Here is a 126,814-nt window from a genome sequence, read left to right as displayed (position 1 = left end):
AATACAATACAATACAATACAATACAGTACAATACAATACAATACAATACAATACAATACAGTACAGTACAGTACAGTACAGTACAGTACAATACAATACAATACAATACAATACAATACAATACAATACAATACAATACAATACAATACAATACAATACAATACAATACAATACAATACAATAAAGTACAGTACAATACAATACAATACAATACAATACAATACAATAAAGTACAGTACAATACAATACAATACAATACAATACAATACAATACAATAAAGTACAATACAATACAATACAATACAATACAATACAATATAATACAGTACAATAAAGTACAATACAATACAATATAATACAGTACAATACAATACAATACAATACAATACAATACAGAAGTGTACACAGAGCAGTACCAACATACAGCCTCTAAAAACCAATAACTTCCTGAACATCAATGACTCCTTTTCTACATGACAAAAAAGCCATGCCTCCTTCACTGGGACTGATTGGTAAGGGGCCACACATCCTTCACTGGAACTAATGGATGCAAAAGCCATGCCTCCTTTACTAGGACTGATGGGTACAGTGCAGAGGCCACATTACCTACAATGGGACTGATTGGTAAGACTGGAACTGACAGACACAAAGGCCACACATCCTTCATTGGGAATAATGGGTACAGAGGCCACACCTCTTTCACTGGTACTGACAGACACAAAGGCCACACCTTCTTCACTGGGAGTATGGACACAGAGGCCACACCTCCTTCACTGGGAATAATGCGTACAGAGGCCACACCTCCTTAACTGGGACTTATAGGTATAGTTGCCACACCTCCTTTACTGGGACTAATGCATACAGAGGCCGCACCTCCTTCACTGGGACTGATTGGTATAGAGACCACACCTCCTTCACTGAAACTAATGGGTATAGACGTCACACCTCTTTCACTGGGACTACTGGGTATAGACGTCACACCTCTTTCACTGGGACTAATGGGTATAGACGTCACACCTTCTTCACTGGGACTACTGGGTATAGACGTCACACCTCTTTCACTGGGACTAATGGGTATAGACGTCACACCTCTTTCACTGGGACTAATGGGTATAGACGTCACACCTCCTTCACTGGGACTACTGGGTATAGACGTCACACCTCCTTCACTGGGACTAATGGGTATAGACGTCACACCTCTTTCACTGGGACTAATGGGTATAGACGTCACACCTCTTTCACTGGGACTAATGGGTATAGACGTCACACCTCCTTCACTGGGACTAATGGGTATAGACGTCACACCTCCTTCACTGGGACTAATGGGTATAGACGTCACACCTCCTTCACTGGGACTAATGGGTATAGACGTCACACCTCCTTCACTGGGACTAATGGGTATAGACGTCACACCTCCTTCACTGGGACTAATGGGTATAGACGTCACACCTCCTTCACTGGGACTAATGGGTATAGACGTCACACCTCCTTCACTGGGACTAATGGGTATAGACGTCACACCTCCTTCACTGGGACTAATGGGTATAGACGTCACACCTCCTTCACTGGGACTAATGGGTATAGACGTCACACCTCCTTCACTGGGACTAATGGGTATAGACGTCACACCTCTTTCACTTGGACTAATGGGTATAGACGTCACACCTCCTTCACTTGGACTAATGGGTATAGATGTCACACCTCCTTCACTGGGACTAATGGGTATAGATGTCACACCTCCTTCACTGGGACTAATGGGTATAGACTGAGACGTCACACCTCCTTCACTTGGACTAATGGGTATAGATGTCACACCTCCTTCACTGGGACTAATGGGTATAGATGTCACACCTCCTGACAGAAAAAAAATTGCCATGCCTCCTTTGGAACTAAAAACATGCTAAACCTCTTCCATTTGAAGTGATGGGCATGTGATATTAGGAGGTGTAGGTGTAATTCTACAAATTAAAGTCGGATATGAGACTGGCTTCAAATGCAAAATGAATTTTCTATTATAATATTGTCATGTGCATAAAGAGTGCTTTATACATTTATCTACAATGCACACAGCTCAAGAGCATTGCAAATAAGACTGTCAGGTGTTTGTATGGTTCTGATTACTTTGAAAGTCCAACTGAAAGCAATAAAACAGAATAAAATAACAGAAAGTGATAAAACCCTGCAAAAGCTTGGTGCTTGGCCCCCTGAAGAAAGACTTCCAGTGCTTCTGTGTGCATTGTGCAAGTAAAAAAAAAGCATATTTTACAGATTTCGACCACTGGAGCTTTATTAAAGTGGAACAAAAGCATCCAGCTCCGAGAGCCAGAAGAGCAGAACCAGCTGTAATGGGTCATTGTTGTTGTTTTTCATATTTTGGACTGTAGGCATCTCACAAAAACTCACCAGCAGTGGAAGCACATCTGCAAATGTTTAACCCAGATCTTCCATCCAAGTTCTGCCTTTCTGACACGCAGAAAGTGTGTGTGTATGTGCGTGTGTGTGTGTGTGTGTGTTTGTGTGTGTGTGGATTCACAGCTGTATAGTGGTTCGACACGCAGTTTCAATCAGCTGCTAGGAAGAAGGCCACAGAGAGCAACAGATACCAGATAGTAGCACACTCCAACAAGGTTTTGTGTTACAATGAGCTAAGACAAGACGATAAATCTGATTGAATGGAAGAGGAGGTGATAAAATCACAATGAAATTATAGTCCACACCCTCAGTTAGGAACACCACACTATGTGGAACACCATAATGCTCAGATTCCTTGTCTTGAATTCTTCATGACTTAGATTTCACAAGGATTTTGTATTTTTTTCTTGGAAACATGCCTAGGAGATTATGCTCTCTATGATGAACGTCTGCATTATATCACAGCTGCTGGTTTGTCAGTTGCACTTTCATGCAATAACTCTTCCATTTTATCGCAATCCTAAGATGAGCTGGTTAATGGAAAAGCCATTAAAGTCCGCATTAAGTTACTTGTCTTGTGATTTCTAGCATTGTCATGGATGAGAAAAATGTACCTACTGGCTGTGGCACTGGGTGTTTAATGCCTGCTAATAAAACATTCCCCTTTTTACTACCACCTGTACACACTGTTAACACAAGTTTAATGGTGTTTAATGGTGAGAAATTCTGTCTGTTATCATATCGTTATCTTGATACAGCAGAAATCTGATTGAAATAGAACCTGATGTGATCTTCTGCCCTCATGACCCAAGAAATTCTCAGCATGCCTCAAGGATCTTTGGTGCATTGTGCTACCATGTGATTGGGTGATTGGATAACTGCATGAATGAGCAGGTGTACATACAGTACAGGTGTTCCTAAGGATGTTCCTATGGATTAAAAATCTTTTTAATAGAGCAGCACAAAGACACTTCCTCATTTCAGCTTGCCTGCATACTTCTTGAAGAGTATACACTGATCAGGTGACAGGTGAAATAAATAACAACCACTGTAAATAGACCACTGGATCAGAGGATGTCCAAAACTGCAGCTCTTGTGGGGTGTTCCCGGTCTGCAGTGGTCATTATCTATCAAAAGTGGTCCAAGGAAGGAACAGTGCTGAACTGGCGACAGGGTCATGGGCGGCCAAGGCTCGCTGATGCACACGGGGAGCGAAGGCTGGGCTGTTCGATCCGATCCAACAGACGAGCTGAAGAAGTTAATGCTGGTTCTGATAGAAAGGTGTCAGAATACACAGTGCATGGCAGCAAAAGGGGGACCAACACAATATTAGGCAGGTGGTCATAATGTTATGCCTGATCAGTGTAATCCATTCGTTTGGTTCACAAAGCATGGTGACGAAAACTGTCACTCCAGATGGAGTATTCTTCCCTCTCTTTTCCATCCTGCTCCATAATATATATTGTCGTGTCTGTGGTCTGTGGTGCCTCCTTGACACTTTGCAAACAAACACCAGCAGCAAGGCTAAAGATAATTAAATGAGCTGTAATTTAGGCACTAACACCTACTTCGTGTCTTGTTCTATACCACACCGTTCAAAAAATTCCAGGGAAATGGAAGCTCCACACAGACTGAGTTTTCCTGCACAAACAGGAGGTTTCCATTACTCATGGTCTAAGAGTGAAACCTCAACACACACACACACACACACTCAGGCAGACACGCACACACAGGCCTACGTGGCACTCCACACGTGTATGCTGCATTTAGTGAGAAATCACAGCGAGACCAGAGGAGGAGGAGTTCAGGACAAGATCTTGAGCAGGGACTTCCTCCTTGAACACAGTTCAAGAGCATTTCTGAAATTCCGCACAGATTATTTTTTCAGTTCTTTGGTTATAAATCACACTGCTGCATAACTTTCTTCAGAAAACTGCAAAAGCGGAGTGTCATCATGCTTCAGGGGCAAAAAAAAATACAGATCGTGCATTGGTACTGAGTGAAACCTAAACACCAGATGTGGTGTGGAGGAGAACTTCAGAGAGCCCACAAAGTTCAGCAAAGCAGCAGTGTTTGGCTTGCTGTGCCAGAATGGGGTGACAGCGGACGGTATTAGATCGTCAAGCTGCTGGAGAAAGTGAGTTTAGTCTGGAAGGTCTAATAATGCACAATGAAACCAGACTAGATGCTACATGGTCTACACCATGTCCCTGTTACTTAAAATACTATCAAAGACATGTTTCTCACACTGGTGAACCGTTTCAATGTATTACCCACAATGCATTTCAACTACCTCTGAACATGTGGTGGAGTTTTCCTTTACTGAAGCCGATAGAAGCCTATCATAAACTCTAAAATTTTTACTAACTTTCTACATAAAACCACATCCAGTTGGTTCAGTCATGACACGCAGACTTGCTGATGTGGTTTAGAGCACTGTGTTCTGTAACTCAGGTGTGTGTGTGTGTGTGTGTGTGTGTGTATGGTGTCCTGCACTGGACTATTATCTCATCAGGGGGAATTTTGCCTCACACCCAGTATTTCTTGTATAGCCTCGGGATCCACCAGAACCTTGACCGGGATAAAGCAGTGACTGAAAGTGAGTGATATAAGTTGACATGACTCACAGGTTACTAGTTTTCACATTATTATCATTGGGATTAAACCTATTCACATTAACGGTCCAGTCGAGCAGACTAATAACGTTAAAGACTCAATAATTAAAAGAAGCTGTAATTTCCACCACGTATCTTACTTCTTAAATCGTGGACCTCTTCACAGACACCAACCTGACAGCATCAGGCTGTTTATGTCTTGTCTCACACCCTGGATATATTGTGTATGAAGTCATTTGAGCGCCATCTACTGGCAATAGATCATGGACTCTCACCATCTTTGAGCATTTTATGTATTAAACAGCTGAATAACAGGAGCTTTAAACTCATTTTATAATAATATACATAATGCGTGGCGTAATTTATTTACATGCACTTTTCACAATGACAATAAAGCTGAATCTAAATTAATCTAATCCAATAATGCTACTATTAACGACTAAAGCATTCTGGATTTATGTAAAAGAGATCTCAATCCATTCAAGCATCTGTGGGATGTGCTGGACAAACAAGTCTGATTCATGCCTCGCAATTTACAGGATTTAAAGGATCTGCTGCTAACATCTTGGTGCCAGATACCACAGCACACCTTCAGGGATCTAGTGGAGTCCATTTCCTTCGGCGGGTCAGGGCTGTTTGGGCAGCAAAAGGGGGACTGACACAATATTAGGCAGGTGGTCATAATGTTATGCCTGTTCATGTATGCTGACTAGGACGTCTAGGTTCTCATATTATATTAAAAGCTTAATAATAATTCTTGTAATATTGGCTAATTTTTTTTTTTTTTTTTTTTATAAATGAATTATATATCAACTACTATTCGAACAAGTATAACTAACTTCACGTGCATTGGAACTAAACTGCATTAAAAAATATAATGTACTCCAGATGTGTAGAATATTTTAAATATTAAAATTAGACAACATTGTCAAAGAAGACAGAGTTTGTACAGATGATGAAAAGCACTTTATTGGCAATTTTGGTTTGTAACAGAAAATTAAATGTTAATACAACACTGTACTTAAAAAGTTACTTAAACAATACTTAAAAAGAAGCAAAATATATAGAATGTGCATATATAATGATTGAATATTTGTAAAAACAGGCATAAAATTTTTATTATGAGTTTAAGAAATATATTAGCAGGTGACTTTTTCTCTCGTGCTACTAGCTAATAAGTGCTAGGGCACTGTGCTGACACTGCAGATGTCAAGAAGAAGAGATGAAACTTGTAGATGCCAGGTATGCTGCAGGTGGACTCGCCCGTCTGGGTTATACAGAGATTCAGATCTTTGTAGATGATCTTTTGCAGAAGCAATGGAAAGGAGAAAGAAACCTGGAGGTCCACGGATATTCAGGATGCCACAAGCTGCAAGATTTCCTGTGGGAACTAGGGGGGTCTGGTGGGTATGGGGTTCAACATGGACCACTGGGGCTTCTTATTCCCGACTGACCTGCGAGTGTACAAGAATAATTAGAAGAAAGATGGAAAAAATCAGAATGAGAAGAACGGTAAGCTTAAAGAAAATTGTCTTTGTTCTTAAAGAACTGTATATTTTACCTGGTTCTCCAGCAGTTCCTCTGGGTCCTCATCAGATTGCTTCTCTCTTGAAATCTGATCGGGGTTAACAACAAAAAAACAACAACAGATTAATATAGCCACAAGGGGCAAACACACCGCAGCGTTTAGCTTTACAGATCGACTCAATGACCTTAAATAATTGAATAATGAGTCTGAAAACTTCTTTAAATGACAGATTTCAATTAGTTTTAATAAGTAATGTGTTTGCTAGTATAACATAAAAACTACATAAGTTAAAAACATGTTGTTAGTCTTTATGGTTACTGTGTGCTGATTCATTCATATATATATATATATATATATATATATATATATATATACAACCGATCAGGCATAACTTTCTGAGCAGTGAGAGGTGAAGTGAATAAGACTGATGATCTCCTCATCATGGCACCTGTTAGTGGGTGGGATATATTAGGCAGCAAGTGAACATTCTGATAGAAAGGTGTCAGAATACACAGTGCAGGACGGGTCAGGGCTGTTTTGGCAGCAAAAAAGGGGGGTGGGGGGTGGCCAGGGCAACACAATATTAGGCAGGTGGTCATAATGTTATGCCTGGTCAGTGAATAGACACATATATATATATATATATATATATATATATATATATATATATATATATATATATATATATATATATATATATATATATATAGTGTTTTATCATTTCTTTTTGATTGATTCAGTGTTGTCAGAGTTGATAAAAAGCATGTCACTGACCTCATTTTCATCAGATGCCATTTTCCTGCCTCTGTCCTCTAGAAAATCAAACACCAAAGATAACTCAACATTACAGAGATCACACAAGCACATAGTATTTTTTTTAACCTAATGATGAAAAGCAAGGCAATTGAGTCTAGATACTATATACTGTATGATTATTCGAGTGATATTAGTATTCACATGGCTAAACATCAATGTGTATTCCCTATGAACAGCTCAGCTTCCCTAGCTCATCATTCCCAGTGCCAGAGCTACATCTTAGACAATTTCTCTTCTCTGTTTGTCTGGATGTCTCTATTACTTGAGGCTATTTGTCAGACTGTTTGTACACTTAAACTATACGCATTCCCCAGACTAAGAAGCCTTTTCAGTAGCAGGTGACTTAAGCATTATAGTGACGTATACATTCAAATTTCTTATGTTTTCATTATTTTTTGCTATAGATCTCACTTACTTGACTCCTGCCAAGGAGAGAGGTCAGTCCCCGGGATGTTTCCGCAATTGACAAAGCTTGCTAGGTTGCGACTAAGAATGAAAGGGTTTCTAGGAACTCGGCTGATGCCCGTGTTGTCACAGATGATGCGAGACAGAGACACTCGGTTCAGTGCGGATCTCTGTGCTAGTGTGAAAACACCCATGTTCTCCCACCAGAGCCTGAGTGCAGAAATGACAGAGTCCCAGATGAACTGCTTGATCTACGATAAAAGTCGTCTGATCCGCAGTTCATTACACAAGCATCATTCCAAACATGCGGATTATATTTGGGATACGTTTTATTCCTCTTAAACCACAGCATTTTCCCCAAACTAAACATTTTAATTTCTTAAATAAAACTACATTTTCAGTGCTTTTATTCACTTACAGTTAAATTCATTGTGAAATGCTCATGGCACAAGACAAGGCGGATCACTTATGTTAGAGAAAACACAGTACCTGTCTCCTTGGCGGATCCTCTGGAACTGCGTGGCAATGATACAGGAGAACAGAGGCCCGACTCTGCCTCCGGTGACGAACGGTTCGGCAATGCCTGCCGCCCAGAGGTCGATGTTATCGGGTGTCCCGTAGAGTTGGATGAGTCTACGTGCCAGATCTGTGTTATTCAGCACCCTCGCCAATTCATTGACATTCCTGGGTGTGGACAGACCACAGAATCTCCTCCATGCGTTATAGCCTAATGGACAGAAGACAATATGTTCAACATTGTGCTGTTCTGTGAACTTCAGGGGAACTAAGAATTCAGACAGTTTTTCTGGACAGTTATTTGGGCTGTTTGTTATGAAATGTAATATCAGTGCATATTATGTCCACTTCCCATTTCTACATACTGTATCATGTCTTTGGACTTTGTACTTATAGATTTTCATAAATATAAAATGATATGTTTAAAAAATATTACTCTGATCGATTCTTCTGGGCAAATTGTCTTTCCCAAGGTTACAACAGTTGCTCTGATTGATTGATTGATTGATTGATTGATTGATTGATTGATGATTTATGGGTCTCTAATTTTAATAAGTACAATCTAAAGTGAGTATATTCTCTGGAAGTGGATAATATAACATAAACAAAAGTGTCCAAATACTTATTTCCTCTCACTGTATATGGTTCTGTTCTCTTTGTCTGTCTGTCTGTCTATCCTGCCTGTCTGCCTGTAAGTCTATCCTGTCTGTCTATCCTGTCTGTCTGTCTGTTGATAATGTCTGTCTGTCAGTCTGTCATGTCTGTTTATCCTGTCTGTCTATTTGTCAGTCTGTCCTGTCTGTCTATCCTGTCTGTCTGTCAGTCTATCCTGTCTGTCTATCCTATCTGCCTGTCTGTCCATCCTGTCTGTCTGTCTATCCAGTAACTATTCTATTTGGCAGTCGGTCTATCTTGCCTATTTTTCTGTCTGTCTGTCTTGTCTGTCTATCCTGTCTGTCTGTCTGTCGATAATGTCTGTCTGTCACTCTGTCCTGTCTGTTTATCCTGTTTGTCTATTTGTTAGTCTGTCCTGTCTGTCTATCCTGTTCGTCTGTCTGTCTGTGTGTCTATCCAGTCTGTCTTTCTGTCTATCCTTTCTGTCTGTATGTCAGTCTATCCTGTCTGTCTATCTTGTCTGTATGTCTGTCTGTTTGTCCATCCTGTCTGTCTATCGTGTTTGTCTGTCTGTCAGTCTATCCTGTCTGCCTATCCATCTATCCAGAAACTATTCTATTTGTCAGTCTGTCTATCTTGTCTATTTATCTGTCAGTCTGTCTATCCTGTCTGTCTGTCTAGCTTGTCTGTCTGTCTGTCTATCCTGTCTGTCTGTCCGTCTATAATGTCTGTCTGTCAGTCTGTCCTGTCTGTTTATCCTATCTGTCTATTTGTGAGTCTGTCCTGTCTGTCTATCCTGTGTGTCTGTTTGTCTGTCTATCTTGTCTGTCTGTATGTCAGTCTATCCTGTCTGTCTATCCTGTCTGTCTGTGTATCCTGTCTGTCTATCTGTCTATCCAGTAACTATTCTATTTGTCAGTCTGTCTATCTTGTCTATTTATCTGTCTGTCATCTGTCTGTCTGTCTATCCTGTCTGTCTGTCTGTCTGTCTATCTTGTCTATTTATTGTCTTTTCAGTCTCTCTGTCTTTCTGTGTGTGTGTGTGTGTGTACCTATATATCCATTGTACATTGTGTGTGTGTGTGTTGTATGCATGTGTGCGTGTGTGTGTGTGTTTACTTGGTAGGCCGTGGTCTCGGCTCCTCTGAAGGTTGAGGGAACCCAGGTCCTGGGCGATTTGGCTGGTGAAAGCGAACAGTCTCTCCCTCACTGCATCCACCAGTATGCCATCCTGCCTGTTCAGCTTAGCTGGCCGACTAATCAGCCCCCGGATCTGAGGATCAATCCCACCTGGGGGAAAGGTTACAGGTGAGATTAAGGTTGGATAATAAAATTGCTATTTTATATGGAATGCTCAGTGCTCCTGTCACCATTCAGTGACCCCATTATGTTTGATGCAAAACCTTAATTGTATAAACTCACCTTCAAATAGAATTCTCCATGGTGTAAAGAAGGCTAGTTGCAAAGGAACACTAGGGGCCCTTTGATTTTCCTGGAAGTTTTCATCCAGACGGAAGATGACGGGCTGGATGGTTGCGTGGGCGAAGCGGTAAGCGGCTGTGGCGAAAACATTGGAGATGGTTGGGTTAATATTAGCGTTGTATCCAGGATACCTCCCGAGCTGCCTCCTCATGGCTTCTTGGCCCACGATGTGTGGTAGATAATCTCTAAACACAATGATCTGCGAGACACAGAATGAATCTTTACTCTAAGGCAGGATCACCAAAAATTTTCCCAAATTTGAATTAAGCTACATAATCTCACACCATCAGACCCATAACTAGTTCTTTCCAAGCTGCTAGATGGTGAATGTCAAGTGTAAAGAATTATAACAATCACATATGGAACTGGATGTAGACATTAATTTATAACAAAAAATGCACAAACAATTCAATGAAGGATAAATTGTAAAACATTCAAAGCTATTGGTGATATAAAATGTGATGAAATAAAATCTTGCTTAATGTGTCATTAATAAATAGTCTAATTTTGTCTGTCATTGGCCCAAAATAAATGAACCAGAGACTCTCTTCTTTATACTATATACTTCCAGAAAAATTCAAAATAATCAACTTTAAAGCATTTAACAGCAAATAATCTGCTGTGTGTTTTTTGAGTGTGTGTGTGTGTGTATGTGTGTGTGCAGTACCTGATGGTAGGCTCCTACGATTTTGCGAGCTTCCTGATAAATCTGTTCATTGCCCCATTGTGGGTTTAGGCGGCGCAGAGCACGCGCGAGCCGGTTGTGTTCTCGCAGGAAGAGTGTGTGCAGCGAAGTGAGAGCGATGTTCTCATCCACACGCTCGTCACCTGCAAACATGAACTGCTTTTAACTGTTTGCTCTTTCATTTATCCGACATTTTTTATCTGCTTATGTTTCTTAAAAGAGACACAAAACTATTCCAAGGAACGCCTATTCTAGGAACACTGGGTGCAAGGGCTGGAGAATCCACTCTGGATGGGATGCCAGTGTATCACAGGGCATCATGTACATACTCATTCCCTCCTAAGGGCAATTTAGTATAGCCAATCCGCCTACCTGCATGTTTATGAGCAGTATGAGGAACATACAGAACTTAGGATTGAACCTCCACACATATATATGTTTTTCATTGCAAACCCACCTGCGATAAAGCACGGCACTTCCTCCAGGCCAGTGGTGTTTTGAATACGATTGCGAGTGGTGCACATTTTGCTGACCACCCTGGTGAAAGGCAGCAGCTCACGGCCATTGTCCTTAAATCTGTCATTGACACGCATGAGGCCTGCATCATTGGAGAGATCTCTGAGATCTCGAGAGAGCCCATCCTCTGAGCCGTACAACTGGCCAGCATCCAGGAATGATGTCAGAGTGTTGATCTGCTCCCGCACTCTGGGCACACCTCCAAACATGTAGGCACTGTATCCAGAGCCACAGGCGGGTGCAGAGCGAAAAACTGGGAGGCAGTTGTTGGGACCGGAGGGCAGGCGCGGGTCATCTCTTGGAATCTAAGTCGAATAATGCAAAAGGAAAAGTTACTCAAGGACGACTAAGGTCATTTTTGGTTATTTATTCCAAGCTGAATTAGGGATAGTCCATCAGAACCAATTCTACTCCCCTATCACTCTAACTCATAAACATTAACTCACAAAATGCTGTAGAACCTTTGTGTGTGTGTGTATGTGTTGGTGTGTGTGTGTGTTTATGGACCTGGATGGGGAAGCATGGCTCTGAGCGCTCGCAGCTGTCATCACAGTTTATGCCGTTGCTAAAGGACCGGATACTGGGTGACATGGGGGTGAAGGACAAGTCGTGGTCATTCCACTGGCCGAAGAAGGTGATGAGGAGTGTGAACTCATTGTCGCCCACAACATTTCGGTCCTGTGTGCTGAAAATGCGGTTTGACACCAGCCTCACCTAGACAGAAAAAACAGAATATTGATATTCTGCTTCAGGAAAAGTCGAACTGTTTCACAAGACAAATGATGCAATAAGGAAATCTGATCACATGGGCAGCACAGGGTGGCAGATACCACTATAGAATAAGCTTTTACTATTCATAGGTAATATATTTTCTATGAAAATCTCATTTTAAATGTGAAGCTAGACATAAAACATAAGAAAATGGCCCAACTCTGCCAAGGACAGGAGTACATAAGCCAGTGAAGTAACCCAGATGACAGTGTAAAACTACTGGAGCTATAGAGATCCACAGTTCAGATGGGAAAAGCTGATGACCTGACAGTCATAGACCAGATAAAATGTACGTTGAAGTGATACTTTAGTGTAACTCAATATTGCTCACCACAGTGAAGCATGGTGGTGGTAGCATCCCAGTAAAAGTTATCATTAGCCTCTTGGTTGTTTCTCTGCCTAATGCCTTACGTGCTCTTGCCCCACTTATACACCCAAAATATCCTAAATCTGGACACGCTCCTGAAAATGTTACTTAATCAGCTGCTATACAAAAAGCCATAATTCTGTCCTAAACTGACAGTAATCAACATGCCTTTAAAAATTCCAAGCAGAATTCAAATGCTTTCATACCAGAGGAAGCACAACATTATTATAGAGTCTTCCAGGGTTCCATCCTTGAGGTTCAGAGATGCGATCCTCATAAACAGGAGGCAGCCAACGGGTGAACGCTGTGTTTGAAGCACCCTGAAGTGGATTCCTCCTGCAGATTTAAAACAATAGTCTGAGATTCTTATGTCACAGCATTAAGCCCTAGAGACATGTACACTGTGAGTGGCAATGTGCCATTGTCTAGAATTGAAAACTCATAACAGATGAGCGAAATAATGCTTCAAAGCAATAAAATATAGTTTTATCTATTACACTAGCTGTCCCCAGATCCCTGACTAGCATGACGGCATTGACAGCGGCAGTAAGTCATTAATTAATAATAATTAGATAAAACTATATTTTATTGCTTTGTGTGTGTGTGTGTGTGTTCCTGCTTTAACATGTGTCTCTCACTCGTTGTTGCAGACGCTGCTGGCCGTGCGATATCTGTTCAGATTCTGCGTCGTTCTGCAAGGAGGAGGAAGGGTTTGAGCGGCACAGCCGGTCAGTTTCGCAATCAGCTCAAGTTCTTCAAGAGTTAGCAGCGCTGAGAGAGAGACCAGACAAACAGGGTGAACCCCCCCACACACAAATACACAAAAACTACATATAGACAGCATTGATGTAGCTGTATATATTTGAGTGAAATATCCTGTACATCTGTGTTTATAATAATTGTTTTATATTCTCGTCTAGTGTTTGTAGCTTTCTTAACATTTCTTTTCAAAAGAGTTGATGGGATCAAGGGAGTAAAAATGTCCTTGCTCCCTGGGGGGGAAGGATGGTGTAATCACAGCAACGCTAGCCAATCACGTGCATCTATGAGCTCATGTATGTGGAAGAGGGCAGATAGCTCTTTCCTCCAAGTACGTAATGCTGCCATGTGACTCAGCATAGATACAGCAGGCAGACTTAATGTGTTTTGGTGTAAGTCTGTCTGTGTGTGTGTGTGTGTCAGACCTGTGGCATTAATAGATCTCTTGTGTGCGTGGTGCGTTCTCTCTGCAATGATCCTCAACGTCTGCTCCAGGTAATCTGCAGCTCTCACAGCTTCACGTGACTTCCGTTTCGGCTGCTTCATCAGACGCAGCGTATCAGACGGCTTGACGAAATCGGAACTGCGCACCCTCTCAAGGCTCCTGTAAACACACACACACACATATACACAATATAAATCAGTATGATAACTCTGTGCTTACTCAGATAGTAGATAGTTGAGTGCAAATGTTTGTACCCCTTGGATTCTGCATGACAAAATGTACCGTTATTGTACTGCACAGATATTATCCATGACAGAAATTCGTCTTTATTAAACTTTTGGAAGCTTGTTAAAGCCAGATGAATGTGGCTGTGTAAACGTTTGCATTCCAATGATATGTTACGATTTTACAATATGACAATACAAATAACTTCTTGATTAGGTCTACTTTAGCTTCATCTTGGTCACACACTCTGATCACAGTATGCATCAATGTTGCTCCATGTTAATATCTATATTGTGTCTCTGTTATCTGTTAGTTTATATTAGATGAGATTTCTTTTTTTTTTTTTTTGTAGCCTGTAGTTTTGTAATCTTGTATTCCAACACATTGATTTCTGCAACTGTTTGCTTATTATCTACTTTCAGTTTTGTTGTTTCGATCTAGAGTATAGTTGATTCTTGGGATAAACAACTTTGCTCTAATATAAGAAGTGTTGACTCACGTTTTACGAGAGTACAAATAAGAGTCATCTACGATTTGTTTCGCTTCCTTGAAGGCGTCCACAATGAAAGGCCTGGTCAATTCTTTCGCTTTAGATCCTGTACAAACAAAAACATCACAGCAAAGTTAAGAATACATGCAGTACAAAGGTCAAGAGTCAGACTGATGACTGGCGTATGTGTTTTTAAGTGATTCAGAATGATGTTAAAATCTATTTAATCATTTGTCAATAGTCATTAATTACTGTTTTTCTTAATAAGCTTATTATTATTATTCTTAGACAATTATATATCAACTGTAACTCCTCCTAGAGCTTTTGACCTACATGCACCAAACTCGGCATGGTTGTTCATCTTGGTCTGAAGTTTGACATACGCTCAGCACAATGAGGGGAACTTGTGTTCTGGTGACGTCACATGACGCCATGTGCACACCAACCCCGAAAATAAGCTCGCAAAATTTGCAAAATTACCGCAACATACACATGTAACATATCAAAACGCTCAGCACAATGAGGGGAACTCCGTGATGTGTATCCTGGTAAAATATCCAGCCGCCCCCAAAAATATTGGCACCCTATCTCTCCACTCGCCTCCAGACGGATCGGCACCCTATCTGTCTGCTCTCCACCAAATGTATTGGCGACTGTGTCTATCCCCTCGCTTCCAAAAAGCAAATAATATTTAATAATAATTAATAGTAATAATTATTATTATTCTTGAGTATCTCCATATTAACTCATTCTGTTCATGAATACCATACTATATTAACATAACATATTAATTCATATAATGATTATTTGTGGACCTTATAGTGAAGTGATACTAATTTTAACAGCTAACTTGAATATTGTTTTAGCCTTTTAGACTTCTGATGAAAGTAAACAATAGTCCTATTTTATTTTAGTCACTTGGCAATTGTTAGTTCACTTCAGATTTGGGCTAGTTGACTATTTTAATCATCAAACGCTGACTAAACATCTTCAGTCAATGAAAATTGTTTTTAATAACAATAATAATAATAATAATAATAATAATAATAATAATAATAATAATAATAATAATAATAATAACAATAATAATAATAATAAATCACACAATATGGGGTCACTGTAATCGATAATGCTAACGCTCCGGAGTCAAACAAAACCAGAGAATCCAGCAATGCGCGCGCCCGAGCCTGGCAACGTGAGCGCGCAAACGTGAAGTAGAAAGTAAAAGTTCCGCTTATTTATTTATTTATTTATTTATTTATTTATCTATCTATCTATCTATCTATCTATCTATCTATCTATCTATCTATCTATCTTTTTTCCCTTTTCAACCGACCATGACATTCATGACATTTTCGTCTCGTTTATATTCGTTATTATTATTTTGTTACACGACGTCGCATATTTTTAGCTGGAGGGTGAATTATTATTATTTAATTCGTTTCATCTGTCATTCGTATTATTTAAATCGTTCAGAAAATCTTTCCTCTTAGTTTTCTTCAGCGATAATAACCATCAATGTACTCAAAAACGCCTTCCTGACCTTTTTCTGTATATCCTGTCAGTTATACATATAAATATGGATATAAGTCACTGACATCCTTCCTTATTTCCATATATGGTAAACACTCCCCTATGGTCCCATTTATGGTCTTAAAGACACGCCCACTTTACATTAAGGTCCAAAAGTCTACACTGAATATGGGATTTAAAAAAAAAAAAAAATTAGTTTAATTTAGTTATTCATTTGTAATGAAAATAGTTTTATTGAATTAAACAGCATGCAAAGTCGAAGCATTTTCACACTCACACACTATTCTTCTGTTTATATCTCAGACATGTTGACAGTTGACTGAAGATTAATAAGGAGCCTAACGTCCCTTTTTACCGTGTGCTGAAAACACATTTACTTGCAAAGATTTTGACATCATTAGGCAAACCATTTTGACCACAGCGTTTGTTCAACTGCTTCCTTACACAATATGGTCTTTCCCTAAAAGCACAGGCTTTGTGTGGCTGAAGTGAGTTTCTCTGACGCTGCTAAAATGTGAGTCTAGTGAAAAGAAATGAACCTAGAACCTTGAGCCTCAGAAGCTCAGCATCATCTGTATCTTGGTATTTATGATCACCATATTGCTGAAATGTTTACTGCTCCTGTTTAAACTCACCTGACACAGCCAGGCAGCTGAACATGGAGCACAGACCCAGCAGAAATAGAGAAGTTGAGAGATTCATGTCTGAAGCACAGATGCACACACCACAGTTCAGAGCAATGTCATGAGTTTTGTCTTCTCCTGATCTGCAACAAGGAAAAAACGTAAAAAAAACCCCGGCCTAGATAGGTAGATAGATAGATAGATAGATAGATAGATAGATAGATAGATAGATAGATAGATAGATAGATAGATAGATAGATAGATAGATAGATAGATAGATAGATAGATAGATAATAAATATAAATAAATAAATAAAACAAAAAATACTAAATACAGAGATTTAAAAAATATATAACAAAAAAAAAACTAAATTCAGAGATTTTAAAAAATATATATATAAGAAAAAATACTAAACACTGATACTTAAATATTTATATGAGATAGGTAATGTGCAAAAACAAGAATTTAAATCTGCAGCTTGTAAATGTTTGTCGTTACGTATTACTTTGCGTGTGAGATGTATGATAAGCATATTTGTCATATTATTCATTCTAAGCACGTCTACACACTGAGTCATTTCAGTACAGAGCTCTGTTTACACTAATGACACATATGGAGCACTTAAAAAATGGAATACTGTTATATATTAAGATCAGGATTAAGGGTGGGGTTAGAGTGACCTTATGACTTTATTTGTATTAAATCAAACAAAATATAGTATAAAATAATGTCATCCCTAATCATAATAAAGATTTCATTAAAAATTTCTTATGAGTGCAATTCTGATTTGAAAGAAATGGATTTTTGTGTTCAAACAACTCAGGGAAAATGTGTCATATTTAATTTGCAGTAACATTCAATTATTTTTCATATTTATTTAGAATATTATGCTTAATTATAAATGCTGCATGTTCAATTTTTATGCAAATGCAAAGGTCTTTTATTTATAATCACAATTCTTTTTACCACTGAAAAATAATAATACAAAATGATAATAATTATCCAAGGACAATCTAGTTTTAATTTTAGTTTTAATCTAGTTTTTATGGTTGCATTTACAGTCAAATTAAATTAAATTAAATTAAATTAAATTAAATTAAATTAAATTAAATTAAATTAAATTAAATTAAATTAAATTAAATTAAATTAAATTAAATTAAATTAAATAATTTATGTAATGTAATTTAAATAATGTAAAGATATAATTGACCAAAAAAATTTCTAAACCATACCATGTCAATATAAAATAAATAGATTAAATTCAATTAAAATATATGACTTATTTTACTGATCCAAGTTGAAATGCAGAAGATGTACTCACCTGTGTGTTTTGCCTCTTGGCTCCTGATGAATTTTGCAGATTGTGGAGAGTGCAGAGGGCTTTTTATAAACACACCAGCTCCAACCATCTCCATCACCATTGATGGGCTGTGGCATTTCTTGACATTTCCTCCTAGGGTACTTCCTCCTTCTTCCTAACCGGCAAACATGTTTTTCGAGTGAGCTATTAACTCTGAAATCAATCAAAATTTCCCAAAAGGTCATATGCATTATTCGTCTAATTATTTGATCTGTAGTTATTGTAAAAGAACTAGTAAATCATTTCAGTAGAAATCTGCAGGAAATACATTTGTGTTTTTCCTCCACCTGATATACAGTATTTTTTCAGGTCTTCACATGCCTGGCTGTCTGAACAAAGCAATAGGTGTATTTTTTAAATCGTTATTTCTAAAGCATTAACACTGAACTGCTCTGTTTGTCTGTCTGTGGAGAAATGCATGGCGATATTACTCTACAGTGCAGAGGGATAAACTGTACAAGGAATATATACTGTAAAGTCTGTTAAAAAATGCAGGGATTTTGTACTGCAAAAAAATTAAAACAAGATAAACCAGGTCTGATCTTTTTCCTCTTTCACGTGAAAATAGCAACTAAACAAAGTGAAAACAAATAGAAATATTTTAGGAAAAACAAGAAAAAAAATAAAAATAAAAATAAACCCTTTGCTGTCTATGATTCCTTCTATCTGGTGTCGAGCCCTAGTCCCAGCTGAAGAGAAACACGGCATAATGAATATGATATATCTAAAATATAAACCAGGAAATGATTTCTTTCACACTAAAAGTGTTTTCTACCTGAAAAGATCATGCATGGAGATTCCCCGATTGCCTAGTGAGTACAAGTACTTTTTTTAAAAGCTAAACAGATGACCTCATGGTAGATTTAGCCCTGAACAGGTGTTTCCTTCTGTGCTTGTGTCCCTCTGCGATCGATTTAGACCGATAATGATGACGCATTTGTCCGTAATAATTGGCTAATGACGATGCACTACAGCTTAATAACATGCAAATGCTTAGGAATTACGTTCATATTTTTTTTTCTGAAAACCATTTTTCATCCATTAATCCTAAACTGATATGTAAACTGATAAACTCTTGGGTGTGTGCTGTTACAGGAACAGAACCGCAGTGGTGATGTGATGTGAAGCGTGTTCCAGAGAGTTCCTGCTCTCTCACAAAGGTGATTATTTTCAGGTAACAGCAGGATTATCACTTTTAACCTTTTAACTGTTTAGAGTTTGTTGATTTCTTCTCCAAAAACAAGTTATCATCTATTATCTATTCTCTCTCTCTCTCTCTGTCTGTCTCTCTCTGTGTCTGTGTGTCTCTCTCTCTCTCTCTCTCTCTCTCTCTGTCTGTCTCTCTCTGTGTCTCTGTGTGTCTCTCTCTCTCTCTCTCTCTCTCTCTCTGTCTGTCTCTCTCTCTCTCTCTCTCTGTCTGTCTCTCCCTGTGTCTCTGTGTGTCTCTCTCTCTCTCACCCTCTCTCTCTCTCTCTCTCTCTCTCTCTGTCTGTCTCTCTCTGTGTCTCTGTGTGTGTCTCTCTCTCTCTCACCCTCTCTCTCTCTCTCTCTCTCTGTCTGTCTCTCTCTGTGTCTCTGTGTGTGTCTCTCTCTCACCCTCTCTCTCTCTCTCTCTCTCTCTCTCTCTCTCTCTGTCTCTCTCTCTCTCTCTGTCTCTCTCTCTCTCTCTCACCCTCTCTCAAAACTGCACCAACATCCATGCCATAATAAAAATTTCCACTTTTTCCCCCATTCTGATGATTACTGTGTATAAACCGATTTTTTTATGCACATGATTTTATTCATTGCTCTGCAGCCACATGATTAGATATTTGTATAATTGTGCAGGTGTAAAGGTGCTCCTATGAAAGTAGGGTGAACATGTGTATAGTGAAACACGTTTCTGTGCATGTCACAACATGGGAGGAAGTTAGGGTCAAAGCAGAAGCCAAGAAATGTTGCTTAAATTGCTTAAACCTGCTTCATCTCTGACCCTCTATTAATGTATAGAAGCTTACACACTAACACTGAACTCCAGGCAGTGAAGTCAAGGCATTGGAGTAATTTCTCAAGGTACTTACTGCATGATTCTCAAGGTTTTACCTGAGCTGGCTTTTGATATTTCTGATTTACACACAAACGCACATAATTGCTTCATGTATACAGTTGAAGAACCTGAGTAGGAAAGGTTCCTTTATTTTTTTTATCTTGGGTAATATTAACAAACTCTTACAATGGTGTGTTTCAACAGAGACACAAACAGGACGGTTTGAGTTAGTCAACACAGCTCTGCCAGAGTTTATCTATATCTATTATCTAATCTATACATTTAGGCTTACAATATGGGTTTTTAAGGTTATTGTAGATGTATTTATTCCAGTGAATCCTAACTCAGGACATTTAAAGCAGAGTTTAACGCCAATAGAAATTTTAATTCGGTTTTAAGGACGTTGCTCAACGGCCTAACGATGGTTTTTCGAGCTATCCTGTTTGGCAACCCTGCTTAATTTCTATACCTTCCCCCTAAACATTTCTTTATGTGTACATTTATTAAGCGAACTCCACTTTTACGAACTCTGATGAGGTTCTAGCTTATGATTAATCTAGCCATAGGGGACACAGTCCAGGGACTTCTGAGCCCTGATAAATAGAGAAGGTTCGCGTCAGGATGGGCATCTGGCGTAAAACATTTTGCCAAATTTAATCTTGCGACGTTTAGGGGGACAAAGTTTGGGGGGAGAGGCCAGATTAAGATGGTTTGGACATGTTCAGAGGAGGGAGAGTGAGTATATTGGTAGGAGAATGTTGGACAGGCAGGAGGCAAAGAGGAAGGCCAAAGAGGAGGTACATGGATGTAATTAATGGGAATATGAAGCAAGTCTTGAGGATGCAGAAGATAGGGATAGGTGGAAAGAGATGATTCACTGTGGTCACAGCTACTTTTGCACATGTAAAGTTTGTGAACTTATTTATGTTATTAAATTTTGATCATTATGTTTCTAAAAATGAAACTCATCCACTGTTAATCTGTTGTCTCGGCTACTTGGTGAAGGAGTTGTGTTTACTCATGTTTCGAAGGCAGCAGGTAAACTTTTGTTACAATATGTAACCTACTTGACGTGTCTTACAGTGTGGGAATGACGTGCGTAATGTTGACATGTGATAAAGTGATGTTGCGCTCAGGGTGTTTTCTGGCCTCCTGGATCCACATCCACTACAGATTAAGCGGTTACTGGAAGTGTGTGAGCGTGAGAGAGAAACAGTGCTGTGTTTTGCATGAACACACGTCAAGGCACTAAACAATGCAGATCTTTTATTTGCTTTTATCTGATTGTAACTTGGGCAGAACGGTGGCTAAATGGTTAGCATTGTTGCCTCACAGCAAGAAGATCCTGGGTTAGAATCCTGGGTTCGAACAGGCAGGGGCCTTTCTGTGTGGAGTTTGCATGTTCTCCCTGTGGGTTTACTCCGGATACTCCGGTTTCCTCCCACATGTACATTAGGTTGATTGGTAATTCTAAATTGCCTGTAGGAGTAAGTGTATGTGGTTGTCGCTCTATAGATGGACTGGTGACCTGTCTAGGGTGTACCCCTGCCTTTTGCCCAATGTATGCTGGGATAGGCTCCAGCAGATCCCTGTGACCCTAATTAGGAATAAAGTGGGTATAGAAAATAGAGGCATGCTAATACCTGAATAAAGATTTCATATCATCGTTTTCTTTGGTTTATTATATAAATATATAATAAATAAATAAAAATAGAAAAATTAATTAATTAATTTATTATTTTTTTTAAATAATAAAAAATAAAATAAATTAATTAAAGAAAAAAAGGGGGGGGCAATTATAATTATCTGAAACAATCAACATAATCAATGAAAGGGCGCCACACTGCTTTCCTGTCTTTGACCTATAAACTACTCACACACACCAGACTTTCCTCATTCATTCATATGGAATTAGGGATCATGATTTTAATATATAATCATTAATATAATATTGAAATTGTATTAAAAATCTTTCTTACCCCCCCCCCCCATATTATGTTTGCATTGCCATGAAAAACATCCAAAAAAAATTTGAAAAAAGACATATAATAATAAATAATAAATGTTTTCGGAAGACTCGGATTGGCAAGTGATGACAATGCAAGCTTCCTTATATTTTTTGCTGTGTTTTTCACCTGAATTAATTTGATTAGGTTGCATTCTTTATCCTAGCAGTATTTTCTAGTGCCCTTTAAACCACTATTATTGGCTTATTGTATTTATACGCCAAAAATAATGACTGCAAAGTGCATTCTTGAGTATTTTGCACATGCATGAAACAGATTAAAAGCATTCCTTTTCTTGGAAAGTGTTTGTGAGCCATCACTGGCCAATGCTGTCATCCAAAGCAACTTAAGTGATAGAGTTTAATGGCTCTCAGGTAATCTTCTTATAAATAATATATATATATATATGCAGTGATGAGCTTATTTATTTAAATAAAAGCACTAGAAACTTAGAAACAGGAACAACCAAAGGGCCGAGAGAAATTATATTAAAAAAGAGCTTATAACAATCTGAAAGCAAGACAATGCCTAAGCAACATCACGCTTGGGCAAGTTCCCACCGAACGTTGCCAGAGAGCTTCCTTCTTCTATCAATATTCTCGTAGCTTGGGCCAATTATTTTTTTCCTCTCTTGACCTTGACCTGTAAACACTGCGTCTGATTCATCCTCCCTTAGTAAATAAAGCAATCAAAGTGTAATCATATTTGATAGTTCATCATATTTGAAATAAATTATTCATTTCTTAACATCGGAGCATTTTCCTTATTGAAGGGAAATTCCCTCAAGCTTATACATTTATGAGTAATATATTATATACTGTATGTAAAGGTTTCTCATTTAAAGGGAAAGGAATTTTCTCTTCTGATTTTCTCGCCTGATATGTTCAACCATTAAGACTGAGACGAAGTCAAAACCCTAAACACTAGTACCCAGAGTAAGAGGCATAATAGATCGACCAAGGATTAAAATCTTAAAAACTGTGACTTACCAGAGGACAAAAGAATGGAGTTTGCTCGTTTTATTGTGTCCATGTTGATGATTGAATGTCTTTGTCTTGTTCCACTCCACAGTGGTGGTTAATATGAAGCTCATATGAAAGTAGACACTCATGTACTATGGTCATGTACTATGAAATCTCAGGTGAGAACCTCCTTCCCTCAGCCAGGGCATTAAAAATGGGTCGTAGATGGATATTCCAGCACGACAATGACCCGAAACACACAGCCAAGCCAACAAAGGAGTGGCTCAAGAAGAAGCACGTTAGCCAGTTTTCAGACCTTAATCCCATAGAAAATCTGTGGAGGGAGCTGAAGGTTTGAGTTGCCAAACGTCAGCCTCGTAACCTTAATGACTTAGAGAGGATCTGCAAAGAGGAGTGGGACAAAATCCCTCCAGAGATGTGTGCAAACCTGGAGGCCAACTACAAGAAACGTCTGACCTCTGTGATTGCCAACAAGGGTTTTGCCACCAAATACTTATCAAATACTTATTTCACTCATTAACATGCAAATCAATGTAAAACTTTATTTAAAAAGCGTTTTTTTTCTGGATTTTTCACTCACTGTTCATATAAACCTGCCATTAAAATTATAGCCTGATCATTTTCTTTGTCAGGGGATCAAGTGAACACACCACATCTTTATTCCTTTATTGCCATTCATATATAAATTGTTTTGCACAGAGTTGATATCACTTGCAGCCAAAAAAGAATTAGATCCTTGCTAAACCTTTCGCAAGATTCTATTACAGTACAAACCTGCGTGCAGACATGTACCAGCCACATGAAAACTGTCTAGAAGGAAGTTTGAATAATTACAGTAGGGGACTGTATGTACTGTGTGACATCTGTGATGAGAAGGAAGATCAGTGGTACAAACAGCGAGTACAAGAAAGCCTTCATTTTGTCACGTACTGTATATACTACAGAAATAGGGAAATTCCTTTCTTTGGAATTCTTTGGGAACTAATGACTAACTAGCACATACTGACATCTATTTAAGGTTGTCGTTATAGGTTATAACCTGCTGATGACACTCTAAGTTCAGTGGCCACTTCCCTCTGAGAACATCCTGTTTGAATCCTCGCAATGGCGAGGTACTGCTGATCAATTGTTAGGCGTGGTCTTGGTCTCATGATGTCAAAATGTGAACAGCATGATGAAGAGGTCTGTTTAAATACCAATTCTAATCAAACCAGAAAATTTATTGGTCGATTCATGGATCAAACACCAGTTGTGAATTTTGCCGTTAAGCACCTTGTTAGAGAACAGCAAATTATGCAAAAAGTACTGAAACACTGAACAGTTGGACATGTGCATTCAAAAGTGTAGAGAAGGTCAAATTAAGTTCATAGTGCATCAAGTTTATAGTGCATTTTAGGTGCATCCTGAAATTTCACCCAAAAGCCGAATATCCTTAACTTTTTGTGAGTATTGTATGTGTGTATATATATATATATATATATATATATATACACTATATTGCCAAAAGTATTCGCTCACCCATCCAAATAATCAGAATCAGGTGTTCCAATCACTTCCATGGCCACAGGTGTATAAAATCAAGCACCTAGGCATGCAGACTGTTTTTACAAACATTTGTGAAAGAATGGGTCGCTCTCAGGAGCTCAGTGAATTCCAGCGTGGAACTGTGATAGGATGCCACCTGTGCAACAAATCCAGTCGTGAAATTTCCTCGCTCCTAAATATTCCACAGTCAACTGTCAGCTGTATTATAAGAACGTGGAAGTGTTTGGGAACGACAGCAACTCAGCCACGAAGTGGTAGGCCACGTAAACTGACGGAGTGGGGTCAGCGGATGCTGAGGCGCATAGTGTGAAGAGGTCGCCAACTTTCTGCAGAGTCAATCGCTACAGACCTCCAAACTTCATGTGGCCTTCAGATTAGCTCAAGAACAGTGCGCAGAGAGCTTCATGGAATGGGTTTCCATGGCCGAGCAGCTGCATCCAAGCCATACATCACCAAGTGCAATGCAAAGCGTCGGATGCAGTGGTGTAAAGCACGCCGCCACTGGACTCTAGAGCAGTGGAGACGCGTTCTCTGGAGTGACGAATCGCGCTTCTCCATCTGGCAATCTGATGGACGAGTCTGGGTTTGGCGGTTGCCAGGAGAACGGTACTTGTCTGACTGCATTGTGCCAAGTGTAAAGTTTGGTGGAGGGGGGATTATGGTGTGGGGTTGTTTTTCAGGAGCTGGGCTTGGCCCCTTAGTTCCAGTGAAAGGAACTCTGAATGCTTCAGCATACCAAGACATTTTGGACAATTCCATGCTCCCAACTTTGTGGGAACAGTTTGGAGCTGGCCCCTTCCTCTTCCAACATGACTGTGCACCAGTGCACAAAGCAAGGTCCATAAAGACATGGATGACAGAGTCTGGTGTGGATGAACTTGACTGGCCTGCACAGAGTCCTGACCTCAACCCGATAGAACACCTTTGGGATGAATTAGAGCGGAGACTGAGAGCCAGGCCTTCTCGCCCAACATCAGTGTGTGACCTCACAAATGCGCTTCTGGAAGAATGGTCAAAAATTCCCATAAACACACTCCTAAACCTTGTGGACAGCCTTCCCAGAAGAGTTGAAGCTGTTATAGCTGCAAAGGGTGGACCGACGTCATATTGAACCCTATGGATTAGGAATGGGATGTCACTTAAGTTCATATGTGAGTCAAGGCAGGTGAGCGAATACTTTTGGCAATATAGTGTATATATATATATATATATATATATATATATATATATATATATACAGTGAGGGAAAAAATTATTTGATCCCCTGATGATTTTGTACGTTTGCCCACTGACAAAGAAATGATCTGTCTCTAATTTTAATGGTAGGTGTATTTGAAAAGTGAGAGGCAGAATAACAACAAAAAAATCCAGAAAAATGCATTTCAGAAAAGTTCTACATTGATTTGCATTTTAATGAGTTTAATGAGTTTTATACAGGTAAGGAGCTGAGATTACAGTATATATATATATATATATGAAATCTCTGAAGAGTACAGTCCTCATGTTCAATTGAACATGATTGAACATGAGGACTGTACTCTTCAGAGATTTGTAAAAAGCTTCAAATTTAGCACCAGAAGATGTCCAGAAGATGGCAGCAGAAATATACCGAATAAACTACACAGCTTTCCTCCTTCACCAGCTTTAATCACAGAGCTGAATGTGTTGATGAAATATGTAGAATGGATGTGGAATTAATATCTTCCAATATATATATATATTCTTATTTGTCTGAATCTACATAATTACTATCCAAATATCTGATCCTTTCCCATCATGGGAAAATATTGTCTGAATGCCAGAGCAAAAGCTTAGGATTGTGGGGGCAAGCACTGATCCTAATCACTTGTTATTCCTCATATGTGCTTTAATAATCAAATAATATTTATCTGTACGTTGATTATCAACACATGCTCAGAGAAAAAACACTAAACTTTACTATTCTTAGAAGTAATACCCTCAATTATGTACAATTGATCCCTTTAGTGTGTCTTTAATCTTTACCTAGTAAAGTGTAAGTAGTTTATCACTGAAGAAGACAGAGCGGAGACTGTGAGGAGACTTTGTGAGAAGTTCTTCGAGAAGGTCTGGCTCGCAGTCTTCGCTCTAATTCATCCCAAAGGTTTGTGCACTGGTGTGCAGTCATGTTGGAACAGGAAGCGGTCATCCCCAAACTGTTCCCACAAAGTTGGGAGCATGAAATTGTCCAAAATGTCTTGGTATGAAGCTGAAGCATTAAGAGTTCCTTTCACTGGAACTAAGGAGCCGAGCCCAACCCCTGAAAAACAACACCTGAATTCAATGATTTGGGGTGGTGTCCCAAAACTTTTGGCAATATAGTGTATGTTCAACCAGGGCCGCCAAAGGGTTCGGATCTGTAAATAGATGGACCTAATGTACCTAAAATATTTTTAAATATGAGACCAAAATTGAAGATTCAAGACTGCAAAATTGCTTTGAATATTTCCTCCTAGATCTAGATCCAGTACTGTAAATACTAAATATAAAAGACTAGATAAAATATATAAGATCATTTCTCCACAATGGAGTTGCACGAATTAGACAAGGGCTCTTCTAATCTTTTACAAGGTACACCATGTCCTCATTTCCAGGCAACAGATACATCTTAAAGGCAGAAAAGAACTATTTCTATTGCTATAGAAATGTCATTAAGAACTCAGAAGAACACACAACACGTACACCAAAGAACCTAGAGCTATTGAATTCGCCTATGACTGCGCACACTGACGTGCGTCGGACACCGATCGACACGCCACCTCCTTGAATCAACAACCGTCTCTTTGTTTTGTCCACATTAATAGACAGATTGTTGTCTCTGCACCAGTTTGCAAGCCGCTCCACCTCCTCTCTGTATGCTGCCTTGTTGTTCTGTCAAGGACCCTCTTTAGTGCCGTCAGTGAACTCCATGATGTGAATCATCCTGCACAAAAAATAAGTACACAGCCCTGAGGGATTCTGGTATTCAGAGTTGGTGGTGGGTTTGGATTTGCTGACCCTGATTGTCTGAAAAGTTCAGATGCTACAGGCTCATTTTTCCAGTTTGTCTCTTAAGGCTTACTCAATAAACAGCATCTTTAGCCCATTTGTTCTTATTGTCCAAGTGGTTCAGGCGAAATACTATATGTCTGCTATCACAATTGATGTTTTTCCAAAGAAAAAGGACTGTCTAGAACTTTTTTTGATATATATTGTTGTTTTTCTGTAACCTAAGAACGGACCACGTGACAAAATCATGTGAACTGAAACCCATCTGCAATTTTAAAACAATTCAGAAAAGAGCTGTAATTGTGATACAAATATCATGTCCAATAAACTGCCATGATTTATATCAATTTGCCTAATGTGTGTAGTGCTTGAATAACCGGATTAGGGTTGTAAAATAAAGGGCTGGGAGCAGGTATAACTCTCCAAATCTCAATTCAGAAAACTGATATGTATTCAGTTTTCATAGCTGTATATATCAAACAGGGGCAGTGGTGGCTCAAGTGGTTAAGGCTGTGGGTTGTTACTTGGATGATCCACTGTTGGGCAACTGAGCAAGGCCCTTAACCCTCTCTGCTCCAGGAGCACTGTATCATAGCTGCCCCTGTGCTCTGACCCCAACTTCCTCAGCTGGGATTTGCAAAGAAACGTCTTCCACTGTGCTGTAATGGATGTGTGGTGATAATAAAGACTTCATGCCCTCAGATCAAGTATTTTCACTACTTGTCATAATCCTGGAACATATGACATACAATACAATACGATTTTATTTGTAGGGTGCATTTAACAAAGGATATTTTCACAAAGCAGCTTTACTGAGATATACAATTTCTTGGATAAACATATTTAAACTTTTTCTAACAAGCAAGTCAAAGGTGAGGAAACACTCCCTGAGAAGAAAACTTGAGAGTGTCAAAAGAAAACCTATCCTCATCTGGGTGACACGGGATAGTGTGATTATAAATCGTTTTCCTTTTATGACTGTGTACTATATCGTCAAAAAGTGTGATTGTGTAACAAGGAACTTATGCGCAACTTATGAATATGAGTTTTGACAAAGTTTTTAGCTTTAACAAGAAAAAATTTTAACGTTGCAGCATAGTAAGACATCTTATACAAGTATCTGCTTCCAGCTTTGTTTAGAGAATGCTTACATATGGTGTCCACATATTGTTGACCTTGATAGTGTGTTTGTTTTCTTGGCACTGTCCTTGACTCTACAGTAGTCCTGGTTGGTTTTTTGTTTGTTTGTTGTTGTTGTTTTTTTTGAGAATGAAGGGGTAGATATGTTACATGGGACTTTTTTTTTTATATTTTATTAGACATTTGGAAGACATCATTTGTAAGCGAGTACTCTAAACAAAGTAGTTTATTAGCATAAGATGAGATGTACTGAGAGAAATAAACAACAAACAAGTGGTGAAGATGGATTTTACTTTGAATTTTAAATGTGTTTTGAGACATATTTATAATATTCAACAAAATAGCAATAAAGACAAGGGTCTAGAAATGAAATGGAGGGGAAATAGTTTCTTTTATTCCTTGTTTGGAGATAATATATATATATATATATATAAAGATGAGCACAGCAGAAAAGCAGTGACTGAGCAGTGTCCTATGGCTGCTACCGTGCTCATCGTCTGATTCAGCTGATTCTCAGCTGACTCGCGGAGCCGGCTCATCGACTGATTCAGTTGATTCTCAGCGATCTCGCGGAGTCGGCTCATCGACTGATTCGGGTGATTCTCAGCGATCTCGCGGAGCCGGTTCATCGGTCAGCGTGATTACATACACTTCATAACAACAGTACATAACTGTACTCATTAAAATATTATAGCGTATAATCACCTGCATTAATCCCACCATTCAATTACTATAGGGTAAAAAAACACTCCAACACTATTTCACACCATGATTAGAGGGCTATAAAAGAATCACTGACTCGATTCATTTCATTGAGTGACTCGACGAAACCCGAGTCTTGAAGAGAATCGTTTTTTACCACCACGTGACAGAAAGTCCCGTATGCAATGTGGGGTTTTTTTTCGTTCTCCGAACCCGGCTGTTGTGTGCGCGAGCGTGTGAATGTGAGAGGGGAGTGCGGAAAGAAAGATGTCGGGAAGGACCATGGGGCAACAGCGTGGAGGAACTTTGTCCGTGAAATCGGCCAAGACATAAAGCGGTTCTTTACTCGACCTGACGGGATTTTGTGTTAAAAGGGACATTGTGAGTGGATTGTCTGCGCACTGAGGTGGGATGTTATCGGTACTCTCCTATGGACGGATCGTTGCCAGGGCCGTCCTGGGCGGACTCTCTCAAACCGATGGCCGGGATTATAAGTTGGTCACGGCGAGCTGCGGTTTCGGCAAGGATTTCCGTAAGGGCATCCTCAAGAAGGGCATGTGCTACGGGGACGATGCGTGCTTCATAGCGCGCCACAGGTCCGCCGATGTCTTAGGTAAAAAACACACCGATAGTTGTTGTTGTTGTTGTTACTGTAGACACTTCCCTTTGTATCATCGTCTATGTAGGATCATATTTACGTGAAAAAATGCACGATTTATATATCAAGCATTAAACTACCCCCCGAGTCACTACTTGCCTTAATTTACTGAATGACCTTCAGTGGTTAAAGTACCATAATGCGCACGCGAGGTCATTACAGTGGGGGCAGGAAGGAAGGTATAACATGAAGCCCTCACCTTAAATACCCTCATGGTGTCCTTATAATATTAACAATCATGTTATACATCATAATAATGCCATCTGTGTCTCATTGTGTTCTAATTCTGATGCCAAGGACAGAGCTATTAGGTTATGCGTTTTAAAATGATTATTATAGTTATTGCTAATGATGACCTTTTACCCAAACAAAAAAAACACCAGAGCACGGGCGACTAGCGGTGAAACCCGGAAGTGAAGTTATTTCTATAAAGAAAACGTTTTTGCGACTATTATTGATTTTGATTTGTAGATCATAATATGTTGCGTATTTTTTAATGCGGAGTTAATCGTATTATGATGATGAAATTTAACCCGTCAAATTTAGACGCGTATAAAAACAGTGTATTTTTAAAATATGATGAACCCTCTAAAATGCATGACTTTTCTTAAAGACAATAACGAATTTACTATTTTTTTGAAAATTATTTAGTAATCTTATAATGTACATTTTAAAGTTTAATATAGCAGAGGTCTGTTTTTCCCCTAAAGGTCAGAATGGTTGAGCATGGAGGCCGCCATGTTGGAACAAAATAAATAAGCGATTAAACTAAGTAGTGTTTTTATACCACTACTACTGTATCACTATCATTTTTTTAAAAACTATTAAGTATTATTTCTAATTTATTTGTTGTCAAACTGATCTGAAATCACTTTAAAGACGATAAAGTTATAAGTAGTGAAGTTATGCGCGTGAGTTCGTAGAGAGACGTAGCCATGGAGACACGTGTGTCGGATGCGCATGCGCTTTAGCGTCATATTTTGACACTACGACTGTATTTAAAAAAAGATTTCGCGTCTAATGAAGTATTTTAATTAATTAATTAATTAATTAATTAAAATCTTAATTAAATCTTTGAGCTCGTTTAACATTGTTGCTTTGAAAACAAACGCGGCTCAATGTTTTTCTTCTTCTTCTTTTTTTTAAACGCCTTCCCGGTTTAGTATGTTTATCCCATAACATAAATCATTTTTTGTTTATTATAACGCCAGATGATAAAATAATGTCATGGATTATATTTAAGGTTTCACATTAGTCTCGTCAACACAAAGAAGCTTTTTTCCCCCCTCCCTATACTTCCGGTATAGTGTTCTTTGTTGCGCGAGAGGCTTACCACGTGGTTGTGCGCGAGACAGCTGTTTGACAGCAGCCATGACATGTTGTGCATCTTCACTTTCGTGCACAACAAGGCTAAGTGATAATTAGCCACATGCTGAAGTTCCCTTTTTAACCATTCTTTTAAAGGAAGGATAAGTTTAGCCAAATAAAGGAAATATACATAATTCCTTTATGTATAATTGGCTTTACTGCAAATGAAATTAGTTTCTCAAGACATACAGGACTTTGAAATGGAGCTATAAAGCTATGGTACTTGGACAAGTACAAGAAACTTCCAGCCTCCCGTTCACCGTCACTCAAGCGGATTTGTGGTTCAATAAACCTCCAACAGACTTTTCTAGTTTGGTTTCTGACACTTTATGATTAATTGATATCTATGAAAATAACAAGGACATCACAAAACTTTTTAAAAAAATAAATAACAATCAGCTATGGCAGCTGTTCTTGAAAGAGCTGAATCAGGTGTTTTCCTCAGATAGCAGATAGTTTTGTGTTACTCAACACCGGTGTCAGAGTCTGGTATGAGGCGTGGCCCTCAGTTGGTATTGTCCTTTAGAAGTGATTTGGAAGGTGTTGCTGTATGTGTGATTTAGACGGGGAAGGAGGGTTGAGGCATGCAGGTAAAAGTGTGGAAGATGTGGGGATGGTGTTGGAGCATGCAGAGATGGGTTGGGACGGTGTGGAGGAATGTTGAGAGGAGGTACTGATGATGTTTAAATTGCTTATTTTGTTTGGTGCAGGACTGTGTGGGGATGTGTTTGAAATGTTGCAGGAGGGTGTAGGGATGAGGGATGGACTGTGTGGGGATTGTTTAAATGGTGCTGGAGATGGTGTATGGATAGTGTTTGAGTGTGTGGGGATGAGGTAAGGATAGTGTTGGAGTGTGTGGTCAAAATGTTGGGATGGTGTTTGCACAGTGTTGGAGTGTGTGGGGATGAGGTGGGGATGGTGTTTGGACAGTGTTGGAGTCTGTGTGGATGATGTTGGGACAGTGTTGGAGTGTGTGTGGATGATGTTGGGTCAGTGTTGGAGTCTGTGTGGATGATGTTGGGTCAGTGTTGGAGTCTGTGTGGATGATGTTGGGTCAGTGTTGGAGTCTGTGTGGATGATGTTGGGTCAGTGTTGGAGTCTGTGTGGATGATGTTGGGTCAGTGTTGGGACAGTGTTGGAGTCTGTGTGGATGATGTTGGGACAGTGTTGGAGTCTGTGTGGATGATGTTGGGACAGTGTTGGAGTCTGTGTGGATGATGTTGGGACAGTGTTGGAGTCTGTGTGGATGATGTTGGGACAGTGTTGGAGTCTGTGTGGATGATGTTGGGACAGTGTTGGAGTCTGTGTGGATGATGTTGGGACAGTGTTGGAGTCTGTGTGGATGATGTTGGGACAGTGTTGGAGTCTGTGTGGATGATGTTGGGACAGTGTTGGAGTCTGTGTGGATGATGTTGGGACAGTGTTGGAGTCTGTGTGGATGATGTTGGGACAGTGTTGGAGTCTGTGTGGATGATGTTGGGACAGTGTTGGAGTCTGTGTGGATGATGTTGGGACAGTGTTGGAGTCTGTGTGGATGATGTTGGGACAGTGTTGGAGTCTGTGTGGATGATGTTGGGACAGTGTTGGAGTCTGTGTGGATGATGTTGGGACAGTGTTGGAGTCTGTGTGGATGATGTTGGGACAGTGTTGGAGTCTGTGTGGATGATGTTGGGACAGTGTTGGAGTCTGTGTCCTTTATTCCTAATGTACACCCATAACGTGGGGGATGGGGGGGATTTACGTCAGATGCAGGTGAACTTTAGGAGCACTCCATCTGTAACTAACTGTTTTTGTTCAAATTTGTCAAACCCCATGCGCGGGAACACCGTGTCTCCTCTGGAAGCGTGTCATGTTTGTTTGTACCGATTCTCCCTGGTTACTCCTGAGCTCTGGGCCGGTGTTGTGCCGCCCCTCACTATTTGTTTAATTTGGACGCTGCTTTTCTCCCATGTGTGTGTTTGAGGAAGCAGCGGTCTGACTCCTTGTATGGAGCTCTCTGAGGAATCTTGAGGGTGTCTGAGAGAGAGAGAGAGAGAGAGAGAGAGAAACAGGAAGATGGATGATTTTTCCTAGGATCACTGCTATAAGGTATAAGGCAAGGTATCAGTCAAAAGTATTTGACCTTCCTGGCTCTCCTTTTGCCCTGATGTTGTATCTGATCAGAGACTATAGTTAGCATGGTAGTTATTAAACAGTACACTGTGTGTGTGTGTGTGTGTGTGTGTTGCATCATATGTGCCTGGTCTGCATTATCCACATAACTGCGCTGCAGACTCTGCAGAGATGCTAAATTAGACCCAGGGCTATTTCGAATGCCTCCATAAAGACCAGCTCTTAATCAGTCTCCTCTTACCTTTTAATAGTTTTCATACAGTTCTCCATTCTGATCGGTCAGAAGCCGATTCATTCCGATACCGTGCCGTTGCTATAGTAACGGCGTACACTGGGTCTTGTAAGGCGGATGCTTGACATAACCATGAGGAACGGTTTAAAGGGAAGTCTTCTGCGATGAGTTGTTTTGTTTTGTGTGTTCTGGTTTCTCTGTAACATGGCAAGTCGCATTTTTTTCCTCTTATTCAGCTTCCAGAAAGGGGGAAAATTTAGCCGAATTAGCTTGTTTTGTGGACTTTCCACACCGTTAACTTTTACAACCGAAAACAAACCGAATATGAGGGGCATGTTTATAATCACAGCGTTATTTTTTTTTTCTCCCGAACCGAGGATTTCTTCTTACGTCTTCATTAGTGTGACGTTTATAAACCAGTGTTTGTGCTAGCATGATGTAGTGCGATTTCCTCTATGCTGTTCTTTCCGTCATTTCATTCAGCTAACTCTGTTATGACAGTGTTATTGCAGAAAGAGAGAGAGAGAGTGTGTGTGTGTGTGTGTGTGTGCGCACGCAGTGTCAGAGCCAGACGTTTTGCCATAACTCATTTAACGCTCTGTTATAAAACTCTGGATGTTCTTACGTTCACGTTAGCCGTCTTTCCGGGAAAGGTTTAATTTATCGTCTGAAATGCGAGCCTTGATGTCGATCAGAAATTGGACCAATGTGTGTTACTGAAGCTTTGTCTCCACTCACACACACACTCACTCACTCTCTCACACAGACACACACACACACACACACACTCACTCCCTTACTCACTCACTCACTCACTCACACACACTCACTCCCTTACTCACTCCCTCACTCACACACTCATTCACTCACACACTCACGCACTCACTCCCTTACTCACTCACGCACTCACTCCCTTACTCACTCACGCACTCACTCCCTTACTCACTCACGCACTCACTCCCTTACTCACTCACGCACTCACTCCCTTACTCACTCCCTTACTCACTCCCTTACTCACTCCCTTACTCACTCACGCACTCACTCACGCACTCACTCCCTCACTCACTCACTCCCTTACTCACTCACTCACTCACTCACTCCCTTACTCACTCACTCACTCACTCCCTTACTCACTCACTCACTCACTCACTCCCTTACTCACTCACTCACTCACTCACTCACTCACTCACTCACTCCCTTACTCACTCACTCACTCACTCCCTTACTCACTCACTCACTCACTCACTCACTCACTCACGCACTCACTCACTCACTCACTCACTCCCTTACTCACTCACTCACTCACTCACTCCCTTACTCACTCACGCACTCACTCCCTTACTCACTCACGCACTCACTCCCTTACTCACTCACGCACTCACTCACTCACTCACTCCCTTACTCACTCCCTTACTCACTCACGCACTCACGCACTCACTCACTCACGCACTCACTCACTCACGCACTCACTCCCTTACTCACTCCCGCACTCACTCACTCACTCCCTTACTCACTCCCTTACTCACTCACTCACTCCCTTACTCACTCACTCACTCACTCACTCCCTTACTCACTCCCTTACTCACTCACTCACTCCCTTACTCACGCACTCACTCACTCACGCACTCACGCACTAACTCACGCACTCACTCACTCACGCACTAACTCACTCACTCACGCACTCACTCACGCACTAACTCACTCACTCACGCACTCACTCCCTTACTCACTCACGCACTCACTCCCTTACTCACTCACGCACTCACTCCCTTACTCACTCACGCACTCACTCACTCACTCACTCCCTTACTCACTCACTCCCTCACTCCCTCACGCACTCACTCCCTTACTCACTCACGCACTCACTCACTCACTCACTCCCTTACTCACGCACTCACTCCCTTACTCACTCACGCACTCACTCACTCACTCACTCCCTTACTCACTCACTCACTCACTCACTCCCTTACTCACTCACTCACTCACTCACTCCCTTACTCACTCCCTCCCTCACTCACTCACTCCCTCACTCACTCCCTCCCTCCCTCCCTCCCTCCCTCACTCACTCCCTCACTCACTCCCTCACTCACTCCCTCACTCACTCACTCCCTCACTCACTCCCTCACTCCCTCACTCCCTCACTCCCTTACTCACGCACTCACTCACTCACGCACTAACTCACTCACGCACTCACTCCCTTACTCACTCACGCACTCACTCCCTTACTCACTCACGCACTCACTCCCTTACTCACTCCCTTACTCACTCACGCACTCACTCCCTTACTCACTCCCTTACTCACTCCCTTACTCACTCCCTTACTCACTCCCTTACTCACTCACGCACTCCCTTACTCACTCCCTTACTCACTCCCTTACTCACTCCCTTACTCACTCACGCACTCACTCACGCACTCACTCACGCACTCACTCACTCCCTTACTCACTCACTCACTCACTCCCTTACTCACTCCCTCCCTCACTCCCTCCCTCACTCACTCACTCCCTCACTCACTCCCTCACTCACTCACTCCCTCACTCACTCCCTCCCTCCCTCCCTCCCTCCCTCCCTCCCTCACTCACTCCCTCACTCACTCCCTCACTCACTCCCTCACTCACTCACTCCCTCACTCACTCACTCCCTCACTCACTCCCTCACTCCCTCACTCCCTTACTCACGCACTAACTCACTCACGCACTCACTCCCTTACTCACTCACGCACTCACTCCCTTACTCACTCACGCACTCACTCCCTTACTCACTCCCTTACTCACTCACGCACTCACTCCCTTACTCACTCCCTTACTCACTCCCTTACTCACTCCCTTACTCACTCCCTTACTCACTCCCTTACTCACTCACGCACTCACTCACGCACTCACTCACGCACTCCCTTACTCACTCCCTTACTCACTCCCTTACTCACTCCCTTACTCACGCACTCACTCACGCACTCACTCCCTCACTCACTCACGCACTCACTCCCTTACTCACTCACGCACTCACTCACTCACTCCCTTACTCACTCACGCACTCACTCCCTTACTCACGCACTCACTCACTCACTCCCTTACTCACGCACTCACTCCCTTACTCACTCACGCACTCACTCACGCACTCACTCACGCACTCACTCCCTCACTCACTCACGCACTCACTCCCTCACTCACTCACGCACTCACTCCCTTACTCACTCACGCACTCACTCACTCCCTTACTCACTCACGCACTCACTCACTCACTCCCTCACTCACTCACGCACTCACTCCCTTACTCACTCACGCACTCACTCACTCACTCCCTTACTCACGCACTCACTCCCTTACTCACTCACGCACTCACTCACTCACTCACTCACTCCCTTACTCACTCACTCACTCACTCACTCCCTTACTCACTCCCTCCCTCACTCACTCCCTCACTCTCTCCCTCACTCTCTCACTCACTCCCTCACTCACTCCCTCACTCACTCCCTCACTCACTCCCTCACTCCCTCACTCACTCCCTCACTCACTCACTCACTCACTCACTCACTCCCTCACTCACTCACTCCCTCACTCACTCCCTCACTCACTCCCTCACTCACTCCCTCACTCACTCCCTCACTCACTCCCTCACTCACTCCCTCACTCACTCACTCACTCACTCACTCCCTTACTCACTCACTCACTCACTCCCAGACAAAATAAAATGTAGATTAGCATCATAAAGCTGTCATAAGGCCTGTGTGTGTGTGTGTGTGTGTGTGTGCGCGAGAGAGAGTGTTACTGAGTGTGTTACTGAAATTCACATCAAGGAATAGCCGCGTCTGTCTTCATGCCTCTTGAAAGTTGGCCTATTTCTCATTCAGCTCATCTTCACACTTGTGAAGTGCTGAACACTACAGAGGAAGTAAACACATCCTGCTGATGTTATGGGGGTGATTTGTGGTCACTTCGTCGGCTTGTGTTGAAGTGTGTGCTGATGTGTACTTACTGTTACTGAGCCTTAATGAGCCTTAGTTCTGCAGTGATTGATTGTTTGTGGCTTGTGAGAGAGCAGCTTACGGTTAAAAAAAAAAGGCTTGATCATCTTGATTCTATTATTCTTTACTGATTTTTATGGCCAGCAGTTTCACCAAGGAATATGCATGCTGCTAAGATAACACCGCTAACTAACATAACAGTGCTTCACTTAAGAGGGGCAGTTGGACAAACAAAAGCTTCTAATAACATGATTTACCCCGGCTCTTCTACATTAATCCAACATGCAGGCAGAATTTATGAGCTGCTTCTGTTTCACTCCCGCATTGAACTGGCGTCAGATACAGGGTGTAGGGTCCCGCCTATCGCTCAGCGTTCCCGGGAGGCTTAAAGAGTCGTAAAGTGCTTACTGAAGATGAGTGAATGAACGAACGAATAGTGTGTCTCACTCTTTCTCTCTTTCTCTCTCTCTCTGTAGGAGTGGCAGATGGGGTGGGTGGGTGGCGTGATTATGGCGTCGACCCGTCTCAGTTCTCGGAGACTCTTATGAGGACGTGCGAGCGGTTGGTGAAGGAGGGACGCTTCACTCCAAGCAGTCCCGTGGGGATCCTCACCTCAGGCTACTATGAGCTCCTACAGAACAAAGTACCTCTGCTGGGTAAGAACACACACACACACACAGCTAGATGACAGATTAAAGGGATAAACAACCATTCAGTGAGCACATTCTGGGGCCTGTATATGGGGGCGGAGTCATCCCGGAGTAGACCACGCCCATCAGAAATGTTTCATCCTGTCGTATAAATGCAATCGGTCAGCAAATGGACAGCAGAGTGAATCATTTGCTTTTATCTGGTGAAAGCCACCTGCAGAGCACTGTGGGTAAAATATTCCAGCTTGACTAGATAAAGCAGGTGTCTTTCCCACATTAGGGAAGTGTTTCAAAACAGCGATTGTTTGTGCATTTGGGACATAGCCGTGATCTCAAGCAGGCCCTTTTTTTTAGTGGACAATCAGGATCTTTTTTCCTGCTAGATATCTTACAGTAACACACACAGCTCACAGCTGTGGAATCTTTTTTGTGTTTGTTTAGTGAGATGCGGTACATCGTGACTCAGACACACATGCACACAGATTACTTTACAAAAGAATTTTTTCAGGATGTCTGAGGAGTGAGTCAGAAATGGTTCGTGACCTTGGGGGGGGTGTGTGTGTGAGAGAGTATGTGTGTGTGTGTGTGTGTGTGTGTGAGAGAGTGTGTTATCCTGTGAAGATGGACATTTGTTGTACGTGAATTTTCCTCTCTCCCCCTTGCAGGCAGCAGTACAGCGTGTATAGTGGTGCTGGACAGAAGGAGTCATCAAATCCACACGTGTAATCTGGGGGATTCGGGGTTCCTGGTGGTCCGGGGCGGTGAGGTGGTCCATCGTTCCGACGAGCAGCAGCACTACTTCAACACGCCCTTTCAGCTGTCAATCGCCCCACCAGGGGCCGAGGGGTCCGTGCTGAGTGACAGGTGGGTGGAGCCTGAGACTGACATGTCTACACTAACCTTATCAGTGTATGTCATATCAATAGAGGATCTGTGTTCCTGGTCTTTGATTGGTACGAATAAAGCACAGTGAAGCATCCATCAGGGACGAGTTTGCTTTTTTAACAGACCCGGTCAGTCGGTATTGTACTGTTATGACCAGAATTATGAGTACTTTGTTATAATCTGTGTTAGCTAGGGAATGGGTTCTATTAGCATGTATTGGCCAGGAAGTGTCTTGCCAGCTAGTGTGTTAGCCCAGGGGTGGGTGCAAGAAATAAGCTGATAAGGCCACCTGGGCATCATTGAGAGGATGAGATAGGTGTTAAGGGAGTCAGAGGAGCTGCATAGTGGGTTAGGGTACTTGTAAGGTATTGAGGGAGCTAGTAAAGGGAGTCTGGTTATCCTAGGGGAGTTGGTAAGGGAGTAATGGGGTCACTGAGGGAGTGGGGAAATTAGTAAGTGGCATTTGTGAAGAGGCCAAAGGTTTTTCAAGCTAGTGAGGGAGGAAAACCAGGATATCACTGAGGGAGTAATGGAAGTTGGTAAAGGAGTCTGGGCATCATTAGGTAAATAATAGAAGCTCGTAAGTAGGTCTGGGCATTGTCATGGGAGTAATGGAAGCTGGTGAGGGGGTCTGGGCATTGTCATGGGAGTAATGGAAGCTGGTAAGAGGGCCAAAGGTTTGTTGAGTGAATGAGGCAAATAGTCAAGGGGCCATAACAACAGTGAAGAAGTACTGGAAAGGCGTAGTATTATTGTGGGACTGAGAGAGTTGTTCCATGTTGTGATTCAGTTCTGATGAGTTTCATTTTTGTTTCATGATGAGTCGGCCATTTACAGACTAAATCAAAACAGTAAAGGGCAAGAGAGCTAGTGAACTAGTAAGAGATTGACTTAAGGGCTTGTGTTAAAATTTTTCATGAAGGCCAAAGTCAGGCCATGTGACTGTCCTTTCAACCTCACTGTCCTGCCAGCAACCTAAAGCCAGGACTGAACTAGCCAATCAGACATCAGATAGCAGACAGACACTCAGTTTGAGCAATCACCATTCTGGGTTTTTCTTTCCCACTTGGTCTTGGCAGGGGCAAGACTATTTTAAGCTCCTCATGTGACGCTAAAATTAAACAGGACATTTTAATCTTTTATGTAGCGGAATGGTTTCTGACCTGACACCGAGACATTTCTACCGTTACTCTGCCTCATTTTTAGGACTTTTCCAAGAACCCGGCATTTCATGGAACCGAAGGAACACCTGCTTGTTTATGGGCTTTATTTACATGATGCAAATGTCTACGTTTACAGATAATCGTACATCACTGCCTCGTTAAATCGTGAGTTCAGGTCTGAATATGTGATTTGTAGATCCAGTGATGTAGAGGCTTCGACTCACCTGTGAAGGACCTGAAGTGACCGAAATGAATAAATCTAATGGTCAGCTGATTGCAAGTGAACACGATGTGAGCACATTTGACAGCTGTGAAACGGTGGGGAAAATCCCTGCTTGGTAACGGAAGTTCATTTTGGAGTATTACAACCACTTTTGGGCTGTTTTTATTTATATATTTGTTTATTTATTCTTTCCCCTAATCGCTGGCTTGAACTCGCTTGACTCTGAATCTGCTGTAGAGCATGTGCTGATAAGCATGTTTTCCCACATTAAACCGAGCCAAGCAACGAAAGTATAGGATAAATGTCCGTAGCGTAATGCTTTGTGTTTTTATTAACAAATTAGCGGGCTAAAAACTAAAATTAGCAGTCGTTATATAGAGTAACATTAGGCAGCTGCCTTACGTCATGGCTTAATGCACTTCAATGGAGAATAATAAATCTAAACCTTTTGCTACTTCCTCTGTTTCGATTTTATCAGCGTCTCTCTCGTCAAAATCTGCCCGATCTTTTATCCTGCTCTGACTAATTCCACTAATGGCTTTTACTTGAGTCTGTTATTGATTGAGTCTGCTCATGATACGGATTTCCACTGATTCTAGCATATATTTTTCATCTGGGTATTGGAGTCACAGAGCATTGCTGCACGTAAATGCACGAAAATACCAATCAGGCATAACATTATGACCACTGAGAGGTGAAGTGAATAAGACTGATGATCTCCTCATCATGGCACCTGTTAGTGGGTGGGATATATTAGGCAGCAAGTGAACATTTTGTCCTCAAAGTTGATGCGTTAGAAGCAGGAAAAATTGACAACTACCAAAAGTGGCAATAATGGGCACATGAGCATCAGAACTGGACCACGAAGAAGGTGGCCTGGTCTGATGAATCTGGCCTGGTATTCCCTGATGGCCACGGCCTCTTTCAGCATGATAATGCACTGTGCCACAAAGCTAAATGGTTCAGGTGTCTCCAAATTCCCCAGATCTCAGTCCAATTGAGCATCTGTGGGATGTGCTGGACAAACAAGTCCGATCCATGGAGGCCCCACCTCACAACTTACATGACTTAAAGGTTCTACTGCTAACATCTTGGTGCCAGATCCCACAGCACACCTTCAGGGATCTCCATGCCTTGACAGGACAGGGATGTTTTGGCAGCAAAAGGGGGACCATCACAATATTAGGCAGGTGGTCATAATGTTATGGCTGATCTGTGTATATAAAGGAAATGGGTTGTAGATGCAGCGCTTCCTTAGAGTAATACAGCATATGATTTATGACAGCAGTATTTAATTCAAGCGAGTTTAACACGGTCATAGCTGGCTAAATCTCATTACAGCATCAGTGACTAAAGGTCTACAGACTCATATGTGACTTTAACAGCGTTAACACACATTTGTAAACATATTCCTCAGTGCTTTTCGCAGACTTATACAATATTTTTTAATTAAATCATCAAAACGACGAACGCTATGAGAGAGAGTGACTCTTTCCCCTAGATATGAGTGCAGGAGTATGACATTGCATTTTTATTGATGCTTCAAAATATACGTTGTGTAACTGGTGTAGTATTCGTGCTGCCCGGGGATTACTCAAGCTATTGTGCTACTTTTCCGTTTTTGATCCATTCCGTCCTTCAGAAGAGTACCTCCGTTCCTCCTCCTCCGCCCCCTTCCCCCTCGTAAAGTGTTTCCACCAGCGCTGGCGGCTCAGATGGAAACTGGGCATTAGGTTCTGATTCTGTTTCCTGGAAGTCAGACTAACACTATGAGCTCAAGGCAAGGGTCACGTCAGGTCAGGACACGGCAGCTTACCTCGGGTCTCGTGTTACTCTTGTCACTGTGCCGTCGTGAACTTGTGCTCTCTCTCTCTCTCTCTCTCTCTCTCTGTCTGTCTCTGTGTTTCAGCCCTGAAATGGCAGACAGGTCTTCGTTCGACGTCCAGCTTGGTGACATCATCCTCACCGCCACGGATGGGCTTTTCGACAACATGCCGGACTACATGATCCTGCAGGAGCTCAAGAAGCTCAAGGTAAGTTTGACCTCACACGCACACGCGCACACACAGAGGCAAACAAAAGCTGTCTATCAGCCGTGTGTTGAATATACTGCTGGTCGCCTTCTCTCAGAATACACCATGACTTTCTGTTTTGAACGACAGAACACAAATTACGACAGCATCCAGCAGACGGCACGCAGTATAGCAGAGCAGGCCCACGAGCTCGCCTACGACCCAAACTACATGTCCCCCTTCGCCCAGTTCGCCTGCGATAACGGCCTCAACGTCAGAGGTAAGAACCTGCTCTTTTGTACCCAGTCTCAGCCTAAATCTATATATCTAGCTGATCAGCCAAGATTTGTTTTGGGGGGATAAAAATAGCTAATGTAATTAAAAATGATGACTTCCTGTATCTAAACTACACAAATCGGATCTGAATTTATTTTTATCCCTTTCTCTCGTCTTCAGGAGGAAAACCCGATGACATCACGGTGCTGCTCTCCATCGTGGCCGAATACACAGACTGATTGGCGGAGCTTGTCGTCTGTCTTTCTCTCTCTCTCTCTCTCTCTCTCTTTCACTCTCTCTCTCTCTCTCTCTCTCTCTCTCTTTCACTCTCTCTCTCTCTCTTTCTCTCTCTCTAGTCCTCGTGTCTTCCACCTCGTCTGCCGCTCGTCTGGAACCGTCTCTCGCCCCATCCTTCTTTTCTGTCCTTGTCCTGAGTAGCTCACGGGAAGAAGAGGAGAGCATGGACTTGCCGCTTTTGGTGGACAATGATTCTATAGGAGGCTGACACACCAGAGGATCATGGGAGGATGAGTCACCTGCTCGTCCCACGCCTCTGTCGCACGTGATCAAGTTGTAGGTTGCGGAATGGGAGAGCGAGCTGTGTGTTATCCAAGGTGCTTCTAAAACGAGAGCGATCTCTCAGCGCTGGACACTGTAGGGGAGATTTTTATTTTTAGCCCCTTTTATAGCTGGGAGAATGTAAAGTGTGTATGTAAGAGTCGGTTAAGATTGTCTGCTGTTTGAGATTATGCTTCTGTAATGTGTGTGTGTGTGTGTGTGTGGTATAATTGGCGGGTTAAACGTGTGTGTTTCATGTCACTCGGTTCAGCAAGCGCAGCTCAGGATTATGGTCACATGGCTCCACCCCATTTTAAAAAAAGACTAAGCAGAAAATGCCTGCTTCTCTATGGTGATATGAAAATGTGGGCGTGGCCAGCGGAGCACAGAAGAAGCAGGACAAAGATGCAAAACTGGTTGCTTGGTCATTTGTGTGCTTTTTCTTTTTTCTTAGAAAGACTGTAAGCTGATACCGTAAAGTGCGTGTGTGTACTAGGGAGAATTCACAAGACACACAAGGGTTAAGTGTGGCATTAACGACTTACTGAACTGCATTGTGGGTAAGTGGTGGGTTTGTAATGTGCTTATAAATTAAAGCAGCGGTTCGGGACTGTGCACAGATGCAAATTTCCCATAATAATCCCAGCCATACTAGCTTAAAAACATTGATTTTTCTAGTCCATCTCCTGGTCTCGTGTGGCTCGAGTACAGTGCAATGATCTTCCTGATGAGTTCTGGTGATGTTTAAAAATTGAAGATACGGCCATTTCATATTTCGATGGATTCGATGCATCCGTCTTTCATCTCTTTTTCTCTCTCTCTTTAATTCTCTGGCCTTTCAGGAGGCAAAAATCTGCTGCGATTTGTTAAGAAAAGCAATCCAATCCAGAGAGACAGGAGTCTTAGTAGTTAAAAGTGAACTCATATTGAACTTGCAGACTTATCGCTTTATGCTTTACCTTGGAAATGAGAAGTCGGATCTCATTATTACGTGATCTTTATCCTCCATGTTCAAACTGAGATCTTTGAGTAGGAATTCCGATTTGGTTGAAGGTTTTCCTGGTTGAAGGTTTTCTGAAGCGATCATGAGATTCAGTCCAAAGCAGCAGTTTCCAACAGAAGTTCTGTGAACTCTAGAGGTCCATGAAGGTCCTACGACTGTGTCTGAAAATTTAAAACCACGTTTATAGATATTCTTAATCTTGTTCTTTCTAAAGCAAACTTTTACTCAAAAACTTTCCTCAAACTCTACTGTAGGTTTCTGTATATAGTTATTTCTTCCTGTATGCCTGCCTGCAGTATTTCCTAATAAACCTACATGGCTCACCTTCATCAGATAAAATGTAAAAAAACAAAACAAAACGAGTAACCCTGACCAGGATAAAGATGAATGAGTGAACACGGCCCTGTACGAGCTAAACGTCACGTCCAACACGCTCGTGTGTTCCTGAACTTTGACCACCCGTTCCCAGGACTTTTTTTTTTTTTGGGTAGCGTCCCAGGATCTCCCAGTCCTGATGCACACCTCAGTAACACCCACGGTATTCCAGTCAATTTGTCCTCATGATCTGTTCAGAAAACAGTACGTGTCCTCTCTATAGCTGTGTGAAATATCCTTGAATAGTGTCAAACCAGATTCGTACCATGTTTATTCCCCTTTCTTGTTTCTTGTGTTATATACTTTAACTCTCATAGGTTGTGTTGATGGGCAGCAGTGCTGCCTAACAACAAGAAGGTCCTGGGTTCGAATTCCAGGTTCGAACAGGCAGGGGGCCTTTCTGTGTGGAGTTTGCATGTATACTGGTTCCTCCCACAGTCCAAAAAACATGTACATTAGGTTGATTGGTCAATCTAAATTGCCCATGGGTGTGAGTGTGTGTGTGTGTGGTTGTCTGTCTATATGTGTGGCCCTGTGATGGACTGGTGACCTGTCCAAGGTGTACATTTTTGCCCAATGTGTGCTGAGATCCCTGCGACCCTAATTAGGATTAAAGTGGGTATAGAAAATGGATGGATAGGTTGTGTTGATGTCCCAAAAATCAGCATGATAAAAGAAATACAATAATCAGATTTTTCCTTGCCCGTCACTCCAGCCACACTGGACCACAGACATGGACTCTTTCATCCATGTTCTCTAATATCAAGTGCTGTCGAAATTGTGTTGCAAGCCGACGTCTATAGCGTAGAAGGTGTGTTTTTAGAGGAGCTGCACACGCACAAACGCCTGTGTGGAAGTCTGTTCATGAAATCACTAGGTCAGGTATGTAAAGAAAAAAGAAAAAAAAACAAAAAGTTTTATTTTTATAAGCTCTTCGTTTTTAGCAGAGCTGAGAAGCGACTGATAGTCCAGCTGTTAGAGGTGTGTGTGTGTGTCTGTGTGTGTGTAGCTTTGTATAAAATTGTTTTTTCTTTTTCTATTTTATTTTTAGTTACCTGCTGCTTTTACTTTGTAAAATGATGTGTGCGCATGTGAGATCATGTATTTAATATGTCCGTGTAACAAGTGCCGGGGAGCCGATGTCCTTCATGTCCTTAATGTTCAACAGCAGAGGACGAAAGGCGCAAAAAAAGAAAAGAAAGTAAATACTCAGTTTTGGCTCATTTATTCATTTCTCCTGCTGTTAATAAGCTAAGGGTGAACCAAAGACGCCCCCCCTCGCTGTTATTGTTTTGATTATTATTATTATTATTATTATTATTATTCAGTCGTTTTGGTCTTATTTTGTATATTTGGATTGAGAAATACAAAGCAATATGCAGTACAGTAACACATGACCCTTCGGTGTGTATGATTTTATACAGTAAGATCCGGACTATAAGTTGCTTTTCTTTCTTTCTTTCTCATTCATTTTTTTATTCTCGGTTTTGTTTTGCATTTGTAACCGCACCCGAGGTGATGACGTCATAATGTTTTGGGGCGGGGGGGGGGCTTAATACACTAAAATGACCGACAAAATCTCACATTCTTGTCTTGTCGTAAACATTATTCACTATCCGAACAGTAATAAAGCAAAAAATAAAAAATAAAAATAATAATAATAATAATAATAATAATAATAATAATAATAATTTGTACGTTAAGCCATATTTGAAGTTCAGTAGCCAGGAAAGTGCTGGTGCTTTCCAGGTGGGAGGGGCTTAGTCTCTGTCTCGCCTGTCAATCACAGCGACACTAACCAATCGTAGGCGTCTGTATAAATAAGAGGGCGGATAACGGTTTCCTCAGCAGCTGTTTAAAATATAAATATATATTATTTATATATATATTTGTGTACATATATGCCTAGACATAAATATAAACACTTGTTTCGTACATTAAACCTTTTTTGTACGTTTTCGGATGTCAAAAATGACCGGAAATGTGCTTTATTGTAGCAGCAGTGATCCTTATATCATAAACAATGAGATTATCGTGTTAAATTTCGCAGTATAGAGATTCACAATATGGATGGTTCTTACATGAAATGTTGAAAATTGTACATTTACCCCCCCCACCCCCCTCTTCTGGAGCAACCTATAGTCCGGAAAATACGGCACGTTCATTTTCACTGCATTTTCTGTCCGGTATGTGAAGGTGAACATTAGGCATGTGCCAGACTTTTAATCATGATGACTGCCTGTTCTTTTTACCATGGTTTGCAATATTATTGCGATATTGTATTTAAAAACTAAAAAAAAATACATGTGTAAAGATGGACTTTATTTTTCTGAATAAATAATAATAAGAAGAAAATAAGTGACTGTGTCGTTTGATGAGGTTTGCAAATGCATTTTCTGATGAAATATGGTCATTTATATGTTAAATATTATATTTGTGGTGTTTTAATTGATAATCGGCACATGCCTAATGAGTCTCTGGACTATGAAGCGGGTCAGTGGGCGTTCCTACTCTACTACTACTGCTACTACTGGTTGCCATGGTAATAATATTATTATAATCAGTGGGCGGAGCAACTAGCGTTCCAGATCACTTTTCTTGCGGCAAAAATGAAACATTTTAAAGATTTTTTTAATGTTTAGAAATAAAACTTTAGCGTCCTATAATACGAGATGAAAAAGAAAGAGAAAGCAGCGTGCGTATTTGCATAAAGTCAAATCTTTTTCAAATTTGACACGTCACCGGACACGCCCACATCGAGTCGTGTTGCCGGAAGTGGGTTTTGTGGCTTTGTGTATGAACGTGGCATTAGTGCTAAAGAGAAAAAGTGCATGACCTGAGGGAGCCGTGAAGCAGTGAAGCCATGATGATGATCAGTTACAGGGGATATACAGAGATGTTTTCAGGCCGAACACATGATTAATTGTGCCTGTAGACAGGAGGCGGGGTTTTGTGGTGTCTGAGTTGGTGGATCTGTCCTCCATTATCATTTTATCTTCACCCCTTACCCCTTGTCTGGCCCTCTCTCTTTCTGTATTTCTCTGTTCGCCGTCTGTCCTACTCCTGTCTCTTCCTCTTCGTCTCTCTCTCTCTCTCTCTCTCTCTCTCATTTTCTTTTATTCTCTCTCTCTCTCTCGCTCTCTCACACACACACACACACACACTTTTTCACTCTTATCCTCTCTCTCTCTCTCTCTCTCTCTCTCTGTCTATCTAAGTCTCTCTCTCTCTCTCTCTCTCTCTCTCTCTCTCTCTATCCTTCAGCACTTTCACAAAACTTAAACAGGATGCTGTGAAAGTACACTTGGATTGTGTGTCCATTCGGATGTTTATCCTTTTTTGACATCCATCTTTTGGGATTTTTTATTTTTTTTTTACCAGTAATTCTCTTTAGTGCTCCTGAAAATCTTCTTTCTTATTTATTTATTTATTTATTTATTTTATTTATTTATTTATTTGATAAGGTTAGCGTGACCCTGACCTCAATAAAGCTAACTGAAGATGAATGAATGAATGAATGAATGAATGAATGAATGAATGAATGAATGTGTTTGTGATATTACTGCAATATGGGAAAAAAACACAGATATCAGCATGTGTCTATACACATTCGTAGACAAAAGGGTGTAACACTGTAAGTTCTCCAGATGGCAAACTGTTTGTGTGTGTGTGTGTGTTTGCGCGTGAATAACTGTGTTTGTTAAGAAAATCCAAATCCAAATTCTCTGGTGTGAAAAGTTTTTGCATTCTCTCTCTCTCTCTCTCTCTCTCTCTCTCACACACACACATCACAAGTCATCATCTGCCTTGTCACATCATGTCATGCTAATAATGTTTTGACTTTGAAAATGGATCCAATTAAGTCTGATTGTGTGTGTGTGTGTGTGTGTGTGTGTGTGTTAGTCACACCATTCTTGCCTTAATAAGCATCAGCTGTTGGCTAAGCTCGGTCGTCTTTGCATGTGTGGGTCTTGCCAAATTGTCCCTTTGCAACGTCTCTGTCCTACTTTTAACATTTTTTTAATCTCCATCTTTCTGGTTATATCTCTGCCGTCTCTTAGATGTCTCTCTCTGTCTTTCTCTTCCTCTCTTTTCCCTATCTATTCCCGTCATCTCTCTCCTAATCACTCTCTCCCCTCTCTCTATTCTCTCAACATCTGTTTCTTTCTTAATGTGTTTCTTTTCAATTTCTCTCTCTCTCCCTCCCTCTCTCTCTCTCTCTCTCTCTCTCTTGTCTTTCATTTTGCTCTCCCTCTTCCCTTGCGTTCCCTCTGTTTGTTTTGTCTCCCCATCACTGACCTTTGATTGCTCTCCATCTTTCTCCCTCAGCCCTCAACAACTTTTACTCTTTTGCTTGCATTCCATGTCTCTTTATTTCTTCCCTTCCCCTCTCTATTTCTATTCTTCTTTTTCTCCATCTCTCTTTCTCTCTCTCTCCTTTAAAACTCACTGTGTCTCAGTGATGATGGTGTGTGAAGTAATGTTTCATATAAACAGACACTATTTAAATGACCTGTGTGTGGGTGTGTTCAGTGTAACGACAACAAAACTATTTTTTTGTAAATTGGTTTTTCCAACTTGTAAATTATTGAAATAAAGGAATATAGTGTTTATATTTAAAATGTGAAGTGATTCTTCGCAAGAGGCATTAGTTTTAATCTAAGTGTAGTGACAGAGCGACATCTAGCGTTCACATACTGTAATTACCCCGAGATAGGGCGAAACCTTTACATCCCATTAACAAATCCCACTAAAAAGAGGAATAACATGTTACAGATAAACTTGATATACTTTTAAGTGATTTAAAGAGATTCATGGTATATTCCTACAGGCTACAGATTAAACATCCTTACTGTTTAAAGTTATACTTTGAGTGAAGAAGTTTGAATCCTCCTTAAATTCTGGGTGAAAATAATGAAAGTGTACTTTTATTATACACTATTATACAGAGAGTCTCTTCACCACACTTTCCAGAAGAGTTGAAGTTGTTATAGATGCAAAGGGCGGGACGACTCCATATTACATTCATGTGCATGTAAAGGCAGACATCTTAGTTTTGGAATGGCTCACAGTCTGTCTAATTCATCACAATTTCTACTATTTGCACTTCTGGTAGATGCTAAACGGCATTTCGTTGCTATGTACCTGTACTTTGCAATGACAATAAAGTTGTATCTATCTATAAAGCTCATGAAAGTGCTTAAAGACTTAAGTCAACACATTAACTTCCTCCCTCATGTGGACAGACAGCCACCTCCATCATTTGAACTGAAGTACTGAATTGAAGCAGCCACGCCTCTATTATGAGGGCTGATTGCTACAAAGCCACGCCTCCTTTGCTGGGATTGACATGCAGGGAATTCACACCTCTCTATTAAGGAGATGGCAGGTACATAGGCCACGCCCACTTCATTAAAAATGAAAGTATTCGCGGCATGCATCTCTCATGAGGATTAATAGATACTGACGTCACACCTCTAGGATTAATAGGTACAGATGTCACGCCTCCTTCATGTGGAGCGATAGGTATGGAGACCACGGCTCTTTAACGACGACTTACAGACTTTTAATAGATTCCTAAGTCTTTAGTGGCAGGTGGAATTACATATCTACGTCACATCCAGGATTCCCCTAAAGATCAATAGAATGTGATCTTATTATTGTTTTTACACGCCCAACTGCTCATTTGTTGTGTAGTTATTGATGGAAATATCAACAAACTTGATTTACATGTTTGGTTGGTTTCCACTTCACAAAGGAAGGGTGTGTAAAATTGTGCTCGAATCTATTTACAGTCCTAATGAGAATCCAAACAGATCATCTTTCAGAGCAGCGCAAATACACGACGCCCGGGGCAACAGGGTTCTCAATGTGTTGCCAGATTGGATACTTTCAACCATTTAAATGCCACTGGAATTGAAGCGACCTTAACTGATCATTAGTACCATGTCATTAAATGTGTTTCCACTGTGGTTCTGTTAAACACAGCTTTCGTGATGTTAACATAAACACAGCTGCATGCATGAGGCAAAATTAGTTGAAAATCAGGTAGGAAACCATACATTTTACACAATCAGTGACATAAAATACAGCAAACTGCTCTCCGGATTGTGCCTTTTATACTGAAATGTACAAAATCTGAAAGTAAAATGAGGTCTGGTTGCTCTGGTAGGAATTCTCGAGCTGCTACAAGGTTTCTGTGTAAACAAACAAACAAAGAATTGAAAAAGCAAAAACAGGACAGCTTTAAATAATTATTCAAGGTCTTTTCTTACACATCAGATTTTATTTATCACGTTTTAATCACACATAAAATACATCTGTGTGACTCATATGCCCTTCATTATGTAGGTCAAGTCTCAATGTGGTCCTGCAGTTTTGCAATTATTATGTATATAACAACAACAACAATAATAACAACAATATTAACAATCATCATCACATAACAAACAATAATTAATTATTACATTATTATTTATTAAATAATAATAATAATAATAATAATAATAATAATAATAATAATAATAATCATCATCATCATCATCAAATATTTAAAAGTGTTACTTAAAAAAGACAAATATCTAATTGTGGATCTGGTGAATTTTTCTTTTAGGTGATTAGTTAATATTTATAGAAACAGTCTCCTCCTTATAGAAAGAGTATTTCATACTTTTAGATTTATTGTAACACGATGATCTATGTTTTATTTTTGGGGATATAAGGTAACGAGTCTTTATTTCTGTGATAAGAGATACTGTACTAGGAATTAACTTGTTCTTTTTGGGGATGTTCCACAACATTAAAATAGATGACATTAATAGAAAACTCTGTTCCATGCTTAATCCAATGTTGAAAGAAGCGTTATTTATATAGTTAATTAATTCTAACATCTACCAGGACGTTTATTACGATTTAATGTGAAGTGAAGCTAGATTTCATTTCTTGAACACGGGTTTTAATTAGAAATCTGGCAACCCTGTTTCCAAGCTCTGCTTGACGCTGTTGCTAATCTAGCATCAGCTAACATTTGGCAGCTAAGGGATGATCAACGTTATATTTAAAGTAAATGTTACGAAAAATCTCAGTTTAATGCTATATCTGAAATTCAGAATACAATCTTTAAGCACAGTTTTAAGACAATACTACCTTAAACAGCAGGATAATCTATGGATGTATCGAATAGGACTAGCGAGTTGCTAGTTAATTGTTAAACAAATAAACAATGCATAGCAATTAAGTGCTAATATTATATATAATAAACTGTTTCATGCTATGCTGGCGCGTGCCAATTATCCAGTTTGCTAGGTCGCTTAGCTTAACGGATTTTTGTTTGTTTGTTGCACGCAAGATGTTTTTAACACCACGTTTATTCTCAGTGAATGTTTTAATATTCACGATATTAAACTGTTATCCACTTTTAAAAGACATGCCATGGTTAAAAAAATGAATAATAATATATATATATTTTTTTTAAATGGCAGATGAATTCCCCGTAAAGCTAACCGGCTAAGCTAAGCTAATCTAAGCTAAATAAGCATCCATAAGGAAGAAGTGCAGCCAGTCGGCGGAGCTTCAGACGCTCGCGCTAAGAACTAAGAGCGAGACGGTGGTGTTAGGTCCTGCTGTGGAGACGAAGCTTGGGGTGGGGGAAAAATGGCTAAAATTCACGTTCAAGGAAACGGATTTCAGGCGAAAGATGGGAAAAGTCTGCGAGGCACGACGGAGAGTTTAGCCGGGCAGGAAGGCGAGTCTTTGGGCTCCGCGTTGCAGCTGAACGGCGTCGCCGAGACACAAGCGGATAAATACGGCTTCATCGGCGGATCTCAGCAGAGCACCGTGGACCCGTGAGCTATTTAATTGTTTGTTTATTTACTTATTTATTTTGTTTTTCACGATAAAAAACCTTTACTTTCTTTCGCTGTTAGGAATTACAACACTTTAGAAGAGATGTACAGGTTCACGCTTGAGTTACTGGGTGCAAAAGTTTGTGCACCCCATCTCCTGTACAAAATGTGGCTCTTACTTTTCATGTCTTTACTAAACAGTGTTTATTTAATTTTCTAAATGTTAGTTTAGATCAGCGTTTATTTTTATTAGCCATCTTTTAAGTCATCCTTGCTGACATGCTTGAGAACCAGGGTACTAAATCTGTGTTATTTTAGTTTCCCTCTAGGGGTGTGTAAATGACAGATATTCATCTGTCTGTTTATTCATTCATCCAGCAGTCATTATCCTTATCAGGGTCACTGAAGATCTGGAGTATATCCCTTGAACACCAGGCGTGAGGTGGTAATACACCCTTGGGTATTGGGTTGGCGGGGCAAAACACACACATTATGTATCACGTTAACAACTGGTTTAAATACTTACCAGTCAAATCCACCTACTGGCACGTGTCTGGGAGTTGGGATGAAACCAGAGAACCTGGACGCAAGAGGAGCACATGAAACTGTACACAGAGAGGAGTAACCTGAGCTCAGGAGCTGTGAAGTTCGATGGCGTTCATTATTTTCCGTATAACAGCAGACCCTCTGAGTGTTTGACGTTGATCTTAAATCAAGCGAAAGACTACTGTGGAGAGGTTTCTACACTGTTCGTGAATATAATCAGCTTAAAGAGGCAGCGGAGTTACCGTAAAATCACGTTGGTTGTGTAAACGTGACGTCTGCTTAAACACAGATGTGTAACATTTACACATGTAACCCGTATTCAGTAAGCTGGGTAATATTCAGTAGAACTAGTTGTGATTAAAGTTATGATAGAAATAATAGTTGACTTGTGCATGTGAAAACAAAGCTGCAGGACACACAGGTTCAAGCCGTCGTCTGTAGAGGAGCATTGTCCGTGTCCGTACCTGTTCTGAGCAGGTAAACAGGAAAAAAATCAGACACAGAGTCAAACTGGCCCCTGTACGAGATCGCTCACACTATGGTGGATGTGGTTAGCTGATCTAGTCACGTACACAGCAGACATGGTCAGAATCATCAACAAGTGGTTCATGCATTTTGCTTTTTAATGGGGTACTATGGTTTATTGTTCTTTCAGGGCTCGTCCTGATGTCATGGTTATTATTGCAGGCTGGAAAATTTAGCTAGATAGATATGACTGTAGATAAGCAGTAAAAAGGCAGATGTGGAGATATATAGAGGAAAGACCGTGAGATTTTGTTTCTCTTAGCGTCTGTAAATTACTGATCATGAGCATGGCTGTGGTTGTGTGGGTGCAGGTTTATGAGTCATTTGGATGTTGGTATTCGTTTCTCTGTAAAGTTTATCATTCTCTATGACGCTTAGGTACTAATCTTCCTCATCAGATAATGATTTATCAGGAAAAATCTTTACTGGGGCACTGCAACGTTTTACACAGGCTCATGTCCCAGTAAAAAATGGTCTCGCGATGCCCGTGACGCAGGCAGTTTGAAATAATGGTGTGCCTCTACTGTAAGTAGGACAATAACTTCTAGGAAGAAAACCATGTGACCTAAATCATGTACAGCTTCATGACCACTGATGGAGATTTTTTTTAAAACCAAAATATCTTGTGGAAGTTATTTTTACACCTGTTTTTTTTTTTTCCATTACGCTTGGCCAGTTTCTACCCATCAACCAGCTTCCCCTACAGCGTGACAGCTACCAACTGGGGCAGGTTACTAATATATACTTCCTCTGAGGGTTAGGTTAGGTTTAACTTAAATGTCATTGTCAGAATCGAGTACGGAGACAATAAAATGAAAATGGAATCAATGGAAGCGTTTGTGCGAATAAGTTATGTTAAATAAATACGGTTATGGTGCAAGAAGATAGGAAAGCAGTGTAATGGTGTAACTGTATAATACAGTGATTTACAATGAATCCAGATGTGCAAGCCTTGTAAAAATAATTGTAGTAATTACATAGGACTGCAGTAAAGTGCGAGTTGTTATTTCGGTTGCTCCCTGTTTAGGGTCCCAACAGCGGATCATTTGGTCCACATGTTTCGGTTTGGTACAGGTTTTACGCCGGATACCCTTCCTGACGCAACCTGAAGTAATCTGGGCTTGGGACCGGCACGGGGAGTTAACTCTTCAGTGGCTGGTTAAGCTCACTGCTCAGGATTCGAACCCGGGCTGTGGCAATGGGATCCTGCCGCTGGACCCCCAGGAGGGCTGCTGCAGTAAAGTGCAAGTACTTGCAGATAATTGCAGTAATGTACGGTTCAGTATAGTCTGGCTTCTAATGCTTATCTTTAGTTTTATGTGGAAGCTGGTAGTTAACACCTAGAATACAGCTGAAATTAAAAAGCCTTTCATTAGTCTTTTTGTGTGACATTGCAGACCTGTGTAGCATTTTCCTGATGGGAGACATACAAACGGTCCATGGTGGGGATGGGAGGTGTCGTTAATTATACCTCTCGATCTCTTATGGTGCAGTCTGGTCACACACTGTCGCTGTACCATATCGTGATGCTTCATGAGACAACAGCATGACAGGGCAGCAGAACACATTCGGAGGGGAACGCTATCCATCTTCTTCTGCATACATGAGCTTACAGATATCTACCATTGGCTATAGTCACTGTGATTGACAGGAGAGAGAGAGAGAGAGTGTTCCTCTACCTTCTGGACAGCATGGTCAGTTTGGTTCCCTTGGTGAAGGGAATAAGACTGATGATCTCCTCATCATGGCACCTGTTAGTGGGTGGGATATATTAGGCAGCAAGTGAACATTTTGTCCTCAAAGTTGATGTGTTAGAAGCAGGATAAATGGGCAAGCGTAAGGATTTGAGCGAGTTTGACTAAGGGACAAATTGTGATGGCTAGACCACTGGATCAGAGCATCTCCAGAGAGAGAGAGAGAGAGAGAGAGAGTATTCCTGTCCTTTCTGGACTGCATGGCCAGTTTTGCTCCCTTGGCTCCTGTCTTTTGATGGTCATGGGATCTTCAGGGATTAGTCTTGTGATTTCTTGGCGCACGTTTTTTTTCTGTTGCAACATAAAATACTTTTATGACAAATCAAAGGTTTTACTGCTTAGAAAAGACTACTACTTACGACTGAAAGTAGGCTGCAAATTTATTGGAATTGGTGTTCAAGTAGAACATTTACTCTTATGCCATTTGGCAGATGGATTTACCCAGACCAAATGACATTTATCTCATTTACACATGTGAGGATTTGAGGGTTAAGAGCCTTTGGTACCTGAAGGGTGCAACAGTATGTGCTTGGTGGTGGTGGTGGGATTTGAACTCATGACCTTCTGATCAATCGTCCAGCATCTGTCTTGTTTTGACACTGAGAGGTGCCGTGAATAACACTGATGATCTCCTCATCATGGCACCTGTTAGTGGGTGGGATATATTAGGCAGCAAGTGAACATTTTGTCCTCAAAGTTGATGTGTTAGAAGCAGGAAAAATGGGCAAGTGTAAGGATTTGAGCGAGATTGACTAAGGGACAAATTGTGATGGCTAGACCACTGGATCAGAGCATCTCCAAAACTGCAGCTCTTGTGGGATGTTCCCGGTCTGCAGTGGTCAGTATCTGTCAAAAATGGTCCCAGGAAGGAACAGTGGTGAATTAACGGTCAGATCCGATTTAGTGATTCAGTGAATTAGTCCTTGATGCTTCAGCCTTCAGCCGTTTCCATACAGAAACCAGACGTTAGAGATGATCTTCTATTTGCTATTATGACTGAAGTGGGTTTCCAAACAGCGCAGCTTTGTTGTCACCAGCAAAGGCTTGGACTTTACAGGATTCAATTCAATTTAACATTTGGAGGTAATTAAAGGCTTATAAGGCGAGTGTGTTCACTATGAATGGTCTGTTATGTGTCCTGCACAATTCCACGTTTGTATCCGATCTCCTTCTCACGAAGAGAGGCTCAAGTGAGAGGTCAGCAGAGCGGCTGTCGAAGTTTCTGGTGTGTTCCAGGATGTCTCGCTTGTACAGTATTGTCACCATGGATGTGGAGTTAAAAGCGGTCGACTCTTAGATATAAGACGACTCTTAGATATGTACAGGGTTTGTGCTTCTAGTCTTAATATCTTCTGCAAGATAAGGCTGGTGGACAGAACTGTTTTTCAGACTTAGGAAGTGTTTTATATACATTATATGGCCACAGGTTTGTAGACAACTGACCACTCACACTTATGTGCTTGTTTAACATCCCATTCCAGCTGTGCTGTTATTATACACTCCATTCTCTAAGGCTTTCCCCTAGACGTTGGATGATGGTTGTGGGGAATTTGTGATCATGAGTGTTTGTGAGATCAGACATTGATGTTTGGTGAGGAGATTGTGGGTGTATTCGGTGCTCCAGTTCATGTGTTCACTGAGGTTTAGGTCAGGACACTCTTTAATCTTTATGGACCTTGCTTTGTACATGGGGAATCGTCACACTGGAACAGGTCTGGGCTTCTTGGGTCCAGTGAATGGAAATTATAACGCTACAGCACACAACAGTGTGTGGAAGAACCACATGGTATGATGGTCAGGGGTGCACATACTTTTGGTCATATAGTGTGTGTTTCTCTTGAGTAGAAGATATTTCAATAAAAATAAAAATCCATTGACTTTTGGAGTCTCCGAAAGATCCAGCTTTAGCTCTTGGGACGTCCAGTTTAAGTGGAGGCGGATCCTGAGAGAGAGAGAAAGCAGAATGTTTTGTTTGTCTTTTTCGCAGTCTTTGACTCATCACGGAAACAATGTGCCGATACAAACCCAATGACATTTTACTATGAATGGTAAAAAAACGGAGGGCGTGTTGCAGACGGTTCGGTCAAAGGGCAGTATTTATCAGATCAGTGACCACCGTATTCCTTATTTTCCTTAAACCCTTTTGTGGTGCTGTACGATATTATAACGTTATTATACAGAGCAAAGAAAGTACCACTCTTTCTTTTCCAAGAAATGGAATCGGAATATTTTGTAAACACATATACAAGCTCTAATCGTAAGCGGCTGATTTAATGTTATAATCTTTCCCGAGGAGAAGAAGGGCAAGGCTTAGGTGTGCAGGAAGTTGGTTAACTATCTATCGCTCAGTGTAGATCACAAGGTTCGGCAGCCACAAGAGCTCTCATGAGGTTTAGTCACATGTCTGTAGGTTATAACTGAATGTTATTGTCAGGAATATTACACCCTTGTGGGACTCCACGTGCACTTCCTAGTTCGTCTAATGCCTCGATCATGCAGAAAGAGAATGTTGTGCTGACTTCTTTAAATCCACTGCCTGGCACACTTGTGAAGTAGTGTTAATCTGTGTTCACGTGTAACCCTGCACAATCTAAACAAATCCAATTCAAATGGAGTGAAAGGGTTAAGACAAGAACAACAGCGTGTTTTCAACCACACACTAGTCACCTGAAGGGTAGAGGAAAGTGCTCAGAGATTCACATTTTTAAAAAATAAGAAGAAATAATTATATTCACAAGTGCTGATACACATATCAGGCATAACATTATGACCAGAGACAGGTGAAGTGAATAAGACTGATGATCTCCTCATCATGGCACCAGTTAGTGGGTGGGATATATTAGGCAGCAAGTGAATATTTTGTCCTCAAAGCTGATGTGTTAGAAGCAGGAAAAACGGACAAGGATTTGAGCGAGTTTGACGAAGGGGCAAATTGTGATGGCTAGACGACTGGTCTCCAAAATTGCAGCTCTTGTGCGATGTTCCCGGTCTGCAGTGTCTATCAAAAGTGGTCCAAGGAAAGAACAGTGGTGAACTGGCGACAGGGTCATGGGCGGCCAAGGCTCACTGGTTGACGTGTGATCCGATATAACAGACCAGCTACTGTTGCTCAAATTGCTGAAGAAGTTAATACTGGTTCTAATAGAAAGGTGTCAGAATACACAGTGCTTGACGGGTCAGCAAAAGGGGGACCGACACAATATTAGGCAGGGGGTCATAATGTTATGCCTGATCGGTGTATGTTCATTTACTCAAATATTCAATCACCATAATGTATGTTGCTTGTTCCAGTGATCACATATAACAAGACATACTCGGTTCGAAACATTTTACTTTTAGAACTACGCACGTTAGCTACACTGGCTATCACACAGCTATAAAATCACTAAAAACGGAATTATTAAACGTGTGAATGTGTGAAATAAAACCTTTTAGAAGTCCTATCAGCAAATAAACACCAACATCTGGAAGTAATAGTTATCAGTGCTGTGGTGTTTATCAAGTGTTTATTTTTCTGCTTCCATACACCAGCATTATTTCTCACTGAAGTGTTATGTTCAGTACTCTAATCTTTTCTTCTTTCCTCCTTTTCCCTCTTTTTCCTCTCTCATGTTTACTTTGTTTAACTCGTCTTTTCTTTCCTTCCTCATTTCTCCTCCTTCTTTCATTCTCATCACAGTATTGTCTTCCTCTTCCTCCTCATCCCGCCTCTCTTCCTTCCGGATCTGTGTACATGATCAGATGTAAACTGCTTGTACCAGAAAGCCTCTCTCAGCTCGAGCCCCTCGTCAGTGTGATACGAGTTTCTCTTCTCTCGTGGTTTTAATGCGTTCAGTTAAGTTCCAGGAAGTACACTGAGGAGGAAGGAGAACAAGGGGAAAGTTTTTTTTTTCCACGGCTCAGGGCTTCCTGTTTGCCCCGAGTGTGCCCAGAGTGTATTTCCTGTGTGTGGCCACAATGATGGTCCTCTTGTGCCGTAAGCAGTCTGCGATTTTTGTTGTTGTGGTTGTTGTTGTTTTTTGTCAGTATCATCAGTCAGTGTGTCCACACACCTCCACTGTCCTATAATCTGATAGGCTCATAATCCAGCTCTGTTAATCCACGCTCACAGAGAGAGAGGGCCTGTCACATGACCTCTCTCTCTTTCTCTCTCTCTCTCTCTCTCTCTGATCACAGACTCAGGCTTCCCTCCTCTCAATCTCCCTTCTGCTCTCTCTCTGTTTGCCTGTCTCTCTCTCTCTCTCTCTCTCTCTCTCTCTCTCTCTCTCTCTTTCTCCCCCTTCTGCTCTCTCTCTGTTTGCCTGTCTCTCTCTCTCCCCCTTGTGCTCTCTCTCTGTTTGCCTGTCTCTCTCTCTCCCTTCTGCTCTCTCTCTGTTTGCCTGTCTCTCTCTCTCCCTTCTGCTCTCTCTCTGTTTGCCTGTCTCTCTCTCTCTCTCTCCCTTCTGCTCTCTCTCTGTTTGCCTATCTCTCTCTCGCTCTCTCTGTCTATCTCTCTGTCTCTATCTGTCTGTCTGTCGCTATCTCTCTCTCTGTGTCTCTGTCTGTCTCTTTCTCTGTCTGTTATGTTATACGTTACAAATATATGGAACAAAAAAAGCATGATATGGTAACAAAATCCTTTACTAATTACATAATCCTGTACCCTCTCTCTTCCTCCCTCCCTCCTTCTCTCTCTCTCTCTCTCTCTCTCTTCCTCCCCCCCCCCTCTCTTTCTCTCGCTTTTTGTCCCTCTCTCTCTCTCTCTATTCCTCCCTTCCCCCCTCCCCCCTCTCTTTCTCTCGCTTTTGTCCCTCTCTCCCTCTCTCTCTCTCTCTCTCTCTGCCCCCCCCCAGCATGTTTAGTTTTTTCTTTGTGCCTCAGACAGAAGTGTGAGTGAGTGAATGTTAGTAAATGAGTTAGTGTGAGTGTGTGTGATGAGAGAGTATATCATCACATAGAATGGAACTATTTGAAGAACAGCAGAGGTACAGATGTATTTTGTGCAAAAAGTGATGTTAACAGGATGACTCAGTGTGAAAGGAAATTAGCAGTGAAGATGTTGATCGTGTTGAGATACGCACTGGAGTCGCAGTGTTATACACACCCCTATGATGTCTCGATGATGATGATGATGATGATGATGATGGTGGTGGTGGTGGTGCAGTTCTTTCCATGCTCTCCCACTCATACAGCTCCTGATGTGATTAGTCACAGCTCCACACTGAGGGTGTGTATAATAAAGACTGCTTTTCATTATGAGAAGCTATGGGATATCTCCCTGTCTTTCTTTCTCACACACACACACTTGGCCCAGGGGGATAGAGCGTTACTGAGAAACATGACCTTCCCTAACCCGACAGTGGGAATAAGCCGATATTAAAGTAGATGTTTATGCGTATGTGAATCAATAACACACTTTTAAGGTGAAATAGAAGTTCTTCTTTCCTCAAATTTTCAAGGAATGAACAAAATTGAAGGATTGTCTCCTGTGGATTGTCTAACATGTCAATCAGACTGATGCTAGTCAGTCATATACGTTGCCTTAAGATGTGATGGCTGCCATTGTGTGTCTAGAAGGACACTGTCCACAATTCAGTAATCTATCTAGTGTTGTGTCTCAAATCACATCCTTATATACTATTCCAGACCGGTATTGAGTACTAACACTAACCGGGTAACTTTACTAAAGTTAGCATTGAACTTCCTTTCATCATGGTGGGGGAAAAAACCCCTCTCATCATCTTCATCTCTGTTTCAAGTTCCAGAGATTTGGATTAGAGATGCAGCTCATGATAATGGCAGAAAGACATGTAAACTAGCCTTTAGTCATAAGAAGTTGACCGTAGCAGCTGACTTTCTGCAATGTTTTTGGATTCCGCAGAAATCCAAAATGTGGTTCTATACGGTGATGTGATGTAAATGTTGTATCACAAAAACGTGTGCATGTAAGAGAGGATCAATGGGTTTTTGCGTCCCCCACAGAGCCGAGGACATCCCTCCCGAGGTGCTGAGACAGAGAGAGGCTAAGTGGCTGGATATGCTGAACAGCTGGGATAAGTGGATGAGCAAGAAACACAAGAAGGTAAGCTGACGCATGGTGACACTAGGGCAGTGTTCGTGATTGGGTTCGTTTTAGATGGAGAAACGAGTCTTCATCCTCAGCTGTGTCAGGATTGGTTTATGAATAAAAATCAGGATCGTCAAATAAATAACTGATTGAAATAATTCTGCTTTATTATGCAAAGCATCAGATTTGTCTCCACCCACAGTCAGTTTTGTTTATTTCAAAAGCACATCAAGTGTTTATAAAGGCTTCATTAATGTGTAATTAGGTTAATGATATAAACATTTCATGCCTTTCCAGGCGCCAGGGTGCGACACCCGTCTTGGACAAGGCTGTCAATCAAGCATGCACATTAGAATATTAGGCCACGCCCACCAACACACTCGGTGTACTGGTACACAAATGTACCAGTTATAACTTTTTTTGTGTCACAATAATGGATTTTGTCATGGTGTGTAATACACTGATCAGGCATAACATTATGACCACCTGCCTAATATTGTGTTGGTCCCCCTTTTGCTGACCCGTCATGCACTGTGTATCCTGACACCTTTGTATCGGAACCAGCATTAACTTCTTCAGCAATTTGAGCAACAGAAGCTCGTCTGTTGGATCGGACCACTGCAGACCATGAACACTCCACAAGAGCTGCAGTTTTGGAGATGGCCAATTTGGTCCTTCGTTAACCTCGCTCAAATCCTTACACTTGCTCATTTTTTCCTGCTTCTAACACATCAACTTTGAGGACAAAATGTTCACTTGCTGCCTAATATATCCCACCCACTAACAGGTGCCATGATGAGGAGATCATCAGTCTTATTCACTTCACCTGGCGGTGGTCAAAATGTTATGCCTGATCAGTGTATAATATGTCATGATGTGATTGTTTTAGAAACTTTGTCTATGTTTAAAGATGCATGCTGCATTATTTTGAACACCATTGCCCCATTGCACCTTTAGGGATTAAATAAACTTTAATCATTACACTAAATAAATAAGAAGTCAGTGGATAGCTGTGTTGTCTGCTACATTCATAATACGCCAGTAGAACTCAAGGCTCTTAGATTAATGTTCTAGACGATAGCATGATGTGTGGAATGATTAAAAACCTGACTGCGTGTAGGTAAAGCTGCGGTGTCAGAAAGGCATTCCTCCGTCGTTGAGGGGACGTGCCTGGCTCTATCTGTCTGGAGGAAAGGTGAAGAGAGAGCAGAATCTGGGCAGGTTCCAGGTAAAGAGTGATCACACACTAAATCTCTTAAACATCAAACCAGCTTCGAGTCACTTTACTCTGAACACTTAACACAGAACATACTGATTCTTCTTCATACATCAAGAATACTTCTTTTTGCTCATTTCTTTGTATGTATGTGTGTGTGTGTGTGTGTGTTAGGAACTGGACAGTGAATGTGGAGACCCAAAATGGGTGGATGTGATCGAGAAGGATCTTCATCGTCAGTTTCCCTTTCACGAGATGTTCGCTGCACGAGGAGGACATGGGTCAGAACCAACCCTTAATGACTGTGTGTGTGTGTGTGTTGACTAAGTTTAGGTTTATGTGTGCATGTTGTGTGTTTGTTCACTACACAAGGAGGCGACAAAGCAGAACCAACCCTTAATGACTCTGTGTGTGTGTGTCTGTTTGCATGCAGGCAGCAGGATCTGTTCCGAGTGCTGAAGGCTTACACACTTTACCGGCCAGAGGAGGGTTACTGCCAGGCTCAGGCTCCCATTGCTGCCGTGCTGCTCATGCATATGCCTGCCGAGGTATGTGTGTGTGTGTGTGTGTCATTGTGTCATACTCCATATAGTGAAATGAAGTAGTGTTATTAATTACTGATTACATACCCTTGATATATATCTGTTTGTTTATTTGTTTTTTCTTTAGGATGCATTTTGGAGTCTTGTGCAAATCTGTGAGAAATATCTGCCTGGCTACTACAGTGCAGGCCTGGTGAGAGAACACACACACACACACACACACACAAGCACAAGTACAAAAGGTGAAATGACTGGTCTCCGAGTGTAAAGTTCAAGCCCCTTAAGAGGATCAGCAGATTTTAGCTGTTTATTACCAGAGCTTTGACTCAGCATAACTGACTGATCATAAACAAGTACGTCTCGAAGAGACCATTTCATCACAGTCCAGACTGGTCAAACATCAACCCACTAGAGGTTTTTTTTGAACACTCTTTATTAACAAGCATGTGCTAGCCTTCTGCCCCTCCTGCCCAATCGCTCCCATGTCATGAGATTACCATAATGATTAACTAATAATAATAATAAACACAGTTTTTATGGTCTGATTGCTGGTAGTGTGAATACTCTGTAATACAACATGAAGAAAAATCCATGCAGCACATGTATTAAATATATTTATATCTGACCATGATCCATGATGGTGAGCCAGTTGTTCTGTCTGCTTATATGGTACTGTTGCCGTGTGTGTGTGTGTGTGTGTGTGTGTGTGTGTAGGAGGCAATCCAGCTTGACGGAGAGATCCTGTTCTCTTTACTGAAGCGTGTGTCTCCTGTTGCTCATCGGCACCTGAAGAAGCACAAGATCGACCCCGTGCTCTACATGACAGAGTGGTTCATGTGCGCCTTCTCTCGCACGCTGCCGTGGTCCTCAGTGCTGCGCGTCTGGGACATTTTCTTCTGCGAAGGTTGGTTTCTCACCCTTCAGCATGTTTCACACATGCACACGCCCAGTTTACTTCACACGCAGTCAACAACCCTGCATCTGAAGTATATATTTTTTTCATGACGGTCCCAGAGTTTCCTGCTGATGACATATCGCGTTACTGATTTCCTGACAAAACATCATAGTGTGAAAAGCGAAAGTGTGTGATATGTCATCTTTGTTGCATGCAGTTACTGTATCAGTTATTTCTGTCTCTGTGGTGTGGGCAAAATTCCCAAGCTCACTTTTTAAAGTAGCTGTTTTAGGATTTAGGAACTTATTTCCAGCTCTGTGTATCTGTGTTTGTTTAGGAGTCAAAGTCATTTTCCGTGTGGGCCTGGTGCTTCTGAAGTGCATGCTGGGATCTCAAGAGAAGCTCAAGGCGTGTCAGGGTCAGTACGAGACGATGGAGAGGCTACGCGCCGTAGAGCCGCGCTACATGCAGGAGGGCTTTCTTATTAAAGAGGTACAACACACACACACACACACACACACTGTGAAATCTGAAATCCCCTCTTGCATTAATTTCTCAAAAGAGGATCTGAAATCTTCGCATTCTACTTTCACATTCCAACACACGCTCAGTCTGAACTGTGAACAGATGTGTTAACATTATCAGCTAATCACATTTTTCTAAAGCTGCTTCAGACCCTTTATGGTTTCCTTTCACATGCAGGCAGGTCATGACCCCTTTATCCTGGCTCCAAAACACAACAGGTAACCCCACAGTTCCATCTAGTGGGCAGTGTGCAAATACCGCCCGCCTGATGCCAACTTACGATATGCTTTCCAAAAAATCCGAACAGTCGTTTCGTTCGTCTTGTACCCGCGTCGGATCATTTGATTCGAGGTCATTTATAATCTGTTGATGTTTCGACTGAACTCAGATTGCCGTATCGTGTGTGTTATGCAAATCAGGTCATAAACCACACAAGCAGCCTCCTGTGGTGTTCTTTGTTTCCAGTTGATCTATGCAAAGCATGGCTGAGGTGTTCAATAATACAGTTCTGCTCTGCTTTGTAGTTTCAGTTCTGCCGTGTGGCTTCAGCCTAGCTAAAGACCTGAAGATATTTATGATCTGAAGTTCTCCTCAAATACCTTTTAGGTGCATTTAACTCATTTCACTTCAATTTTATTTGTGTAGCACTTCTAACAATAGACATAGCCATAAAGCAGAAAACATGCTGTAGATTTAGACCTTTTTTGTTCACACATGCTTGCATAATATCATGTTTATAATCAAGCCACGCCTCCTTCACTAACACTGACAGGCACAGAGGCTACACTGACAGATGTAGATTCCAGACCTCATCAACATGATATTCACCAATTAGGCATAAAATTCTGAGCAGTGAGAGGTGAAGTGAATTACAGTGATTATCTCCTCATCATGGCACCTGTTAGTGGGTGGGATATATTAGGCAGCAAGTGAATATTTTGATGTGTTAGAAGCAGGAAAAATGGACAAGTGTAAGGATTTGTGCGAGTTTGACGAAGGGCCAAATTGTTATAGCTAGATGACTGGATCTCCAAAACTGCAGCTCTTGTGGGGTGTTCCCGGTCTGCAGTGGTCAGTATCTATCAAAAGTGGTCCATGGAAGGAACAGTGGTGAACCGGTGACAGGGTCATGGGCGATCAAGGTCCATTGATGCACGTGGGGAGCGAAGGCTGGCCCGTTTGATCCGATCCAACAGATGAGCTACTGTTGCTCAAATTAATGAAGAAGTTAATGCTGGTTCTGACAGAAAGGTGTCAGAATACATGGGTCAGGGCTGATTTGGCAGCAAAAAGGGACCAACACAATATTTTGCAGGTGGTCATAATGTTATGCCTGTTCGGTGTATAAGGAGAGCATCGGTCATTAATTAGTCTCTCGATTCTTCCTCTAGATTCTGGAATTGCCGCTGTCTGAGCGAGACATCGAGAAGGAGCATCTCACCCAGCTGCGACACTGGAAGGAAACACACGGAGAACTGCACTGTAAATCTCCTCCCAGAATGCATGGCGCCCGCGCTATCATGACCGCTGAGCCTCCCAGTCGACAGGACCTGCAGCAGAAACCCACCATCGTGGTGGAGCCGGCGCAGATCACCAACAGCTCTGAAGACAAGGAGAAAAAGAAAAGCAAGGCAGATAAAAAGAAGAACAAGAAAGACTCCTCACTCGACACAACCAATCAGGACCAGGAAGTGCAGGAACAGGCTTTACCCGACCAATCACAGGCTCTGCTAAAGAACACGAGTCTTCAGGCGTCTAATCCGAGTCTGAGCAGCACAGAACACGACACATACCTGTAGAGTGCCACATGGCGATCATTCTGACATGTGAATGTTTACTAACTGCGTCTGAAGACTTCTGGTCCAGACGGCCCTCTCTCAGGTTTCCGCATCCGGTGTGATCGAACTGCACTTCCCAGAATGCAATGTGAGCAAACACTGGGGTTTTGTTTTTCACATCCATGTGCTTCATGAAGAAATTCATTCGGGAGGTTTTTCTATGGTCTGTTTTTATCCTCAAGGACCAAGATTATGTGAAAGCCATGTTACTTACCGTATTTTCCAGATTATAAGGCGCATTGTTTTTATTTAATAGTGGTGAGATTTCAGGAGCAAGCCGGGACACTACCACAATTATTGCTAATGATAACATTGACAATGCTTAATACTTCTCAGATACAGCAACACTAATGGAAAATCAACTCAAATACACCAGCAGAAGGCACCGAAGCCTCAATTCAGAGGCAAACACTTTAATAAAAAAAGAGGTGGAGTTTGTAATTTTAGCAGTGTTTTTAGACCTAAACAGCTGGGACGCATACAGTATATAAATTTTTCACCCTAAGCAGACAAAAGGAGGAGAGTGACTTAGAGTCTGGAAAATGCGGTGCCTTTATACAGACATGCACACAGACTCAGAAACATCATCACTGTGTGATGGAGACATAAAAGGGCTGAAATCTTCATCACCAGGCATCTTAGAAGCTTAATGTTGTCGTCTATGCTAAAAGCATGGCTGCTGTACAGGAGCTGCTTATCAGTATATTGAAAAGTGGTTCGAGAAACAAGGTTGTGTGTAAGTAGCTGTGTTCGCATTAGTGACAGTTTAAGATGTAATGCCATTATCAGTTCCATTGGGAGGCGCTTTTATTGGGAATTAGTTTGACTTATCTTGTCATGTTGAGAGAATGCATTCCCGTAACACAGCTTCAGCCGAGGGACCATTTCTTGGTATCTATATATATATATATATTAGATAAGGAATAAATCGCACCAGGACATGCTGCTTTAGGAAAATAATCAAGCTTGCATGTTTATTATTTTCCCCATAACACCATGTCCTGAAGTGATCCATTCCTCTCATAGGAGTTTGCCAACACTAACCACTTTTTATTTATTAAATAACGATATTAACGTCATACTGTTTATCCATTTATAGTTACTTTTAATGTCGCATAAACGATAGATAGAAAACAAACTAGGCACGTGACTCATTAAGTGCAAGCTTTTGTGCCTGCAGTTCACCGGGTTTGACCACTAGGGGGTGCAGCCTGACCTCAAGAACTCAAATCCGCACGTTATAGTGTTTTAGTGTATATAGATATATATATATATATATATATATACAAAACTCATAAGGGGACCAAACATGACTGCTGTGTCACTTCTAGTCAGTACGATTTAGAATAAAATAATGATTACAGGAACGTTAAGCACGCAGACAGAGGACTCAACACTCATGGTTAATATAGGGAATAAATCAGATTCAGTACAGTGTGATTCAGCATTATAATCTCACAACACAAATCAGTGTGTCCTTAAAAAATAGAAACTGATGTACTGATCTGGTGTCAGTAAAACTCTCAGCTCTGATTTAACATATTTTCATGACTTTTTTGCAAATCAAACAGCTTAGTGAAGAGCCTCTCTCTCCCTCCCTCCCTCCCTCCATCTCTCTCTCTCTCTCTCTCTCTAAACAAGAAAAACAGTGCTGAAGCCCCCTCTCTCTCTTCCTCCCTCTCTCTCTCTATCTCTCCCTCCCTCCATCTCTCTCTCTCTCTCTCTCTAAACAAGAAAAACAGTGCTGAAGGCCCCCCTCTCTCTCTTCCTCCCTCTCTCTCTCTCTCTCTCTCTCTCTCTCTCTCCCTCTCTCTCTCTCCCTCCATCTCTCTCTCTCTCTAAACAAGAAAAACAGTGCTGAAGCCCCCCCCTCTCTTCATCCCTCTCTCTCTCTCTATCTCTCCCTCCCTCCATCTCTCTCTCTCTCTCTCTAAACAAGAAAAACAGTGCTGAAGGCCCCCCTCTCTCTCTTCCTCCCTCTCTCTCTCTCTCTCTCTCTCTCTCTCCCTCTCTCTCTCTCCCTCCATCTCTCTCTCTCTCTAAACAAGAAAAACAGTGCTGAAGCCCCCCCCTCTCTTCATCCCTCTCTCTCTCTCTATCTCTCCCTCCCTCCATCTCTCTCTCTCTCTCTCTAAACAAGAAAAACAGTGCTGAAGGCCCCCCTCTCTCTCTTCCTCCCTCTCTCTCTCTCTCTCTCTCTCTCTCTATCTCTCCCTCTCTCTCTCTATCTCTCCCTCCCTCCATCTCTCTCTCTCTCTCTCTCTCTCTCGCTCTCTCTCTAAACAAGAAAAACAGTGCTGAAGCCCCCTCTCTCTCTCCCTCCCTCTCTCTTCTCTCTCTCTCTCTCTCTCTCTCTCTCTCTCTCTTTCTCTCTCTTTTACCCCCCCCCCCCCACACACACACACACCATTTAAACAACTTTTGTAATTATTAAATTGCACAAAAAAGACATTTTAGATTAGGATCAGGTCGGTCGTTAAAAAAAGCATGTGAATGAGACAGGTGAAGCGCTCTAGTCATTGTGGACGGTTATAGACTTGTGCCAAACTAACAAGCAGGCCAATCAGATTGACCTTTTGATTTTTTTGGTAATGAAGCTGCTTCTGTTTTGGCAGTGGACTGTTAGGATGTCGGATTTTCTTCCAAAAGCATTGCAGAATGCATGTGCTTCCATTTTAACCAACACCATATCAGTCCACGAGTAGATACACGTCTATATATATATATATATATATATATATATATATATATATATATATATATATATATATATATATATATATATATATATATATATATATATATATCACACAGCATAATGTGTTAACTATACTGTCCTGTATTTACCAATAATGGCCGTCACTTGATATGTATATACACACATTTACGCTGTAATTGTATTCACGTCACACGGGCTCGAGGCTTCTGACGTGAATTCATTTTCATATTAATTCATGTAGTGAATTTATCCTGATATAAGATCCATTCAAGTGACTTTTATCCAAACAAAACACAAGACTAACATATAATTTTTCAAAAAGATCAAACCCCCTAATATCATGCATGCTAATAACTAAAAAAAACTAAAACACTTCATGATGCGCTGTTTTAGGAAAATAATCAAACTACTATGAAGTGTTTTATTCCTCTTATACCACAGGGATTTCCCGATGACGACGTTTTTAATGTACTGAAGCACAACACCTTGTGATTTTTATCTCTTTATAGTCGCATTTAATGGTGTGGAACATCCCTGTAATAAACGGGTTCCTGTTTTCACTTAGGGTTATAGCAGCTATAAACAGGCTTCTTTTTTCCTTAAAGATAGATAAAGAAAAGAGTAGCTTGATACAGTGAATTTCAAATAGCACCGGTCCTGATGGTGGTAGACTCCTTCCAGTGTTACTATGGAAACAATGCATTAATATAACCCTTATAGCTGTCGAAAAAGCTTAATCCATCCCTTCTGACCAATCAGAAAGAAGAATTCAATCACCATAGGTAGTGTAATTCATATAACTTATGATCATCGGCATACAGCAGATCCTCAAATATAACGTAATGGCCAAAAGAAAGGCTTTGATTTAATTGTAAACGTAAATTTTGGCAACTTGGGAGTAGTGCACACTTGGGAAATCTTTCTTTGTGGATTGAGACGTTTACCAAATGATGATAAATTCAGAAATGTGCTGAAAATGAGTAGTGTGTGTTCATCTTTTAATGTAGTCTTAATGGGAAAGCAGCTGTTTGTATAATGATGTGTGTCATTGGAGTTTGATGCACTTTTGTCTTATTTCTTGTACCGTTTACGGATAAACAGAACGTATTTTCATGATAAAAATCTATTTTCTGTATCGTTCTACTGTACAGCATGACCATATCTGGACACTATAGATTTATACTTTGGGAACTGCATCTTTGTGATTTTCTGATGAATGAAGAGATGTTTCTAAGCACCTCCAGGCTTTTCTGTCTTCTTGTGTCCGAGCTTCATTTAGAGACACCGTTAAGCTCAGTTCAACACAGGTAAGAACAAGAACACTGCACAATGTGTATTTAATCCATCTGTCAAAAGTGGTCCAAGGAAGGAACAGTGGTCAAATGGCCCATGGCTCATTGATGCACGTGGGGAGTGAAGGATGGCCCGTGTGATCCGATCCAACAGACGAGCTACTGTTGCTCGAATTGCTGAAGACATTAATGCTGCTTCTGATAGAAAGGTGTCAGAATACCCAGTGCATGACGGGTCAGCAAAAGGGGGACCAACAGAATATTAGGTCATAATGTTTTGCTTGGTCTTGTCTGCGTGTGTATATATACATTGGCATCCCTCCTACCCTGTACATCACTGGAGCAGGACTAGATATTCTAAGAGTGTATAAGACACTAACAGAAGGTTAGAGGATGATGTGCAGGTGCAAGGATGTGATCTATTCACTAACCGTACACTAACAATGAGCTTGTAATAAAGAGCCCGTAAGTTTTTATTATCATTACTTTACTTCACATCCTGAAATTGTGCCGTTTTTGTTTCATTTCGCTCAGAGCCGATGCACGCCAAGCCTCTGCGTCGTTACGGAATCAGGCAGGAAAGAAAGAGAGATTGAGTGAGGGATGGCAGAGGTGAAAGAGTGTTCTGTGTGGATCGTCCTCCCCCGGACACCTGGTCCTCTCACACTCTTTAGGCTCCGTGTCAAGATTTGCATCTGAACGGTGCTGGCTTTCTCCACTCTCCCTGTCTCTCTCTCTCTTTGTCCTCTATGTCGCTCCTTTCCCAGCATTTCACTGCATCCTTTAGCGGATGTCACACACACACACACTGCAAATTTTTATGTGCACACAGCCAGCAGCATGCTAATAGTCTCAAGACCTCATACACACTCAATACTTCGTCGTCATAACATAGAAATAATTTAATATTTGATATCGTTATAAATAATGCTTCAAACAAAACATGTAACTGGTGTATAGCAGAACAGCTGTATATAACATGGATGAAGGAATAAATGATGTCTTATAAAATATTGTCATACACTGACCAGGCATAACATTATGACCACCTGCCTAATATTGTGTTGGTCCCGTAGAGGCATGGACTCCACTAGATCCCTGAATGTGTACTGTGGTATATGGCACCAAGATATTAGAAGGCAGATTTCGAGCTTGGGTTCATTTTTATTACTTGTTATATTTATTTTGAAGCTATAGTTTGGTGTATTTCATCTGTTCACTAAAGCATCACATTCATGTAGGAGGCGTGGCTTAAAGTGTTAAAATAGAATACCATGTTAGGACTAATTTACATCTACATTTTTAAAATACTTACTTCTTTGTGGATTTTTTTACCTTCTGTTCTTTAAGTCCATATTGGTAATATATTTCCCATATGTAGTGTTTTGTATATTGACTCAGGTACTCTTCATCTGAGTTTCTGTTCCATCTCTAAGGAAGCCGTGCAGCTGCCTCTCCTGATTAATCAGCGTAATCACAATAGATTATATTTATCGCCCGTCTCACTTTTAGAGAAGGAAAAGGAAATCCAGCACCAAGATGATTCACTTGTTTTTTCACTTCTGCTGAATCAGCAGTGTGTCATCCATCTGCAGAGAGAAAAAATATATACTTGAAGACAAACTTCTATGCTTCACCTCCCAGCTGCAAGCCCTCGGTTCGATCCCGAGCTCAGGATACCATCTGTGCTGTTCTCCTTGTGTGTGAACATGTGGGATAAGTTCTCCCACCTCATACTCCTGGAGTAGGCTCCAGATCCAGCATGACCCTGAATAGCAGTGATTATTACATTTTTACACATTTCACAATTTCTATTATTATCTGTGAAGCATCCAATTTTTGGGGCGGAGCCTAGTGAGATTTGGTGAACAGTGTGTCTTTCATGCCTGTGACCGCACTGCCTCCTCTTTCTTATAACATATGGACTTGCACAGTAACTCTGTTATGGGTTTAACTTTGATGGTCGGCGTACAGAGGTCTTTAAACCGCGGAGGAAGAGGAAGCTTGGTGGATATTTATTAGCCCGTAATGCCCCCACCTCCTGCTGTAGGTGTAGCGGATGTGCATCCTCACGATGCCACACTGACACCTTTCTGCTCTTTGAATAGACTTCTCTCCTTTCTTTTTTTTCTCCTTCTGCTGTCGTTCAGCTAGCACCCGCTCACTTCCTGTCCTTTTCTGGGCAGGTTTTTACGAGATCAGTCCCAGTCCTATTACGCATACTGGCTACTTCCTACGTCCTGTTTTCACGTAATTACCTGCCATGTGTGGTGAGGGAGATATGGAAACTAAAAAACTAAAGAAAAATTGGAAATTTGTGTTTTTTCTGGATGGGACAGTGGTCCATCACGGGACACCAAACACACACCCATCCATCCATCCAACCACCCGCCCGCCCGTCCGTCCGTCCGCCTGCCCACCCGCCCGCAAAAATGTTAGCATATGTTGCTTCGTTGTATAGATTCCAGTGATTGACATACACCTGAGTTCCTATAGCCCTCAACCCTTGCTCAGACACTGTGGCCCCCAAAGCCCAAAAATTATGGTATGTCATCACCCAGGAACTTCTTGATCGCACTTCCTTCTCGCATGTGTGTGAACAGCGACCTTGAGACTTGGACATTATATAAATGTCAGACAGTATGTAATCAAAATGTAATAACGTTATTATTAGTAGTAGTAATAATAGTAGTATTAATGATAATTCTTCTAACAACCCAATACAACAAACACATGCTATAGGAAGGAGCGTTAGATTTATTAAGACAGCACGCTGGAACACGTTCGGAAACCCCTGCAGATAATCTGCACTCACTGCCCTTCACATCACCCTGTCAACAATTTTACAACTCGATGATTTACATCTTCGATCTTCTGGCATTCCTTATTACAACATTTCTTTCAGTCCCCACCGTTCAGCTACAATTCAATCCGTCTGCCATTTTGTTCAGACTGGGTGTAAGAGCAGATGATGTTTGGAGCGTCTAGAGGGATTAACACTCCACTAATCAGCTTTTTTATTTATTCATTCAGTTCATAATCTCCTGTCTGCTGTGTCTCCTGTTGGTAGTAGTACAAGGCTCAGTGATGGAGGAAATGAGACAAACATCATGAGTACATTAAAATTTCCCACAGATGTGTTGGTAAATATCTGAATATCTGATGTGTGGACCAATATCCAACATTTTCTTTTTTTGGTACAAACTTAATCTAAAGCACTTTTCAGCTTGATGCTGCTAATATACAGTAGCTCTGACCTCCTGACCGCAGGTACACCCTGATACAGTCATGAATTTCGCCTACAGCTAAAAGCTGAAATTGAGCCAGAGGTGCTTTCATGCTGACACATTCTTCACGTTCTTCACATTTATCATACGTTTTTATCATGGGAAAAGAGTGTGTGTAAATGGGACTGCAACATCCATCCATCTGTATTCTATACCCGCTCTATTCCTAATTAGGGTCACAGGGATCTGCTGGAGCCTATCCCAGCACACATTGGGTAAAAGGCAGGGGTACACCCTGGACAGGTCACCAGTCCATCACAGGGCCACACATATAGATAGACAACCACACACTCACACTCACTCCTATGGGCAATTTAGAATGACCAATCAACCTAATGTATATGCTTTTGGACTGTGGGAGGAAACCGGAGTACCCAGAGTAAACCCATGCAGGCACAGGGAGAACATGCAAACTCCACACAGAAAGGCCCCCGGGGATTCGAACCCTGGACCTTCTGGACCTGAGGTTCCCTTCTGAGCCTGGTTCCTCTCAAGGTTTCTTCCTCATATCATCTCAAGGAGTTTTTTTCCTCGCCAACGTCGCCTCAGGCTTTGCTCATTAGGGATAAAATAGTGATAAAATAGTTAACTTTCTGTAGAGCTGCTTTGAGACAATGTCCATTGCGCTATACAAATGAATTGAATGGAATTGATTTGGTCTTCAGGGTTTTACATGTTCATAGTGAGATGCTTTACTTCTCATGATGGATATAAAGAGTTACAGTGGCCTTCCTGACCGCTTGATTCAGTCTCTCCTGCTATCTACTCTGAGCTCTCTCATCAAGAAGACCGTTTCCGCTCACAGAGCCGCTGCTCACTGGATGTTTTCTGTTTTTCTGTGTAAACTCTAGAGATTGTTGTGTCCCAATACTCATTAAACCATTCCGTGGTCAATGGTCACATTGTGATGTTTCCAGACCCTTTGTGTGGATGATTTTCTGCATTATGCCATTGCCAGATGAACTGAAGACTGGATCATTGTGTGAATGCGCAGTTTAGAGCTCTTCCTGTTAAAGTGGTGTGTATATAAGGTGTTCATTAGGTTTAAGGTCAGATTGTTCCACACAAAGTTCTCCAGGTTCTTCCTCTCCAAGCTTGGCACACCATGTCTTTGTGCACAGGGGCATAGTCATGTGTGGACTCCAGGGAAATGAAATTGTAAAGCTACAGCACACAAAGACATTCTGCAGAACTGTGTGCAAACTATAATTTGTGATAGTTTAGAAGAAGAACCACATACTGTATGGCTGCGATGCTCCCTCTGGTGTCCGCATACTTTTGGCTGTAAAGTGTACAATCCACAAAGGTAGAAAACAGACTACATGTGTGCGAAGGTGTGTTTCTTAAGGGAAATTAGCCAAGGTCGAAGGTCAAACAGATGCTTTTGCTGTCAGGAGCAGACAGGAAGTGGACTTGCCTGTTTACCGACTTGGAGATGAACGAGCGGTCACGCTTGACCTCTGTCCTGCATGTGTTTAACGTGTAAGCTGTCAAACTTTTTTGGACAACACACTACAATTTAATTTTTGTTTAGTGAAAGATCCAACAAGGTCATGCCCACGATTAATGTGAGACTATGGCAAGCTAAGATGGCATCCTGACGTCTTTTCACTAGCTGGAATCCAAAATCATTCTGAAACTAGAACCTAATATTAATGCTAGACAGTGTGTGTTAGCTTGGAATTTACCTAAATATATAAGCATTGATACATAATTGGACCATAACAAGACATAAGGTATATAGCAATAAATATTAGGTCTTCATTGGGGCTGACTAGCTTAACAGTTACCTACTGTTACTCTTTATATTAAACATTTTGATTATTATTTCATCGTACACACTGGTTTTCCCTGACATTTCATCTTGAAAATGCATTCTGTGTGCACGTGAACAACGATATTAATTCATCTCTAACCTAAATTTCTTCTCAGTTCATTTAATGAGGAAAGCGTGCTGTGAGATCGGACCTCGGCTACACCCTGAGTGTTTTACGGTCACGTTGTAATTAAGCTCGCGATTACAGTCCAGCTTTGTGTCTTGGCTGTATCGGGGTGTGTATATGGAGCGTAATTCCCCCCCGTAATGGTGCACATTTTGCGCGTGTGAGTGAGAGAGTTGCAGGAGTTTGTTTGTCGTTAATTTGTGCAGTGTTTTTACGCTCTAATCTCTGGAGGGTTTTTCCTGGCATTGTTGCTCTGCTGTCTCCCGTCTTCCTCCTCGGCAAGGAAACAGGGGTCGTAGATACAGGATATACACACACACACATACATACACACACATACACACACACGATCAGGGGGACTGGAGTGGCAGTGAGCAGGAGTTTGTGAAGATGAAGGAAGGGAGAGTGGCCTTCGGGAAGGAGCGATGGTTGATAAAGCGAGAAAGAGAGAGGATTTCTGAGATTTTCTGACAGGGATTTTGCCTCAGTCACACCACCCAATATTCATTCATTCATTCATTCCATATACTTTATTTTGGAAGACTGCATCCAAAGCATTCTTGGGAAAAACTGGACACAAGGCAGAAAGAAATACACCCTGGATGGGACACCAGTCTGTCACAAGGCGGCATTCTTACACACACACACACACTCCACCTATTAACATGTTTTGTAATCTAATCAGCGACCCTGGACCCATGACCCAAGACTATCCACTACACTAGCCATCAAATCATCCTTTATTCAGCTTTATCCTGGGCATGAGATGGGAAATACACTCTGGATGGAACTCACACAGATGGGAAATACACTCTCAATGTGACTCATAGTGAAACCCACACAGACACCAGAAGACCATGCAGAACTTTTCCCAGTCAGTAACCCGAGCTCAGGTCCAAACCCTGGAGGTGACTCCTATGTGGCAGCACTACCACATACTCCACTGTGCTGTCTAGCCATGAACCATTTTTCAGGTTGACATAATAACCTACCAGACTGGAACGTTTCTGACGTCTGTTGTGTGTGTGTGTGTGACGTTTAATCCCTCAGATGTGTAGAGTACTCTGATGAGTATGTGAGCAGGCCTAAAGGAATCAAATGTATGAATACGTATTATCATTATAAATGCAAATCGAGAATAATTTTACCTCAGGATATGTGCTGTTCTCGTAGGGTACATGTAGCAGGGTGGTGTCTACTGTACAGTGATGTAAATGCAATCATTGTCCACAGTGTTTGTCTATAATACTGTAATACATGCAAGTAGTGTTGGCTATATAATGGTGTGTGTGTGTGTGTGTTCCAGACCGCATGGCACTGTATTAAACTGTGTGTCAGAATATAAAACTATAATACTGAATAGCAAGTAGTGTTTGCAGTGTTAGACTCACTGTTTAAAACCGTAGCATGTGGTTTGGAAAGCAGCCACGGAGAACACTATGTCAAACATCATCTTTACAAAAGAATGATTTTAATTCTTTATCTGTTATCATTTTGCCACATGTACACCGATCAGGCATAACATTATGAGCAGTGCCAGGTGAAGTGAATAAGACTGATGGTCTCCTCATCGCGGCACCTGTTAGTGGGTGGGATATATTTGGCAGCAAGTGAACATTTTGTCCTCAAAGTTGTTGTGTTAGAAGCAGGAAAAATGGACAAGTGTAAGGATTTCAGCGAGTTTGACAAAGGGCCAAATTGTGATGGCTAGACCACTGGATCAGAGCATCTCCAAAACTGCAGCTCTTGTGGGTTGTTCCCGGTCTGCAGTGGTCAGTATCTATCAAAAGTGGTCCAAGGAAGTAACAGTTGGGAACTGGCGACAGGGTCATGGTCTGTGGTCCAATCCAACAGACGAGCTTCTGTTGCTCAAATTGCTGAAGAAGTTAATGCTGGTTCTGACAAAAAGGTGTCAGAATACACAGTGTATGACGGGGCAGCAAATGGTGGTCATAATGTTATGCCTGGTCGGTGTAAGTCTTTGTATAAAATTAAAAATTGAATAAACAATTAATTGAAAATCCTCCTCGTGGGTGCTATTAGTTTTGGAATTAACAGTATATTTCCAAATCAGCGAGACAGCCAATCATTATTATTATAATCATTATTAACACTTCATTTGAGGTGATTGCTATATTTGAATTGCCTCCGAAGCTTGGAATAATTGAAGCAGTTTAAGCTAGTTTCTTCAAATGCAATAAAAGTTTAATTAATAAAAGTACATGGTTACCTCAGGATAAGCTAGTTAGCTAAACATCACTACTGTACAAACGCAGATAGACACTTTAACATGTAAACATGTTTAAAATATTTATTTTGAAATATATCCTATCCTATTTTCAGTGTTTTTATAAGGGGGTTAGCTTACCAGCTAGCAAAACTGAGCTTTAGCACTACGCTAAACAGCACTACACGTAGCATTTAATCTGTAATGACATTACAAAGGATACTACAATGTGGAGAAAACTGACCCATTGGATATCTTTTCTGTTTCTCTGCTCAAGAAAACAAAGGAAGAAAGAGAAAAAGTGAGAAAAACTAAAGAATGAGGCAGTAGTATATAATATTATCACACACACACACACATGCTAATTGTACATGTTCTCCAAAGCTCACATCATGCACCATAGCTTCTATATTAATGACCTACATCTGTGGTGTGTGTGTGTGTGTGTGTGTGTGTGTGTGGGGACAGACGGACGGACGGCTAACCACTTAAGAGCTCCGTTATAAATGTGGACTGATTGCAAAGCCATATGGCTGCAACTCTGCTGAACCTACAGTACAATAGCGTATTGTGTTGCAGCCCCACCTTAGTGAACAACTGTGTGTGTGTGGGGGTGTGTGTGGGTGTGTGTGCTAAAAAATTAAATAGTATGTCAAATTTCCATTTCAGGTCATTATGCTTGTCCATCCATCATTGTATCCTCGTGCAGCTTAGTGTTTTACGTCTTGCCGTGTAACACTACACGGTGTAGCATGAGCTGTAAATATAAAAGCTGTAATGTTTGCTTCGTTAAATAAAGTCAATATAGCAGCCTTTAGCAAATAGTTGTGGTATAAAAAGATTTTAAATCACTGTGGGACACATACTGATGACATTTGGTATAGTATTGATAACTCTGCTGAAGGAAAAGCGTTTAGAGTGCTAACTGCATTTTCAGTATAATGCAATTATAATTCGATAGAATCGTTTTTCTTGTCATTTAACCTCCATATCTGAGGTAAATGTTGATGTTTGCAATACTTTTGTCTCACTTCCGCTGTCCCCGTACCTTTACGTTATGTTATAAACCATCTACAACGGTTCTGTTCTTGCTAGTTGATTGTGTTAGCATCATTGATCAGCTAGTTCCTTCTTTCCCAGTTGCCCAACAACTAACTATTCTCTAGAGTTATGTCTCTCGAGTCATTTTGCATTATTAAAGTTATTATATTCTAGCTAGTTAAAACCATTAGCTGTTGTTTTTAGCTAGCATGTGCTTGGATGTTGTTTTCTAGCTGCCCAGCAAGCATATTGTATGCTTACAGAAAGCACAACGTTTTTTTAGAAGGCTTATTTTAGTAGTTTTTGTCATTTTATATATACGTACAGTGTATAGGGTGCAAAATAGTGAGCTTCCACACCCTACCTAGCGTAGTTTATGTGAATTATTTCAGGCTTCGGCTACTTACTTGTCAGACTAAGCAGTGTAACAGTTTTTAATAAAGTGTAAGTGCTGTTTTAAAAGATGCTAAATGAGTGACACTGATAAAGATGAGTAGGGTGTGTGTGTGTGTGTGTGTGTGTGTGTGTGTGTGTGTTTTCCCTGGATTTCGGCTGCCTGAAGCCCCCACACCGGCCCAAAGGAAGAGGAAAACCCTGGGGATTTATTTAGAATTTTTTACTGCTGCTGGTGTTTGTGTTGACCGCAGGAGTGTGAGCGTGTGCGCTCTTATCTGAGGCCTCCTGCTTGACCTCTTATCTTCCAGTCAGGCGTTAAACGGATCCTGCTGTTCCCAGCATGCAGGACAGTGGAGGAAAGTGGGATCGGAAAAATAATTTAAGTTGTATGGACAGAGACCGAGAGCAGACGAGACGAGTCTAAAAAGCAGCTCCAGCTGGCCTGAATCATCATATTATCTTCCTCAGGGTATGAAATGAGGGACTAGACAATATCTAGTGTGTTTTTGGTCCAACATGGTGTCAGTTAGAGTTCACAGGATTCCGACGGCTACTCTCGATATGTTGTTTTGTGCAAGACAAAATAAAGAAATTAAAAGCAAGAAAACAGAATTTGCATCAGGTTGCATGTAGGTTGGTGTATGCATCTTGGAGAACTTTGTGTGGTTCTTCTGCAGACCTTGGCTTGTGCTTTTGCTCATTTTTTTAATGGCATTTATCGTAAACATTTACAAAGAGTGCTATTAATGTATTTCGCACTAAATATAAATTTAGGAGTATTTGCCGTAACTCGGTAACAATGATGCGTGCTGTTCCTCCTTCCTCTCTGTCATACTTTATTTTTCACTCTCTGTTTTCAGCAGGAAGGGAGACAATGGTGTAATCAATAAGACGACCATCAGGTTGAAGACACAGCCTCGCTCCAAGTAGGCATAAATAGAGGTCACTTCCTGTTCAGCCAGGCCCTTCTTCCTGTAGCAGCCCAGAAGGCAACCGGTGCTTCAGCAGGCACAGATGAGAGCGTCAGCCTCAGGGGATTCTGGATTCATGGCGACAAGGACCAGAGTCTCCTCCACTGTGAGAGTAACAGAAGCTCATTATACCAAAGTGTGATGAAAAATATGGATTTGAGGAAGGGAGAAAATCATATAATACTTCTTTAAAAAATAGCGTTAACTTGTAAAGTTTCAAAATGTGAGGGTCATCATAAAATAATTATAAAACAAGTTCTACATTCTGATTGGCTGAGCCACAATAACTGGATTAATGCAGCAGGTACCAATAAACCCAGTATACTGTTATACTCATGCCACTGATCTGGCCATAGACTGCCTTAATCTTTGTTGCTTAGCAACCAGAGCTTATCTAATGTGATGTAAGAATTGTTCATCATGAATATGATTAATAAAAAAAATTCAATATTTTTTTATTTCCATAAAATTTTGATTTCTTCTCTCTCTCTTTTACCTCTCTTCTTTCTCCTGTCTCACTCTTCTCTTTTTTCTCTCTCTTCTTTCTTCTGTCTCACTCTTCTTCCCTTCTCTCTCTTTTATCTCTCATTTTTCTCCTGTCTCACTCTCTTTCCCTCCTTTGTCTTCTTTCTCTTGTCTCACCCTCTTTCCTTCCTCTCTCTTTTCTCTCTCTTCTTTCTCCTGTCTCACTTTCTTTCCCTTCTCACTCTTCTCTTTCTCTTTTACCTCTCTTCTTTCTCCTGTCTCACTTTCTTTCCCTTCTCACTCTTCTCTTTCTCTTTTACCTCTCTTCTTTCTCCTGTCTCACTTTCTTTCCCTTCTCACTCTTCTCTTTTTTCTCTCTCCTTTCTTGTCTCACTCTCCTTCCCTTCTCTCTCTTCTTTCTCTTTTATCTCTCTTCTTTCTCCTGTCTCACCCTCTTTCCTTCCTCTCTCTTTTCTCTCTCTTCTTTCTCCTGTCTCACTCTCTATCCCTTCTCACTCTTCTCTCTCTTCTTTCTCCTGTCTCACTCTCTTTTCCTTCTCTCTCTTCTCTCTCTTTTAACTCTCTTCTTTCTCCTGTCTCACACTCTTTCCTTTCTCACTCTTCTCTCTCTACTCTCTCTCATCTTTCTCCTGTCTCACTCTCTTTCCCTTCTCACTTCTCTCTCTTTTCTCTCTCTTCTATCTCCTGTCTCACTCTCTATCCCTTCTCACTTCTCTCTCTTTTATCTCTCTTCTTTCTCCTGTCTCACTCTCTTTCCCTTCTCACTTCTCTCTTTTCTCTCTCTTCTATCTCCTGTCTCACTTTCTATCCCTTCTCACTCTTATCTCTCATTTATCTCTCTTCTTTCTCCTGTCTCACTCTCTATCCCTTCTCACTTCTCTCTCTTTTATCTCTCTTCTTTCTCCTGTCTCACTCTCTTTCCCTTCTCACTTCTCTCTTTTCTCTCTCTTCTATCTCCTGTCTCACTCTCTATCCCTTCTCACTCTTATCTCTCATTTATCTCTCTTCTTTCTCCTGTCTCACTCTCTTTCCCTTCTCTCTCCTCTCTCTCTTTTATCTCTCTAGTTTCTCTCTCTTTCTGCTCTCTCTTCAAGAAAAAAGATGCAGCTTGTTACTAAGAACCTGTCACAAGAACCTTCTATGCTTGAGTTCTATTGTTGACTGTTACAAAGTGGTGACACTGGAGACTCCCTCCATCACTGTTAATTGCTGGTTGAAGTTTCATTACAGAAAACAAAAAAACTTTTACACAGAGCGTCGTGTAAAGTACAAAAGCATCATACAAGTACCTGTGTGAGTTGTTGCTATGGAAACAATAATGTATTCGGGTATTTGAGTAGAATAATATAGGCAGAAATGAATCAGCATCATCTGACCAATCAGAATCAAGGTTTCAACAGTCTCTATATACTCTCTATATACTCTGACTGTAATGTTTAGGTCGCACTTTATGCCCTACATACCATCCAGCTCAAGTTCAGCTGGTGCGCCTGTCTGCTATTTTTGCCTTATCTTAAATAAATCTTAAATATCCAACCAGCTGCTCTCCTTATGGGTCTAAATAGCACATCATCCTGGGCACAACACACACTTCAGGACATCCCTGTTGTACACAAGTTTGGCATAAGAGTCAAATATTTACATCAGCCATGGATCCCGTCCCTCCCAAACAAAGCCACAACAATGGAGTGACCGAAACAGATTGCTTCAGGTGAAACGCCTCTATCTTCAGTGACCCGCAAACACAAGCCGGACACGTTTACCCCAGAGATAACGTTTCCTCCCTTAGAGCCATATGGAGCAGTGGGCACTGACCCTGGGCTCGTTAAAAAGAGCACAAGGATTTGGCTGGAGTCCTGAATGGATCTGCTAAACACCACTAGCTCGCCAGACAGTGACGTGTACGTATCATTACTCTGAAGAAACAGAGACGCCACACTCTTGGCCACACTTCAGTCAGCTAAAAAAAAAAGGCCATGATGAAGATTCATCATGAGAGCGCTGATTGCTGACTTCCTCGTCACGTTTCCATCAAGTTTGTAGGGGAAACCCCATGGCAGAGAAACAAATCAGAGACAAAGGACACTTACGAGTTAAGTTAAGTGCTCTGATTCACAGCAGTGACGAATCTTCCGGATCTTTTCAGTGAGTCAGAATCATTTGATTCGACTCAGTGAGAAGAGTCGACTCTTTCGACACATTGAGGTTTCTTTTAAAGTGGACACTGTTACGACTGGTGATTCTTCTTTGGCCAGAATAGCTGACGTCTATGATAAAAGAAATTTTAAAAACACTCGTATGTGCATTTCAGGGCTATTCATCTAAATGAGTCGACTCACTCGGAAATGACTCATTATTGACTCTCAGTTTGTTTGGCAGATTTTAGATTCATTTACTTAAATAATTCACTTTTTATTTGAAACTAATGTTATTTTCTTTGGGTTCTTTCATTATAATGATGATGTTACATATAAAATACATTATATAGCTAAAAGTTTTGGGACACCCCTCCAAGTCAGTGAATTCAGTGTTTTTCAGGGGTTGGGTTTGGCCCCTTAATTTCAGTGAAAGGAACTCTTAATGCTTCAGCTTCATACCAAGATATTTTGGACAATTTCATGCTTTGTGGGAACAGTTTGGGGATGACCCCTTCCTGTTCCAACATGACTGCACACCAGTGCATAATGCAAGGTCCATAAAGACATGGATGAGCGACATTGGTGTGGAGGAACTTCACAGAGAACTGACCTCAACCTGATAGAACACCTTTGGGATGAATTAGAGTGGAGACTGTGAGCCAGACCTTCTCGTCCAACATCAGTGCCTGACCTCACAAATGCCCTTCTAGTGGAATGGTCAAAAATCCCCATAAACACACTCCTAAACCTTGTGGAAAGCCTTCCCAGAAGAGATGAAGCTTTTATAGCTGCAAAGGGCGGGACAACTCCATATTACATTCATGTGCATGTAAAAGCAGATGTCCCAAAACTTTTGGCAGTATAGTGTATCTGTGGAGACTTTAATTTGAAGTTCATTCCAGATGAAACTTTCCATTTAACTGTCCATAAAGTAACAGTTATGTTAATTTAATACTGTGACAAAAATGTTTTTCAAGATTTTCTTTCAGGTCTGAGACTTTTGAAGCTCTTATATGGATGAAATGGATTAGGCTGAATCTTTATGACTGTGTTTAAAAGTCAAAATACCACAGTGAGTTAAATAAACAGAAGGACACTGCTAAGTGGCAGCTTGCTACAGCAGCAGCGGCAGCTCATCTTTCAGCTTGTCTAATTGTCGGCTGGAGACCCGAGCTGATCAGCACAGCTGGGGAAACACAGAGAGAGAGAGAGAGAGAGAGGTTATGGAGCCATTACGGCTGAAACGTGTCTGTCACATGCTAGCCTGATTAGCATCCGACAGTTTCAGCAGCTCATTAAATGGAAACACACACGGCTGAGGTGAATGTTTGTCTGGGAACTTTAGTGTGTGTGTGTGTGTGTGTGTGTATGGGGGATGGTCAGGGTGAGGAAACTCTCACCACTTTTATCGCCACACTCTGATGTGTGTCTGCAATATCAAGCTATTTTACCTCAGCGGTTCTGTAGGGAGCATCATTCTGAACCAACACCATATGCCACTTTCCACAGACTGAGAAACATGTCCATTAAACATGTTTTCATTAAAAAAAATCAGCGTTATGTAAATATATAAAGGTGATATAGGTTTATAAAGGGATTCAGGTTCACCCTAAAGAAATAGCCTGTGACCTGCTTTGTGTTTGAACACGTTTTCACCAAACTGGCGTTCTTATATTTTTGGCTATGGAATATTAGCAGACTTCAAAAGTTACTGAATCCCTTTTATTAGCACTACTCCTGAAGGGGGAAAACCTCTTAAGTAACAGCACATTAGTAATATATCTGCCCATGTGATTGAGTGGTTACTATAGGGCCCTGTGATGGACTGGTGCCCAATGTGTGCTGGGATAGGCTCCAGCAGACCCCCGTGACCCTAATTAGGAATAAAGCAGGTATAGAAAATGGGTGGATGGATGGATGGTTACCATAGAAACAATAAAATTTTATAACCCTTGCAGACTGGCACTTCTTGTCAGAGCTGAATGTCTGACCAATCACAAAACATCACTGTGGAATAAAATTCATACATCACTCAGTAAATATCATTACTATTAAATATCTCTGCAGATTCACTCAGATTCCCTTTAAAGCATAAAACTGCCCCATATATATATTTGCATTAAACAAACCTGTTTTTATGATAATAAAAATAATAGTTTCTTATATGTGAAGTAATTATGAGTAGTTTTAGAGATTTAAGAGTCTAGCCCTAGAGCACGACAGCGAATGTGAAAGTTGTGGGGTTTAAACCTACATAAGTGCAAAATCTGAACCACTGAGTCATTAAGTCACTGAGTCACTGATTCATTGAGTCACAGAATCACTGATTCACTGAGTCACAGAGTCACTTAGTCATTGATTCACAGAGACACCGATTCACAGAATCATGGGGTCAATGAGTTACTGATTCACTAAGTCAATGATTCCCAGAGTCACTCATTCAGTGAGTCACTGATTCACAGGGCCACTGAGACAGTGAGTTACTGATTCACTAAGTCACTGAGTGACAGAGTCACTGTACACAGAGTCGCTGAGTCCCTGATTCACTGAGTTACTGATTCACAGAGTCATTAAGTCACTGAGTTACTGTTTCACAGAGTCACTGATTCACTGAGTCATTAAGTCACTGAGTCACAGGGTCACTGAGACACTAATTCACTGAGTCTCTGATTCACAGTGTCACTAATTCACAGTGTCACTGAGTCATTGATTCACAGAGTCAAAGGTTCATAGAGTCACTGAGTCACAGGGTCACTGATTCACTGAGTCACTGATTCACAGAGTCACAGGGTGGCTGAGTCAATGAATTACTGATTCACAGGGTCATTGAGTCCCAGAGTCACTGATTCACTGAGTCACTGATTCACTGAGTCACTGATTCACTGAGTCAGTACCGCATTAAATAACCTTCATGTCCTCAGTCAGTGCTGTGGGTCATGTCAGGACAACAGTACAGAGGCACTGCGTAGGAGCTGCAAGTTTAAGGATGTTTGTAATCAAACGCATCATCTTCAGGAAAGCTGTCCGGATGCTGTTTCCGGATGCTGTTTCCGGATGTTGTGTCCGGATGTTGTGCTTGATAGGCAGATTTGTAGCGGTTGTTGTTGCTGAGTGTTTATTGAAGTTTATCTTTCCACTTATACAGCGGTTTATTACATAAACAGTTCTTAAATAGAAAGCAAAAACAATTCAGACCCAAATTATATTTTAAATATTAATAATGCTGCAAATAAAGACCGGCAAATCTACACAGATTTTATCAAACTGCCCTGGATTGAGTGACCAGGATCCAGGACCAGGTTCCCCTGAGTTTTAGCTGTTTTATTTTGTGGTGTACGCTAGCTAGCTTCCACGACATTTAGCTATTGTAGCTTTTATGGTATATACCGGATAACTAGTCGATGCTAACTAGTTCCCTTGCAGACTAGCTACACTGAAGATACTAAAGATTAGCAAGTTTGCCTGAAGACAACCAGATTTTTCCTCAAGATAAACTAAACTAAACTGCCATTTATAGGTTTTGCTAGCTAGGATTTTTTCAGGCTAGTTCACCTAAAATGAAGCTGTTCCAGCGTTCATGTTTATAATGCTTTTCACTAAAGATGAACTGAACTGGCTTTTTTAGCTTTCCTGAAGTTTAGCTGTTCCAGTTTCTTTGGTTAGTGCTAGCTAGTTCACCCTGAAGATTAGCTGTAGCGGCTTTTATAGCTCATGCTAGCTAGTATTCCTGAAGACAATCTATTTTAGCCTTTAGGATTTTTCCAGCAGGTAGATTAGCTACCTTGATTTATGGCTTTGGTGCTAGCTAATTTCCCTGAAGTTTACTATTCCAGCTTTTATTCTTCATGCAATATAGATAGATAGATAGATAGATAGATAGATAGATAGATAGATAGATAGATAGATAGATAGATAGATAGACTTTATTGATCACATGAGGGAAATTCATGTTAGGGAAATTTTGCTAGCAAGTTTCCGACTGAATATTATGCCCTTATATTAGGAAATGTTCTTAAAAAGTAAACTTGTCTCAAAAGACACTAATGGGAAAGGAATGTGATTTGTAAGTGTGTGTGTGTGTGTGTGTGTGTGGGGAGATAGGTGGTGTGAACTCGTCCATCGTTCTGGTCTTGGTGATTAGCAGCCTGGTGTCAATCACCTACGACCTCTCGACACACGGCCCGAGACGGCGGAGACTTTAGATCAGAGGAGTTCAAACCGTCAAACTAAATCAGTGAGGCAGTAAATCAGGGGTAGGTGTGTGTGTGTGTGTGTGTGGGAGGGGTATTTAATTCTACATTACACACAGGATTCATGCTCTATTTATTCAACAATTCTATTTATCAGCTTACGATTCAGATATCCATCTTAAAGCATATGGTCCAGTAAGTCATTTTAATATTCCTCTAGAAAGGCATTTGTGAGGTCAGGCACTGATGTTGGATGAGAAGGTCTGGCTCGCAGTCTCCACTCTAATTCATCCCAAAGGTGTTCTATCAGGTTGAGGTCAGGTCTCTGTAAAGTTCCTCCACGCCAAACTCACTCATCCATGTCTTTATGGACCTTGCTTTGTGTCATGTTGGAACAGGAAGCGGTCATCCCCAAACTGTTCCCACAAAGCATGAAATTGTCCAAAATGTCTTGGTATGCTAAGGCATTAACAGTCCCTTTCACTGGAACTAAGGGGCTGAGCCCAACCCCTGAAAAACAACAAAACAACACCTGAATTCAATGATTTGGAGGGGTGTCCCAAAACTTTTAGCAGTATAGTGTATATAGCTGATGCAGTACACAGGCTCCTCTAGAACCCTGGTGCTACAAAAAGGGCAAAAAGAACAAAAAGAACTAAGGGGATAAAAAGTATGAACCCATCCACATAAAGTGCCTGTGTGCAACCTTGTGCAAACAGCAAGACAAAAGACAGAGCGAGACAAAAGACGGTGGAAACAAGACGAACAATATTCTACAAGACATGCATAAAACTGCACAGAGCAGAGTACAGTCTGTGTGGTCAGGAGAGAGCGCACATAAGGATGCTTCGTTTAGTAAACATTCTGTATGGAGACATACGACCACAGCCGTACAGTTGAATGTGTGTGTGTGTTAATATATCAAGACAAATTTCCACCAATGAATGGCAAAACTTCTTCTTTTTGGTAGTTTCTACTACTTTTTGTCGATCTCAGAATCTTTTTTTTTGTTGACCTCAAACGTTTTTTTGTTGTTTTCGAGTTATTTCATGCTGACCTTAAAAAATTATTCTTAAAAAAAAAAAAATACACGAGTGCTATACTTTCCTGTTATGAAGTAAAGAATCTTGAATGTACAGAGCGCTGAGAAAGACATAACCAGATGTTCTGTTGCTACGGTAACAGTGATCTTCAGACCAGAGGGTCAGTCGAATCTCAAATGACTTTCTGGTTACTGCATACAGTAGGTGCGCTTTAGGGAGCGCCTTATATGAGCGATAAGTAATCCTTTGTATTAATAATAATATAAGAATACACTTTACACTTTATAATAATTCGCTTTACAAAGTGAAAACTGATACGATCCTTTATCGTCCAATTTCCTTTAAAAGTTTGTAGTTGGGGCTGATTTTCTGCTTTATAGATGAAGATGCAAAACTGTAGAATAAACAAGGCCTGAATTTAAAAATATAATAATAATAATAATAATACAAATATTATTATTAATAATAATAATAATAATAATAATAATAATAATAATAATAAAGCTAAAATATATCTGTCATCTTAACAATCTAGTTAAAAAATACTAGTAGTCATTAAAATGGGAATGGTGAATATATTTAAAAAATAAAACAATATATTTGTTCTTGAATGTTTAGAGATCTGAGAAAGACATAACCAATGTTCTATTTCTATGGTACCCTCAAACCAGAGGTGCACCAGATGTGTTATAATGCAGTGGTAGACTTTATATGGTTGATAAGTAAAAATTTAAAATGCATGCTGTGGTTAAGGTTGTGATCCACAGCACCAGCTAGTTCCTCTTGCAGATATTCTTCTGGATGTTAGGGTTACTTTAGTTCATCTCTTCTGGTCTTTATATGATATGGTATGTTAGCTGGTTCTCATGCTCTCAACAGTATCCAGGAGCCACCATGACCTCCTCGGATAAGAGATGCACCTAAGTAGCCTTTATTTACACCAGCTAGTTCTCCTGAGTGTGTTTTAGCATGTGTTATGCTAGCAAGTTCCCCTTTAAGATATTTATACTTTAATGGTTTATTCCAGTTCACATAAAGTTCCTGTGTCACGCCAACCAGTTCCTCTGAGGTTTAATGTGATGCATGCTCTAACTTTAAACAATCATCTTTATTCTGCAATGCTATTGAAAACACAAGAGAAAATGCCACACACACACACACACACACACACACCAGCTGCTCTGAGGGGTCTGTCACCAAGAGTCCTTTCAACTTACATCTATTTTTTCACTCTTTCTCTTACATCTTTTTGTCTTCTTTTTTAACTCTCTTTAATCTCTCTCTCTCTCTCTCTCTCACCTGTCTGTCTGCCTCTCTCTCTCTCTCTTACTTTATCCATCTCTCTCTCTCTCTCACCTGTCTGTCTATCTCTCTTTCTCTCTCTGTCTACCCCCCTTTCTCTCTGTTTCTGTCTCTCTCTCTGTCTACCCCCCCCTCCTTTCTCTCTGTTTCTGTCTCTCTCTCTGTCTACCCCCCATTCTCTCTGTTTCTGTCTCTCTCTCTGTCTATCCCCCATTCTCTCTGTTTCTGTCTCTCTCTCTGTCTACCCCCCATTCTCTCTGTTTCTGTCTCTCTCTCTGTCTACCCCCCATTCTCTCTGTTTCTGTCTCTCTCTCTGTCTACCCCCCATTCTCTCTGTTTCTGTCTCTCTCTCTGTCTACCCCCCATTCTCTCTGTTTCTGTCTCTCTCTCTGTCTACCCCCCATTCTCTCTGTTTCTGTCTCTCTCTCTCTGTCTACCCCCCCTTTCTCCCTGTCTCTGTCTCGCTCTTTCTGCCCCCCCCCTTTCTCTCTGTTTCTGTCTCTCTCTCTGTCTACCACCCCTCCCTTCTCTCTGTTTCTGTCTCTCTCTGTCTACCCCCCCCCTTTCTCTCTGTTTCGGTCTCTCTCTCTGTCTACCCCCCTCCTTTCTCCCTGTCTCTGTCTCTCCCCCCCCCTACCTGCTTTATATTATTTTCCCTTACTCTATCTTATGCCTTTCAGTTCCCCTTTCATTCTAATACATTTGTTCTCTTTTTTTCATTTTCATACTTTCTCTTCTCTTCTTTTGTCTCTAATTATGTCATTCTTTTCCACAGCAGTGCTAAACTGGTAGCTAAGCACTATTTATTAGCTTTATTCACAGCACCATTGAGGGAAGGAAAGAAAAACCTACACAAAGCAAACATGTCCTGGTTTAATCAACTGCATTTGGGTTGAGGAGGAACAAGGGATGACTGTTTTATTCCTTAGGCCTTGTACATGCATTCACTCACATACACACACACTCACACACACACACACACACTCACACACTCACACACACACTCACAGGTGCTGAAAGATAAACTAATTAGCGCCTGCTGCTCCTGCCGTCTTTATGTCACCGTGAATATGTATAGCGATACCATTTGCCTCATCAAATTTGCCTATCTGCACCATTAAGACTGATGGTGAAAGATAAGAGGATTCCTGTGTGTGTGTGTGTGTGTGTGTGTGTGAGAAAGAGAGAGAGAGAGAGAGAGCGTGAGCTCTGATTTAGCTTTAGCATTGGAATGTGTAAACTCTTTGTCCATCTAGACATTTAATCATTTTCTTATATACCGGTCTAATGATGACATATTAGAGATATTATTAGAATATTACTAGAACATGAGGACAGTTTTATTGCTTGTATTGTTTTATTTCTTATTGTCCTCTTTCTGAATTAAACCTAAGAAAAAGGGGCATTTAATAAAACAAAAAAGAGCAGTGTTCCAATCACGGGAAGCACCCTTCCACTGTGAGCTTCCTGCCTAGATAGAGGAGAGAGAGGGAGACAGAACGTGAGGGAGAGAGCACAAGTGAGTGAGAGAGAGGGAGACAGAGAGAGAGAGACGGACGGACCGAGAGAGTGTGAGAGAGAAAGAGAGAGACACACAGACAGACAGAGAGAGTGTGAGAGAGAAAGAGAGAGACACAGACAGACAGAGAAAGTGTGAGAGACAAAGAGAGAGACACACAGTCAGAGAGAGAGCGAGAGACAGACAGAGAGAGAGAGACAGACAGACAGAGGGAGAGAGAGAGAGAGAGAGATTAAGAGGAGGGAAGCCTGAGTCTGTGATCAGCATGAAGCATGAGGAGAATGATGTTATAGCACAGGAGACTCCCTTCCTGAGTCGTGTGTGTCTGTGTGTGTGTGAGGGCTCAGATAGTTGTGTCTGTGTGGGCCAGGGCCTCGGCGCCACTGACAGTGGAACGCTGATAGACAGGACGGAGTGCCGAGTGACATCTCCCGCCTGCTCACACACACACACACACACACACACACAGTCCAGTCAGTAAAGTTACTTTTAATAATTCTATAATCAGTGTATATACATAGGTACATACTGTATATTCCCTATGTATTTGCTTTGAACAGGACACTTTATGAGACGTTGAAATGACCGTGTTTATACTACAGTGTTCTGTCACCTCCATCTCCGAACACGAGCTCGCCTTAAGTGTAGTTTAATGAAGCTCCTGAGACGACAGCTATCCTTATACTGAAGCACAAAACTGGAACCTCCTCTTTATAATAACAGTAAAGGATCTGGCAACCTGCTGGTTTTCGTCACTTTTAATCGAGCCTAGTTGAGACATGTTCACTAGCTGATGAGTTCAAGCTGATGATCTGGGATCAGGAAAATCATCCCAGTGTGCAGGGCAGGAGATCTCCAGGATGAGGCTTGAGGGACACTGAAGAAAATGTGTGAAGATATTTCAGTGTTATCTTGCTAGATTTGCGTGAAATAAAGGCATAAAACAGTAATAAATAAATAAATAAAAATTAAATTCAGTTAAAATAAATAAATAAATAAAACTTCAAATAAATTCAATTAAAATAAATAAATAAACAAACAAATAAAAATTCAATTAAATTCAAAATAAATAAATAAATAAATTTAAAAATGGTTTCTTAAGAAATACATTTTTTAAAACTCTAGATTTTGTTTTTAGCTAAGTTATACACCATTTTACATACTAAGTTATGTAAAAAATTTCATATTTACAAATATAGAAAGTAAATAAAATTAAATTAAAATTATTCATTTTTACATTAAAAAAAAATATTTCATTTTAAATAAAAAAAAACACTCAAACCTTCCCTCATCAAAATTTCTATTAAAATCAGAGTTGAAAAAAAAAATGGAAAAAAAAATTCTTAAATCTCTAGAATCTGTTTAATTTTTCTCTATAGATGAAAAAGTTTATCAAAGATTTCTGCTAAACCACTGATTAATTGATAGATTGTTGTGGCTTCTTGAGTGCCTAAAGCCAGATTTGATTGGAAAAATATGAATTATGAATGAAAAAAAAAAAACATTTATTCATTTAATTTTTTTCTTTAGTTTTGTGAACCAATAAGTGTTTTCTTTTTCTTTTTTATTTGCTTAATAATTTTTTCCCCATACATTTGTTTGCTTTTAATCCTATTTGAACAGATTTCATAATTTAAAACATGATCTTTATTCTCATCTTTTTTTTTCAGCAATATTTGTCTGGCCCAGGTTTTCGAGCACCTTAATGATAAACCTCTGTCATTAAATTCCTAAATAATTATTCACCTCGAAGCACATGATCCTTTCTCCCAGAAATTATCCGGCGTATACAGCGTGTCCGACTTTCACGTCCTAATTCCACCAAACAGAAATTACACAGTCTCTTTCTCCTTGGTGTCGAACCCGAGCTCCTTTATCTCCTCCTGTCTTCCTTCCCTCGTATTTCATAAACTCATTAAAACCAGCCAAAGAAAAATAGTCAGTCACCTGGTTTTGTTCTGTAGATTCCACCAGATAGGGTTTATCCTCCTAAATAATGTGACGTTTGTTTTTATAAAGGCAGATGTTCCTCCTTGGATGGAGGTCTATCAGGTTTCATCTCAGAAGTCAGATGGTGAAGGATGATGCGTTGTCTGTTTTAAATAATTATCTGATGACCTGATGCAGGTTTCATATTATATCAAGCAGCCAAGTTCAACATATATTTGGGTGTGAACTGTCGTGAAAGAGAGGATTTCAAACACACACACACATACACCCACACACACACCCACACACACACACAGAGTTGTATAACCTACCTGACTTCTCTAAAGTAATGTCTCTAAGCACAGAAAAATTGCACTAAAAATACCTTCAGGCATCTGAAATCATGCTAATAAATAAAATATAATAAATATAGAATTTACATTGTTTGTCATTTGAAGCCTTGAATATTACCTGCTGATAGTTTTATGGTATGTTATTGACTTTAATTTACATTTTTAACTTAATTTAATTAACAAATTTATTTATTTAACTCCATTAGCTAGCATTCCAACTCCACTTCTCTCCTTTTTTCCTCTTCCGTTCATCATGAAAAGATTCCATTTCCTTGTAATTATAGTGTTTCTTTGTCCTGTTTGTGTTTATTTAGCTGAACAGAAGAGAAACCCTCCATCTCTTGGTCTTGTTCAGGCAGGTAACTAATGAAACTGAGTGTAATGGTGTGTTTTGCCGGTGGCATTGGCATGGAAATGTCAATGGGAGAAGGTGTTTTTTTTCCCCTGTATAGCCCGTCGTTCACACGTCAACCATCGCCTATTATGATCCGAGTTGCATCTCCGTGGGGCAAAAACTTTGTGTCCTGACTTGTCCCAACAGATTTCTGAGTGTACACTTTGCTTTGGCAACAAACCAGGAGCCTGTTTTACAAATGTGTTTTTAATTACACAGAAAAGTGTTTAAAAATGAGGAATTAATGATTATTAGAGTTTAATTTCTAACCTGAAAGTGCCATCATAATGCTTTACTAGTGTATCTAATAACATAAAAGTTAACTGCAGCAAATTTTAAATATATTTTTTTTACATTCATTTCATTGTATTTTTTTCTTAAGGGAAAAATAAATCGATTTTATTACTTGATATTACTTTAACTTTATTTTCTTATAGCTTTATTATATTTAGTAAGCATGACATATTTGCTGTCATGTGCAGTAAGGAAACGCGGAGGGAAGGAGGGTAGGAGGGTTGGAGGGTTGGAGGGCGGAAACGAGAAGAGAGAGGCGGGAGGAAGGAGGAGGAGGGAGGAGGGGTGTCGAGGTTAGGGGGCTTTAAAAAGGCACCGCTTGTCTCTCAGAGAGCATTCATAGTTGGACTCACTTGGAAAACCAGCTCTCTCTACTGCCTTGTCCTTCACTGCTGATTCAGGACAGAGCAGATTTATGAACTTCAGACTGTGAAACTTGATCAACTGAAAACTTTTCGGCACAATGGATAACAGTACAGAGGACTACACCGACTACTACAACTACGATATGGAAAACGTGAACAACTCCTGCGAGTATGAAGAGCTGCCTGTGTCGTACACACTCATCCCCATCCTCTACATGCTCATCTTCATCCTGGGCCTCTCGGGGAACGGCGTGGTCATCTTCATCGTGTGGAAAGCCGAGAGCAAGCGCCGGGCGGCGGACGTCTATATCGGAAACCTGGCTTTGGCGGACCTGACCTTCGTGGTGACCCTGCCTCTGTGGGCCGTGTACACGGCGCTGGGGTATCACTGGCCGTTCGGTGTGGTTCTGTGTAAGCTCAGCAGCTATGTAGTGATGCTTAATATGTTCGCCAGCGTTTTCTGCCTCACCTGCCTCAGCTTGGACCGATACCTGGCCATCGTGCGCTCTCTGAGCAGCTCACAGCTCCGAACCCGTGGACGAATGAGGGCCTCACTCGTCGCCATTTGGGTTCTCTCATGCGCACTGGCTTCACCCACGCTGCTCTTCCGCACCACGTTGCACGATAAAGCCACCAACCAGACCTCCTGCGCTATGGATTTCAGCCTCGTGGCGAACAACCAGATGGAGAGCTATTGGATCGCCGGATTGGGCATCTCGTCCACGGCTTTCGGGTTCCTAATCCCATTGCTGGCCATGATGGTGTGCTATGGTTTTATCGGCTGCACCGTGACACGACACTTCAACAAGAACCTCCGCAAAGAGGACCAGCGCAAGCGGCGCCTCCTGAAGATAATCACGACGTTGGTGGTGGTGTTCGCAGCCTGCTGGATGCCCTTCCACCTTCTCAAGAGCATGGACGCCCTGTCCTACCTCGGAGTCTTGCCGGATTCCTGCTCCCTGCTCAACTTCCTGCTCTACGCTCACCCATATGCCACCTGCCTCGCTTACCTCAACAGCTGCCTCAATCCCTTTCTCTATGCTTTCTTCGACCTGCGCTTCAGATCCCAGTTCTTGTGTCTCCTGAACCTGAAAAAGGCGCTCCAGCCCAGCCCAGCAAGTTCTCTCTCCTCGCAAAAGACTGAGGCACAATCTCTAGCCACTAAGGTGTGAAGTAGCGGGAGGAAGTCATCTCGTACGAGCCTTCGCAACTTGACGGTAAATCTACTGATCTTTGGACAAGCAACCGTAGACCGTAGACTCTCTCACTTGTGTATGGCACCAAAAGACCTTGAGAGACTGCTCTTTTTTTATTAACTGCTCCTTTTGTTCATGAGCACATTGGTGCGGTCTGGAGACTCTGAGGTTTTCTGGAGTACAGTGCCAGTCTCTTTGGCATGACTTCCAGAGAACAGAGCCCACGGACAGCTGCGTTCCAGACGTCAGCGTCAGACGTCTCAATAGACCTCGTGCGGACTCCATAGGGGACTCGAGGCTGATGGAGGAAGCCTAGTGGGTGGTCGGCGCAACTTACGAGACACATTTGCTCTCAACTTTGGCAAACGAACTCCTCCATAATTTGATCGCTTCGTTTCTTAAGCACTTGGTCATACATAGATAAGGCTCTCTGTCCCAGTGTCTCCTACTGAGCAATTTACCTGTTGTCTTCATCACTGGGGATCAGACTGGTGGAAAGGTGTGTTGTGTGTTTGAGGGGGGTGGGTGGGGGGGATTAGAAGGGTGTCAGTCGAGAAGAAGTGTTGCAGCTTGATTAAAGAGGCATGAGTGTGTGTGAGTGTGTGTGTGTATGGGGGGGACTCTGAATGCCAGATGGCAACTGACAAATGCTGTCGGAGGAGGGCGAGTTAATAAGTGGCAGCTTTTACAAATGACAGACTGCTGTGTGTGTGTGTGTGTGTGTGTGGACACTTATAGAATGTAATGGCTAGCTAACTTTCATGAATTTCTCATGTTTCATGATGACACTGCTATGAAATAATCTGTAAATAAAATCTTTATTCCACTGAAAACTCCTTTGTGTGTTGTGTTGTGATGTTGTAACACACCACACTGCTGCTGGAATGTCTCTAGCATCGGGGTAATGTACGTAAGCTTTCCGGTTTCTCCCTCCCGACGCTTAGTTCGGCCATTGTCCAAAATTCAAACGAGCATGTTTAGAGGAAATGCATGTTACACACCGATTTCCTTTCTGCTCCTCAAGCGCTGCGAAACAGTGTGTGAATGCACGCAAAAACATCTGGACACACACACACACACACACCTACCATTACTCTTAAAAGATTAACGGGAAAATGTGGAATACAGATTCATACTGGATTCATATTTTCCTTAAAAATGATCATTTATTCTGCCTAATTAGAGTAGAATTAAATAGAATAAAATAATAGAATCAGAAGAGACCTAATTAGAAATAAACAATTAAATAGAAACTATTGAACCACAGAGTTGATTTATATATAAAAGCTTAAATCTATTTAAAAAATAGATTTGAATTCTATAGTCAATGACTTATAAACAATGCTAGAGTCAAGGTTTAATATTTAAGCAACATTTTACTTGTAGAATAATGTGCTGTGTATTAAAATAATTAAAGTGTCTTGTTCTTATCATCCTAAGAGAATGGGTTTATAATGAATTCAGAAACTATTTCTATTTCTAAACGAATGCTTATGAGTTGTTCAAAAGCTCCCGGTTACACAATTCCACTGGACTATATAAAGTAATATAGAAGGGAAATGATTTAGAATCACACTCTCTGGTGTCACGCAGATCACCATGAGGATGTGGTTCCCTTTTGAGTCTGGTTCCTGGTTCTCAAGGTTTCTTCCTCATGTCGTCTCAGGGAGTTCTTTCCTCACTGCCCTCGCCTCAGGCCGGCTCATTAGGGATAAATATAAGTGATCATTTTAACTTTTGTCACTTTTCTTAGTGATGCTCCTATGTTTCCCGGCTCTTTTGCTAAACTCACACCGGCGATATTTAGCGTCGAGATGAAATGTAGCCTGAGATGTGTAAGAATGCCTGAAGAGCATCTGTAGAATTGAAGAAAGCCTTCCAGCTGTATGCATCTAACTCGAAAGCAGCGCTAGTTCATAGCAGGAAATTCCTCCTAGCATCATATACGGTCGATTTTTTTAGCAGAAACTCTTCCTTAAATCCAGCATCTCCTTGTCCAGGTTCTATCTAACTCAAGAGCAGCGCTAGTTCATAGCAGAAAATTCCTCCTAGCATCGATTTTAGCCCAAACGGTCCCTTAAATCCTGCATCTTCTTGTTCATAATCATCCTAATCACATATTTAGGATTGTCAAAAAGTGCTGAGTATGAAGAGACTCTGAGCTTTTATCCACTTCATTAAGCCTAGACTTAAGCGCTAATGAGCTCTGGGCTGGACTTAATCTCATCCCAGTGATTATCCGCTCCTAATGTGCGCTAATATTTACCCATAGTGCACCCTACTGTGCCGTTTTAGAGCTAGAAATGGTGAAGAGTGGAAGATTTCTTGGAATCTATTTATACTAAAATATACTAAAATACTGGAGCTCAGAGGCAAGTTAATAAATTTAGTTAATAATAAACTTAATAAATTCTTAATAAAACCTTAATACTTAAATAACTTATATAATCAACAAATACTAGCTTGGGGAAGCCTACTAGGAGCAGAATATAGCAAATATGATTAATTATCAGACACATACACACTCATTAGCCATTTTATCAGCTATTTCTTGGTATTTCTGAAATGTGGTAGGGTGTGTGTGTGTGTGTGTGTGTGTGTGTGTGGAGCTGATACAAATATAGAGTTGAGAACTTGTGGTCAGATCTGTGGTCATAAACTAACATTGAACACCTACATTTGATTTCTTTCAGGAAAATCCTTCTCTACTGGAGTGTGTAATGGTCAGTATGTCCAGACAGAGAGGTTTCTTGCTCACCTGACAAGCTGTGATTTTCTTTTCTTCAGGTAAATCAAATTAATGAAGAAAGAGAACGAAAGTAACGATGGTGATAGAGATGTTTATGCAACTAGTTTCCCATATGTTCATGAAGATTTCCTAAACAATACACAAAATAACTTCACACACTGATCAGGCATAACATTATGACCACTGAGAGGTGAAGTGAATAAGACCGATGATCTCCTCATCATGGCACCTGTTAGTGGGTGGGATATATTAGGCAGCAAGTCAACATTTTGTCCTCAAAGTTGATGTTAGAAGCAGGAGAAATGGACAAGCATAAGGATTTGAGTGAGTTTGATGAAGGGCTAAATTGTGATGGCTAGACCACTGGATCAGAGCATCTCCAAAACTGCAGCTCTTGTGCAGTGTTCCCGGTCTGCAGTGGTCAGTATCAAAAGTGATGATGATGACGAAATACACTGAAGTTAAGAAACTGACGTTAGTTGGATTACTGACACAAGACTGTGTGATGGAACAGTTGTGCAATAAGAAGTAAAGAAGTGCGTGTAATCCGCAGATTACTGCAGTATCGCACAGTGTGTGTGTTTGTGTGTGTGTTTGTATTGGGTAGGGTGTGAGCTGAAATGTTAGATAGCCTCTAAATAAGAAGCCATGAGTCTGTTGGCTTTCAGTGTGTTTTAGACGTGTGTTTTTTTCCCTCCGTTGGATAAACTTACACAGAATTTTACTGGTTGAAGATAAACACCTTCAAATTTTAGGCGTTTTTATAGATGAGGAAGCACTCGGGGCGTCTCAGAGAGCAGAAATGGGTTTGATATCGACATTTACTCTGAAGACAGAAACATTTGCGAACCCGTTTTTGTTCTTTAGGAACTTTTCTATGAATATATCGCCCCTAGTAGGATAGAGAAAAACCGAAAAACTTCTGAAACACTACAAAGTCCTGAGTGTCTACTTTCATATGAGCTTCATATTAACCTCCACATGACAAATACGTTCAATCATCAACATGGACACAACCAAACTCCATTTTTTGGCCTCAAATAATGAGAAATATCAATAAAAACAATAACGACCTCCAAGATATTTAAAATTGCTGTGTGTTACACAGGAAGACCCATGGAGACCACACAAATATGTGTGTGTTGAGACACAGATGCCTCCTGTAAGGCCGTGTGTGTGTGGCCCTGGAGTCACCTTAGTGTTGTTTTTGGCTTGTTTATTTGTTTACCCGTCAGCGCAGCACTGAAAGATGTGCCCAGGAAACACATGCTGCGTGCCGTAAAGCCTCATTTACAGAATCTGTGTGTATTCAGGGCTCCAGGTGACATAAAGAACCGACCCGAAAGCACGCACACGAGGCCAGAAAATTAAATTATGGCTCTTGAAAGCAAACAACCCTCTCCCGACCTTTCTGCCAAGACTCTGGTAGTGCACATGTGGGCTGTGGTGTGTGTGTTTTTGTTCCTTCCGTTCAGCCTTCACTCAGCAGCAGCTGGAGAGGTTTAATCCTCAGTCGTTGTTGGTGTCGGATTGTGGCCTTCAGAAGTCTCGGGTTCCATGACGCACCCGAAATCTCCACGGATATTTTTTTTTTTTTGTTTTAGAGATGTCGTAAAATGATTTGGGACGGCGATCCGATCCCGGAGTTTACACCGATTTCACGCGTCTCACCATCACTTACGCGAGTGCTTCAAAGACAGACGTATCAGGGAGCGGAAGAGCAGAAACTCAAGAAGTGACTCTAAAAGCCTTTTTCTGCTGCACAGGGGGCCAAAACATTCGGCAACAAAGTCTTTGGTATTTCCTGACTTTACTCGAAATAAGCACCAGCTTTATAATAGATAGAACTGTACTGTAAACAAACACTGAATTAATTCACAGATAATGGGAGAGAGAGAGAGAGAGAGAGAGAGAGAGAGATCGAGAGAGAGAGAGAGAGAGAGAGCGAGAGAGAGAGAGGATGGAGAGAGACATGTAGAGAGAGGGAGGGAGAGAGAAAGAGAGAGGGAGAGAGATGTAGAGAGATGAAGAGAGACATGTAGAGAGAGGGAACGAGAGAGATGGAGGGAGAGAGAGAAAAAGAGAGAGAGAGAGAGAGAGAGAGAGAGAGAGAGACGTAGAGAGAGAGGGAGAAAGTAAGAGAGGGAGAGAAATGTAGAGAGATGGAGGGAGAGAGAGAGAGACAGAGAGAGAGATGGAGAGAGAGCCGAGAGAGAAAGAGAAAGATGTAGAGAGAGAGAGAGAGAGAGAGAGAGAGAGAAATGGAGAGAGACATGTAGAAAGATGCGAGAGAGATGGAGAGAGATGTAGAGAGAGGGAGAGAGAGAGAGAGAGAGAGATGTAGAGAGGGAGAGATATAAAGAGAAAGCAAAAAAAGATGTTGATAGAGAGAGATCTCTACATCACTCTCTCTCTCTTGCTCTCTATCTGTATATTTATCTTTCTCCACATCTCTCTCTCTCTCTCTCTCTCTCTCTCTCTCTCTCTCTCTGTCTCTCTCCACTTCTCTACTGCATAGTATTTACAGAATATAATATGCTTTAGGATGAAGCACTGAATAATCAGCTAAGAGTTTAAGAGAATAATTCCATCTGTCTTTCCGATGCTAATTTGGTTGAAGCTGCAGTAAGTTAGTTAACCGAGTAACGCTGGACCAGATCAGGCCATCGATAATCAGATTCATTCTGACCTGTTGGGCTTTAAATGATTCGATTCAATCCATGGAATCAATTCAGTTCGATTCCAGAGCTTTTTAAAAACAGAGCCTGAAATGAATCAGCTTCAGAAATCCAGATTTATTGATCCGTGCTGCATTCAAACCTGATCTGGAGTCAGAACTACGGCATTTCTGAGCTAAAATCAGGACACACACACACACTGCTCTATGTTGTTTTATGTAGCTCTATGTTGTTTTATGTGGCTCTTTAATGTTTTATGTAGCTTTATGATGTTTTATGTAGCTCTATGTTGTTTTATGTAGCTCTATGTTGTTTTATGTGGCTCTTTAATGTTTTATGTAGCTCTATGATGTTTTATGTAGCTCTATGTTGTTTTATGTAGCTCTATGTTGTTTTATGTAGCTCTATGTTGTTTTATGTAGCTCTATGATGTTTTATGTAGCTCTATGATGTTTTATGTAGCTCTATGTTGTTTTATGTAGCTCTATGTTGTTTTATGTAGCTCTATGTTGTTTTATGTGGCTCTTTAATGTTTTATGTAGCTTTATGATGTTTTATGTAGATCTATGTTGTTTTATGTAGCTCTATGTTGTTTTATGTGGCTCTTTAATGTTTTATGTAGCTTTATGATGTTTTATGTAGCTCTATGTTGTTTTATGTAGCTCTGTTGTTTTATGTAGCTCTATGATGTTTTATGTAGCTCTATGTTGTTTTATGTAGCTCTATGTTGTTTTTGTAGCTTGATGATGTTACTTGTATATGCGTTGTTGTAACTCATCTGAATGCAAGAAATAGAAGTGCTGCTTTGTTTATTGTCAATCCTGTGAGCAGTCATGTTGATTTAACATCACTTCCTGAGTTCCTGAGAAGGATTTCCAAGTTCTCATTCTGATAAAAAAACCTAACATTTGGTCAGCTTTGATTCCTTGAATGCTTGAAAAACACAGAGAGTGGACAGAAACACGGATTAACATTTGTATCATTCTGAGCGAACACTATAAACTAAAAGTGTGTCCCTCTAGCGAACGCTCACGTCTTTCTTCGGCTCACATTCAGAGCCGTGAGGACCACAGCAGCTCAACTGGAGCTCACACACTCCACTACACACTCCTCCACACACACTCCACTACACACTGGCTAGGTCCTGCTGTGAGACAGAGGATATCAGCGATGTGTATTGGCTCTGCAGTGATTGAGCTACACACAGCTCTGGTCGTGTTTAACACCATCACAGATTCCTTTCATCTGCTTCCTCTGCAGCTTTCACCATCAAACAATGAACAACACACCATGCCACGTCACATCACAAACAAACAGACCTGACCTCACGTCTAGCATTAGCACATTAGTCAGATTTGTTGGTTAACCAAATGTTTTCCAATTTTATGATTAGTTTCTTCACTAGATGTTGGATTGTGGCTTCGGAGTTTTATAATCATTTATCTTCAAGAGCATTAGTGAGATCAGACTCTGATGTTGATGATGAGGGTTGAGGAGGGTCTGGGGTTCAGTCCGTGTTCCGGTTCATCCTAAAGATGTTCAATGGGGTTGAGTCAGAGTCACGGCTCGAGTCCTTCCACTCCGACCTTAACACACCGTGTCTTCGTGGATCTCGCTTTGAGCAGAAGGGCATCATCATGCGGGACCAGTGAAGACAAACTTTCAAGCTACATATATGTGTGTCAGGGGTGCACATACCTTTGCACATGTAGTGTAGAGAAGTATACAAAATTAAGCTTATAGAGATGCAATATATGCTTTTAGAACAAAGTGGTAGATTATGATAAAGTTTTGAGTGATCTCCGGAAACTCTTATAAAAAATAAATAACAACAGGTGCTGTGATATATTTATTTATAAAGCATAATGTATAATCAAATGTATCTACTATTCCTTAGAATAAATTATGATAAATTAAATACAGGTTTTATTTAATAAAATATATATTATGTAGTAATTTTTTTCTAATATTTCCTGGAATAAAGTCTAATAATAAAAAACAGGATTATTTACATTATTATTATTATTATTATTATTATTATTATTATTATTATTATTATTATTATTATTATTATTATTGCATTCTTTATATTATTTCCACTCATTTTCATTTTCAAAGATATTTTACTAACATAAAGAATTCAATAGTTTTGTGCTAATAGTGCTGATAATTGTTCAATTACTTGAAATAAATTCTTTAAATAACTAAAAAGAAAATCTTTTATTTAGCATAATTACCCAGTAAAGGGAGTCTTATGGCTGTTTATACAGACACTTTAATAACCACTGATCATTTCAGCAGATTGTATCCCGGGTTCGAACAGGCAGGGGCCTTTCTGTGTAGGTTTACTCCGGGGTTTACTCCAGGTACTCCGGTTTCCTCCCACAGTCCAAAAACATGTACATTAGGTTGATTGGTAATTCTAAATTGCCCATAGGAGTGTGTGTGAGTGTGTGTGGTTGTCTGTCTATATGTGTGGCCCTGTGATGGACTGGTGACCTGTCCAGGGTGTACCCCTGTCTTTCGCCCAGTGTGTGCTGGGATAGGCTCCAGCAGATCCCCGTGACCCTAATTAGGAATAAAGTGGGTATAGAAAATGGATAGATGGGTGGAATGGATTTGACTAGGTGCTGGTGTTTATGGAGGTTTTGTGGATGTTTGTGTGGATATCGGTCATCCATTTGTCTTTCATTTATCCACCTAAATGTGTGTCCATGTGGAAATCCAAGAAATTCCAGACAGTTTTCTGTAAATCAGTGAAGACCTCACTTTTAGAGATGCCCCAAGTCTTAAAAACTTTCCAGTATCTCAATGAATCTGAATGAATGATCTTAAATCTCACACACTCACACGTACGGTGTGTATAATTACTCAATGCTGAAATGTATTTCCTGTTTCAGGAATAATCACACCGCTGTGGAGTGTTACGACATGATGCCTGATCTGATCTCATCTGCTGATGTAATTAACTGGACTCTTCATTAAGCTAATAGCTGACAAATGAACAGCACAACAGACCTTAAAGCAGACGAGGCTGGGAGACCGCATGACACACTCCAGCTGATAATCACCACACACACACACACACGTGCCACTTCCTGACACAATCAGGTTCAAATGTGGTAGAATTCATTCATGTGGTAGAGTTGACAATCACGAAATAAATAATAACTACTTTAGTACATAAATAATGTAAAATAAAGACTTTTTGTCTCTCTCTCTCTCTCTCTCTCTCTCTCTCTCTCTCTCTATCTATCTATCTATTTATTTATTTATTTATTTATTTATTTATTTATTTATTTATTATTATTTTATTTTTAAATACATACTGTATCAATTTTATCTAATATTTCCTAGAATAAATTATGATAAATTAATTACAGTTTTTGAAATAAATAAATAAATAAATAAATGTTGTCTAGTCAGATTATTTCTTATAATTCTTAAAATATAGTCTGATAAAAAAAAACAGGATTTTTTTTTACATTCTTTTTATTATTTCTAGATATTTTACTAAAATGAAGAATGAAATTGTTTTGTGCTAATAGCAGATAATTTAGCTTCTTTCTTGAAATAAATTCTTTAAATAACCAAAAACTGATGAAAAAAACCCATTTACAATAAAAATAATAAATAAATAAATAAATAAATAAATAAATAAATAAATAAATGAAACTAAAAAATCCTATCTTTGATTGAACATAATTGCCTAATGATAAATATTCTATAAATCTTCCTATAGACGATGGTTGTACTTGTTAAGATATCACTTTGGCAATGATCTCTGTCATATAATCATATATTTAATCCATAATGTAATGAACACAAGAATGAAACTGGGTTGTTAATTAGTGTGAGTGTTTGATTAGAGTTTACAGGCTGCACACAGGTTTCTACACTTCTCCAGACCCATTTAGTGCACTCGCATGAGTAAATAGAAAGCTTAGATATATGAGACGTCGCCGCACCTACGCAAACTGTCTGTAAACACGTAGAGGATGAGACGCTCTGTATGTCGTCAAGCCTCTCGATGGCTGAAGGTGTGTTTTGATGGTCCGGGTGTGACCGCTGCCCGCTTTCATCTGCCTGGGTGAATAGAGGTGTGTGTGTGTGTGTGCGTGTGTCACTATTGAATGAGCCGTGAAACACACCCCGGGGAAAGTGAACATGTAGAGTCCATCACATGAGGGCTTTAACTCTTTTTAGCAGAATGGAAGTGGACTTATGGGACATTTTCAATGGGTTTAAACAAATGAATGATGTTGTGTCTGTGAGTCTGATATAAAATGAGTCTGTTGGCTTTCAGAAAAATGTGTATTTTTCCCTCTGTTGGAGAACCTTACACAGAATTTTAGTGGTTGAAGATCAGATTTGAGCTGCTTTTTAGATGAACGAGCACTTGGAGAATCTTAGAGAATTTCAGAAATGTGTTTGATATCAGCATTTACTTTGAAGATAGGAACATTTGTGTTCCATTTTTGTTTTTTTGGGAACTTTTCTATGAATATATCGCCCCTTGTAAGAAATACTTCTAAAACACTACAAATTCTTAAAGTCCTGAGTGTCTGCTTTCATATGAGCTTTATATTAACCTCCACTGTGGAGTGGAACATGACAAAGACATTCAATCATCAACATGGACACAACAAAAACGGGAGCAAACTCCAGTTTTTTGGCCTCAGGCGGAGATAAAGAGATAATCTCTGTTTATAGTAAAGAAAGAAAGACAATGAGGAAGCTTACACTGAGGCTGCAATGAAAATGAAACCTTTTCCTGGGAAACAGAGAAACTTATTATTGTAGCTTCTCCAGTTTCCTCCCACTGTCTGAAAACATGCCGGAAGTGTTGATTGGGTCGTGTTAGGTGTGAACGAGTGTGTGAACAGTGTCCTGTGATGGAGTAGCAATGGGGTATTCAACTCCTCAGACACTGGGTTCTCAGGATAGGGTTCTAGCTCCACCATGACCCTGAGCAGGAGCGGTATCGGGTGAAACTAACCGAAACTGGTGGATGGGAAGTGGGAGGTAAAAAGAATGAATGTAGACATTCATTTAAATAATAATAATAAAAGTCCAATTTTATTGGTCACCTATGCAATCATTCACAGTAGAAAATGCTTTTTTATGGCTTTGGTATGAAAATAGAGTCGGATAGTCCACATCCAAACCCTTCAGACTGGACTAAGACTTTCATTAGGGGACAGTGGTAGCTCAAGTGGTTAAGGCTCTGGATTGTTGATCAGGGTTCAAGACTCAGAACTGCCAAGCTGCCACCGTTGGGCCCTTGAGCAAGGCCCTCAACCTTCCCCTGCTCCAGGGGCGCTGCTTCATGGCTGACCCTGAGCTCTGACCCCAACATTCCAAGGATGGGATATGTGAAGAAAGTATTTCACTGTGCAGTAATGTATATGTGATAAATAAAGGCAACATATTACTGCTCCGAAAGAAAGTTTAAAAACCTTGCAGCATACAGTATACACTATTTTAATGAACTTTGTTGTCCTTCAGATTCCTCTGGGAGACGAAGGAAAAACCCAGACACAATTGCTCTTTACCGAAGCCAGCAGAGGAGAAAAGCAGGCTGAGCCAGGAATAACTCCTGAGGAAATGAGCGCAAATGGCTCCGCTGGATATTAACAATAGCCGACAGCGAGTGGAGGGAAACGCGTGCTGACCCTCCAGAAGATCTTGGAGGACCTGTCAGTTTCCTGTCGAGAACCTCAGCCTCCACCTCTGCGCTTCCTCCATCTCCCTTCGTCCCCTGCTGAGGGTGAGGCTGAGGGGGAGAAGGTTCCTGTTCAGGGAAATCCTGCATCACTGCTGTTCATCTCTTCAGCGCAGAACCTCGACAGCCTGCTTCACCCCCTGAAGAGCTGTGGGGCAGCCGTGATAAAGTCCACACAAACACACATCCTCATCACCTCGCAGTCACACACAGGGCAAGAGGGGAAAAGAGGAAATGCTGATTTACAGCAGTGCAAGTGACCGATATAGCACAGAGATAGAGACGGGTAACAAAACAATGATACAGAAATTGTTGAATTTTATTAATGCATTCTCTACAAAAGCTGTGCTTTACAATCTGCTAAAGGACACCTTCAACCAAAACACGCATTCAACCAAATCTCTCTTTTATTCACGTGTGTGGAACATAAGCACAGAAAGTCAAAGAAAGTCATTACGTACACCGATCAGGCATAACATTATGACCAGGTGAAGTGAATAAGGCTGATGATCTCCTCATCATGGCACCTGTTAGTGGGTGGGATATATTAGGCAGCAAGTCAACATTTTGTCCTCAAAGTTGATGTTAGAAGCAGGAAAAATGGACAAGTAAGGATTTGAGCTTTGAGTTTGACGAAGGGCCAAATTGTGATGGCTAGACCACTGGATCAGAGCATCTCCAACACTGGGGTGTTCCCGGTCTGCAGTGGTCAGTATCTATCAAAAGTGGTCCAATGAAGGAACAGTGGTGAACCGGCGACAGGGTCATGGGCGGCCAAGGCTCATTGATGCACATGGGGAGTGAAGGCTGGCCCGTGTGATCTGATCCAACAGATGAGCTACTGTTGCTCAAATTGTTGAGAAGTTAATGCTGGTTCTGAAAACCTTCATGCATCATCATCATCATCATCATCATCGTCACTGACTGGTTGGTTGTTGCTACTTTTTTTTTGTCTCCTCAGATATCCAAAGAGTGTCATATTTCCGCACTGACAGGGTGACGGATGTTGTAACAGCTATTGACGTATCGGTGCAGGCTAATAAATGTGATAAGCCTCAGGGTTTAATGGCTTAAAGATTAGTGATTAGTTTACGGCTATAAGTAAGACCATTTAAAGCGGCTGTATTTTGTTTCAGTCTGGGTTTCGACTAGCGCCATAAAGAGTCGTCTGGTTTTAAACCCCCCCTTTTTTTTGACTAGTATAGTGGTGGACCAGTCCATCAGAGGATTGGAAATGGACTTACGGGACATTTTCAAATCAGTGTAAACAAATAAATGATGTTCTGGATGTGAGTCTGATGTAAAATGAGTCTGTTGGCTTTCGGTGTGTTTTAGATATGTGTGTTTTTCCCTCTGTTGGATAAAACTGGATGGAATTTTAGTGGTTGAAGATAAACTCCTTCACATTGTAGATGCTTATGAACAAGCACTTGAGGCGTCTCAGAGAGCAGAAATGGGTTTGATATCAACGTTTACTTTGAAGATAAAGTAAAAAAAATAACAGTTTACGCATTTATGGAAAATTTATATGATTATATTACCCCTAATAGGACAGAAATACTTCTGAAACACTAGAAGTCCTGAGTGTGTACTTTCATATAAGCGTCATAATAACCACCACTGTGTGGAAGACGCTCAATGCTGAACATGGACACAACCAAAACAGGAGCAATCTCCATTTTTTTGACCTTGAGGGAAAAAGCTACAGTGCTGTTTGGATCGTCTTTAAACAATCTGCTTTTGTTGTGTCAGACACATGAAACAAAAATCGATGAAAGTCGGTTCCGGTGATTGGTTCTGGTGATTGCTTCTATGGTTTATGTTTAAAACAAAACAATAGGAGTCGTTGAACTACAGCCTGGTTTCTGTCATGGTTCAATCTGCTGAAGTACTTGATGATGACCTGCTCCAGGAGAAGAGCTGAAAAACCATTTAGAAGGATACGTTTTTCCCCCCTAAAAGTTCCGTGTCTTACACAGGAAGCGTACGATATGATGGTTTAAACGTGTATTAGTGTTTTTAATTAAAGATGATGGAGAGCTCATCCTCTTGTAGCTTGACAAGACATCTTCAGACTTTAACAAGATGTTGAAAAAGACCTGAAGTGACTAAATTAGAGACAATCTCTGCACCTGGAGAAAGCATTACAGACTGAAGTTGAAAGAGAGAGCAGTCTCCAGCGTCGTCCTTCCTTCAAAGAAAAGTGCATTATTAAAGGGAGCACGTTTGTGGCTGGTTCACGACTTGTGGGTGGAAAAGCGCGGAATCTTCCGGATCTGAGGGTGCGAGAGCAGGAGTTCTCATCCTCCCGAAAGCCACAAAGGCCTCCTTCATGACCTCCTCTATCCTCTTCATTGTAAGTGCTCGACTCAGCTCTCTCTCACCGGCGCTAAATGTGGGTGCTGTGAACGGCGGCGCACACAGCCGGCTCAGCTGCGCTTATTCAGGCCATTCACACACACACACACACACACACACACACACACACAGCTCTCTTCTCATCACAGATCATTTATAATTTAAATGATCTCATGCTGCATGTGCTATAAAGACACCAGTGTCAGAGTACTTGTACTTTGGTTTTATTTTAGTGACCAGAAGGTTGTGAGTTCAAATCTCACGACTACCTTATCAGCTACGTTTCCATCAATACCAATGGTAAAATTAAATTAAATTAAATTAAATTAAATTAAATTAAATTAAATTAAATTAAATTAAATTAAATTAAATTAAATTAAATTAAATTAAATTAAATTAAATTAAATTAAATTTTATTTTATTTTATTTTATTTTATTTCATTTAATTAATTAATTAATAATAGGTTTTCAAGCCATCATAGAGTGCTACAGGCATGAGTCCTTAAACCTGGATTTTTTCGCACTTCCGGTTCTGGATCCGAAGTCAGTGGTTTTTTTAAAATGGGTTTTTGGTTACACGCCTGACATCTGAAATAAAGTACGTTGTTAACACAAGCTCAAAATATTTTCATGTTATATTCTCCGACATACCGATAACTTTACGTGTCTTGAAGAAGACGGTTGTTAGCAAGTGGCTAAACGACACTACCGAACTTGTCAGAATCGTTAAAAATGGAAAAAACACGGTGTTTATACTAATAACACACTCTTACAAACTATTTAAAGGACTTTTTATTGATTCAGAATAATTCACAAAAAGAGATTAAGTTGTGCCATTAGTGATGATTATCCTAATGAATGCAGTGTGTAAGAATCTTAAAGACTTGTTTAGGTAACAGAGTTTGTTTTCTGCAATAATTCCAAAACCAATGGGAAAAAATCCAATTAGTTTTTCTGAAGGGAACCGGATTAATGATCACTCCCGGGTTGTTCGCTGAGAAAATCTGATCACTGCTGCATTTCATAGTAACCGGTTTCAAAACCACAGTTTAGCCACAGAAACAATGGTTGAAAAACCTTGATTATTATGCTATGTCTGCCATGCTAGTGCTCCACCCATGTGTAGTAGTTTGCTTTACACATTATAACATTATATTATTAGGATCAGTATTATAACAACAGTATTACTGTGATAGAAAAATATCAGTGAGAATCAAGGGGAAGATGTACAACAGCAGTGAGACCGGCCATGCTGTATGGTTTAGAGACAGTGAGGAAGAGTCAAGAGTCAGAGCTGGAGGTAGCAGAGCTGAAGATGTTGAGGGAGGGACACGGTTGGACAGGATCAGGAACGAGTACATCAGAGGGACAGCTCATGTCGGACAAAGTTAGGGAGGCCAGATTAAGATGGTTTGGACATGTTCAGAGGAGGGAGAGTGAGTATATTGGTAGGAGAATGTTGGACATGGAGCTGCCAGGCAGGAGGCAAAGAGGAAGGCCAAAGATGTAATTAATGAGGATATGAAGCTAGTGTTGAGGATGCAGAAGATAGGGATAGGTGGAGAGAGATGATTTGCTGTGGCGACTCCTAAAGGGAAGAGCCGATAGAAGAAGTAGTAGTAGGAGAAGATAACAACAGTATTATAAATACCTTCCGTATAAATAAACTGCCGTAAATCAGACAAGAAGTAGACGCATTTCTGCACACGCTCAGAACAAATCTTGTTTCCGGGACAGTAGTAGTAGAGTAGTGACAGTAGTAGAAGTATGCTAAATAATAGCATCATGCAAAGACAAACACAGTCACACAAAATGTAAAAATAAATAAATAAATAAATAAAGGCGGGAGAAGACGACAGTTTAGCATTGAACAGTGTGTTACTCAATTTATACATTAAATATTTTTATAAGAGCATAGTTTTCCATCTCCACAGGTTTTTATGTAATAGAACAGATGTCAAGTGAATCAGAGAGTCATATAATCACAACATGAACAGTGCACACGCAGCCTCAGGTCTTATAGAACTAAAGAAATACTTCTAATCGCCTCTAAATCGCCTCTAATGCACAGCTCCACCTTTACATATTGAAGAATCTGCAGACCGCACCTCTACAAACTTTAGAGCTTTCAAATGGAGGACATTCCATAACACCTCCGAGACAACAGCTGAACCCTGAGCAGCTTTTTTCTTCGGCTTTGTGCTGCATTTCTGCTTTTGTGTCTTGTGTTGATAAAGCTACTTCTCGTGCCTGCAATAACAACACACACACACACACACACACACACACACTGGCTGCATCAAACACACAACACTAAACAGGTGCTTGGCTCAGGAGACCTCCCGCGTGGCCCCATGTAACGGCGTCAGCACTGCAGCAAAACCTGAACACGTTCACAGAGGGAAGAGTGTGTGAACTACAACAAGTGTGTGAACTACAACAAGTGTGTGTGTGTGTGTGTGTGTGTGTGTGTGGTAGCAGGGAACATTTGTACGTCGTCTAGAGCAGGAGTTCCCAAACATTTTTTTCAGGCAGGGTCTCCTATCTATCTATCTATCTATCTATCTATCTATCTATCTATCTATCTATCTATCTATCTATCTGTCTGTCTGTCTGTCTGTCTGTCTGTCTGTCTGTCTGTCTGTCTGTCTATCTATCTATCTATCTATCTATCTGTCTGTCTGTCTGTCTGTCTGTCTGTCTATCAGTCTATCTATCTATCTATCTATCTATCTATCTATCTATCTATCTATCTATCTATCTATCTATCTATCTATCTATCTATGTTCCTGAGTATTTACACTCATTCCTTTGCATCACAAGAACATCAGGGCAAATGCATACAACTGGAATTTATTAATTTATCCAATTCTATTATTTATAAGTCATTCTGTTGTTGTTGTTGTTGTTGTTGTTCTGAATGCACTCCAAAAATGAAATTTACGCCTGTTTTTGTTGTGTCCATGTTCAGCAATGAATGTCTTTGTAAAAGTAGACACTCAGGACTTGAGGACACTCAGGAATTTGTAGTGTATCAGACTACAAATTCCTCTACAAATGTACCTCTAGTCATACCTTTATAACTCGTTTTGGGAATATAATTGTGCCCTAAGTACCTATTGTGTACCTTTAAAGCAGGGTTCCTCAAATCTTGCCCTGGAGGGCCAATGCACTGCAGAGTTTAGCTCCAACCCTAAACAAACTCCTCTACCTGTGATTTTCTAATGATCCTGAAGACATCAATTAGCATGCTCAGGGGTGTTTGATTAAGGTTCGAGCTAAACTCTGCAGGAAAGTGGATCTCGTGGGCCAGATTTGAGGATCCCTGCAGTACCCTTTTTTCTGACAGTGTAGGGGCGATATATTCATAGAAAAGCTTCAGAAAAACCCCCAAATTGTTATCTTTTTGCACACGAATGTTTCCATCTTCAAAATAAATGTTGATATCATCCAGGTGTTTGTTCATAAGCATCTAAAATTTGAAAATGTTCATCTTCAACCACTAAAATTCTGTGTAAGATTATCCAACAGAGGGAAATACATACGTCTCACACTGAAAGCCAAGAGACTCATTTTATATCAGACTCACAGCCAGAACATCATTCATATGTTTAAACTGAGTGAAAATGTCCCATAAGTCCAGTTCCATTCCTCTGGTGGACTGGGACAGCACAGTACTGGTAAAAAGGGTTAACTCTGTTCACTACATAATAACCATAGAATCATTAGTACTAGCTGATAATAATCTCAGATACCATCTGCTGACCCTTTGTATTATAAAGATGATTGAAAATCCATCAGTTTTCACGTTACTGTTTAGAGCAGTGTGATATTAAACACCCTGCTGTAATGATAGGGGTAATGATATGTACATTTACAGTATATTATGTGTAATTACAATAATGATGGACACACAAAGTGATGGCTCAGCAAAGTTAAACAAACTTGACTGTTTATCTCAGCTGTTCCTTTATGGTCCCCTTACAGGATTTTGTGGTCAGGATTAAATCTCAGACCAGAAGTTCTCGGCAGTTGAGGATCAGTTGTTGTGGTGATGTTTTGAGAAGGTGAAGAGAAGATCAGTCAGTTTGAATATCAGGAGCAGACAGACAGAGAGACAGAGAGACAGACAGACAGAGAGACAGACAGACAGGCAGATAGAGAGACAGACAGACAGACAGACAGACAGAGAGAGAGACAGACAGGCAAGCAGATAGATAGATAGATAGATAGATAGATAGATAGATAGATAGATAGATAGATAGATAGACTTGGCATACATACTTGGCAATAAAGCTCTTTCTGATTCTGATCCGATTCTGATTCGATTCTGATATGATTCTGATGTCTTGCTGTCTGGAAGCAGGAATCTCAGTGGAGCCTGACCTCTACTGACACAAGAGAAAACTACAGCCGGAACTAATCACACGGAACTAACATATTCGTTAGGAAGACTCTGGGAACAATTTTACAGTCGTACGGGAATGTTTATATGCGTTTGTATTGGTATGGTTAGGCAAGTGTTTGTATTATTAATCGACAAAACATATTAACGTTTAATTTCGGTGAAATATGATCGGATTCACGAATACACCGATTTAGCTATTTATCTATGAGCTATCTGGTTGAATGAGCTATCCAGTCACTATGCTATCTAGCTAGCTATAGCGCTAAACAATTCTCATTGAACACAAGATGGCGTCCCGCAAGCAGAAGAAGGTCTGGCGCTATGTAGAAGAAGGAAGCCTCCTGAAGCTGAAGTCTTATCTGCGAAAACACAGAAAAGATGTGGATGTGAATTTTACTCTGGGGAAAAGGAGGAGAGGTGTGTTACATCTGGTCTGCTCGCACGGAGACGACGCGCTGCTCAGGCTGCTGTTGAAGCACGGAGCTGATCCGCTGCAGAGGGACCGGAACGGGGACACACCGCTGCACCTGGCCGCCAGGAGAGCCCTGAAGTATGGCAAGACAGGTGAGCTGACACCGGGCTGTCTACTGCTGTCTTCTCTGTTCTACATGTATACATCATCTGTAGGGCTGAATCTCTAGCTGGTGTTTTTTTTTTTGGTCACTCCATTACAGACTATGATGATCTGGTAGTTCCTTTGCGTAAACACTGTCCTGCTGCACTGAGCACACCCAACAACACTGGAGTCACTCCTCAAGAGCTGCTCCAAAGACTGAGCTTTAAACAGGTATGATCTAATCAAGTTACTGCGCAGAGTTCAGCTTTAACTCATCTCTGATCCTGTAGGTCATCACACCACCTGGTTGGGTGACTCTCCTGCTCTAACAAACCTCATAATTTCAGATCATAATTTGTTGAGTTTCTTTAACATTGCTTCATTCCACCAAGGTGCTCGAGGAAGTGTTATGAGACAAATAGAAAGATAGATAGATAGATAGACAGACAGATAGGAAGACAGACTGATAGATAGACAGATAGATAGAAAGACAGACTGATAGATAGATAGATAGATAGATAGATAGACAGATAGAAAGACAGACTGATAGATAGATAGATAGATAGATAGATAGATAGATAGATAGATAGATAGATAGATAGAAAAACAGACTGACTGACCGACTGACTGACAGACACATACATGGACAGATAGGTAGACAGATAAGTAGATAGGTAGAAAGACAGACTGATAGATAGATAGACAGACACATAGATAGATAGATAGATAGATAGATAGATAGATAGATAGATAGATAGATAGAAAAACAGACTGACTGACAGACTCATACATGGACAGATAGGTAGACAGATAAGTAGATAGGTAGAAAGACAGACTGATAGATAGATAGATAGATAGATAGATAGATAGATAGATAGATAGATAGATAGAAAAACAGACTGACTGACTGACTGACCGACTGACTGACAGACACATACATGGACAGATAGGTAGACAGATAAGTAGATAGGTAGAAAGACAGATAGACTGATATAGATAGACAGACACATAGACAGATAGGTAGAAAGACAGACTGATAGATAGATAGATAGATAGATAGATAGATAGATAGATAGATAGAAAAACAGACAGACTGACTGACTGACCGACACATACATGGACAGATAGGTAGACAGATAAGTAGATAGGTAGAAAGACAGATAGACTGATAGATAGATAGACAGACACATAGACAGATAGATAGATAGATAGATAGATAGATAGATAGAAAAACAGACAGACTGACTGACTGACCGACACATACATGGACAGATAGGTAGACAGATAAGTAGATAGGTAGAAAGACAGATAGACTGATAGATAGATAGACAGACACATAGACAGATAGGTAGAAAGATAGATAGATAGATAGATAGATAGATAGATAGATAGATAGATAGATAGATAGACTGACAGATAGATAGATAGATAGATAGATAGATAGATAGATAGATAGATAGATAGATAGATAGGCTGCTGTACTGGAAAAATACACACACTGTCCTCTTTATTAAAAACACCCCTACATCCTACACATTCATACAGTTGTCTAATCAGCCTATCATGTGGCAGCAGCACAGTGCATACAGTCATACGGGTCGAGAGCTTCAGTTAATTATCACATCATGTATTAGAATGGGTTAGGGGTAGCTCAGTGGTAACCTTAACCCTCAACTGATCAAATGTTGTGCTAGAAAAGGGCGTCTGCCAAATGCTGTAAATGTAATGTAATGAAAGGGAACCTTTGGTGTCCAATGGGCTGATCTGAATATTTCAGAAACTGCTAGTCTCCTGGGTTTTTCATACACAATAATTTACACCATATTACACAAAGTGTAAGCAGTACAGTGCATCAGATCATGAAGATATGACTGCTTGTACATGTCTGTGTGGTTCTGTACAGAACTGGAATCCTGGAGCACATGTTCTTCAGCGGTCTGATCCTGAGCAGGAGTGGAGGGAGAAGCTGCTGGGAGAATGCCAAGACGAGTTTTTCGAAACATTCGGGCAGTATGATGACGGTACGACGAGACAAAATTTCTATTTTATGCTAAGCTTACACCCTTTCTTTAACAGAGCGAGAATAGTTAGGATATAACTGAAGCGAGTGGTCAACTTTATCAGCTGTAATCCCCTTCCCTCCTTTCCCTTCCCAAAACCAGGTCTTACGAGAGGTAAACGTTTGTTAGGGTGTGGTAGGTTAGTAAAAACAATAAACCAAAGTTGTTGTTTTTTCTTCTGTGATTTCCAGATTTCCTGAGAGATGATGAAGATGAAGGAGACTTCGCTGACTGGGCTGAGCGAATCAGGAAGGAGTATGAAGCCAAGCAACATGCCAGAGCAAGGACAGACAGGAAGCGAAGACGAAAAAAAGAGGAGGAGGAGGAAGAGAGGCAGCGTAAAGAGCTGCACGCCCGACTGGAGAAGGAGCACAAGGAATACCTAGAACGTGCCTCACGTAAAAAAGACGAGACCCAGCGGGGGAAGAAGAGGCGCTACGAGGAGCGCTGCGACGCTGTCTTCCTCAGCTCTTCCTCCGGCGCTTCCCTGGGATACGACGACATTCCCTGGCCTGCTCCGCGTGGCTCAGTCGACCAGATGTTAGCCGTCATCCTGCACGGCATTGACCGATCCGACACGGACACTTTCCGGAAGTTTCTACGCCGTCAGCAGGCTCTCTGGCACCCAGATAAGTTCTCCCAGCGCTGCGGCGGCCGGCTCCAGGACAGAGACAGGCAGAGGATAACGGATACAGTCACGGCTCTGTCTCAGGAGCTGAACAAACTGGCTCAGAGTCTCCGCTGATGCTGGACTTTGTGGCTCTGGAATAAATAGATTATTTTATAGATTCAGTGCGGAATTTGAATCTGGTTGATTGGCTGCAGGCAGTCAAAGAAATATTTAATAAACATTAATATACTTTCAATATTTTGGTGTGTTTTCTTTCCTTTTAAACTTTTCAAATATGGAAAAAAAAATCAGGAATATAAAAATATTCTAGAAGTGATTAATTCCATGCAGTCCATGTCTCGACAGGTCAGGGCTGTTTTGGGCAGCAAAAGGGGGACCAACACAATATTAGGCAGGTGGTCATAATGTTATGCCTGATCGGTGTACACAACCAACTGTTGTAAAAGGAAGCAATGTGAGGTAAAGAAACGTATCCATGGGTGAGTAACTAGATCTTATACGGACGATCGGAATATATCGATTATTTCTGAGGTGAATGATTTCAATTCTGTGTATATAAGCAGAAACAACAGGGAAATCTCTTTAAATTCACATCCTCATCAGGAGAAAACGAAACATCAGCACAATGAACCTTTTTCTCAGACGTCTATAACTGAGTAATAAACTCAACTATGATGTACTTGCCTTAATAATAGATTTGACTTAATAACATTAATAATTATTTTTTTAATGTGCTGTAGCTTTAAGGTCTATAAACTATAAAATATTAGATGTTTTTCAGAAATGGTATTCTTTGCCTTCTGCCCAATTTTTTCTCTCCCCACCTCTCCTCTGTATTATACACTATATTGCCAAAAGTTTTCAGGGGTTGGGCTCAGCCTCTTAGTTCCAGTGAAAGGAACTCTTAATGCTTCAGCTTCATACCAAGACATTTTGGACAATTTCCTGCTCCCAACTTTGTGGGAACAGTTTGGGGATGACCCCTTCCTGTTCCAACATGACTGCACACCAGTGCACAAAGCAAGGTCCATAAAGACATGGATGAGTGAGTTTGGTGTGGAGGAACTTCACAGAGTCCTGACCTCAACCTGATAGAACACCTTTGGGATGAATTAGAGTGGACCTTCTCGTCCAACATCAGTGCCTGACCTCACAAATGCATTTCTAGAGGAATGGTCAAAAAATCCCCATAAACACACTCCTAAACCTTGTGGAAAGCCTTCCCAGAAGAGTTGAAGCTGTTATAGCTGCAAAGGGGCGGGACAACTCCATATTACATTCATGTGCATGTAAAGGCAGACGTCCCAAAACCTTTGGCAATAAATTGTATTATGTATTATTTTTGGATGCATGATTGTGGTTAGGGTGCAGTGTCTGTATGCTCATCTGCTCCATCTCTACTATGAGTTGTGATGGTTTGGTTGCAATTCAGGTGTAACCGAGTCTGACTTTCCATCATCCGTTTCTGTCTTGCTCGGGCTTAGATGGATCTCATCTTACAAATTACAACCTGTTGTGCAGGAAAATCACTGGCTGCCAGTTTGTTCATCCCTCACTGACCTGCACTCACTGATACTTCACTTCCTGAGCTCTGTTTGTGTCTGTTATAGAAACAAAGTCTCTCTGTCTCTCTCTCTCTCTCTCTCGCTCTCTCTCTGATGTAATGTACATGATTGCAGGAAATATCTTGTTTAACAGATGCTGCAGAAAAATAAATGTAATATGGTAGCTGTACCTAAAACTCGAGGTCAAGTTAAACTCGAGAACGAAGACCATCTAAAGGCCAAGGCTTAACTTCAGTTCATAAACTTATTAACCCACATTAATAAATTTGAGAATTACAGAATCCTGTTGAAGCTTTTTGGACAGTAGATTTAGGAATATCATCGGGTTAACAGAAGACAATATAAACATTTGTGTTTTTACAAATTGTCACTCAAAAGACGTCCCAAAACTTTTGGCAATATAGTGTATTATACCCAAGTTCAAGTACAGATGTTTTAGTGATTAATACATTTGCGTGACATCTCCAGGGTTGGGGGTTCATTTCATGGGGTTCCCCTTGTGTTCATGTTCTCCCGGTGTTTCAGGGGTTTCCTCCAGGTACTCCAGTTTCCTCCCCCAGTCAAAAGGCATGTGATATAGGCTGATATGTGATATATCTCTAAATTGTATGTAGTGTGTGTGAGAGAGAGAGAGAGAGAGAGAGAGAGAAACTCAGTCTCCTTGACTGGACACTAGCCTGGATTGATGTCAATCATGCATGCTCATTAGAATATTAGGCCACACCCAGTATTCAGCAGGTGTTTTATTAAATTGATATACACTATATTGCCAAAAGTATTCGCTCACCCATCCAAATAATCAGAATCAGGTGTTCCAATCACTTCCATGGCCACAGGTGTATAAAATCAAGCACCTAGGCATGCAGACTGTTTTTACAAACATTTGTGAAAGAATGGGTCGCTCTCAGGAGCTCAGTGAATTCCAGCGTGGAACTGTGATAGGATGCCACCTGTACAACAAATCCAGTCGTGAAATTTCCTCGCTCCTAAATATTCCACAGTCAACTGTCAGCTGTATTATAAGAACGTGGAAGTGTTTGGGAACGACAGCAACTCAGCCACGAAGTGGTAGGCCACGTAAACTGACGGAGCGGGGTCAGCGGATGCTGAGGCGCATAGTGCGAAGAGGTCGCCAACTTTCTGCAGAGTCAATCGTTACAGACCTCCAAACTTCATGTGGCCTTCAGATTAGCTCAAGAACAGTGTGCAGAGAGCTTCATGGAATGGGTTTCCATGGCCGAGCAGCTGCATCCAAGCCATACATCACCAAGTGCAATGCAAAGCGTCGGATGCAGTGGTGTAAAGCACGCCGCCACTGGACTCTAGAGCAGTGGAGACGCGTGCTCTGGAGTGACGAATCGCGCTTCTCCATCTGGCAATCTGATGGACGAGTCTGGGTTTGACGGTTGCCAGGAGAACGGTACTTGTCTGACTGCATTGTGCCAAGTGTAAAGTTTGGTGGAGGGGGGATTATGGTGTGGGGTTGTTTTTCAGGAGCTGGGCTTGGCCCCTTAGTTCCAGTGAAAGGAACTCTGAATGCTTCAGCATACCAAGACATTTTGGACAATTCCATGCTCCCAACTTTGTGGGAACAGTTTGGAGCTGGCCCCTTCCTCTTCCAACATGACTGTGCACCAGTGCACAAAGCAAGGTCCATAAAGACATGGATGACAGAGTCTGGTGTGGAGGAACTTGACTGGCCTGCACAGAGTCCTGACCTCAACCCGATAGAACACCTTTGGGATGAATTAGAGCGGAGACTGAGAGCCAGGCCTTCTCGTCCAACATCAGTGTGTGACCTCACAAATGCGCTTCTGGAAGAATGGTCAAAAATTCCCATAAACACACTCCTAAACCTTGTGGACAGCCTTCCCAGAAGAGTTGAAGCTGTTATAGCTGCAAAGGGTGGACCGACATCATACTGAACCCTATGGATTAGGAATGGGATGTCACTTAAGTTCATATGCGAGTCAAGGCAGGTGAGCGAATACTTTTGGCAATATAGTGTATATATTTTTTTTAAATACATTTTTTTACCTGGATGTTTAATACATCACTGAATTATGGAATCCTATAAACGTTTTTATTCTACTCCACACAGCTCAGGACAGGAGCAGAGCTGCTGTGGAAATATGAATGTTGCAGAGATTACAGGCGTGTATTTAATGTGAACAGAGGTTAGAGTGTTATCCAGTCATCATGGTGGATTTTCAGCAAGAAAACTTAATGTTCAAATTCACACCCTTTTAAACAAAGGACAGGCAGATGGCCTCCTGTGGGACAATACAGCACAGAATATATTCAGGGATGCTCGGGTTGCCAGATTGTGCTTAGATCTTTTATACAGACCATGTAAGTGAAATTAAATGACTGACTTAAATACACATCATTTGTAAATATTTGTTATGACTATTTGTTACTATCTACAATTTATTACAAAATAGATTATATATGATGATTTTTTTTTTAATAAAAATGATTTTACTATGAATTACACTTTTTGAAGCCTGTTAGATAAACACCAATGTTGTTATTATTTTATAAGCAGAAGGTTGTATTTATTTCTGACATTGCTGAGTCACAATACATTTTTCCTTTGTTTATCATAATGATAAACTAAGATACACTGATCAGGCATAACATTATGACCACCTGTTTAATATTGTCTTGGTCCCCTTTTTGCTGACCCGTCATGCATTGTGTATTCTGACACCTTCTTATCAGAACCAGCATTAACTTCTTCAGCAATTTGAGCAACAGTAGCTCGTCTGTTGGATTGGATCACACGGGTCAGCCCCCACGTTCACTCCCCACATGCATCAATGAGTCTTGGCCGCCCATGACCCTGTCGCCGGTTCACCACTGTTCCTTCCTTGGACCACTTTTGATAGATACTGACCACTGCAGACCGGGAACGCCACAAAAGAGCTGCAGTTTCTGAGATACTCTGATCCAGTCGTCCAGCCATCGTAATTTGGTCCTTCATCAAACATCATTTTTCCTGCTCCTAACACGTCAACTTTGAGGACAAAATGTTCACTTGCTGCCTAATATATCCCACCCACTAACAGGTGCCATGATGAGATCATTATCATTATTCACTTCACCTGTCACTGGTAAGAATGTTATGCCTGATCTGTGTATGATCATTTGTGGTTTGTGATTGTGTTTGTAGACACAGAGGACAGGAGGTATAATATCTCATCTGTATGAGGTTAAGAAATATCAATCAAATCTTTGGAATTCACAGTTGAAGTTGTAAGGAAAGCATAAGAAATCCGGTGTGGTTTGAAGCGTTTCCAGTTAGTTCAGCTAGTAAGACTGGTTAGTTTGTAATTGGTTAGGGCTCATGAGGAACTATTAGGTCAGTGTAGTTTCTGAGTTCATTATAGACACTAATTCCTTGCTGTCACAAGCTGACAGATGTAACGGCAGATCCGTGATCTCCAAGTGGCTCTGTCCACAGCTGTCTCCTTGTCACAGGCTGTCCACACAGCTCTATCCACAGCATCAGTGTTTTATTTATACTGTAAGGAAAAAAAAACCCCAGCTTGCTAGTGACACGCCCACATTGCTCCTATCAATATGAAGGTGGGTTAATAGTGGTGTATCTGGCAACCCGAGGTAGAGCTGCTGAGCACCAGCTCATTACAGGAGGGAGATTTTCCATCGCGCCGCGTTTTAAACCCTCAGCATCCTCAACTCGGATCATTTTCATGTCAGATTGGTAAAGAAAAACAAAACCAGAGGCGCTGTTGTTGTTGTTGACTGATTTCTCATTGCCTTGTTTCCGTCGCTTCCATGGCGAGGCTAAAATTAAAGGTACAGACCGCCATCGATTAATCAGTGCAGCTCTGAAGAGGTAAGCCACTGCAGCTGCTTTAATTCAGGCCTCATGCTGATACGAGGATTTATTTTTCTTTTTTGTGCTGTAATTGTATTTTAATAATTAGTCTGCCTTCATGCTGGATCCTGCACCATATATAAACACAGAAACTCCAAGCCTCCAAAGACGTAATGCAATCAGAGCGCGAGCTCCTATTTATTAAACAGACATCGATGCTCATTAGACTCAGAGTGATGATATTATGGCTTTTAATGAGAGACATTACACGTGAACAATGTCGTTTATAAAGCAATTCATGCCATAATCACTGAAATTCTTGCGAGTAATCTTGCATCAGAACTTTTTTCGTTTTTTTTAATTTATGCAAACGAGGCGTCGTGCATCCTGATTAAGCACGCGCACGTTTGCATGCTTCATAACAAATTCAACGCAGAAATCTTAATTCTATAAATCTGTTTTTTTTTTTTGTCTTTTTTGTTTCTGTAGTGTTTAAAATGTTAAAGACCTTCTCAGAAATTTTCCAAAAACTATTTGCTCGAAAATATTTCCTTTATTGTTTAACCAAGAAAAACAGGACAGACAGTTTAAAAAAAAAAAAAAACATTTTTTCCCAATATAAAAATTTACATAAATCTGCAGTTTTTGGAAATTTTCTTTGTTAGATTTATTTCAATAGAAAACAACAATTTTTGGCTCAAAATGAACAATTCTTTGGGAATAAAAACTCATTTTATTTATTTATTTATTTATTTATTTATTTATTTATTTAATTTTTAAATTTTTTTATTTAGTGTGCTATGAACTGTTTCCAGGCTAGTAAAAGTGTTTTAAAGGGAAATTGCTACGTATAATTATAATAACTCGTAAATTGAAAGATAAATTTTTTTAGGGATATATGACATGGAGTGATGAAGCCTTCCGAATGGGCGGAGCTTAAAGTTTTTCTCCATGTAGCTGAGATGCTAAATTTCAGATAAAGTGTTGGTCTTGAGTGGACAAAAACAGTAAAGTTAACACTTTTCTGTAGAGCTTTGATGGTTTCATTACGAGGGTTTCATTTGTTGGATAATCTTATACAAAATTTTAGTGGTTGATGATGAACACCTTCAAATTGTAGGTGCTTGTGAACGAGCAGAGAGCGTCTCAGAGAGCAGAAATGGGTTTGACTTCAAAACTGGTCGTTTTGCGTTTTTTTTGGAACTTGAATGAGTATATCACCCTTGGTAGGCTAGATAGAAACAGAAATACTTCTGAAAAACTAAAACATCTTAATATCCTGAGTGTCTACTTTCATATGAGCTTCATATTAACCACCACTGTGGAGTGGAACATGACAAAGACACTCAATGCTGAACATGGACACAACGAAACCAGAGCAAATTCTATTTTTTTGGCGTCCGGGATTAAAGAAAGAGTGATATTTTTATCCAGATAGCAGATAGACAAGACATTTAGGATAAAACAAACGTCTCACACTAAAGGTGTCTTGACTAATTTTATATCATTTGTTTACTCTGATTGAAAATGTCCCATAAGTTGAATAGAACACCAAGGTAGTGGTTAAAAAAAGTGTTAATTTATAAAAACCAATAAATAATTAAATATTAACAGCATATTGATGTGTTTTAAGTGGAATAGGACACTTGGGATTCTCACATCACACCAGGCAGTCTTTGGTTATTTTCCCATTATAGCCGAGTCAGCTGTTTTGTCGAGTGAGGTTAACATCAGTGAATAAAATGATCGTTACCTCAAATTATAAACATGGTCAGTTATTAGTCTCGGGTTAATCCACACCAAAGTAGCTTGCTAGTTAGAAATAGCCTTTATTTGTCAAATATACATTACTGCACAGTGAAATTCTTTCTTCACATATCCCAACCTTGGAGTTTGGGGTCAGCCATGATACAGCCCCCCCGGAGCAGAGAGGGTTAAGGGCCTTGCTCAAGGGCCCACCAATGGCAACTTCCGGTCAGCGACCCAGCGCCTTAACCACTTGAGCCACCACCGCCCATATATACATATATATATATATATATATATATATATATATATATATAGTGATACAATAGCTTTATCTGTGCTTTAAATGTTCTGCATTAATATGTACATTTGTATTTCTTTCCCCATATACTAATATTCTTCCCTTTCCCATGTGTATAGTACATTTTCTTTTGCATTGTAATTTTACTGACATGTTATTCTAGTATATTTTTTAATTTTTCATAAGGTTAAGGTGTTGGACTAGTGATCAGAAGGTTGTGAGTTCAAATCCCAGGTTCACCAAGCTGTCACTGCTGGGCCCCTGAGCAAGGCCCTTAACCCTCACATGCTCAGTTGTATAAAAGGAGATAAATTGGATAAGAGTATAAAAAGGAGATAAATTGTCTCTCTGGATAAGAGCGTCTGCCAGAGATGTCTAGATTTTGCTTACTGACAAATCAGAATTGTTTAAAGATTATATTCATGGGACTCTGGTCTAGTGGATGAGCCACATGTCTTAGTGAGCATGCTCAGTAGAGATCTGATCTGGTTATGCAAAGTAGGCTAGATGTGTGTGTGGAAGCTTTGGCATCACTGTAGGTGACATTTACGCTGATGTGGAAACCGGGACAAAGATAAACGAGGCTGTTTAAATGTTGCACTATGAAATAAATATAGAAATATGAATACTACAAATAAGAAAGCTATATTAAAATGTTTGATTGTTTATAAATAATATTCATATTTATTTGCTCTTATAAGGTCAGATAGCAGTTTATTAATCTTGAAGGAAATTCTTTTGTCAGAGCCTGATTTATATTACAAGAAATATAAATAAAATATAAATGAAAAAATAAATGAAATAATCCATATATACAAATGTATCCTAAAGTACAAAATGTATTCAAAAAATATAAATGAAATATAAAATATAATTTAAATATTTCATATATACAAAATGTATTTGAAATATATAAATGAAATATAAAATATAAATGAAAAATAAAACATAAATGAAATATTTTATATATACAAAATGTTTTCGAAAAATATAAATGAAATATAAAATATAAATGAAATATAAAACATAAATTAAATATTTTATATGCACACAAATTGTATTCAAAAAATATAAATGAAATATAAAATATAAATTAAATATTTCATATATATTAAATGTATTCAAAGTACAAAAAAGTTGCTAGGGAACTAGAATATATTGCACATAATAAGATATTGCACATGGCAACAATATGAGTATATTTTTACATCTGTTATTTAAATACAATATTCAGGCCTCATTGTTGAGGTCTGTCTGTCTAACATTCATTTGGCAATGTTATAAAGTCTTTATTGACCTGAAATAATAGCATTTTTAAATTTCTATCCAACCTGGCAACCCTGCAGGAATCAGTGACACCAATCTGGCAACCTGTGTTCTGGTGTAGATCGGGTTTTGTCTTATCCCCCGGCTGCAGTAAGATGGGCTCGAGCTTCAGGAGCGAGGAGATGTGCCTGGCACAGCTCTTCCTGCAGTCCGCTTCAGCGTACGACTGCATCAGCGAGCTCGGGGAGATGGGCCTGGTCCAATTCCGAGATGTGAGTGCAAACTTCCTGCTTTTCTCGGAAGTGCTCCTTACAAGGAGGGTAGTACATATGCTTGTGGGTCATGCATCTTCAGGATTAGCGTTATATGCATAATGTATGCAAATTGTTGCACCCGTAGGATTGTTGTGTGAGGGCTTTGCATTGTGGGATACGGTGTCCTGTTCTGAGAAGCAACCAGTTTGTTCATGTCCCATCAATTGATCAACAGAAAAGTGGCACAAATTTGTTTAAAAGCCTGTGTTTTCTAGGTTGCCTGCGGTGCTTTTGGCACAGATTAATACCCTTCTGTGGTTTCCCTGTAGGTCACTGTGTGTGTGTGTGTGTGTTCTCAGTGTCCCCACTTTAGATCAGAGCGAATAATCAAATCTAATACCATGGCTATCAGTCCATCTTCTTATAGCGTCCCATTTCAAAGGGAAAATATATTGCTTCGTATTAGGACACGGGTCCAAATCAGTATCCCTTGTACATTGTTGAAGGGTAACCATGACAACGATCCTAGACAGCGTTTTAGGCCAGGCTTTGTTGCTTTCTTCTTGCTGTACTTTTTTTTTTAGACAGGCTAATGACCATGATCAGGTTTTAAATTAAAAGCATCATGAAGACAGTGAGATAACACTGTCCAGTCGTTACCATGGGAACAATCACTTTTTTTTTCAACATCTAACTTCTAGCTTTCACTGAAGGTTTATTTTGTTACAGAATTTAAACAAGAGCTAACCGAGGTGGCGTTATTTTATTTTATTACCGTAGCTAACTGCTTCAAATAAACATCAACA

At 40.7% G+C, this 126,814-nt stretch overlaps 6 protein-coding genes across 14 annotated transcripts in view; 5 read left to right on the top strand and 1 right to left on the bottom strand.

Annotated features, from left to right (window-relative positions):
• Positions 1–6,107: 6,107 nt before the first annotated feature.
• mpx (myeloid-specific peroxidase) lies at positions 6,108–23,243 on the bottom strand. Of its 5 annotated transcripts, none has more exons than XM_058412497.1 (17): positions 23,186–23,243; positions 18,126–18,279; positions 16,817–16,947; positions 14,658–14,754; positions 13,914–14,092; positions 13,368–13,500; positions 12,936–13,065; positions 12,099–12,305; positions 11,533–11,896; positions 11,058–11,218; positions 10,331–10,589; positions 10,028–10,198; positions 8,267–8,504; positions 7,788–7,987; positions 7,331–7,368; positions 6,590–6,643; positions 6,108–6,482 (listed from the first exon to the last, which is right to left on the bottom strand). In XM_058412497.1, the coding sequence occupies exons 1-17, from the start codon at positions 23,226–23,228 to the stop codon at positions 6,468–6,470; spliced, it is 2,574 nt and encodes an 857-aa protein (XP_058268480.1). In that variant the 5' UTR covers positions 23,229–23,243; the 3' UTR covers positions 6,108–6,467. The 5 variants fall into 5 exon arrangements, with proteins under 5 accessions (XP_058268480.1, XP_058268479.1, XP_058268481.1 ...); XM_058412496.1 differs by lacking the exon at positions 23,186–23,243 and adding an exon at positions 18,940–18,971 and having other exon boundaries at positions 18,126–18,317; XM_058412498.1 differs by lacking the exon at positions 23,186–23,243 and adding an exon at positions 18,940–18,967.
• A 6,522-nt stretch (positions 23,244–29,765) lies between these two features.
• Positions 29,766–46,252, top strand: LOC131366861 (protein phosphatase PTC7 homolog). Of its 2 annotated transcripts, XR_009206865.1 has the most exons (7): positions 29,766–30,185; positions 38,383–38,562; positions 39,222–39,420; positions 42,737–42,860; positions 42,990–43,119; positions 43,296–43,423; positions 43,458–46,252. XR_009206865.1 is itself a non-coding variant. In XM_058411806.1 (6 exons), the coding sequence occupies exons 1-6, from the start codon at positions 29,984–29,986 to the stop codon at positions 43,352–43,354; spliced, it is 894 nt and encodes a 297-aa protein (XP_058267789.1). In that variant the 5' UTR covers positions 29,766–29,983; the 3' UTR covers positions 43,355–46,252. The 2 variants fall into 2 exon arrangements, 1 of the variants encoding a protein (XP_058267789.1); XM_058411806.1 differs by having other exon boundaries at positions 43,296–46,252.
• A 5,797-nt stretch (positions 46,253–52,049) lies between these two features.
• LOC131367292 (TBC1 domain family member 10A-like) lies at positions 52,050–81,046 on the top strand. Of its 2 annotated transcripts, XR_009206921.1 has the most exons (10): positions 52,050–52,895; positions 61,682–61,781; positions 62,887–62,994; positions 63,157–63,263; positions 63,416–63,530; positions 63,652–63,717; positions 64,239–64,428; positions 64,757–64,911; positions 66,336–66,870; positions 80,551–81,046. XR_009206921.1 is itself a non-coding variant. In XM_058412622.1 (9 exons), the coding sequence occupies exons 1-9, from the start codon at positions 52,705–52,707 to the stop codon at positions 66,741–66,743; spliced, it is 1,440 nt and encodes a 479-aa protein (XP_058268605.1). In that variant the 5' UTR covers positions 52,050–52,704; the 3' UTR covers positions 66,744–69,519. The 2 variants fall into 2 exon arrangements, 1 of the variants encoding a protein (XP_058268605.1); XM_058412622.1 differs by lacking the exon at positions 80,551–81,046 and having other exon boundaries at positions 66,336–69,519.
• A 13,583-nt stretch (positions 81,047–94,629) lies between these two features.
• LOC131366522 (apelin receptor B-like) lies at positions 94,630–96,700 on the top strand. The gene has a single exon (XM_058411028.1). It carries the CDS (start codon positions 94,770–94,772, stop codon positions 95,841–95,843), a length of 1,074 nt encoding a protein of 357 aa, XP_058267011.1. The 5' UTR covers positions 94,630–94,769; the 3' UTR covers positions 95,844–96,700.
• Positions 96,701–113,823: 17,123 nt separating this feature from the next.
• Positions 113,824–117,267, top strand: nfkbil1 (nuclear factor of kappa light polypeptide gene enhancer in B-cells inhibitor-like 1). The gene is made up of 4 exons (XM_058411188.1): positions 113,824–114,349; positions 114,460–114,572; positions 116,245–116,362; positions 116,593–117,267. The coding sequence occupies exons 1-4, from the start codon at positions 114,073–114,075 to the stop codon at positions 117,144–117,146; spliced, it is 1,062 nt and encodes a 353-aa protein (XP_058267171.1). The 5' UTR covers positions 113,824–114,072; the 3' UTR covers positions 117,147–117,267.
• Positions 117,268–122,221: 4,954 nt separating this feature from the next.
• The window catches only part of atp6v0a2a (ATPase H+ transporting V0 subunit a2a), a 22,598-nt gene continuing 18,005 nt past the window's right edge, over positions 122,222–126,814 (top strand). Inside the window, exons 1-2 of one of the 3 annotated variants that reach the window (XM_058411064.1) lie at positions 122,222–122,459; positions 125,876–126,026. In XM_058411064.1, the coding sequence (XP_058267047.1) occupies positions 125,910–126,026 (117 nt within the window). In that variant the 5' untranslated portion in view covers positions 122,222–122,459; positions 125,876–125,909. Of the gene's footprint in view, positions 122,460–125,834; positions 126,027–126,814 lie in introns of all 3 variants that reach the window. The other 2 variants (XM_058411063.1, XM_058411065.1) reach the window with 2 other exon arrangements.

The sequence above is a fragment of the Hemibagrus wyckioides genome, linkage group LG16 (genome assembly GCF_019097595.1).
Source record: "Hemibagrus wyckioides isolate EC202008001 linkage group LG16, SWU_Hwy_1.0, whole genome shotgun sequence".
Lineage (NCBI taxonomy): Eukaryota > Metazoa > Chordata > Actinopteri > Siluriformes > Bagridae > Hemibagrus > Hemibagrus wyckioides.
This window is presented reverse-complemented; position numbering and strand designations above follow the sequence as displayed.

What these genes read in the sequence shown, in the direction of transcription:
- mpx (XM_058412496.1), bottom strand. An exon ending in AGCCATGCTTCCCCATCCAG is followed by an intron (nt 11,897 to 12,098) that starts GTCCATAAACAC and finishes TATTCGACTTAG; the next exon opens with ATTCCAAGAGATGACCCGCG. An exon ending in ATGGAGAATTCTATTTGAAG is followed by an intron (nt 10,199 to 10,330) that starts GTGAGTTTATAC and finishes CCTTTCCCCCAG; the next exon opens with GTGGGATTGATCCTCAGATC.
- LOC131366861 (XM_058411806.1), top strand. Translation starts at nt 29,984, where the DNA reads ATGTTATCGGTACTCTCCTATGGACGGATCGTTGCCAGGGCCGTCCTG. An exon ending in CAGGTCCGCCGATGTCTTAG is followed by an intron (nt 30,186 to 38,382) that starts GTAAAAAACACA and finishes CTCTCTCTGTAG; the next exon opens with GAGTGGCAGATGGGGTGGGT. An exon ending in GGGTCCGTGCTGAGTGACAG is followed by an intron (nt 39,421 to 42,736) that starts GTGGGTGGAGCC and finishes TCTGTGTTTCAG; the next exon opens with CCCTGAAATGGCAGACAGGT.
- LOC131367292 (XM_058412622.1), top strand. Translation starts at nt 52,705, where the DNA reads ATGGCTAAAATTCACGTTCAAGGAAACGGATTTCAGGCGAAAGATGGG. An exon ending in TCATGCATATGCCTGCCGAG is followed by an intron (nt 63,531 to 63,651) that starts GTATGTGTGTGT and finishes TTTTTTCTTTAG; the next exon opens with GATGCATTTTGGAGTCTTGT. An exon ending in GGACATTTTCTTCTGCGAAG is followed by an intron (nt 64,429 to 64,756) that starts GTTGGTTTCTCA and finishes GTGTTTGTTTAG; the next exon opens with GAGTCAAAGTCATTTTCCGT.
- LOC131366522 (XM_058411028.1), top strand. Translation starts at nt 94,770, where the DNA reads ATGGATAACAGTACAGAGGACTACACCGACTACTACAACTACGATATG.
- nfkbil1 (XM_058411188.1), top strand. Translation starts at nt 114,073, where the DNA reads ATGGCGTCCCGCAAGCAGAAGAAGGTCTGGCGCTATGTAGAAGAAGGA. An exon ending in CCTGAAGTATGGCAAGACAG is followed by an intron (nt 114,350 to 114,459) that starts GTGAGCTGACAC and finishes ACTCCATTACAG; the next exon opens with ACTATGATGATCTGGTAGTT. An exon ending in AAAGACTGAGCTTTAAACAG is followed by an intron (nt 114,573 to 116,244) that starts GTATGATCTAAT and finishes GGTTCTGTACAG; the next exon opens with AACTGGAATCCTGGAGCACA.